The 144,179-nt window shown below is 36.7% G+C and overlaps 1 pseudogene; it reads left to right on the top strand.

Moving 5' to 3' along the window:
- Positions 1 to 111,989: 111,989 nt before the first annotated feature.
- On the top strand, positions 111,990 to 114,227 carry LOC133760805 (WW domain-binding protein 11-like; annotated as a pseudogene).
- The last annotated feature ends 29,952 nt before the right edge of the window (positions 114,228 to 144,179 follow it).

The following is a 144,179-nucleotide window of genomic DNA, read 5'->3' as shown; positions in this document are numbered from 1 at the left end:
GTGAGGGCATGAAAACATGAGGGGGAGCAAGTTCACAGAAGAAAGTGCTTCCTTGAGTAGGTGGCTAATGTGAGCTAGCTGGTCTATATATTGAACTCTGTGGTGCCAAGATATTGCTGTCCTCTCATCTCCTGAGATTTGGAATCTGAGGCCATTGTGTATCACTGGATATTTTCTCTGATCTTTTCATAACCTTGTTAACTTGAGTGAGTAGCAAGAGTGACCGGCATATTCAATCCAAATTAAGATATATGCTTTGTAGGTTTGTCATACTAAAATGTGCCTGGGGATGAAGAGCAGATCGAACAGATCATACAGGTCCACTCAGTAGAAACACAGTTGGCCAACTGTGAAGAAGCTTAATATTACGGATTCAGGTTTAAAGTTAATTGGTTTGGGGAAAGGTCTTTGATGCAATGCTTAATAAAGCACTTGGAATGTCTGCATTCTGGTATGAATATTCAGATTTGTGTCAGTTCCACTTCTGATCCCAGCATCCTGCTAATGCACATACTGGGAGACACCGGGTGGTGGTTCAAATACTTGGATCTTGCCATTAAAATGGAAAACCCAGACTGCACTTTCACCTCCTGGCTTAATCAGTGCTGGTCCAGCTGTTGGGAAACTTTAGGGTTGAAACAAGTAGGTAGAAGATCATTTCCTGCCTCTGAGTGTCTCAGCCATCAAAATTAAAAACAACTAAGGATTGTGTAGTTTTGTGAATTTCTATTCTTAGGAAAAAGGATCTGTCCATGGTTTCTTATGTATCTGTACCTGTGGTGATACGCGCGGGTATATTGTGGCTCAGTTGTAAGTGTCCAAGAGAGAAGACACTCTGGGTGATGTCAACCATGGCTTGTCAGGAATGGCAATGTACTACCATAAATCCAGAAGCTATATATTGAATAAATATAGCACTGAGGTTAGCACTGTGGTGTAGCAGGTAAAGCCACTGCCTGCAGTGCCAGCATCCCATATGGGCACCGGTTCAAGTCCTGGCTGCTCCTCTTCCTATCCAGCTCTCTGCTATTGCCTGGGAAAGCAGTAGAAGATGGCCCAGGTCCTTGGGCCCCTGTACCCACATGGAGACCCAGAAGAAGCTCCTGGCCCCTGGCTTCAGATCAACCTGAGCTCCAGCCATTGCAGCTATCTGCGGAGTGAACCAGGGGATTGGAGACCTCTCTCTCTCTCTCTCTCTCTCTCTTTTTCTTTCTCACTCTGCCTCTGCCTCTGCCTCTCTGTAACTGTGACATTCAAATAAATAAATCTTTAAAAAAAAAAAGAAAAAGAGAAAGGCTTACTGCAATTTCAACCTTAAAATCTGCACATCAGATTTGGACTAGAACATTTGGATACTTGAGTGGTTTGGATGCCGCTATGAATTTATGCCATACTCTAAGTATCTATGTGCATAGAATATTTTAGGATGAGAATAAAAAAGAAGACCACAAAAAGTGTATTAAAATCAATAACAAATTTTAGAGTCAAAATATGTAAAACAGACTTCTGACTGATAGAGATGAAATAATGAGTTGCTATCCCTCTTGAAGCTTTAGGAGTTCTGAATGAAATATAAAAAGAAAAATATTTTATAAATAATCAGTAAAATTGTAAAGAAAAGAAGGAGCTACAAGAGCCTAGAAATTGAGAAATAATCCAAGAATGATAAAGAAAGTCTGATTCTTTTATATCCCAAACTTGTATGCAGACCAGGTTTAGCTCAGAGGTCTATGTTCTGCAAGATGTTTAAATATTTGTCATGGGAGGTGGAGCCACAATGGTGGCTGAGTAAGAAGCTCTAGTGACCATCTACCCACAGAGACACAAATGTTAACTGCTATACACAAGCCACTTTACCTTCACAAGCGCTATAGAATCCAGATGATATATACTCCAGTAAGCATCAGGAACTTCCTGGGAACCGTGACCTCCTCTCCAGAGCAAAATAAGGTGCCAGAAATCACTGAGGAATTGAAATTTCCAAATGCTCAGTTGAAGTTTTAAAAACAGCTGTTTTGAGGAAACACAACACACTTTAAAACAACACCGAGAAACAATTTAATATTCCAACAGAGAGACTTGGTAAAGAGAGCAGAGTAATTAAGCAAAATCAAGCAGAAATATGTCATCTGAAAAATACATTAAGTGCAGCAATAAAATGTGATAGAATGCATCAATGAGAGAAAGATCTAACAAAGGAATCAATGAAAAAGATGGCTATTTGAAAAGATACATTTGGAGGAGTAAGAAGAGTCAGGAAAAGTCAAGAAAACTTAGAGCAAATATGGAATACTATGAAACTGATGAATTCTTTTAATGCTGGAATTTAAGAAAATCTTGAGAATGCTAAAAAGGTTAAAAAATTCAAAAAGATAATGACAAAAAACTTTCCAAAGCTTGATAAATAAAAAAGCTTCAAGGTATAGGAATGTCAAAGGTTAGCAGTCAGGTTCAATCTAACCAAATTCACCATAAATGTGTTATAATCAAGCTTTATGAGGTTAAAGATAAACAGAGGACTCTCACATCTTCAAGAGAAAAAAAGCAAGTAAAAGAGAAAGGGATCCCAATTCCCCTGACTGAAAATTTCTCAATAGAAAGCTTACAGGTGACAAGGAGTGAAATGAAACTTTTACAGTACTGAATAAAACAATCGTCATCCAACAATATTGTGTCCAGCAAGGCTGTTATCCAAATATCAAAGATAAAGACATTCCTTGTGTGAAACTAAGAAGATTCATCACTGCCAGATCTGTGTTATAAGCTATATTAAAGGAGTTCTTCCAACAAGAAGCAAGAGATACGAACAAGTAAGAAGAAAATACAGAAGGTAGAAAAATCATTAGTAAGTATAATTATACCACCAAATTAAGAATACTCTAGTATTATAAAAATGTGTAAATTACTATACCTTCACTGAGAAAGCTTACAAAAAATTATAACAACTGTAGTAAATATTAAGCCTACATTATAAGAAGAGGTCAAATGCAATATTTAATGTAGAGTGCTTAATTAAGAAGCCTTATATCTCTGTTTTTTGTTTGTCTTTTGTCTTAATTTATAATGTTTAAATTGTCATCATTTCAAGATAGCTTGTTATATCCCAAAGAAGTTGTTTGCAAACCTCAAAGTAGCCTCAAGGCAAAATCTACATATAAACTTACCAAGAGTAACCAAAGAATTAAAGTATATCACTAGAGAAAAATTACTTAGCCATCAATTAAGATTCTAATTAAGGCACAAAGAAAGGGACTACAATTTAAACACAAAACATTTATCAAAATTGAAGTAGGAAGAGCTTATGTATCAATAATTACTTTAAATATCAAAGTAATATTCCATGCAAGAAAGCAGGACTAGCCATACTTCTATCAAATAAAGTATGTTTTAATTCCAAATAAGTAAAAAAAAAAATCAAGAACATCATTATATAATAACAAAGGTTTCAATCTAGCAACAGGAAAATAAAATATATGCACTCACTATTGGAGCACAAAAATATATAAAGCAAATATTCATAGATGTTAAGGGAAACATAGAATCCAATGAAATAATAGTGACTTTAAAACTTCACTTTCAGGGATGGACTGATCTTCTAGACATAAAGCAAAGCAGCAGCAGAGCTAAATTTCACCCTAGATCAATTAGACCTAAAAGGCATCTACAGAACTTTCCATTAAACACTTGCAGAATAAATATTGTGCTCAATAACACTTGAAGATTTCCCAAGATAGATCATGTGGTAGCTCACAAAATAAATCTCAACACATTTAAAATGATACAAATCATGAAGTATCGTTTCTGATAGCAAAATAAAAATAGATATCAACAAAACAACAGAGTTGTAAAACTAGCCAAATACATAACAATTAAACAACTTGTTTCCTGAACAACCAATGCTTCAAGAAAGAAATCAAGGAGAAAATTGAAAAAATTTCTTGAAGCAAATGAAAATCAACGTAACGTACCAAAACCTATGAAATACAGCAAAAGCCATACTAAAAGGGAAGTTTACAGAAATTTGTGCCTGCAACCCAAACCAGAAAGATAATAAACTATACGGCAATAAATCTGATAACTTAGGAGACATGAACAAATACTTGGACACACATCTTACTAGATTGGATCATGAGGGAATGGAATACCTACACATACCAATAATAAGTGTAGTGAAAAGTGCCTCCAATTAAAAAAAAAATTGTAGGGCCAGATGGCCTCACTGTTGAATTCTATGAGTCTTTTTTTTAAGATTTATTCATTTACTCGAAAGGCACAGTTACAGAGAAAGAGGAGGGGGAGACAGAGAGAGGCCTTCTATCCGCTGGTTTACTCCCCAAATGGCCACAACAGTCAGTGCTGGGCCAAGGTGAAGCCAAGAGCTGGGAGCTTCTTCTGGGTCTCACATATGAGTGCAGGAGCCCAAGAACTTGGGCCATTTTCTGCTGCTTTCCCAAGTACATTAACAGGGAGCTGGATCCGAAGTGGAGCAGCCAGGGCAACGGAAGTTGTGCTGAGAACTCACATTGGGAAAAGATGGTGATGGCAAATTGGATATACACATGTGGCAGAATGAAATTAGACCCCTAAAAATCAATTCAAAATGTATTAAATATATGAATGTGGGACCTGAAACTTTGAAAATATTAGAAAAAAAACAAACATTGAGCCAATCCTTTGGGACTTTGTAATGGACAGAAATTTTCTGACTCAGACTACAGGAGCACAGGAAACAAAATTAAACAACAGACAAATGGGTTTTCATTGAACTAAACAACTTCTGCCCAGCAATGGAAAAAATCAACAGAGCAATGAAACAACCTACAGAAAGAAAATATTTGCAACCTATACATCTTGACAAGGAGTTAATACCCAGAATATATAAATAACTCAATCAACTCAATGACAAAAAAAATTTACAAATGGGCAGTAGATCTAAGAAGGTAGTTTTCAAAGGTAGACATAATAACCAAGAAGTACATGAACAATACTCAACATCACTAATCATCAGGGAAATGCAAATCCATTCTAGGATGAGAAAGCACCTCACTGGGTTGTTATTAAAAAGACAGAAGATACCAAGTGTTAGCAAGGATATGGAGTTAAGGGAACACTTGTACACTGTTGCTAGGAGTGTAAGTTAATATAATCATTGTTGAAAACAGAATGGGAGTTCCCAAAAACATAAAAATAGAACTACAATATGATTTAGCAGACTCACTTCTGGGTGTATATCCAAAGAAAATGAAATCCATAGATTATAGACACATCTGCACTCTTATGCTTATTGCAGCACCAGTCACAATAGGCTGGAAAGAGAAAGAATCTAAGTATCCATTGATTTATGAATGAATGAACAAAACATTGTGCATATACCCAATGGAATACTATGCGGCCATAAAAAGACTGAAACCATGTCACGTGCAGCCATATGGAAAGAACTGGACATCATTATATTAAGTGAAATAAACCAAGCACAGAAGGGCAAATATCACATGGTCCTACCTGTATGTTGAGTCTGAAAAATGTATGATCTCACAAAATTTGAAAATATAATTTTGATGGCCAGTGTTGTGGTGGTGAAAGTTAAGATGTAGCTTTTGGGGTCAGCACTGTGGCGTAGTGGGTCAAAGCCCTGACCTGAAGCACCAGCATCCTATATGGGCACTGCTTCGAGTTCTGGCTGCTCCTCTTCTGATCCAGTTCTCTGCTATGATCTGGGATATCAGTAGAAGGTGGCCCAAGTCCTTGGGCCCCTGCACCCACATGGGAGACCTGGAAGAAGATTCTGGCTCCTGACTTCGGATTGGCGCAGCTCCAGCAGTTGCGGCCATCTGGAGAGTGAACCAGAGGATGGAAGACCTCTCTCTGTCTCTACCTCTCTCTGTAACCCTGTCTTTCAAATAAATAAAATAAATCTTTAAAAAGAAAAATATGTAGCTTTCAATACTGGCATCACATATCACAGTGCCAGTTCAAGTATGGGATGCTCTGCTTTTGATACAGCCTCCTGCTAACGCACCTGGGAAAACAGCAGATGGTGTTGCAAGTACATGGGTCCCTCCACCTGTAGGGGAGATCAGGATGAATTCCTTGTTCCTGGTTTCAATCTGCCCCAGCTCTGGCTATTGTGGGCATTTGATGGAGGATCTTTTTCTTTCCCTCTGTCACTATGGTTCTCAAATTTTTAAAAATTTTTTTTTTAAATTATATAATTGTCCTTACAAAGTCAGATAATAAAGGTGGGGAAGAAAAGATTAGGAAAAGTTGATCGATGGTTACCAGATTAATGGTAGAGAGCAGTAATAACTTCTGTGGTTCTAAGGCACAGTAGGGAAAAGATAGATAATATTTATTTACTGCATATTTCTCAAAATAAATAGAAGATAGGATTTTTGGATGTTCTCACTATAAGAAAATATTAAATGATTGAAAGGATATATATATATATATATATGGATCAGACAATACAGAATGTACACATGTCATAATATATCACATAGTATCTCTTAAATATGTACAGTTTTATTTGGCTGTTAAAATTTTTTAAACGAGAAAATTAAAAACTATCAAGAGTTCAATCACAGAAAATAAATTAATAATAGTGAAATACAAGACATTGCATTGGTGCCGCAGTGCTCAATAGGCCAATCCTCCGCCTGCAGCGCCGGCACTTCGGGTTCTAGTCCCGGTCGGGGTGCAGGATTCTGTCCCGGTTGCTCCTCTTCCAGGCCAGCTCTCTGCTATGGCCCTGGAGTGCTGTGGAGGATGGCTCAAGTGCTTGGGCCCTGCACCCCATGGGAAACCAGGAGAAGCACCTGGCTCCTGGCTTCGGATCAGCATGGTGCGCCAGCCTTAGCGTGCCGGCCGCAGCAGCCACTGGGGGGTGAACCAACAGAAAAGCAAGATCTTTCTCTCTGTCTCTCTCTCTCACTGTCCACTCTGCCTGTAAAAAAACCAAAAAACAAAACAAAACAAAACAAAACACACACAAAAAAACACATTACTAACTCTGTGCTCTATTCTAATTCTCACAATAAATGGACAATTTAAGAAAATTAGATACACATTTGAAAATTGGTGTTTACATATTAACTATATCATTAATTGCTATTTAAATGTTATAAGTACTTTAATTAGGCCGGCGCCTTGGCTTAACAGGCTAATCCTCCGCCTTGCGGCGCCAGTACATCGGGTTCTAGTCCCGGTTGGGGTGCCAGATTCTATCCCGGTTGCCCCTCTTCCAGGCCAGCTCTCTGCTATGGCCCGGGAAGTCAGTGGAGGATGGCCCAAGTGCTTGGGCCCTGCACCCGCATGGGAGACCAGAAGTACCTGGCTCCTGGCTTCGGATCGGCGCGATGCGCTGGCCGCAGCGGCCATTGGAGGGTGAACCAATGGCAAAAAGGAAGACCTTTCTCTCTGTCTCTCTCTCTCACTATCCACTCTGCCTGTCAAAATAAATAAAAATTTAAAAAAAAAATGTTTAAATGTTATAAGTACTTTAATTAGAGTTAATGAGCTTAAGAAACACAACAATAAAATGATCCAGTTATGAAATGGACAGAGGATCTGAATAGGAATTTTTTTAAAAAATAAAATCAAATAGATAATGGACACATGAAAAGAACGCTCAGGATCACTGGCAATCAGGGAAATGCAAAATAACACTACAATGAGGTTTCACCTCATGCCAGTTAGAATGGCCCTCATTCCCATTCTCAGAAATCAACAAATAATAAATGCTGGCAATGATGTGAGAAAAAAGTACCCTAATCCACTGTTGATGGGAATGTAAGCTAGTACAACCATTATGGAAATCAGTATGGAGATTCTTCAGAAATGTGAAAATAGATATATCATATAACCGAGCCATGCCACTCCTGGAAATTTACCGAAAAGAAATGAAATCACCATATTAAAGAGTTATCTGTATCCCCACGTTTATAGAAGCTCAACCTACAATAGCTAAGATATGCAATCAACCCATATGCTGATAAACCAATGACTGGATAAACAAAATGTAGTAAGTACACACTATGGAATGCGATTTAGCTGTTATAAAAATGAAATCCTATCTTTAGCAACAAAATGGATGGAGCTGAAAACCATTGTACTTAGTAAAATAAGGTAGTTCCCAAAAGACAAATACCATATGTTTTCCCCGATCTGTAGTAACAGATAGAGTACAAAATAATGTAATGTATATGAGTGAAATTGACATTTGGAGAATTGCTTACTGTTTACAAGCCTTTATCTCTACTGTTGAGCAACAGTATTTTTTTTCTTCTTAGCTATTATGAATTACTATTTGTTGAATTCTTTACTTAGTAGATGACTAATCTTATAAAATATACTGAAAGTATGTTATTGTAGAAATTGAAAGAAAGAATAAGAAAGGAAGTTTGAGGGAGTGTAAGAGTGTGGGCAGGAGGGTGTGGGCTCATCCTGCAAGGCCCACACTGCCAGGATGGTTGGATGAAAGCGTTCTTTGACAAGAAACACCAGAGACAATTTTGGTGAACATGCCTGTTTATTAACAGTTGGGCACAAGCTTTTATAGGGCATGCAAAGGAGAGTAGCTAGCTCAGGGTAGCAACACTAATTCTATAGCATAAAGCAGATACTGGCACCTCTATGCTTTTCCAAACAGCTTGAAGGTCAAGCCTACGTAACCTTCCAGGTGGTCTTATGGGTCTGGGCCATACTCAGGAGCTGTTTTACAAGACCTCTCAACAAGAAATGGGGGTGGGGGAAGTGTGCCTCGGGCTCCTACTGTCTGCCAGCAGTCAAGTCCTATGTGGAAATCTCAGTGTGCTGAGTCCTCCACAAGGGTTTTTGCCCAGGGGGCATAGTGTGCCATGCTCTCTTAACCTCCTCCATGGGCTAGGCAGGCAGTCTCCAAGCCAGGCACAGGATCACCCTCAGGTTGGAAAGTAGGGTAGGAAGTATCACTATGGTCCTAAATCTGTATATATGAAAAACATGAAATTTATTCATTTTATATAATTTTTTTAAAAAGGAAGAATTAAACTAAATGGGAAATGTTTCCTTTTTATCACTAAATATATATTTCATTGTAATCCCATCAGACAATATTTCTATATTGTCTTCAGAATTTTATGAAACTACATATCTTATTTAGAAATGTCCAAAATATTATATTTACATTATCATTTGAATTCTTTATCTTTTTAACAAATGAACTTTAATGAATAAAATTTAATTAAAAATAAGAAACATTAGCCACACAACAAGATCCAATGATATTAAGCTTCTTTGATGTAAAAAGACAGGATTCCATTCTTTTTATACATTTAAAATGCTTTACTGAGATGGAAGACAAACTGAAAGGAGTAATTGTCATGCCAGATGCAGTGGTAAAAAAGTATTCAGATCAAGCACTGCACATTTTTCACCACTGTTTCCCGGGTCACCTGATTACTGGTTATTTAGCATTAAGGTTTGTATTACATCGGCAGCATTAGATTTCCATCCATGGCTAGAGCAGAGAGTGGATCTAAAGAAGCCCTGTGCACAGGCAGGGCTGCGGCTTCATTACCACCAGATTACAGGAACAGCTACAGCAGCAGTATTCACCTTCACCAGACTTGAGCCTCAGGCCAGGACTCAGCAACCACCTGCCAGCCCCACCTCAGCACCGCCTGTACTAAACCAGGCACCACCTGCTATTGCACATAGTGGTGGCCCAGAGGGCCTCTCATTTGATAGCCCTGCCAGAGGGGAAGGAGGGTTGTTGCTAGGTAGGCTTTGTGAACAATAAGTGAATATGATTTCATTAACAGCAATGACACAAAGGAAGTGTACATTTGTACACCAGACTGCCCTTAAAAAATAACTCCAGGAAGTCCCTGCACCATGTTGCAAATGGACAGTGTGAAGCTGCCTGCTTTTGAAGGATAAAGGAATGCAGAGGCACTGAAAGCCACAGCCCCTGGGGGCAGGGGATGAGAGAGGGGGTTCCAGTTCCAGGCAATAAAGCAGCGGACCTTAACCAGAAGAGGTGCTCTAGGGGTCCTCCACGCAAACACTAGCAAAATTCCTAGAATAGAGTAACTGAAGGATTAAATGTCTAAAAGCAATTAACATTGTTAACAAAAATATGTTCAAGAGAGTCTGATTCATTGTACTAATCAATCTATCAGCTATTATTTACTGATTCATAATTTTGCCCAAATTTAATATATTGCCAAGTACACATTTGCCATATTTTTATATTATATCTATGGAATTTTGATTTTCATTATTTCAAAATGCAAAAACAAAGTATGCAAACTTCAAAGCTTTTCTTGCACTATATCCAGGATTTCAATCATTGCTATTTGCTAGTTTTAGCAAAATTATGGGTTATTCTAGAAAGCAACTGGTACCTTATAGTATCCCATAAAAACTTTACTAACCCTGACCCAGTTTGGATCAAGGACTAGGGTTGTCAGATATCTAGGAGAAATTATTGTCTTATCATTTCTCCATCCATGATGACAACATGACCTTGCCTTTCTGCTCCTTCTTGCTTATTTGTTTTATTCCTTTTTCTCTACAAACTGTGTCTCTTCTGCTTTTTCTCCATATACATGGCAGGCATTCAACTCATACATTCACATTAGTTTAGTTCTAACTACAGCATAACTGCTATGTTTTGACTATATCCCCTGCCACCCCAAATTCATGTGTTGAAAGCCTATTTTAGGCATGGAAAGCCAAGACACCAGGGGAAAAAAAAAAGAAACAGAGGACCTAAATTAAAGATCTCTGTGAGTGAGATCCCAGCAGAAAGAATGGGGCCATCAAAAAAGTAGGTACCTTTCTCTGAGGGGAGGATTGAACTTCCACTTTGACTATGACCTTGTCTGAATAAGATTGAAGTCAGCGAACTCAAAAGGCTTCCATAGCCTTGGCAACTCATGAATATAGCCTAGGGAGATTACTGACACCATAAACAAGATATCAAATTGTTAAGTCAACAACAGGAGTCACTGTGTACTTACAACTCATGTGGGATCTCTGTCCTTAATGTGTTGTCTAATGTGAATGAATGCTATAATTAGTACTCAAACAGTATTTTGCACTTTATGTTCTGTGTGGGTGCAAACTGATGAAATCTTTACTTAATATATACTAAATCGATCTTCTGTATATAAAGATAATTGAAAATGAATGTTCATGTGAATGGAATGGGAGAAGAAGTGGGAGATGGGAGGGGTGCGGGTGGGAGGGAAGTTATTGGGGGGGAAAAAGCCATTGTAATCCATAAACTGTACTTTGGAAATTTGTATTTACTAAATAAAAGTTTTAAAAAAATTTTAAAAAAGAATTATGGTGGAATTTCAAAACACTAAAAACTCTAATTTAAAAAAGAAAGTAAAAGCTAGAAAAACTTGCATCATTAAATTCACACAACCACGTTTACATAATTTATGTAAATTCCTTTCCATATTAAAAATAAAAAGACCTGCATGTGGAATTCTTCCTGTGGCATAAAAGTATTTTAATTATTCAAAATCCATGTTCTTCCTAAGTCTTACTATATTCTGGAAAACAGGTAATTTACAACAGCCTTCATGTGCACTCCTTTGAAAAAATGAAATTCAATTATAATTTGAAAAAAAAAAAAAGAAAGCCTAATCCAAAAATTCACTTATTGATAGTATTTGAAATCAGAGCCTTTGGAAGGTGATTAAGAAGTAGTGTGTTCATGTGTCTGCAGCCCTCAGGATAATATGAGTAGCTTTATACGAAGAAGGTGAGAAGCCTGCATTAATGTGCTGTCACACTCTCACCTTGTGATACCTTGAGATAGAAGGCAACAAGAAGGCCCTCACCAGAGCATAGCCATGTTATTGGGTGTTCCAGGCTCCAGAACAGTGAGAAATTTCTTTCCTTGGGGTGGATATTTGGCACAGAAGTCACTATTTGAGATACCTGTATTCCACAGTGCAGTGCTTGATTTGAGTCACAGCTCTTCTTTAGATAAAGTTTTCCGCTAATGCACACCCTGGAAAGTAGTAGATAACAGCTCAAATACTTGGGTCTCTGCCATCCATTTGGGAAACTTGCAGGCTCCAGGCTTTAGCATGGCCTAGTACTGAGTTGTTGCAGGCATTTGGAGAGGGAACCCAGTGAAAGGAAAGTTCTCTCTCTATCTATATCTCTCTGTCTCTCTTTCTCTCTCTTTCTTTCCCTGTCTCTCCATCTCTACACATTTCAAATACAATGAAAATAAAGAAGTAAAAATAAGTAACAGATTTTTAAATAAATGAGTTTCTTTCTGTTATGTATTACTCAATCTCTTGTATTATATAATGGCCACAAAAAATGAACGAGAGTGCTACAGTATGTATAGCATTTTTCCCACAACTTGGACAGAATTTTGATCCTCAAAGCTTTATGTCAGTGATATCAGCAGAGTGAAAACTTAATTTGGGTGATACCTTTTTTAAAATATTATTTATTTATTGTCATTTTACAGGAAAGAAAGAGAGGTAGAGGGATACCAGGAGATTTTCCATCTACTGCTTGATATCTGAAATGCCCACAATAGCTGGGACTCATTCAGGCTGAAGCTGGGAGCCAATAACTCAATCCAGGTCTTGTACGTGGTTGGCAGGGACCCAAGCACATGAACCATCATCTGCAGTCTCTCTTGGTGTGTATTAGCAGGAAGCTGGATGGAAAGAAGTCCTGAACCTGAACAAAGCACTTCAAAATGGAATGCAGAGGTCCTAAATGATGTCTTCACTAATGCCCCCATTGTCCACCCTGAGAATAATGTTTAGAGATGCAGTCTTTGGAAAGTGATTATATTGGATTATAAGGGTAAGCACCTTGACTGAATTCTGTATTCACAGAAAAGGAAAGACCACACAGACATAAACAACTATGTAAGCTCTCTGTCTCTTGTTATGTGATACTGTGTGCACCTTGGGATTCTGCCATGACCAGGCTGTTGCCAGGTGAAGCTAAAGACCTTGAACCTCCAGAACTATGAGTCAAAATAAATCTTTTCTTTATAAATTCAGTGTGCTTTAGGTATTTCCATACAGAAGCAAAAAGATGACTAACATGTAGAGAATAATTACAGCTGGGTCCAGATTCCAAATTCTTGGGATAGAGAATTGTCTAAACCTGATCAGAGAGCTGAACGCTTGTAATCAATGATAAGAAGGTTGAAGTTAGAAATTACAATCAAAGGAAGATGCTTAAGACAGGAGTAACTATAGCACAGGAAGGAATTAATACAATCTACTACAATCAATGCCTTGCCTATTCAAGTTAAAAGAGTATAATGGTTTAACTTGCAAAACTGTAGAATAATTCTTTGCAAAACCTTAAAGTGATGAGAACCTACATTGTTTTAGAGAAATCACAGTCATAAAAACTGAATTAGCACCTATTCTCAAAGAAATTTAGCTTGATGGCGAAACAGTGTTTTATTTTCTATTATGTTTTATTTCTATTATTTTATATTATATAAGCCATGTCTATACTAAAATAACATAATCTTAAGTTTAATATCACTGGGTCCTTAAATGTTACCTCCAAGTTAAAAATCCAAAATTATTTTAATTCTTATTACCTAAGGGCCTACAGTATCTACCTGTCTAGCCCCACATATTGATGTATCTGCACAAACATCTATATATACAACAACTTTAAATTCACTAAGCCTAGGTTGTACTGTTAGTCTTGAAGAAAATTCCCAGCTTCTCACCATATAAACTTCAATATCTGATCAGAAAAGTTATTTCCATTTTCAAATATATTTGTACCAATTATCCATTTTTAATTTTCTTCATATGTCAACACGTGTTATTTATTGTTGCCAACAGTGTCTTATGTAACTCATTCATGTTTCATTACAATTATGTGAGACAGATTTGTACATCATGTCTGTGCTAAAGATGAGAAAACTGATAAACCAAGTCAGTATTTTCCCAATGTCGCACATCTAGAAATAATAATAGCTAGCGCTCAGAGTAAACACAGTTGCTTTAAAATCTGCTTTTTACTCTATTGTGTGTAAGTGTGTGCAAATGCTCACATGTGAAAATCTGGAGGGACAGAGAAGAAGAAGAGACATGCTTATCCTGGAGTGGCACACAAGAGAAGAAGAGGATGACGGAGAAGATGGGAAGTGAGGGGCATGGAGAGAAAATATTTTTATTTCTTGTCATGCTGAAAATTAGAAAAATTGCTAAGAAAAATGTCTTTATAATGAACAGTTTCAAATAGTTCTTTAAAGCACTTCATTAAAGGCAATTATAGATGCATTAATAAAGGTATGAATTTGAGCAGACAATAGCTTACAAATATATGAAAGGAAATATTGTTTACCTTAATTGTCATACTATTTCTTTATTCCAAGTTATGTGACAATTTTATTTTAACAAACTTGATAAGCTTTTAGCTCTGTTTGGCTATTTTTAGAGACATGATATTGTATTAAAAAAACAGAAAGGGTTATGATCATAATTTGAGAGTGACATTAAAATATATTACTTGTCAATGGCTTTTAAATTTTCATTTCTAACCTATTACAGAGTTAATTAAATTTTAACTAAAATTAGAAAAATTGATATATGCATTTGTGTATATCAATCCTAAATTAAAAATTCAGTTTAGTACTCATTAAATCAATATAGCTAGGATATAACAGTTGTGCAATGAAAAAGAAAGATTCATTTAACACATGTAATGTTTAGAAGCATATTAGACCCATTCAGTTATTATTCTGTAAGATATAAAGTATAATTCTAACCAGACACTTTTATTAATAAGATTCTTCTTGGGAAATTAGATCCATCATATCTATTATCTCTATTCGTATCAAAATGCTATAGATATAAAGAATTTACTTGAATTCACATATAAAAGTCAAAGGTTTCTCTTCCAATAAGAATCTATTTCAGTACCTAACATATAAATAAAGATAAACACAGCAATGTCAATACAATTTTGCACTAGGCTGTATAGAATGCTTCATGACTTTGCCCAAAGTCATTCACATTTGTCCATGCCAATATTTAAGTAGCAGTTTGCAGAAGGATTTCAGAAAATACTTGAGTCAGTATGGCTGTTTTCTACAAACAAAAAATGAAGTGTGAATTTATAAAGAATTGTGTCTTCCAAAGGGAAAGTAAAACTGTAAATAATGCAAATTGGCAGGATATATAGAATATAATTATTCCAAAGAATATCCTGGGTTATAATTGGAAATCATACTGACGGAAACAGGTTACTCTATTTTATGTGTTGCTATGTATTAAATATGTGGGTTGCTAAGGAATTCAACTACACTGGGAAAATAAAAGTATACTGTAATATTTATTCAAGAACTATTATTTCACCTCAAAATATATGATGTAACAAATAAGGAATAACATTTTAGAATTAATTTAAAACCATTTTAAAATTCTTTAAAAATGTAAACAATCTCTGAGACAAAGTGTTATTTGACCTTCAGGACACACTGTATTTAAGAACATTTTCTGATATGTTTAGGTATGAGAATATCCAAACTCTAACTTTAACATCTAGTAGCCTAATGGATAAATAAAAATAAAGGAAAACAAAAATAATAAATGAATCTTCAGCTGCTTAGTAAACAACAGAATAGAAGTACTAAAGGGGTGCAAAACTTTCAGAAGAGGCAAGAATTATAACATCTCTGGTTTTATTAATTAAAATGAAAATATATGATTATACAGACACATGTGAAATCTCACTTCCACTTAAAAGTCTGCTGCAGTGGAAATCATCTATGTTTATACAAAGAGTGGTTTTCAATATACCATTAGAACCGAGGAGAGTAAAATATTATTTCTAAAACCTAATGTAGATACTTGTCATGTATATACAGAAATGAAAATGAATGGTCTTACATTTTCTCAGTCAACAAAATAGTATGGGGAGAAGAAAAAAAGAGTGTCACCAAATTTTGAGAGCAGGAGAGGGGCAAAATAGGCACTGATTTTCAGAAAAGACACTCACGGCAGGCATAAACTACCTCCAAACAAGTCTTCCAAAAGAGACTTCCAGAGTTGCCGAGATGGAGAATGGTTTTAGGGGAGAGTTTCTATACAATCTCTCACCCTTTCCTCAAGCTTTCCGTTCAGTTTTGGAATCAATTTTCTTTATGTGATGGTTCATTCAACAGAAATGGCTTTGATCTGAAGGGTCTTCACCAAGTACAGAAGCAGGTACAAGGAAAACAACAGAAAATAAAACAAAGTACAAAGAAGCAAACTACAAGGCTGCTATCTTTCAAATTTAGAACCTCAAAATAAGTACATAAATATATTTAGAGTTGACATTTTAAGTCTTCATCTTTTTAAACAGAGACTCATTTTGTATGCTAAAATTTATTCAAGTGAATATTTTCTCTATATAAAAGATAATAAGATCAGATTTTCTCCACAGCCAATGCTCAAATGATTCCAGAGCATATTATCTTACAATATTAACCAAACTCATGTCTATATTCTCTACAACATTGTTTCATGCTATTAGTAGAATGGACAAAATCATTGAATGAACTGAAATTGATGAAAAGGAGATTTTAGAAAAATAATGTTTTTGGAATTGATTTATTTCAATCTATCTGTGTACTGTGCAGTGAAAAGCAGTAAACAGCCTCTGGTGAAGCAATAGGGATTAACAGAGGACATTCACTTTCAAATTTTTATGCAAAGACAAACTAATCAGTGTTATACAAGTAGGTGTTAATTTTAATTTTTTTTAATTTTTATTTATTTGTGAGTCAGAGAGACTGAGAAACACAGACTGATACACACACACACAGAGAGAGAAAGTTCAAATCTGCTGGTTCATCTTCAAATGCCTGGGACTTGTACAAGTCAAAGCTGGGAGCTGGGAACCCAATTTGGGTCTCTCAGATGGGTGTTCAATATCCAATTATTTGAGCTATCACTGCTGTCCCTCTCCACAACCCCAGGTGTACGTTAGCAGGAATTGGGAAACAGGATAGGACCCGAAACCAGGCACTGTGATATGAATTCAGGAACTTCTTAACTGCTCTGCCAAACACCTGCCTTGAATATGAGCTATTTTGAATACTTTCAATATCAGTCATGCATATTGTGATATTTATTGTCTATGGTAAACAAAAAATCAAAATTGGAGGTAAGCTGAAAATCGAAATTGGAATATATCCATATATTCATTTTTAAATTTATCTCCTTAAAGTTCAAAAACCAATTTTACCAAAACCCCAATAATCAATTGGATGCTTTTACAAACAATAATCATTTACTGTTTCATACAAATTAATGAGCAGCAAGGATTTATGTATGTAGCTGATGTTTGATTTTTTTCATTTACTGTAAAAAACATTAAATAATACCAGTTTATTTAAAAACAAAAAATGTGTATCTTTTCTTCAGGACATTCTGCTCTAAGTGCTTTGTAAACGTTATTTGATTTGGTCTTTCAATTGTTTGAGGACTTGGAAAGCCACTATGTTCCAGAGTTCAACAGGCTTTATTTTAGTCTTTTTCACTTGGCTTACCCTTGATTTTACTAACAAAATAGGATATTGGGTAAGATCTCTAATTCACTTGAGTTTTATTTGAGAGCTCATTTAGTGATGTGTGTGATTAAATGCAACGTTTCTATGTGTATTTTGCTATGTTCTCAAATATATGTGAGATATTTCCCTGTATGTACATGGCTGATGTACCCTCTGTATACCTCAAACTTTACCTTGTCTATCATGAGTATTCATCAAACACATCCTGATGTATTAACTTCGCTGATGATATCCTGTGGGGCATGAGCGCGGCCAGGCCAGGCCAGGCCCGGGGGCTCCGCATGCGCAGCTGCTCCAGGGTGCCCCCGCCCGAGCTGCGCAGAACGAAGCCACGCGGAGCCAAGTAAGATGGCGCCCAGAGGAAGTAAGATGGGCGGAATCCAAAGTTGTTTACCACTAAAACTAACTGGCTGCCCAACATCAGGGGAGGTAACAAAACTAGTAACAAGTGTATAGACATAGGGCTAGTCCTATAGAAATCCCCCCATAAGGTGATTTTTTAAGTGATTGGTTGGCCCTTAGCCCTGCCCCAATGACTCTGCAGTTTTGTGTTATAAAAGGTACTATTATGCAAAAGGTGACTGAGTCCTTGCTAGACTTGGCTCCCCGCTGCGTCTGATTGTCTCCGGCACCGGGAGGCTGGGGAACTGGCGAGCAGCGCGCTTACCTTTCCTCGGACCCAGTCCATCCTTGTACGGGTGGACTAAGACCCAACAATATCCTTTGGATTTTGATGCATGCTTTTCCATCCAGCAAGTCAGAAGCCCTGGGAAATGAATGATGCTGGGAAGTAGAACTCAATAACTGAGTGAAACTCAAGTATAAATTAATGCTTCACATTTATCCTAGAACAAGTGGGATGATCCTACAGGCTACTCCTCGTTCTGGAGACAACCAGTATAATAAGTCCTTGGGCCATCTTCTATTTCTTTCCTAGGCTATTGTCAGGAAGCTGGATTGGAAATGGAGTGATGTCAGTATAGTAGCTTTATGTGCTATGCCACAATGCTTGCTCCTGTTAATGCATTATTGTGAGTGACAATTATGACACTGTGTTATGGAACACTTGTTACTTCTATATCACTTTGTTTTGGTATCCAATATTCAATCCTCTTCTATCCCCACTTTCCCACTCTTCCCATACTCTAGTAATTACTATTATAAGTTCAGATAATTATTTTTTAATCTCAACATGTGAGAGTGAAAATACACATTTGTATTTTAATGTCTGGTTTATTACTCTTACCATAAAATCCCTAGTTATATACATTTTATTGCTTGTTTCAGGATTTCATTCTGCTGTATGTTTTAATACTCCATTGTATATACCCACACCATTTTCTTTATCCATTCATCAGTCATTGGAAAACTAGGTTAATTATCTATCCTGGAGATTTGAACAGTGCTACAAATTATTTTATTCCAGAAAAATACACAGACATGGGATAATTGATAATTAAGTCTTATGTCAACCTCCATTCTGCTCTCCATAATTGATGTACTAATTTGCATTTCTACCAACAATGTATCAAGTATCACTTTATACCACATCCTCACCAGCATTTATTAATTTTTTGTGTTTTTTTTTTTTTAAATAGCCAATGAAACTGGAGTGAGATGATTCCTCATTGTGGTTTTTGATTTGCAATTTCTGATCGCCAGTGATATTGGGCACTTTTCCATGTAGTCATTAGCAACTTACATATTATCTTTTTAGGAATGTCTATTCTAAGTTCACCCTCCAATGGCTGCCGCGGCCGGCACACTGCTGCCAGCGCACTGCGCTGATCCGATGGCAGGAGCCAGGTGCTTCTCCTGGTCTCCCATGCGGGTGCAGGGCCCAAGCACTTGGGCCATCCTCCACTGCACTCCCTGGCCATAGCAGAGAGCTGGCCTGGAAGAGGGGCAACCGGGACATAATCCAGCGCCCCTACCGGGACTAGAACACAGTGTGCTGGTGCCACTAGGTGGAGGATTAGCCTATTGAGCCATGAGGCGGCCCTAGATTACTTTTATATTGTTGAGGGTTTTTTTTAAAGATTCTTTTGTATTCTGCCTACTAATCCTGTTTCAAATGCATAGTTTTCAAATATTTTCTCCCATTCTGTTTGTTGTCTCTTCACTCTGTTGATTTTTTTCTCTATGCGGAAAGTTTAGTTTGATATAATTCTGTTTACCTAGCTTTGTTATTGTTGTCTGTGTTTTGGAGTTCAAAAAGTCATTGCCTATACTGATGCCTTGAATTGTTTCCCAAATGTTGTCTTTTAGTAGTTTCATAGTTTCAGTTCTCTCTCTCTCTTTCTCTCTCTCTCTCTCTCATAGGCTGGGCAAGGTTGAAGCCAGGAGCCAGAAGTTTCTTCCAGGTCTCCCACATGGGTAGCAGGGTCCCAAGCATTTGGACTATCTTCCACTGCTTTTCCCACACCTTCAGCAGGGAGCAGGATTAGAAATGGAACAGACGGAACACGTGCAAGTGCTGATATGGGAGGCTGGCATTCCAGGAGGTAACTTTAACCACTGCACCACAATGCCGGCCCCTCAGGTCTTACATTTACATTTTGGATCCATTTCAAGTTGACTTTTCTATGGAGTGACAGTTGAAGATTCAAGTTTTAATCTTCTGCATATGAACATCAATTTTATGCAGCATCAGATAAGGAAAAGACTGTTCTTTCCGCACTGTAGGTTTTTGGCAACTTTGTGAAAGATCATTTGGCTGTGGTTGCATGAATTCATTTCTGGGATCACTATTCTGTTCCATTGGTCTATGTGTTTGTTTTTATGCTGTTATTATGTTGTTATGGTTAAAATAGTTGTATAGTATGTCTTGAGATCTGGGATTGTGATTATTTCAATTTTATTCTTTTCATTGAGGATTGCTTTGGCTATTCAGGGACTTTCATACTTCCATATAAATTTCAGAACTGTTTTCTCTAGTTGTATGAAAAATATAATATATATTCTTATGGCAATCATACTGAATCTGTAAATTGCTTTGGGTAGTATGTGCATCTTAAACACTATTAATTCTTAAAATCCATAAACCTGGTGGTGGGGTGTCTTTCCACTTTTCTGTGTATTCTTCAATTTCTTTCTGTGTTTTGTAATTTTAACTGTAGAGATCTTTCATATCCTTGCTTAAGTGCACTACAAGCTATTTCAATGTTTTCCTAGTTATTGTGAGTAGGATTGCCTTTATAATTTTTTCTCATCAGGTTTATTATTAGATTATAAACTGCTATTGATTCTTGTGTATTGATTTTGCAACCTACAACCTTACTGATTTTTTTAATCAGTTCTAATAGTCTCTTGTGGAGTACTTAGATCTTTCTCTATATAGAATCATCTCTTCTGCAAGTATGGATAATTTCACTTCTTCTTTCCTATCTGAATGCGAATTCTTTCTCTTGCCTGATTGCTGTGGCTAAAAGATCCATTAACAGAATTAGTAAAAGCAGGGAGAGTAGATGTACTTGTCTTAATTCCAGATCTTAGAGGAAATACTGTCAGATTGTGCTCCATTCAATGTGATGTTAAGTTTGTCATACACAGAATTCGTTATCACTTACTATCTTTGTCTTCCACCTTCTCTGTCTCAATTTCCCACTGTCTTACTGGTGTGGTCTCAAATTAAACTGAAACATATCCAGGAGTATTGCAGATTATAGAGATTTTCAATTTCACAAGCAAGAGACAAATAATTTGCAAAAAAATTTATTTTAATTTACGCTACTAATATAATGTACAATGTTTCCATTGGTTCACAACCTCAATCCAAATTTCTTAGTATCTGTCAACCTAGTTCTTGAAGAATTTTATATCATTGTATTATTAATTAGCCATATTGTATGATTGATGAGGATAAATGTTTTCCACATATATAAATGCTAATCTTATTTCCTCTTCACAACAAGTTCTGTTTATAACATTGCCTAGTTAATGCTAGCTTATACTGCTTGTTTTATTTCCATGAATAGTTATAAATCACTAATATGTTCAATGTACTAATTATTGGTTGTTTTCCATATACTATAAATGCCATCTACTTTTTATACTGATCCATGTAGTTGATACAATTTGAGAAACTTATTTATTTTATTTGGTAAAATTTAAAAATATAAGCATCTTGATTAGTATTTTCTTTTACAGTTAACACATGTTACTTTTAATTAAGAAATAATTTTCCATCCTTAATACTAAATACATTTTCCTATAATCTCTTGAAAAGGTATTAGGATTTTATCTTTTATATTTTTTTATTCAACCTATTAAAATGGACTTCACTGTGTGTTATGAGTATAGGACCCATATTCATTATTTTATAAAGAGGTGATTAGCTTTACAGGTTCCATTTAAAATGTATATTTTTGATTTATTCTTCCTTCCATCAAATGTTTTTATTCTAGTCAGGAGTGAATAAGTACTCTCTTTAAAGAACTAGATAATAAATACTTTAACTTTTCCAAGCTGTCTGATTCTGTCAAATTATGAGAATTCTTTACTTCTTATATCCTTAAACAAAATGTAAAAAAAAAAAAAAAAAAGAAAATCCATTTTCACTCCCAGGCTGTATAAAACAGTGCCACAGGTACTACTTTCCATTTGATCTAGGAAGTCATATTTTTTTTTTTTATGTCAAAACCCTCACTTTTTGCCTTACTCATGTTTTTGGTTCAATGTCATAATCTTTAAGGTTTTTCTTGATTACCGAATTATAGATAAATTTATTGTCTACTTAAGTGCTGCCTACTATTTCTGATCTACCTTTTTGCCATTGAACTTAGTTCAATGGCAAAGTTCATTACTTTCTAAGATTTATTCCTACACCCATCAAACCACTAGGACAATACTAACCAAAAATAAAATTAGCTACGATCTGAAGTCTTAACAACCATATAATTTGGGACAAAAAATCCAAATGATATGTATTATAAATTATAACAGAATTTTTATTGCATATATAATTATTTTTTGATTTGAAAATCATATTTTCAATTTGAAATTCTTTTGGAAATATAAATATTGTTATTATGCCCTTTAATGATGGAACATTTATTCTTGGCTTTGGTGATACTTTATTATGAGCCTAAGCTTATTCATCTAATTTGGGGGAATATTGAGAGACCTGCAATGATAATCTATTTTTCAAAAAGTATTTGTATTTGCTTTTTCCAGGCTCCAGAGAGGTTCTACCAAATGTGAAATACTTTAATTTCTCAACTCATATTTCTCAGGCTACATGTGTGATGGAAATAAAAATCCTATTCCAGTATGTGCACAGGCTTAGGATTTCAAATTCCTAAGATAAACAAACATTGTTTAAATTACACCTAGACGTGCCATAGAGAGAATGATTTCCTCAACTGACCTCTTTGTTTCCAAGAATAATTTTATTTTTTTATTTATTTCTCTATTCTTTAAGGATATAACTGCTTTGTGTGGTTCAGATATAGTCCTATATGCAAAATTCATCTCTCTTCCTTTAAACAAGCTCAAAGTCTCCACTATTATCATTTGGTGGCAGAAATATTAACTCCTACTACTCTATGCTCCCTGGACTATTCTAGGAACACCCCAACTTTAAAGCACTCTGTATTACTGTAATAATACTTATATTATATAAACTTGTAAAGCACTCTGATATTACTGTAATGCTACTATCACCTCTACTGAGAATGCTATTATTTTATTCCAAGTTCAGTAACATAATTTTAATTTGGCTGTAATATAGTTTTTATCTGCATGCTAAAAAGTGAACAATCTAGTCTCTAGTCTACCACAGTATAGAAGAGGGAAAGCCTCTTTTCCTTTGCTAGTCTTCCTGAGAGAAACCCTTAATTGAGTTACTGTGACATAATCATGTGTTCTTCAATTATATTTGTTCTGCTCCTCAGGCCACTCATTTGATTTTTTGGACTCGAATTTTTACTTTTGGATTCTGTGGTTTCTTTCCTTTAAGTACAGTAGTTTTTTTTAAGATTTTATTTATTTATTTGAGAGGTAGAGTTACAGACAGTGAAAGAAAGAGACAGGGAGAAAGGTCTTCCTTCCATTGGTTCACTTCCAAATTATCGCCATCCTCCACTGTCCTCCTGGGCCACAGCAGAGAACTGGACTGGAAGAGAGCAACCCGGACTAGAACCCAGTGCCAATATGGGATGCCGGCACTGCAGGTGGAGGATTAACCTACTGCGCCACAGCGCCTGCCCCGTAGTCTTTTGTTTTATGGTCTTAGTATCCTCCTATGTCCTTCTAAGTTAATTGTACTAATGTCAAAGCGTTTCTGTGTTTACTATGTATTTTTCATTGTTAGTTCATTCATTGTTGTCTTTAGTGCCCCATTTTCTTAGTGTTGCTTTTCCACACTTTGGTGTGGCTTCACATCTGTTTAATTCAAATGTTCTGCTTTATACTGTTAATATTTCTCTGTGTTCTTTAAAATATTGAGCCACGAAGGATGTTGGGAGTATATAGAGGGCTGTTCATTAGTAACGAAGGTTCTAACCCCTTCAGAGAGGGCATTAACAGAGTGTGGTGAATGAAGATCATTCTGATTCTTGTACTCTATATTCTAGGGGAGAAAGAGGCTTCTTCTACTTCTTTTCTGAATTTGGTTACTCAATGTGTTACCCTATTTTCTGGAACCCCTCTACATTACAAAACACATAGCCATTTTTGTTTATTTTGTCAATATCATAATTCTTCTGAGGTGTTCTATATCATATAGGTTCTACTTTCAACGAATCAACAAAACTACCAAATTGAGAGATGAGAAATTTCGGCTTTTCTAGCTATTGTTTTATCATCACAAGATACTTAAGGAGATGTGCAAGGCTCGCTCTTTCCTCCTTTCTGATCTGATATACTGATTCTTTTAAACATACTTTGACATAGCTTCATCTCATCTATATTTCATGCCAGATAACAACATTAAAATTTGAACCACCACAATATCTCAAATGTGTACGAAAATATAGCTTCTTTGTTGTTTGTAATTACTGTGATATTTTCTGAGTTTACACTCCACTAAGAAGCAATTAAATATATTTTTAAATTAAATAAGATTTTTACATTTATAAATATAAATTAAATTCACATGGGGATCTTTCTGTTTAGCTATCTTATTTCAGAGGAGTTGTTAACGCTCCCAGTTTTACTCCTCCTTCTTTTTTGAGGTTGATAAAGGATTTGGGTATAGGTGCACGCATTCAGTAGTAGCAGTGAAGACAGGAACACCTGGTGCCATATGGTCATGTGGATTGACATTGCATCTTTACAGGTTCTGGACTGGACAAGTCAGGTGATGATGTGTTATAACTGGCCTTTGGTAATGTCTTGCTAGTACTCACATCTGAAAATTTTAACACTCATTTTTTACATCTCTTTGGAAATTGATTTATTGTGTAGTCTGTTTGTTGTACCCACAATCATTTGATGGTCCGTATGCCCTCTCATTACACCTGTATTACTTTAAATGGGAATGTGACTTCTAGATTACTTGAATAGGATGCAGAGAGGAGAAAACCAGGAGCAAAATATGGCTCATTCACAGACATGTCCCTCTGTTTTTGTGTCATCACACCCACGAATCCTGTGCTCTTTCTCCCTCACAGTCTATCCTCAGGTCACCAAATCAAAAGATGATTGATGGATAGATAGGCAGACGGATAAATAGACAGACAGACAGACATATATTTAGAAAGAGTCTACAGATTCCCAAAGTGCATTATTTCCAACAGCACGCTTAAAGAAAGGAAAAGAAACATGGTAAGTAGGCCATTCCTTATGCCTCTTGAAAAGGGGTTCAAGATTTATAAAATAAAAATTACAGAATCTCCTTAACTAAAACAATATCACCTTCATTTTTGTTTGATTTAACTTTTAAACTACCTCAATTTATTTTAAAATGTAATTTGGCTCAAGAGGGGAAAAACAGATTTCTGTGGCTGGTTGGATGTACTGTTTAATAACTATATAAGATTTTTTCTTCATTTAGAAAACATTTATTTAATAAATATAAATTTAGAAAGTACAACTTTTGTATTATAGTGGTTTTCCCCTCATAACCACCCTCCCACCCTCAAACCATCCCATCGCCTACTCCCTCTCCCATCCCATTCTTCATTAAGATTCAATTTTAGTTATCTTTATATACAGAAGGTCAACTTAGTATATACTAAGTAAAGATTTCAATAGTTTGTATAAGATTTTACCATATTCCATTCTTCTCTTTGATTTAGTTTCTTCATCCATAATTAGAAACTATTGTAAGTAGATGGTTTATAATTTCTTTTACATTTTTAAAACTCCTTGTTTCCACTGACTACTAGAGATTACATGGTAGCTGAATAGAAAGAACTTTTGAGGAGTTATTTTTTTTTAAATGGGGATTTAGGTAAACAATAATGGAAAACAAAGTGAATTTGTGATCTACTTTTCCAACCCTGCTTCTCATTGCCATCCAAATAGCACTTTCTGTCCCATTGTCTCCTTGGACTAAACCTTTGGATACCTTGACCAGAGTTACTTATTTTAGCTTTTATGGATATTATCATTTAGATTTTCTAAAATGTACCCAAAATGATATGCCAGTGAGTACATTTAATATTAAAATGCCTTATTGGGTACATTAGAAATTTGGTATTAACTGCACATCATCTCCAGAGAGCTGGAACAGTGCTAATGGTCCAGTACTTGTCATCATGTTGGTAGAGTCTAAAATAGTTTCTAAGGTCTTTTTTTAAAACAAAATTTTTGCAAGACTCTATTTTTGTAGTGTGCCATATTTTCCCTATTCTATAAAATATTCATCATGAAAAATTGTATAAAATAGATTTATACAATATCAAGCTGTATTTTTTTAAAAAAGAGAGAACCGCTTATTGGAAAGTTAATTGATTTTAAGTGGGAACACCTGAGCTGTTTTTTAAAAACTCTGAATCATATCACATAATAAATCATGAAAAGAGCTATTGAGTGATAATGTCATATGAAGTCCCTCTGCCCTAATAAGGTGCCTACTTTGTAAAATCATACACTGGTGAATGGATGACCTAATGTTTGGAAGTCCCAAAAGAGAAAAAAGTAGTTTCTGCAGCTTTCATTTGCTATCAATTATAATTGCATAGATCTCTTGGCATTTCAGAATATGATGTATTAGGTCATCACTTGGCAGGTAAGTAAACTGCTCCCACAGTGCAAATTCGAGTTTTAGATGCAGGTATTCTCTTTTAGTCCACTAAGGTATCATTTAGCACGTCGAAGTGGCAGTTCATTAAATAGTACCTCTGCGGTCTAAACTGAAGAACATTTCTCCTGAACTTCAGACTATTATTCCCTGTGACAAGAGGGATAAGATGATAACATTTGGATCATTCTAGTTACTTCTACTGAATTAGGCAAGTTATCATTAAAAAAATTACCACAATTACTATATACACATTATGCATTTTTGCATGGTGATTACTTTATGATTCTTTATTGTATAGCTCATTATGATAGTCAATACTGAGTAATTAACTATAATTTTTAAAAAAGATTTTTCAGAAATTTATGAAAAGTATAGATTTATATAGGTTACCATGGCATAATCATAATTGAAAAGTAATAGAGGTCAGCGCTGTGGCATAGTAGGTTAAGCATCCACTTGCAGTGCCAGCAAGGATGCTTAACCCGTTAATGCCACAGCGCCGGCATCTCATAGGTGTGCTGGTTCAGAGTCCTGGCTGTTCCACCTCGGTTCCCACTCCCTGCTGATGGCCTAGGAAAGCAATAGAAGATATCCCAAGTGCTTAGGCCCCTATACTTGTGTGGGAGACCCAGAAGAAGCGCGTAGCTCCTGGCTTCAGATGGGCCCAGCTTCTGCCATTGCAACCATTAGGGAAGTGAACAAGCAGATGGAGGTCCTCTCTCTGTATCTCTCTCTATCTGTAACTATGCCTCTCATGTAAAAAAAAAATAAATCTTAGAAAAGATATAAATCTTATTCCAGTTTCATTATAAATATAATACATGCAGTCCTTTATAAAACATTATTGGAGGGCCGGCACTGTGGCACAGCGTATTAATGCCCTGGTCTGAAGCACCGGCATCCCATATGGGCGACGGTTCTAGTCCCAGCAGCTCCTCTTCCGATCCAGCTCTCTGCTGTGGCCTGGGAAAGCAGTAGAAGATGGCCCAAGTCCTTGGGACTCTTCACCTAAATGGGAGACCTGGAAGAAGCTCCTGGCTTCGGGTCTGTGCAGCTCCTGCCGTTGCGGCCAATTTGGGAGTGAACCATCGGATGGAAGACCTCTCTCTCTCTGCTTCTCCTCTGTGTGTGTGTAATTCTGACTTTCAAATAAACAAATAAATCTTTTAAAAAGAAACATTATAGGAGAGAAGAAGTCATTGTCAATAGAAACAAAATTTCAAATTAATGATAGACAAGATCATTTTGATGAAGTATCCACTGTGTAATGTTTTATACAGAATGAGGAAGGATATCTTTAATTAATATGATATATATTTATATTAAATATTCACAATATATTACATGTTTAAGAGTTTGCATAAGTTATTTAAGTAGGCTAACATTGCATGCCATATTACTTAATAATAGAGAATAGAGTTGAGTAGATAGCATATGGAAATGATACCAAAGTTATAGTGGAAATACAAGTGTATTGTTTCATTCAAAGAGGGAATGAGAGGAGCTGAAATTCTGGCACAGAAGGTAAAAATCACTGTCCGCAATGCCAGCATCCAATATGGGTGGTGATTTTTGTCCTGGCTGCTCCACTTCAGATCAGCTCTGTGCTAATGGCCTGGGAAGAGCTGAAGAACATGGCCCAAGTGTTTGGACCCTCTCACACATGTGGGAGACCTGGATAAAGCTCCTGACTCCTGGGTTCAGCTTGGCCAGCTCTGGTTGTTGCAGTCATCATGGGGAGTGAACCAGAGGATAGAAGATTTCTGGCCATCTCTCCTTCCCTCTTTTGATAACTCTGCCTTTCAAATAAATAAAACAAATATTAATGTGGCCTACACTGTGGTGTAGTGGGTAAAGCCACTGCCTGCAGTGCTGGCATCCCATATGGTGGCTGGTTTCATATCCCGGCTGCTCCACTCTGATCCAGCTCTCTACTATGAACTGGGAAAGTGGTAGAAGAGGGCACAAGTCTTTGGGCATCTGCATCTGCATGGGAGACCCAGAAGAAACTCCTGGCTTCGGATCAGCTCAGCTCTGGCTTTTGCAACCAAATGGAGAGTGAACCAGTGGATGGAAGACCTCTCTCTCTCTCTCCCTCTCTCTCTCTGGCCCTTCTTCTCTCTCTGTGTAACTCTGACTTTCAAATAAATAAATCTTCAAAAAAATAAATAAATAGATCTTAAAAAGAGAGGGAGTGAAAGAAGGTGACAGAAGAAAGATATAAGAGAGATGTAGATCAAAAGAGAAATTCTGCCTTGTTCCCCACTTAAAAATATGGTATGTTTTTGCAAGGAATTTTAAAGATCAATATGTATCACATAGTGTGACCAACCACCTTAGGTATGGTGGATAGTATTTTCTTTTGAAGATTACTCGAATTCCATTGGAGGAAAATGAATTGATACTTAAATAGATGATGAAGGGAATGAACATATTTCTCCCACGAAAGATATTACTTTCTAAAAAGTAAATGTTTGATTTGATCCCAGGTCTGTGACACCATACTGTTTTATCTTTAATCATGATAAATTGATTGTATGTGTGTGTGTGTGTGTGTACTTGTGTGTTGTGAGGAGTAATAACACAGAATTCTGAGCTCATTGAATAATAGAATTTGTTTAGAGATCATTTAATTTATCACTTTGAGGCCAACACTGTTGCATAATGGATAAAGCTACCACCTGCACTGCTAGCAACCCATATAGGCGCCTATTAAAGTCCTAGCTACTCCACTTCTAATCTAGCTCCCTGCTGATGGCCTGGGAAAGAGGCAGAAGATGTTCCATGTGCTTAGACCCCTATACATGTGTGGGAGACCCAGAAGAACCTCCTGGCTCCTGGCTTCAGATGGGCCCAGCTTCTGTCATTGCCACCATTAAGGAGTCAAAGCAGCAGATGGAACACCACCTTTTCTCTCTGTCTCTGCCTCTCTATAATTCTGCCTTCCAAATAAAATAAGTCTTTAAAAATTTTTATCACCTTATTTTACTAATGAGGTGACCAAGGCAGAAAGTCACTCATTTGAGGGCTCAGGAGTTTTAGTGAGAGCTCTGATATGAGCAACTTGAACCCTGTCTAACATTATTTACACTATATTTCCCTGGGTTATAAGCTCTAATTTCACAAATGTTTTCATACCACAAAACACACAAAGCATTTCTTAAAATTAATGACTTTCATCATGGATTTACAAAGTAACTCAATTAACTATTGTTATTTACTTGTCACTAGTTTAGACTTTCTTCACTTACAATAGAAGTGATTCGAGCAGTTGCTTATTTAGTTTCTATTTTGAAGTTACTGAAGTAGTCAAAGAGATTATACTAGTTTAATTCTTCATCATGATCTATAATACAGTGAGTTACATTTTGTGTTGTTGATTGTGAAATGTTTTTCAAGAAAAATATGTGTCTCCTCAAAGAAGGAGTACTGGATACATAAGTAATATTAAGAATATTTATAAAACTAGTTTAATTGTTGTCATGAGTTAACATCATAAAAATATTTGCAAATGTGTATGCATATGCATGTATGTATGTCTATACGTATACATATGGACATCTTTGTATATACACATACTTTTAAAAGGATTGAGAAATGCTGATTTTTTATTGTCAGATACTATTCTATAAGACAGGATAATCAGTTGTTTGTTTTAATAAAACTGCCGTATTCCATTTTCAGTAGCTATTATACATTGCCTCTCTTTATGAGTCAGTGATTTCTGGGCAGAATCGTAATTATTTACAAATGTAGTTTATTTATTTTATTTTATTTTTATTTTTTTATTTTTGGCAGGCAGAGTGGACAGTGAGAGAGAGACAGAGAGAAAGGTCTTCCTTTTGCCGTTGGTTCACCCTCCAATGGCCGGCACGGTAGGCGCGCTGCGGCCGGCGCACTGCGCTGATCCGATGGCAGGAGCCAGGTGCTTCTCCTGGTCTCCCATGGGGTGCAGGGCCCAAGCACTTGGGCCATCCTCCACTGCACTCCCTGGCCACAGCAGAGAGCTGGCCTGGAAGAGGGGCAACCAGGACAGGATCGGTGCCCCGACCGGGACTAGAACCTGGTGTGCCGGCGCCGCAAGGCGGAGGATTAGCCTAGTGAGCCGCGGTGCCGGCACTACAAATGTAGTTTAAAAGGTAGTGTTTCTTTATCCCTGATATGAAAGCTGCATCAACATTCAAAAATCAAGCTATCTAATCCATAATATCCATAGCTTGAGGAGAAAAAAAAAAGAAATGACCAGAATAATAGATGTACAAAAAGCATGTGAAAGCAAAATTCAGCTTTATAATTTACAATAAAAAATCTCAACAAGTTAAGAATATAGAGCAATTTTTTAAACTTAATAAAGAAATTCCAATAGCTAACATCCTACTTAATGGAAACGCAAAACTTTCCTACAAAAATCAGGAAAATAACGCACAAATCTTCTCTCCAAACATTGCTTTTCAAATTGTGTTGAGCAAGAGCCCCTGTGGCAGGAAAATCTTCAGCAGACTCTGGAGAGAGCTGCTGTTGGAAGCCTGTAGAGGGCTGGTCATCAGCACGTACCATACCTAGGTGGAGGGTTTGTTATTCTCAGATCTCCAACCCTGGGATCTGAGAATCTGGGATTCTCCCTTTCCCCCCTCCCCTCTCCCCTCTCCCCTGTCTCCTTTCCCCTCTCCCTTCTTCCTTCTCCCTCCCAGAAGATACTCTCAACAAAAATCCCATATACCACAAATGGCCGCACACACAGGGCAGAAGCAATGGCAACAGATAAGTATTTTGATGAATTGCAAGATGGATAGGGCTTGCCATGCTCACAGCCCTGTGGATACGAAGTGCCTTTAAGATACAGCCCTTTCCATCTTAATATACAAAGGAAACAGGAAAAGGGAACTTAAAACTCGCTATGCTCCAACAGAAATTGAGATAGTTACAGCCTGCTTGCTGCTGTTCCTTCTTCCCTCCAACTTGTAAACAAGACAAAGTGGAACATGCGAACGAAAAAGGCACAAACCTCTGGGTTTTTGCTGGGATCCTTGGGACCTGATGCACACCTGTGGACACTGGATGGAGAGATTCGGGGAAGCATGGATTCTTTGGTCCATTCTTTGGTCCATGGAGTCAGCTTGCTCCTTTCTGAAACAGTGGAAGGTGCCATGGACCTGATCTTGATCAATTCCCTGCCTCTTGTATCTGACACTGAAACATCCCCATCTGCAATGCCTCTGTATAGCACCCCCATTAACCCATCACTATAATAAGGGACTTCGAAGCTTTAATGAAACAACACCAGGATCCACGGGAAGTCACTCAAGATGTGACCAGAGAGTGGGTTAAGAAAGTCGTTAAGAAGAGAGCCAGGACGATCAATGATGCTTAATTCTGTGAAGGGCAAGTTCGAGGAGCAGCAATAAGGATACGAACCATGAAGATGAGGCAACAAGCTTCCTTCCTACTAGCTACTTTAACTATGACTGTGGACAAGGGGGATAATGTGAATATACCTTTCCTAAAGGCATTGATTAAAGAAGATACTGTGATTTACAAGACTGGTTCCTTCATCCATACAGTGCCCTGGCATGAAGTACCTGATATTTTAGAAGTTTAGAAGTGCACTTACCTCATGCGCAGCCCCAGGATGCTGGACTGTACTTGGTCGGGTACATAGAAAGAAACCTCTCCACTTGAGCCTTCACCTGGCTAACTGTCCACAATGTGAGGCTCAGAAATGGGGACGCGAATGTAACCACCTCTGTACTGCTTGCATGAGCAATGGTGTCTGCCATGAAGATACTGGAGAATGCATTTGCCCTCCAGGCTTTATGGGAAGGACATGTGTGAAGGCTTGCGAACTATACATATTTGGCAGAACTTGTGAAGAAAGGTGTAGCAGACCAGAGGGATGCAAGTCCTATGTGTTCTGTCTCGCAGACCCTTATGGATGCTCCTATGACACAGGCTGGAAGGGTCTGCAGTGCAATGAAGCATGCCACCCCATTTATTACAGGCCACATTGTAAGCTGAGGTGCAGTTGCAACAATGGGGAGGTATGTGATCGGTTTCTAGGATGCTTCTGCTCTCCAGGAGAAGAGGAGTGGGAAAGCAGGGGCATAAAGTAGGTCTGTTTTAAGATTTTTGAGGAACATTCATACTGCTCCCCACAATGGATGTATAAATTTTCATTCCCATCAGCAATGTATGATTCTTTTTATCATATCTTCATCATCATTTGTTTTTTGTCTTTTTTATAATATAACTAAAATGAGATAATACCTCATTGTGGTTTGATTTTCATATTTCTGATGCCTAGTGATATTAAGTCTGTTCTCGTATTCACTGGGCCTTTGTATTCCTTCTTTTGATATATGTATATTCAAATCCTTTACACATTTCTTAACTGGATTGTTTTTATGTTGTAAAGTTTTTTGAGCTTCATATATATTCTGGATATTCATCGTTTTTCAGTTGCAGAGTTTGAAAATATTTTCTTTTATTTTGTCAGTTGGATTCTCATTCTGTTGATCATTTCTTCTGTTTTGCAGAAGTTCCTTCATTTGATATAACCCCATTTGTCTAGAAACGAATCCATGTATTTACAGGCAACTGATTATTGACAAAGGAACCAACAATAAATGGAATTTAAATTGGAAAGGCATTGCCACTATCAAAAGGAAAATAACTTAGATATAAATCTAACAAAATATGTACGAAATCTATATGAATCTTAATGTTACTTTGTACCTCATAAATAGAAGCATATGAAAATAGTTTTATTAATTAAAATAAAACAGGTGTGGGCATTTCTTGTAGGACTTAAGATGCCACTTGAAACAACAACCAGATTCCTCACTAGAAGAACTGGATTGAGTTCTGGTTGCACTGTTGATTCCAGCTTCCTGATAATGTGCACCCTCTGAGGCAGCAGGTGAGGGCTCAAGTATTTGGGTCCCTGCCATCCACACTGGATACTGAGATTGAATTCCTGGCACCTTTCATGGGCTTGCCCCAGTCCTAGTTATTGTGCATATTTAATGAGTGAATCAGCAGATAGGAGATCAAACTCTCTTGGTCTCTCTCTCTCTCTCTCTCTCTCTCTCTCTCTCTCTCTCTCTCTCCCTCCCTCCCTCTTCTCTCTTCGTAAAAAAGAAAAAGAAAATGAAGAATAAAAGAATATACAGGATTCTAGAACAGCGATATTTTCTGTAGCAAACAATCTAATTGTCTCGATTCCAGTGCTCTGTTTTTGTGCAATGTGGAAGTCAGTAGGTGTATCTGTGTATGTTCAACTCTCTCTTTCTCTTTTTTTCTCTCCCTCTGTGTATATATATGTGTGTGTGTGCATTATATATATGTTTATATATATATATGTATATGTATATGTATATGGTGATGAACTGAAAGTGTGCACCCTAAATTTTAAGCCATGTTTTGTCCACTATCTTTAATATTTTAAATTCTATTTTAAAACTATTGTGCTAACACTATGTTCATTGTAAATATGTCATGATTTTTAATTTTTATGTTCATTTATTTATTTGAAAAGCAAAGAGACAAAGATGCAGAAAGAACAAAGATATGCCATCTGCTGATCCACCCACTTGCCAAATGCTCACATGATCTGGAGCTGGGCCCCACCAAAGCCAGGAGCTTGAAATTCAGTTCAGATCTCCCATGTGGGTGGCAGGGACCCAAGGTCTTGAGTCAATACCTGCTGCCTTCTACAGTGTGCAAGAACAAGAAGCTGGAATTGGAATGGTGCAGGGATCAAACACAGGCATGCCAGGACCATGGAGCCAGTACTCTAAGCGACACCTTAACTGTACAAACAATTGCTCCTTTCATTATTCTTAAGGAACTCTTGACATTCAATGGTATAACATATGCACTGACCATATTTACTACTATCAAATTTCAGTCTTAGCACATTCAGTATGTTAACTCCTAAGTCAAAAATAATTTCATGGGGCCGTCATTGTGGCGCAGTAGGTTAATCCTCCTCCTGTAGTGCTGGCATCCCAAATGGGTGCCAGTTTTAGTCCCAGCTGCTCCTCTTCTGATCCAGCTCTCTGCTATGGCCCAAAAAAGCAGTAAAAGATGGCCCACACACTTGGGTCCCTGCACCCACACGGGGGACCCGGAGGAAGCTCCTGGCTCTGGCTTCAGATCAGCCAAGTTCTGGCCATTGCGGTCATTTGGGGAGTGAACCAGTGGATGGATGACCTCTCTCTCTGTCTCTCTCTCTCACTGTATGTAACTCTACCTCTCAAATAAATAAATGAAATCTTTAAAAAATAATTTCATTATTAAAATTTTAAAGGTTAAATCTGAAGATGAAGTCATTTCCCTTCTACAATAAAAAAAAAAGAAACCACTAAACTTGTCCCAAAACAGTGTTTTAAGTTTACACTATTCTTGCCACTCCTCTCCCTCTGTTCCCACAACACCTGTAAATTGATTTCACATGCTGTAAGTAGAAAATACATTTTGATATAGAATCCCCACCCTTTGTTTGAATTCAGTATTTGTACAGTTGAGTTTTCAGGCGGCAGCTGTTTCCCTTGGTACTTCCAGGTACTAAATACAAAGAGAAAAGGTACAATTTTACACGATTATTGTATTCAAGAATTCATGTCATTTACATATGTCAAAAATATTGCATTTTAAAATCCCTATGGTAGCACAAGTCTTGTGTTTTAATGCATTTTTTTCATGTCTATATAATGTCAAATTTAGTTCCAACTGAAAAAAGTATGGAAGCTCATCCACCCTTTCCATTACCCCTCTCAAACACATTTTCTTCACTGAATATGCAAAACCAGACCTTGAATTTGCTGCCTATGTGTATGAGAATGAAAACCAGATGTCCATTGATAATGGTATTGCTGATGCTGACACTTTATTAAGTGAAAATTCTTAGTGTTGCTGAAGAAGCAGAAATTTTACTGTCTTTTATTTGAATGAGCTTTAACATTTTCTTTGGAAATTCTATGTAGCTGAGTAGACTCACAGAGATGTACTTATTTCAGGGCTCAGGCAGCCTAGCTAACAGTATCAAAAATTGTTATTCGGACTGGGGGTTATATAAAGTCCAATGCCTCAAACTTACCACCAGGCAAAGGCTATAACAACAAATTACTTTGCCTGTAGGAAGAGAACTAATCAGATCATATTCTACTTTTTTAACCATTGGCTTAGATTTCATTAAAAAATTGTTAAAGCTCACATTCAAAATGCTTTAGAAATACTATGTAATATATAGTGTGCTGAACCATTTTGACCTTTTTGAAATTCTTCATCTTGGTTGGCCAGTCATTTCTATCCCAGCAACAGGTTACTGTACTTTTTAATAGGAAGAGAAGAGAATGGTCAGCTCTTTCAAAATCTTGCTTAGAATACTGAAAAGGTCAACAAACTACAGCAATAGAATATAAAAATGAGACAATTGAAATCTGATACTTTGCTTTTATGATGAAGATTTTGTAAGAATTCAAAATGTTACAACATGAAGTCAATTTTCAAGAAGACTGGGACACAGCATGGATTGTATCCATTGTCACCATCCCATTAGCTTGTGATCTCAACTTCTTGGAGATATATATATATATATATATATATATATATATATGTATATATGTATTTTTAGTTCTTTTTGTGTTGTTTTTATCAAAGATACATTCTGAGACAATGGCAACAAAGCAACAAGATTTGTTGGTTTTCAACCAGCATTATTTTACTCCTCAGGGATTGTCTGGTACCCAGGACATCTGAGGTATTGCTGTTTATCAAGATTTGAGGTAAGAGGTTGTTTGTAGCATTGAGTAGGTAGAGGCCAGGAATGCTGCTGAACATGCTACAACACATGTGACACCCTCTTACAACCAAAAATCCTCTTTCCCAAACTATCAATAATGCTGGGATTGAGAAATCTTGAGCTAGAATGATGTACAATTTAAGAGTATGTTTCTCGGCCAGCCCCGCTGCTCACTAGGCTAATCCTCTGCCTGCAGCGCTGGCACACTGGGTTCTAGACCTGGTCGGGGCACCAGATTCTGTCCCGGTTGCCCCTCTTCCAGGCCAGCTCTCTGCTATGGCCTGGGAGTGCACTGGAGGATGTCCCAAGTGCTTGGGCCCTGCACGCCATGGGAGACCAGAAGCACCTGGCTCCTGCCTTCAGATCAGTGTGGTGCGCTGGCCACAGCACGCTGGCAGCGGTGGCCATTGGAGGGTGAACCAATGGCAAAGGAAGACCTTTCTCTCTGTCTCTCTCTCTCTCACTGTCCACTCTGCCTGTCAAAAAAAATACAAAAAAAGAGTATGTTTCTCATAAAAATTTCAAAGAAGTATTTTTCTCAATTATATTTCTCTTCCCTATTAAGAAATTCCATTATATTAAATTTGTATCAAGAAAATATTTTACATAGAGTTGGTAAAGAATAAAGCACTATGGCTACTACAGCTGATATTTTATAGAAACACTAAATGCATACAATCAAGAATGGGAATTCAGGTTTTATATACCATAGATCAAGGTTTATTTCAGAAATGACTCTTGTAAAACTACTGCTTTTCATCAAACCTGTATAATAAAATTCTTAGTAATTAATGTTTTGAGCAAGAGAACAAATATCAGGTGGCATTAGTGTACAATGGGGTTTAATTTGAAGATAGAACAGAAAAAGAAAGGAAAGGGATAAGAAACAATGAACATAAAGAAATCAATGCATGACAGAATATTAAGTATTATGACATCTCTACTCTAGATCCCACTGCCACCAAATCCAACATTCTGAAAGCAAGAAGCAGTCATGCAGTCTCTGGGCTCAAGTCCTTCTGGTGCTATACATCCCCTGGAACAATGCTCGGGAAGCTTGGTCCTTAAAGTCTCAGATGGTTTGTATTAAGCTTTACAAGATATGTAGCCTCTGCCACGTCAACTCCACATTTGTACTTTAAACACAATTACAGACAATATGTAAGCAAGTGGAGTTTTTGTATTCAAATACATATGCATTCACAAAAACAGGAGCTACAAGATTTGGCAGGAGGTCATTGTTTGAAGGAACCTGAAGTTAAATATCCTAGACTTTTTTATGATATATATTCGACTGTTTTCAATTCTTCAGCTTTATCCTGACCTTCTTTCTTATCTAAACCCCACTGCGTCCTGTGGAATATAAAATGGTTGCAATTCTTTGAACGTATCAGCTTGGTTTAGGCTTTGTGACCTTCCTCACATAGCTCCATCAACCTGGTAACAGATTCCAGGTGTTAGCAGAGACTACTCCCATTGAACACTCAAATGAAGCATCACCTTAAAAAATGTTCCCATTCCTCCCTCCCTGCTCCATGATCTTGGGCTCACTGCTCCTCTGCTATGCCTCAGTATACCCTGTGTCCATTGCTGTATAAAATTTTAAATATGTACAAAAATGAAATTTATTCACATAGTCCCTCATGGTAGACGTGAACAAGAAGTGTGAAGTGTAACTAACAAGAACATAGCACCTTTCCTGAATATCATAAACATCTAATAATTGCTTTTTGGACAAAATAAATTTTAGTTCAATTTAAATGTGAAAACAATTTTCTACCAAGATTGGCTCTGTTGAGCTTTGTAATATGTAACCTTATATCAAATATGGCACAATGAAGCTATATCCTAAAACTAATACATGTAAGACATGATCTGTCACAATATGAGCATTTCAGCTTTAAGATAATCAAAATGGAATTTAAAAATATAAATCATGAGGACACAGCAAGAAAAACACAATTTAGAAAGCTTAAATAAAAACAAATGGAAAATAAATCTCAGACGGGATCAGAATTGAAGGAAGGCATGGAAACAAGAAAAATAACTATCAGTGTATGACATTCTTAGGGTTCTAGATATAGTATTTAAAAGGTAAGTAGTAATCCTCTATTTCCTATTCTAATTAAAATATCTCACAAGCTAATATTTTCACATTAGATATAACTACCACTGAGGTAGTCACAGAAATATTTAAGTCTCTTACTATGGATCCTTCTGCACATGGCTCACCTTGATACTCTGGAGATTTTGAAATTCCACTTTCATTGCATGGTTTCAGAATCAGATTGTCATATTTATGCTTTTTTTGTTCTGAATTGACAAGTATAAATATCGCTAATGAAAATGAGCCACTATACAAATGGTTGATACCATCAGGCCCAAGCCTCCTAGCCTCACTCCCTCAGTTTAAAGCATCCTTGTCTTGTCTTTTTAATATCAAATCAACTAATAACAAAAATTAACTCACAGTATAGAGGATTGTTATAGCCAGGCCTACAAGGTTCTAATCATGGGACTTGTGAGGTCATTTGCTTCTCCGATAGATAACAACTTGACGCCCAATATTGTCTCAAGGCGTTTATTTTGGGGAATTCCAGGTCCAAGGCAGAAAGTTATTGCCATCTGCAAGTAATCATCAGATTGACTGAAGCCCACTTGGCCACCAAAAAAATCCCCTAAAGAACATGATATTACAAACCAATCGAAGAAGACCTTTAGCACTGCTGGCCATCCAGGAATCTCGATATGCACTAAAGAGTCACCACTCATCCTAACTTTAATCCATAAGACACTTCTCCCATAACCCATTAGGAAGTCTGGAAATTAGGTGATAGCTGCCCAACTCTTTGCTCTGCACTTTGCACTTCCTTTCTCCTATCACCCTGATGTCAATGATTGGCTTTCTATGCATCAGGAGAGTAGACCCAAGCTTGGAGGGTTCTATAGCAATCACTCTAACCAGTTTTGGAGGTTGTTCTAAATCAATACTATTTTCTTTTTAAAAAAAGGTGGTTTTTTCTTAATTTATTTGAAAGATACAGTTATAGAAAGAGAAGGAAAAACACAGAGACAGAGCTCTTGCATTCATTGGTTTACTCACCAACAGTAAGGCTGGGCCAGGCTGAAACTAGGAGTTTCATCTGGGTCTCCCACATGGTTCAGGACCCAAGCTCTTTGGACCATTTTCTACTGCTTTTCCAGGTGCATTAGCACAGAGCTGGATTGAAACTGGAGCTACTGGGACTGGAACCAGTGCTCATATGTGATGCCAGGTTGGCACACAGAGGCTTTACCTGCTGAACCACAACACCAATCCCATTCAATGGTATGTTTAGAATACATTTTTGTAGTGAAGAGAAAAATATTCATATGCCTGACTTCAGCCCACTGAGGAAACAGTTTTAGAGACTATTCTGGGAAGAGTTTGAAAATGATGAAGGTAGGAGCAGGACCTACTGGAGTAAGTGTGTTAGAGGTAAATAAGCAACTCTTGGGAAAGTGAGAAACAATAGAAGAAAACACCAGTTGGCCAAATGTTTAAAAGTATAATCCTCACTAGGATTAAGAAATCATTTAGTGATGTGCTCAGATTTGGTGTAACTATGAGAAATGAAATTGTATTAGATAAAAGTATATTTGAAAAGAATATATGAAAAACTTCCAGGCAGTGGTAACTGCTGGATTATGGAATTGTCCCTCAAGGGAAGTGGTAGAAGTCACATCACTTGAAAGGCTGAAATCAAGAGAGACAAAACACCAATGAAAGTTATTTATTTTTGATTCTGCATAGCAATTGTTAAGGTCCCTAGGGAAGTGTTCTATTAAATATGTGAGATTTCTGAAGCTCTCTTCAATTGTTCTAAGTTTCTGTTTTCCTAACTTCCCTTAGATATATAACAAAAATACTATGCTTTGAACCCTATTTCCTAAGTAGTTCTATCTTTAAAATAATAGAATGTTATACTAGACACATCTATTTGATTGTTTTATAAATGCTATGTCCTTTATTCTACTTTATACAGGAAAAAATAGGATGGATATCATTGCTTATTGTATGTGTCCTTGCTTACAGGGGTGGTTGTACACAGTACATCACTTAATCTTCATGAGGCTTAGTTTCTGCATTCAAAATATAATGATTAAAAGTGATATAATTATTATAAAGTTTATGTGAACTATAAAAATATAAAAACATCTTTTGGTAAAGGATAACTACATATTATAGAGAACACCATTTTCCATCTTCACAGATGAGATGACAATCATTTTAAGGTGATTATATGTTTAAGTCTTTATTTTCTTGCACCTGATGATGACTTGTGCTAATTTAGCATACTTGTTTTTCTATCTATTCTTGTGTCTTAGCCATGGAAGGGGGAGAATATAATGGAGATAAACTTAGTAAAGCTCATCTAAAACATAACGTTAGTGCCTACAACATCATTGTTTTCAAATTAAGCTGGGTAGTTGTGGATGTGTGGGGATATATAAGAATGAGCCTACACATCCATGTTCACAAATCACTAGGTTGCACAGATAATTCTGAAACTTGATGTTCAGTCTTCTAAAATTAAGATGAGGAAACTTAAATTTGGATGGAAAAGCTCAAATCCACTTGAAGATGGTTGTGAATGTTATCTTCTTGTGTTCCTTACATCTAGAGTAGCAGTGAATCTTCAACAGAGACAGAACTGGCAGTTTCTCAAACAGAATGATAGAAAAAGAAAAAAAATGCCTAAGTTCATACATATTATTGAGTGCCTCATATTGCAACTATAAAACTCTGCAAACCTATTTGGGGTAATTCTAAAGCGAGAGCCAAGTGCAGACCAACAGGAACTGTGATAACAACATCATTTGGCTAATGTGCTGTTTATGTATACAAAATGCTTTGCAAATGGTAAGGGGAAAATCACCAGCAGAATAGTTTCTAAAAGCATCTTAGTTTTCTAAAGCCATACTTATCTAAAATTGTAACAAAGAACAGCAGGAGGTGTGTGACAATGAAGCCAGTACAAAATGAACGAAGTTTCAGCCAAATGTCAAAATATAACGAAGGAATTTCTGAGGCAAAAGAAAAAAAATTGTATTGGGAAATGGGAATACAGTAGTTTTATAGAGATTTGGAACTTTAAATTATTCAGAACTGGTACAATCAAAACTAAAACACGTGCATGTGTACCATCTGCTTGCCTCCAAAGAGGAGTCTTTGGAGAATTAATTTCAGCTGCCAGAGTTGCAGGAAAGGAAACTGATCTCTAGTTTATCCGAATCATTACTTGAAAACAGGAACTCAAGAACAGCAGAGACTTGGGCCGTCTGGCTCTGTCTCCGTGGACTGACATTCCTTAGAGACTTCAGCAGCTGCAGAAAAATGTAGGTAGAGAAATGAGGTACAGTCTGCAAAGTCGAACTCAGGCTAGGAGAAATGTTAAGTAGTTTTTGGCCAAAACACATTTTAAGGAGAGTTACTAGTAGTTAAATTGAGATTTAAACTGTCATGAATATATTTTTTCTTGAGACACAGAAACCAAGTCCTCTAGTAATGTTCAACCATGCTTTGTTAATTTGTGCTTAGGCCAGACACTTATTTTCCCTGAGCTCTACTAACAAGAAAGTAGAACCTGACATTCACTGGCCAAATTGGAAAAGAGAGAATCAATGCTCTAGGGACTTTATTACGTTCCTATTTCTAGTGAATCATGTTTTAATAGTACTAGTGTTTTCAGTTGTGACATTAATGGACATGTCTGCATCTGCAGTCTTTGCTTTTAGATTAAACTGGCCAATATTTATTGTCCAAGCAAAGAAGTATAAGTCATAGCCTATGATGGTACTGCCTGTAAAATTTAAATAGCAAGACTTAAGCACTCATATTTGGAAATATATGTAACTATGCATGAGGCGTGGGGTTGGGGCCTCATACTTAAGATGTCAGTTAAAACATCTGGGTCCCAAATCACAGTACTTGGTTTGATACTTCCCTGCAGCTCCTGACTCCATTGTCCTACTTCTGCAGGCCCGGGGAGACAGTGAAATGGATCACATCATTGTGATCCTCCTACACATATGATAAATTCATTTGATTCTCAGCCACCAGCTTCAGCCAACCCAGCCCCAGGTGTTCTGGGCATTTGGGGTATAAAGGTTGAAGCACTTTTCCTTTGTCTCTGTGGCCAAATAAATTTGAAATCACAGGAGAGATGAACAGTAAGTCAAATGATTACAAAAGATAGCATATGATTAATTACCAAACAAAATGTACACATTGTAGACATTGCATATTAAAGAAAAATGAAGCCATCTGTGGATTATAATAGACAAGAATGACATTCTGGATATCAAATTTGAACTGAGTTGATGAGGAAGTGAGAAATAGTGAAAATAAGATATAGAGATTCCAAGAATGGCAAAGATAGCAGGTTTATTTTCCACTAAGAAATATTATGAAGAATTTAAATATAATTGGAGGGACAGATGAATAGATGATAGACAAATAGATAGAAAGACATTATTTTTTGAAGTACAGGAGCTCCATTATGTCAGTCATAAAAATGTGGAATAAAATTTATGTTTGAGAGTCCTAGGTATTCAGCTTCATAAGCCACATTATTGTGAAATAGCAATACCAAGTTCTCTCTCTCTCTCTCTCTCTCTCTCTCTCTCTCAACATCTCTCACACATAGAAATCTAAAAATTGAAAAATAAATTCACTCATGAAACAGGATACTTACTAAAATATTATTCAAGTAAATTACAATGTTAATCATTCAATGATCCATAAAATTATATTCAGATTGAGTAACAGAGATTAAATATAGATTTGAGTTATGACAACCAACTTTTGAGCCTAATAAATAATATAATAACTGTATCTGTGTTTTTAAATTTTCTTTCAAATGCAAAATTTACATTTGGGAAAATATCTTAAAACACTCTGGTAGTAGATATGATATTTGTGTTAATGTTCATATATTGAATAATATACATGTATTAGGCACTATACAAGGTCCCTAATATGCATTATATTGTCTCACAATTGCACTATGTGTTACATATAACTATTTCATTTTTATATGAGAAAATGAGACATTGAGGAATTAAGTAACCTGTCCACAGTCAAGCATTTAGAAAGTAGCAGACTGAGAACTCTAACTTAGGTTTGCTGTGCCCTATTTTCACTTGGCTGATCTTACTTATATGTTGGCACAGGATAGGATGATGATAAGAAATCATCTCTGGATAATAGAACTCTATTCTACTCACACAGTGGGCTTGCTAAAGAAAAACATAAATTATCTCCAAAAAAACTGTGAAATATCAGCAAGCCTGACTCTGCAGAGAGCAGGTCTGTCACATGAAAAAAATACCCTATGGACATAGCAAAGTCAACGTACAAAAAGGTAAAATATTTACATGCTGTGTTTCTGATGGACTTGACTAAACAGAGTGAGTCCTGATGGCTTCCAATACTTTCATTATTTTAAACCCAATAGACAATAAATCATTAACAAATTAACTCTCAAATATAGAGGAGCTTCTCAGAAATTTAATAATCAAATAATTGGTATAAAATCCATAATCCAATGTATGATAGTAAAGAAATCTGTTTTTTTCTCTGATACATAAACAAAATTATTTTGAGATGAGAGGAACCCAAAGTGAAGAGTCATGGAATTTCATGCTCATGATAATCAGGAAGAACTATAGTCTTAGGACCTGGTATTTAAGGTTACTTAAAAAATATTTACTGGTGCCAGCGCTGTGGCGCAGCGGGTTAAAGCCCTGGCCTGAAGCACCAGCACCCCATATGGGCACCGGTTCTAGTCCAGCTACACCCTTCCAATCCAGCTCTCTGCTATGGCCTGGGAAGGCAGTGGAAGATGGCCCAAGTCCTTGGGCCCCTGCACTCACATGAGAGACCCGGAAGAAACTCCTGGCTTGAGATCGGCACAGATCCGGCCATTTTGGCCATCTGGGGAGTGAACCAGCAGATGGAAGACCTCTCTCTGTAGCTCTGTCTTGCAAATAAATAAAATAAATCTAAAAAAAAAAAAATCTACTCTAGGTTCCTCATCTATAGATAAAGAAATGAAAGACTAGCCGGCGCAGCGGCTCAAAAGGCTAATCCTCCACCTTGCTGTGCCGGCACCGCGGGTTCTAGTCCTGGTCGGGGCGCTGGATTCTGTCCCAGTTGCCCCTCTTCCAGGCCAGCTCTCTGCTGTGGCTGGGGAGTGCAGTGGAGGATGGCCCAAGTGCTTGGGCCCTGCACCCCGTGGGAGACCAGGAGAAGCACCTGGCTCCTGGCTTCAGATCAGCGCGGTGCACCAGCTGCAGCGCTCAGGCCTCAGCGGCCATTGGAGGGTGAACCAACGGCAAAGAAAGACCTTTCTGTCTCTCTCTCTCTCACTATCCACTCTGCCTGTCAAAAAAAAAAAAAAAAAAAAAAAAAAGGAAATGAAAGACTAAAGATTCAAACACAGTTTTTCCAATTCAGAATTGTAATCTCTTTTAAAATATATCTGAACCGTATGACTCTTGCATAAGATCACCAAAAAAAATGCTTTAAGGAAAATTGGATACAGACAATTTTAGAATTAAAAAATAGAAAAAAATTATCAATATATGAAGCTGAAATTACTTCCCTAATAACTTTCATACAAAATTATAGTATTTGAAGTAGGTTTGTTTTCTATGAACTTTTAAATTCAGTGTAATATCATAACCAGTGCACTAGAAACTAACTTGTCATGCCCTCTCTCTCCACAGGTGAATACTCTGTCAGCATCAGTGTGAAGATTCAGTGTTCAGGGAAGGATGTTTGGGCTAGAGGTTAAGACACCCAAATGCCGTTTTGAAGTACCTGAGTACTGGACCCAGTACTTCTGCTTCCCACTAATGAGCACTGTGGGAGGCAACAGTGAGAGTTCAGTTGGTTGGGACTCTTCCATCCAGATGGGAGATAAGAATTAAGTTCTTGGCTCCTGGCTCAGCCCAAGATATTGTGAACATTTGGGAAGTGAACCAGTGGGTGAGAGCTCTGTCTGTGTGTCTTTCTCAATCTCTGTCTTTCAAATAAATAAATAATCTAACATTTAAGAAGAAAAATTTCAATGTTCATAAGAATTAAGCTAACTATATATATATTTAAAACTACCATGGTTCTGAACATGATTATTAGTTTTTTTAAAAAAAATAATGTCTTTAAATGTCATTTTACATATCCTCAAAACTCTAAATTATATGTATAACAGAAAACATTACAAAAAACAATTGTACAAGAAATAAATCTGATTCTGTATCCAGTCTATAGTTACTAATTTTCTTTACATCACAGGATTACTAACCCAAATTTTAATTTTTGGTGGCATAAACCAGTTTTTCCATTGGTGAATGTCCAATTCCTTCTACCACCTGTGTGTCGAAATTGTATCACAGGGACTTTAAACCCAGCGAAAGTCATATGATTGTAATATAGGCTTGATGTAAAAGAAAATTAGTTGGCTCCAGGCAGAAAGTCAGACCAGATGGGACAATGGCCTCTTAGAATATGGCAACTTCCCTCTGCCTATGTCCTATTAAAAAGGTAGTTAATTCTTACGTAGGAAACCATCATGATAAATCAGAGACAATAACAGTTTTGAATCATCTTAAAGCTCTATGGAATCATTTGGGACAATTTGGTTTCTTCCAAGTCAAATAAAAAGTGCCTTTGATTTTCTAAAGTTCATTTCAGTTCTACAGAAGTATTAACATGTAATATTTGCCTTAATTACAGACATTAGATAAATGCAAACCTAGTGTTAGAAAAAATGCATTCTGAGCTGAAATTGAGTCAGTTGTCCTAATTAGTTACCTTAAAGAGAATCAAAAATTAGTCAGTCAAGTATTAGTGCACAGTTGATTGTTTTTAATATTTCTTTGATTTTCAAGAGTTTATGTGTTAAAGAGTTGTTATTATCATAATAGTGAGCCACCACATTGAGAAAAGAGCACCATTTAAGCTAGCTGGCATTCACAGAGGAGCAGAAAGTTTCCTCCTTCCAGTTATGGCATTTGAGCAAGTCCTTTCTCATTCCCAAATGATACTATTAGGTTATGATAAAGTGCAAACCAAGAGGAGTCAGCATACACTGGGGGAAGTCAAAGTTTGATAATGCTGCCTTATAAAGACAGAACCTGCAGGAAAGATTCCAACATTCTCTCATCATTAGTACCTTAACAAAATTCATCAACTTAATGTAATGATGAAATAGTAGTCTTCAAAGCAACAATAAATAGCTTTTTTAAGCACTGTGTTTAACTTAACACTCCTTTCAGCTCAGAGGCAACGGTTTGTGCCATGTACTTGTACTGTCTCATGAAGTGCAGCAGAGAGCAGGTTAATGCACTCCAACAATACTGCATTTTTAAACTTTTTGTTCTCTCAAATAGTTGTGGATAATATTTGCATCAATGTCATGACACACGGTATAATTGGAGGGTTCTGGGCCGTGAATACATATCAAGCTGTTAGACCCTTGATATTTGCTTAAACAGTACGGGTACTAGAAGCAGAGCAGATGCCCTAGTTTCTTTGCCAATGAATCATTCCATCCCCTCAAGCTGCCTTTTGTAATTGTCAGTTCAATATCAGTATCAGGGTCAGAAACTGTAGAGTTCATTGTAGAATTTCTCTGTTCTGATAATCAAACAGCACAAAAATCATGTCTTAAATTTGCTAATTTTTCCACTGTTCAATCTTCCTTTCTAAACTAGATCACCCTATTTTCCAAAAGCCATACCCATGCCTTTAATATTTATAAGCCAGCATTGTAGAATACTTCTTTTACATTCCTGGAATGATGCAACCACTTCACAGCAAGTAACAAAGATATAAAAGGAATTAGGTGTTGCCCAAAGGAAATGCAAATTTCTCATTTTATCCACAAACAGGTGTATATAAAAATATAATAATGCTGTTTGTGTTTTATAATGAAATCAATAAATAACTATGCACTTTTATCTTCTTAAATAAACACATCATTGCCTGCTCTTAACATTTCTGTGTATAGTCACTGACAACTAGAATTAATAATGATAAAATATTTATTGAACAAACAGAACCCTTGAGGTTCACTGGCATTACAAGAATTTCCTAAGTGTTTACTATTTGTCAGGCACTGTGCTAAGTATTTTCATGCATTGTCTCATCACATCTCATAACAGGCTGGCACAGTTTTAGCACACATTTTATGGAGGAGTAATGGAAGCTTAGAAGTTAGGTTTTTGAGTGCCAAAGGTCAATGGAGTGTAAGAAACAGAATGTTTACCCAGCTTAGCTTCTTGTAGTACCCAGATTGTTAATTAACCTGTGCTGCTTCATGACAAGAACATATGCCTAGACCAGGCATCAGGCCATACAAATTCTTATGCCAGACCTGAACTAGTAGTGAGGTCTTAAAAAAATCGCTTGGGGCCAGCGATGCTGGCATCTCATATGGGCGCCGGTTCAATCCCAGCTGCTCCACTTCCAATCCAGCTCTCTGCTATGTCCTGGGAAAGCAGTAGAAGATGGCCCAAGGCCTGAGCCCCTGCACCTATATGGTAGACACAGAAGAACCTCCTGGCTCCTGGCCTCATATTGGCACAGCTCCAGCTGTTGCGGCCAATTGGGGAGTAAACCAGTGGATGGAAGACCTCTCTCTCTCGGTCTCTCCTTCTCTCTAATGTAACTCTGACTTTCAAATAAATAAATAAATCTTTAAAAAAATAAAATCACTTATCCTTAGTGATATTCAGACACCACATGTGTAAAATATGGAGGTCTGCTTAATGACCCCTTGTGCCATCTCAATTATAAGATTTTAGATTATGCTACCACAAACTTAAGCAACCTTACAGAGTCTCACTCACCTGTTTGCCTTCATTCTAAGCTATGACTGATGCAGTGGCCTATATTAAACTAAATAGCACCATACTCCAGAGTAATGTATTTCCAGGGCCTACTTGGTGCAATTTGAACACTTCACAAGAAGTCACCTAAGTAAACATTTCTGGGTCAGCAGCAGTGGTTGCAAAATGAAATAAGCTGCTGAAGCTTGTATAATTCTAAACGTAAGCATCCAAATGCCAGTTATGAGCTGACTGAACAAGAATCTCTGAGACTATACTAAGGAAGTTAAGAAAAGAATTTTGCTATATGAAAGTGCTTTTGTTATGTCTTCCCATAGAAAGAATGTTTGACAGCATGCCTACATAATACTGGTCACACAAAAATCAGATAAATGTGTGTGGGTTTTTATGTTTGTGTAATATACATGAGTATATACTGCCATGTCCAAACACACATATTAGTATTGGGGTTCACTCTTTCTTGGGGAAAAGAAAGAAGCAAGACAGGATTTTATGAATATAAAAATTTTGCTCTTTCTCATAACTACATTAACATCTATAATTTTTCCCATACATAGAGATAGAGTTTAAAACTTGCATTTAATACTCAAATTAGTGAGTAGCATTTTAAAATGAGAAGGCATAATTGCCAATGTACAAAAATTACAAAACAAAGGAAAAGCCCTTGGGTTGTAAATGTTGAGAATCATTTTCAACTTTATGTTGATACTTCCTCCCAGAACCATATGCCTATCAATAATTTCAATCTTTTATTTTTCATCATTTTTAGGAACCTTTAACTTATATTCCTTTTCCCTTTGATTTATGTTATGAATCACGGTGTAAAAGAATAAAATGTGATTCTCTTACTGAATATGATTCATACATTACTGTTGCAAAGATTTTCTTTTCCAGAAGCAAAGAACTCTAAGAAAAAAGAAGAGGAAAAGGACAACAGGAGAAAGTAAATCTGTTTCCAAAAGAAAAATGCAAACGTGTGACTAAGTGTCTGTTCCTTTGGAATAGTCGTAAGTGCTGGTTTTAATTTCTTCTCAACTACAATTCTCTCTAGAGAGTGACTTTGAAATCTTTTTTGTGCCTAATGGCTCTAGTTAAAACTGCAAGGAATATGTTTAATAGCAACAGTGAGAGTAAGCTTCCTTATCTGGTTAGGGTCTTAATGGGAATGCCTTCAACTTTTCCCCATTCAATAGGATGCTGACTGTGGATTTGTGTAGTGTTGATTGGGTTGAGGAGTGTTCCTTCTAATCCAATTTGTTTAAGGTTTTCATCATGAAAAGATGTTGTATTTTATCAAATGCTTTCTCTGCATCTATTGAGATGATCACATGGTTTTTGTTCATTTGGTTAATGTGGTGTATCACATTCATTAATGTGTGGAAGTTGAACCATTCTGCACATCAGGGATAAATCCCACTTAATCCAGGTAGATGATCTTTCTTTTTTTTTTTTTTTTTTGACAGGCAGAGTGGACAGTGAGAGAGAGACAGAGAGAAAAGTCTTCCTTTGCCGTTGGTTCACCCTCCAATGGACGCCATGGCCGGCAAGCTGCGGCCGGCACACCACGCTGATTTGATGGCAGGAGCCAGGTGCTTCTCCTGGTCTCCCATGGGGTGCAGGGCCCAAGCACTTGGGCCATCCTCCACTGCACTCCCCAGCCACAGCAGAGAGCTGGCCTGGAAGAGGGGCAACCGGGACAGAATCTGGCACCCCGACCAGGACTAGAACCCGCGGTGCCGGCACAGCAAGGCAGAGGATTAGCCTATTGAGCTGTGACGCCGGCCAGATGATCTTTCTAATTTGTTGTTGGATTCGATTGGTTAGTATTTTATCAAGGATTTTTGCTATGTTCATCAGGGAAATTGATCTGTAGTTCTTGTTCTCTGCTGTTTCTCTGGTTTAGGAATTAAGGTAATACTGGATTCATAGAAGGAGTTTGGGAGGATAGCTTTTGTTAAAATTGTTTTGAATAACTTGAGAAAAATTGGAATTAGTTCTTGCTTAAATGCCTGGCAGAATTCAGTGATGAATCCATCAAGATCTGGGCTTTTCGTTTTTGGAAGTGTCTTTATTACTGATTCAATCTCAATCTTCATCATTGATCTGCTTAGGTGTTCTATGTCTTCATGATTCAATTTTGGTAGATAATGTTTGTCCAGGAATCTAATCATTTCCTCTAAGTTTCTTGATTTGTTGGAATACAGCTCTTTGTAATAATTTCTGAAGTTCTTTGTATTTCTGTGGTATCTGCTTGTTGCATATTCTTTTTCATCTCTGATTGATTTGGGTCTTCTCCAAATCAATGGTTAGTTCAGCAAATGGTTGCCAATTTTGTTTATTTTCTCAAAAAAACAGCTATCCATTTCACTGATCTTTTGTATTTTTTGTTGTAATTTTGTTTATTTCTTCCTTTGTTTTAATTATTTCTTTCTTCCTACTAATTTGTGGTTTGATTTGTTGTTTTTCTCAGTCCTTGCATTACATTGATATCTAATGTGTTTGATGCCTTTCCAATTTTTTTATGTAGGCCCCAATTACCCCAATAGACCTCCCTCTTAGCACTGCTTTTGCTGTGTCACATAAGTTTTGATATGATGTATTGTTGACTTCATTAATTTTCAGAAAATTTTTGATTTCTCCTATGACCCACTATTCATTCAGGAGCATGTTGTTCAGTTTCTATGTGCTTGAATATGTCCTAGAGATTATTGAGTTATTGATTTCCAGTTTCATCCCATTGTGGTTAGAGAAGATGTATGGTACGATTTTGATTTTGTTTTTTTAATTTTCTGAGACTTGCTTTATGGCCTAGTATTTGATCTATCTTACAGAAAATTCCATGCACTGATGAGAATAATGTGCATTCTGCAACTGTAGGATGAAAAGTTTTGTAGATATTGGTTAGGTACCTTTGGCTTATAGTTTTGATTAGCTCTGCTGTTTATTGATTTTCTGTTTGCTTAATCTATCCATGAATGAAATTGGGAAGTTTAAATTCCCATTTACTATTTTATTGAAGTCTATGTCTCCCTTTAGATCCATTAACATTTCTTTGCAACATCCAGGTGCTTTGTAATTGGGTGCTTTAGCATTTATTGTAGTCACATCTTCCTGTTGAATTGATTCCTTAATGATTACATATGCCTTTCTCTGTCATTTTTTTTAATAGTTGTTGTGTTAAAATCTATTTTGTCTTATATTAGGGTGGATAAACCTGCCCTGTTTTACTTTCCATTAGCATGGGATATCTTTTTCCACTATTTCAATTTAAGTCTGCATATATCTTTTTTGGTGAGATGTGTTTTTGTAGGTAGGAAATAGATGGGTCTTGTTTTTTAATCCATTTGGCCAGTTGGTATCTTTTAACTGGAGAATTGAGGAAATTTACATTCAAGGTAACTATTTATAAATAACAATTGAGCCCTGCAGTTTTTCCATAATTGTTCCTACTCTTTGGATTTCTTTTGTACTTTTACTGGAAGATTTTTTGCCTTCACATTTTTTCATAATAATAGCTACCTTTCTTGTTTCTGTGTGTAGCACATACTTAAGCATCTTTTGTACGGCTGCATGAGTGGTGAAAAATTCTTTCAATTTCTGTTTGTTATGAAAGGTCATTATTTCTTCTTAATTCATAAATGAGAACTTTGCACAGAATAGTTTTCTGGCTTGACAGCTTTCTTCTCCCAAATCTTGGACAATATCTCCCCATTCTCTTCTATCCTGTAGGGTTTTTGATGTGAGGAGAATGAATTACAGTCAGTCTAATCAGAGATCCTCTGAAAGTATTCTGGCATTTCTCCCATGCACATTATAGAATATTTTCTTTGTGCTTTACTATGGAAAGTCTGAATACAATGTGTTGTGCTGAAGATATTTTAGGTTATGTCTGTTAGAAGTTCTTCTTGTATTGTATGTCCCTTTCATTCTCCAAATTGGAGGAAGTTTTCTATAATTATTTCACTTAATAGACCTGCTAGTTTGTTCTCTCTTTTCAAACCTTTAGTAACTCCTAAACCTGTGTGTGTTGTTGTTTGATAAAATCCCATAAATTTCCAACTCCATTTCCAAGTTTTCTAATTTAATCATGTATTTTTTGATCAGACTAAAAGATTTCCGAAGATTTGTCTTATAGCTCCAAAATTCTTTCTTCTGCCTCACCAAATCTTTTGTTAAGGCTTTCTACCACACTTTTATTTGATCTATTGAATTTTTCATTTCTAATATTTCAAAGTGATTTCTCTTTAAAATTTCAATTTCATGGGAATATTTTCATTCATGTCATGTATGGTTTTCTTTAGTTTGTTGAATGGCTTCTGATTACTTTTGAATAATTCTATGATTTTTTTTTCAATTCTGTTTTCAGCATTTGATCAATCTCTTTATCTTCACAGTCTAATATTAAAATGTTATTGTGTTCCTTGGTGGTGGTGGAGAGGAGTCATGGTGTCACACATATTCTTGTTTCTTGAATTGCTTTATTTATTCTTAGGCATTTGTGGAGTTATTTTTTTAACCTCTGATGGCTTTTATCTTTGACCTATTCCTCTGTAGCTTAGTGGAATGTCTGTACTTTCAGTGAATATCAAGAGGTACGTAGGCCGGTGCCGTGGCTTAACAGGCTAATCCTCCACCTTGCGGCGCCAGCACACTGGGTTCTAGTCCCGGCTGGGGTGCCGGATTCTGTCCCAGTTGCCCCTCTTCCAGGCCAGCTCTCTGCTGTGGCCAGGGAGTGCAGTGGAGGATGGCCCAAGTGCTTGGGCTCTGCACCCGCATGGGAGACCAGGAGAGGCACCTGGCTCCTGCCATCGGGACGGCGCGGTGCGCCGGCCGCAGCACGCTGCCGCGGCGGCCATTGGAGGGTGAAACAACGGCAAAGGGGGAGACCTTTCTCTCTGTCTCTCTCTCTCACTGTTCACTCTGCCTGTCAAAAAAATAAAAATAAAAATAAAAAGGAAGACCTTTCTCTCTGTCTCTCTCTCTCTCTCACTGTCCACTCTGCCTGTCAAAAATTCTAAAAAATTAAAAAAAACAAGAAATTAAGAATTGGGTTTTAGATGTGATAAGCTAAACAAATGTTTAACAGATTTTCAAGTAAAGACAGCAAGAAAAGAGTAGGACACACACTTCTGGAATTTCTGAGAGAGATCTGTGATGGAAAAATGCTTTTGAAAATCAGTAGCTGAGAGCTGAAATTTAAATTCATGACATCACTAAAATGGTAGATATAAATAGGAAAGAGAAGAAAAAGAGCAAGTGGTCAGCTTTGGTGCACTCTAATATTTAGAGTCAGAAAAATGAGAAAAGCCATAAAGGAGGCTGCTAGATAGTGACCAATGAAAAAAGAATGTGAATCTAGTGAACTGGGCATAATGCAAGCTGGGCAAAAATAAATAAATAAATAAAATGCATTAGGGAATTCACTTTGCCTAATGTAACTGAATCTCATGTGTGTAGTAAGGAAAGCCCTGAAAATTAACAATGAAGTTTGGTCCTGTGAACATAATCCGTGACTATAAATACAGTAGTTTATTTGGATTAATGGGAGCAAAACAAGATTGTAGAGTCCAAGAAATAAGGAAAATTAGACAACTAAATTCTAACTGAGTTTAGACGACTCATGAAAGAACTTTTGTTTCTTAAGAAAGAAAGTTTGGCTTCTTTCCCTATCCTCAGTTGATGTGACCAACGGCATTTCAGAGAGAGTTTCCATTCCTGAAAGCTTTACATTCTAGATAGCTATTAAAAACAACAGTGGTTGGGGGCCAGCGCCGAGGCGCAGTAGGTTAATCCTCCACTTGCAGCACCGGCATCCTCTATGGGTGCTGGTTCTAGTCTTGGCTGCTCCTCTTCCCATCCAGCTCTCTGCTGTGGCTTGGGAAAGCAGTGGAAGATGGCCCAAGTGCTTGGGCCCCTGCACTCGAATGGGAGACCAGGAAGAAGCACCTGGCTCCTGGCTTCGGATCAGTGCAGCTCCGGCCATTGCGGCCACCTGGGGAATGAACCAATGGAAGAAAGACCTTTCTCTCTTTCTCTCCCTCTCACTGTCTGTAACTCTACCTCTCAAATAAACAAATAAAATCTTTAAAAAAAGGAAAAAGAAAAACAATAGGGACATTGAAAATATGTCATACTGAGACAACATGAAAAACTGTTTTTTTTTAGAAAAAGAATTTTTTTCTTTATTTAAAACAGAAATATGTTTTACTCAAAGCTGACCCAAATATTTTCTTAAGAGAATTGTTTGTTATGAACTTTAAATAATAAAGATTGCTTTTTCCAACATATCTATGACCAATTTGAAGTCTGTCTATTTTACATATTCTTTGCTATGATAAGTGCATAATAGTTATTTTTTTTAATTTCTTTTCTCTCTTCTACAGTTTCAAATAGAGCAAAAACAAAGAATTACAAAAATCAATTGAGAGGAAGCTCTTATCAAGTGAATCTTTTTTTTTCTTTTTTAAAAGGAAGAAATAGACATATTTGTACACTTATAAAAATGAAAGAAAACAGAACAAAAGTAGATTGAATAAGAGAAAGAAAAGGAGAGTCAAATTATTAGAATCATGTCCTTAACTAGATAAAAAGGGTTAAAGGTACAAGAGACAAAATTGGTTTTAGTTAGGTCTATATCTATTCATCTATGACCACAGTTTTCAACAAGAGAGAGAATCTACTTATCCCTGCCAGGCAACATTTGGCAATGCCTAGGGACATGTTAGATAGTCACTACTGGAAGGTTGTTTCTATTGGCATTTAGTGGATAGAAGTCAGTAATGGTGCTCAACAGCCTGCAGCTCCCACAACAAAGATTACGCAGTCCAAATTGTCAATAGTGCCAAAGTTGAGATTCCCTGACTACCATAAGAGAAAGGAAAGGAAAGTGTGTGGACACAGAGGCTGAAAATCGTTTCTATGTAAGAATGAGAGTCTGATAAATTTTCATTATCAAGCAAATAGAACAAAATGAGAGAGGTTATGATAAAATTGAGAGACAACACAAGTCATTATAATGATTGACCACAGGAAGAGAGTGGGGAATCAAGGAATGAGAAACAATGCAGCAGTGTTAAAGTTAAGGGGTTGGAGATTAAGCAGATTCATTGAAGTGCTCTTTGAAAGTATGTTGATACTGAGGATATGGGCCTCTGACAGACTGCTTTAAATTAATATTCTGAAAGTATTGCATTTCCACCTGAGATTGCGTGAGAAAGATCTGTATCTAAGGAGTTCAAAGATTTAAAGGTTGAGATGTTAAAGAATAACTCACATTTAGGCTGAAATTGCTAAAAATTCACGTATGTTTAATATTAGAAAAATGATCATGGATAGATAGACAGCAATATTGAGAATCATGCAGGAACATGTAGACCTGGGTTAACAGAAAATGTCAAATATGAGCAATAGAGTATTATGTAACATGGTGACATGAGATACAAAGCTAATAGGCATTAGGGGAACAGAATAGAAGATCAAAGATATCTGTATCCTACAAGCCTAGTAGTAAAAGGCTGGAGAGAGAAGGACACCACTTGAGAAGATGCCAGAGAACTGTTTTATACTTACTACAGGTTAGTTTTCCTTAAGAGCAGAACAATAATGAGAATTTTCAGAAACAGTTTGAAGGCCATAGATATTCATGACAATAAACCATGGATGGATTGGAGAATGCAGAGTGGAAAAATTTCATGATATTTTGGAAAGATTGAAAAAAGTAGAGCAATGGGGATGAGCAATGACCTGGAGATGAGGGATTCTTACAGTACACATAGCGATAAGGGATATATAATTTGGTTAGTTGTGAGTATTGAGCTCCATGGAGGGATAGTTTTCTGGAATGCCTTTTTTATTGCTAAAAAGTAATGAAGAAGGGATGGAAGAAACATTCTTAGAGTCCTCATGCTATAGTTTTCTATTGCCTCACAAATCAGAGAGGTGATGATTTCATTATTAATTATGTGGTCCCTGCTGCTCCTAGTAGGTAGACTTAATGAATGGCAGGAAAAATTCTAACTAAAATATCCTTCCAGAACTCTCATTTGTTGAATAAACAATGACAACAAAACATCTTTAAAACATAGAGGATGAGAGCCACATCTGAAAATTGGTAATGTATATAAAAGTACTTGATTAGAACTTGAACAGTGTAGTTACTTATATTGCTGGGTTATTAATACAATTAGTATCTAGCATTCGCCCTTACTGGTCCATGTGGTTTGGAGCATGCTACATAAGCTTCCCATAAGTCATCTGTAAATGGTGATAAACCACTCTTAGCCCAGGACCAGACACAGGACAAGCATTCTATCATGCAGTCCACGTTTTTTAAGTACATGTATTAATTTAGGAAAGATAAAATCTCCAGTAAACTCACAATAGCCACCTTAATACAAACTATAATCAGGAGAAATAAGCTAGCAAATAGCCTGCCTATATAAGGGAAAAAATGAGAATATTGATGGCATGCCATATTTTAGTGAGTTATAATGAAGAAGGCATTCTCATGTGTCATTGATGGTAGTAAAATTTGGCATTACCTTCTTGTAAAATAATCTGACATCATTAATATTCAAAACGCAGATATTCTTGAATCTATTAATCCAAAATTTAAGAATCTGACTGATGGAAATAAAGGGAAGAGGGTGTATACAAAGGAGTGTTTAGTTTTGCTAACACCTATAAAATGAAAATTTACTGTCTTTCAAGGCAAAAAGAGCTGTATATTTCCTTAGAGCAATAGGCAACTGGAAGCAGCGGGAATGAGGGCCACTGGTTTGTCAGCGACTGTGAAAGGGAGCAAATGCCAGGGTGACAGCAGGTCTGGCTCTGAAAAAACCATCAGCAACTGTGGAGGGAAGTGGAGCCTGAAGCAGTCTCATTAAAACCTGGTGCTGTGGAGCTGTGTAAGAGAGTACAGGACAGTTTTTTAAACCAAAGACTGCCTGGATAAAAATCCCTGCTCTGCCATTTCCTGCTACTAACTACCCTCAGGCATGTTACATAAGTTCACAGTGTCCCAGATGTCTCACAATGACGTGGGAGAAGGAGAGGATCTACCCAGTGAGGGCTTCATGAAAATCAAATGAACTAGTGCTTTAAGCGGCTACTATAATACATGATACATATTGACCACCATTTGTTTATTAAAAAATAAAATAAGTTCTAGACAACAGTAGGAGGTACTACTTCCTGTTCTGCTTTCTGACTAAATGTATCTTAGAATGAAAAATTACGACATAAGGGTGGGTGTTGTGGGGTAGTGTGTAAAGCTGCTGCCTGTGACACCAGCAGCTTATATTGGAGGTTTTGGAGTCCTGGCTGTTCTACTTCTGATCCAGCTCCCTGATAATGTACCTGGGAAAGGAGAAGAATATGGCCTTAGTGCTTGGAAACCTGCAATCATTTGGGAGTCCTGGATGAAGCTCTTGACTCCTCCTTCAACCTAACCCTGCCCCAGCCATTGCAGCCATTTGAGAAGTAAACCAGTGAATGGACAATGTCTCTGTCTCTGTCTCTGTCCCTGTCTCTCTCTCTCTCTCTCAATCTCTGTACCTGACGTTTAAGAAGTTAAATAAATCTTTATGGAAAAAAAAAGTAGGACTTGGAAATTTCCCACTGGTAGAACAATTATAGTTGAAATTGCAAGTAAATGATGTGGAATTCCAAATAGTTATTATTTATATTAACAATAGAACATACTATAAGTTAATTTAATTTAATAGTTATAAGTCCAAATATTTTACCCGTATCATTTAATCCACACAAAATGGCTATTACTATCTACACTTTATAAATAAAAAAAATGAGACTTAACAAGATAAATTAATGAATTGTCCAAAAATCAAACACTTTATAATCTGGTAGTCAAAATTCAGACCCTATTCAACCAAATTCCAAAGATTTCACCGTTCACTATCTTGTCTTTTCTTCCCTTTATGGGCTCAGTCTTGGAACACTGGAAGTTTCATAATGTCAGTCTATTATTGCACAATATGGTGAGTGTTCTTTGGTAGTTCATAGAGAGAAAGCAAGGACATGAATATATCTTGAAGATTTTTTAGGTGTAAGAAATTAGTCTTGATTTAAAAAGTAAAATATAGAGAATCAGCCAGAATGAAAAAAAAAAAAATCCTTCTCACGTGGTAAAAATGTGTGATCTTGTGGAATAGAGCATCATTAACAAGATGCTGGGGACCAATTAAATGGCCAAGATTCATAATATCAGAAGGACTAAACTTGCCCCTATTTCATGGATCACTAATCCATATCAGGCAGTTTTAATTAGAGAAGAAGAGTCAAATGATTTCCAGTTGCCTTTCTACAGCATTTTAACTACTTTTAAATGTCCAAACTGTAATAAAATTGGTTTTGAACCAATGCTATATCCATTCTCAAGTGCCCTCTGCTTATTTCCCAAGGAAGTATGAGTGATCTCATTAGCTATTCCTGAGGTGACTGATCAATATCAGGCACACAGTTAAGTCTGCACTTCTAAGTTCTTGTTATAATTAGCTGCTCAGATTATACATTATTAAATTTCATTTTCTCTGATTGTCTTTTTAAGATTAAGGTATTAAATATCATATTTAAATATAGTAGTTTAATACCACTTGGTGGCTAACATTTCAAAACCTATTTAATGCCTTTATATTTACTTAAGAAATACGCTAGAAAAGTTAGTTTCATAAAACTCTAGATACAGGGGAAGGATGCATTTACCAATTGGAGCCCTAGGATGAATTATAACTACAATGTACATTTTAAACACTAATCTCATTCCACCAAAATAGAAAAACAAATGTAAAATCTATGCTCGTTTTCTTTATCTTTCTCTTTTGTTCAAAGTTTCTGAAACATCAAATATGCTGTTATCTTAAGACACTAGGGAATGGCACTTCTTTTCCTGCTCTCTGCTAAGGCCTGGGGAAAGCAGTAGAAAAAGTTATTGGGCCCCTGTAGCCACTTGGGAGACCCAGAAGAAGCTCCTGGCTCCTGGCTTTGGATTCAAATCTGCTCATCTCTGGTCATTTGAGGAGTGAACCAGCTGATGGAAGGCCTCTCTTTCTCTATCTCTCCCCCTCCCTCCCTCTCTCTGTTCCTCTGCCTCTCTGTAACTCTGTATTTCAAATAAACAAATAAAAATCTCCAGAAAATAAAAGACTTTATCAGGATGTTACTAATCTCTGGGAAAATGTGTACATCTGCTTATTTTAATATAATTTATAACTATATATTTACAGTAAACTACTAATTTTTTTTCTTTTTCTTAACTACTCAAAAATAGCTACAAACTACTTAGTTTAACTTTACATTACAATACCTTATACACAGGATGTTTGTTTCATAGCCGTGTTCTGCTCTTGACATTTATCTGTATGTATAGTCAGATGAATATTTACTACATTATGTATTTCTTTTAGTTAGAGATGTCAAATACCAGCTGAGAGTTTTGTTCTAAAGATTTAATTATATTAATTAATTGTCATAGTTCATTTTGTTAAAGAGTGAAGAGCATGGCAAAGGAAGAGAAAAGTAGAAGAGGAGGAAAGGAGAGGAGAGGGAGAGGGGGAGAAAAAAATTAAATATTTATTTATTTGAAGGGCAGAGAAATAGGTACAAAAAGAAAAACAGAAAGAGATTTTTTTTTTTTCATTTTCTGGCTTGCTCTATAAATGACCATAATGAGAAGGGGTTTTGTGGGGGGAGTCTGTGCCAAAGCCAGAAGTCCAGAACTTCTGGTTTTCCCGTAGAGATGACAGAGACAAAAATACTTGAGCCATGACGTGCTGCCTCCCAGGCTCTGCATTAGGGGAAGCTAAAATTGGAAGGAAGCCAAGGACTCAAAACCTAGCACTCCCAAATGTTTCTTTTCTTAATATAATTTTAAAAAGAAAGTAAGTCCTTCTGTTGTGCTACTGTGTGCTATACATAATACTATGGTAAACCCTGAAAATTAAACAATCAAAACATTCATCTTTTTTCCAAAGTAATTCCTTTTTTATTTATTTAAGGGATTTATTATTACACTAGATTCTCAGGGTCACAGCAAATGAATGATAATACAAAAAATAATGGTGAATTCTCATGTTAATGTGATATTATTACAAAGAGAATAGATTCAGTGTGGTTCATAGACATAATTCTAATAATACACTGATACTCCCCTCCTCATTCCCTCTTTCTTTCCTTCCCTCTCTTCCTTCCTTTCTTTGTTTCTCTTTTTTTCTTAATTTTTGAGCCACCATATTTTTAACTTAACATTATAGTTAAAGGTTTAATGCTCCACTAAATAAGAATTCATTAGTGGAAAAAAACCTAAGGGCTATAAACAATAACCACACAAAAATAAAGCCATTTAATGCATAATCAGTAAATTTTAATATAATCAGAGGTCATTAAAACTATAGTTGTATATCATTCTCAAGCATCGATTTGAGAAAGAAATAAAACAAAATTTGACCAAATTATATTTATAGCAGTACTAAAACACATATGCATTTATTTGGTTTCTTGCTTTTGTTTTTAATTTCATTTTCTTTTATAATTTTATTTCCCACATATAAGGGAGAACATGTGATATTTGTCATTTTGAGTCCAGCTTATTTCACTCAGCATAATATCCTCCAATGGCATCCATTTTGATGCAAATGGTAGAATTTCATTCTTTTTTGTAGTTGAATAATATTCATATCACATTTTCTTTGTCCATTCATCTAATGATGGATAACTTGGTTGATTTTATATTTTGGCAATTGTGAACAGTGCTGCTATAAGCTTGGTAGTGCAAGTATCTGTTTGATACAATGTGTTCATATCTTTTGATAAAAGAGATTGCTGTGTCATATGGCAAGCAGAATCAGTGGGATAATGTAAGCTGTATGGAAAAACTTGTAACTAGCTTAGAGATGAAATAATTAGTATTTTCTATTCATGTTATTTTATCTTTAGTTATTTTAATTTTAAAAAGATAATAAAATATTTTAATATACATCTGTGTATGCATTAGTAATGATACCTGAAAAAAGATGAATCATTTTGGAAGGTATAGGAAATAAAAATGAGCGTAGCATGAGTTTATATAATTCTCTAAGGAGATATGGAAGTAAGCACTGTGTTACTGACTATATATGCAATTAGGCATCCATAGCCCACCTAATAGTCAAAATATGTTGGATTTTTAAATATGGAGATTGTTTGGAAAACTAATATTTACTTCCTCTTTTATAAGATTACTGGATTACTTTTGTAGTCCCAAATATATCTGAGATGTGTGTGGCACTCTATCCTTATCAAAAAAAACTAATGTTTTTCCACAAGGATGATGAAGATTGGAGTTTAGGCTTATTAATTTGTGTTTATTTTTTAAAAGAACATAATTTTTATCCAATTTTCATGTCATATAAAAGAGAATTGAAAATGAATCATGATGTGATTGGAAGGGGAGAGGGAGTGGGGGGGGGTTGTGGGTGGGAGGGAAGTTTTGGGAGGGGGAAGCCATTGTAACCCATGGGCTGTGCTTTGGAAATTTATATTCATTAAATAAAAGTTTAATTAAAAAAAAGAAATGGATAAAAGCAGTTTCTCATTGCACTCATATTCTATTTGAAATCTATAATATCAGAAATCTAGTATAATGTTTTAAACAATCAAGCTAAATATGCCAGGGGATTTTTTGAATACACTGAGCTAGTGAAGCAACAGCATTATGTTTATTCGACTATGAACAATCATTTGATTATCATACACCTCAACTGTTTCCTGTGTGCTGACCAGGGGAAGAATCAAAAATAGAAAACGAAATGTGATTAGTTCTTGATTAATTGAAATGTCGTTAATAGAATAGAGAAAAATTGTATTAATAGATAAGACTTCCTGTTTTTCTCCTTGAGAGAATGATTCAGTAGGTGCACCTGCAGTATGATAACATGGTTACAGAGAAATGAGAAGCATATATATATATATATATATATATATATATATAAAAGTGGAATCATTGCCTCTGTAAATATTTCTTCCATTAAGGTGACTATGAGTTCTATAGAATGTAAATTCATAAATAGCCATACCAAGTGTGCTTTTTTGAAGACTGTGCCTATGGTTTCACACCCAGTATTTGTCAATAAGTTAAGTCCAAAGATGTAGAATATGATAAACTGTATGATTTTTAAATTACTTTGAAGCTGAAGTTTAACAAAAGATTTCTAAAAAAGCTTAAAGGAGGAAAAACATATAATTCACACAGATAAGACATTATTATACTATGCCTAAGCCATTGTCAATATAAGGAAAAATATGGGGAAGTTTGAAAAGGCCTGATAATTACAGTGTCACCTCATGTTGGCATCCCTATAATATTCATTTTGCTATTTCTTAGACAGATATAAAATTCTGTAGTGTTGGAATTGAACATCAAAAAAAAAGTACTCTCAGTGCCCATAGCCCACATACAGATTTTTATAGATGAATTATTGTATCTTCATGTTTTACTTCTCTGCCTTCACAGTTATTTCACACATACTTTTTGTGAGTAAGTGTAAATGATGAAGCATGGAAATTTCACAGACCTCACTAAGAAGTGTGAAATCAAGTTTGAGATGTTGAGCATTGTTAATTTATTTGTATCATTGGAAAAGGTAGGACAACACAATTAGGATAAAGACGTATGTCTGGCAAGGAGAGGTGGTGAGAAGTAAATGTATCATGCTTTTCTGAGACCCACCTGTGTCCTATCCTCACATCCATGTCATCTTACAGGAATAATTCAATACATAAAATTAAGCAATAAGCCTAAGAACATATGCCTGCATGATGTTTACAGCCTAATAAAAACTATTATTCTTAATCATAGCCATGAAAGCTCCAATGTGAACTAATGGAAAAGGAATTATATGAGCAGAGTAAGCCTTCCACCTCCAGTCACGGCCAAGTCAATTAAAGCTCTCTATGTGTTAGTTTATACTATTAAAAAACTTCTTCCTTTCTATAATCATCAATATTTGTTAATTTGTTAATTATATTGTATTATGGATACATATATTTAATAAAATGTTTCTCTGAAGATTAAAACAAGGCATATCCATTACATTGATTTTCCAATTATGTATTTTGCAAGCTAGAAGTATCTCTATAAAATAACTATCCTCAGAACAGGAACTTCAGAGTTTGTCATCATTGTATCTTTTACAATGTCCAAAATAGAATCAATATAGGATAAATATTAGATATATTTGTCCTCTGGTTACATTTATTTCCACAAAGACATTTATCAAGGAATCATTATTTGTTACACATTGAATGTGTAACTTATTGTTAACAGTTCCCTAGTTCACAGCTCGAATTTGAAGAAGGAACAGTCAGATAATTTCATAGGATATTATTTCAATTGGGTCAGTTTTTCTCTGCTTTTCAAATAGGTGTCATGTTTAAAAAATATAGCTACATAAACATGAAAACAAAAATATAATAGGAAAATAAATGGTGAAGAGAATGTTTCAGGGATTTGAATCCAAAGAAAGAACTGTAAGGATTTAATTGTCTTAATGATTTCCAAAATCATACAGATATTTTTAAAATGCTGTTCTCCAAATCTTCAGCTTTTCTTTGTCACAACATACCAAATTCAGAAAAAAGTAAATCAGAAAATCAAAATGTGCTGTCATTGAGAAGAATCTAAAGGTCATTTAGTCAAAACCTTCATTTTTACAAAGGAAAGATGCAAATGATTTACCTAGGGTCACTAAGTGAGCTCAAAACATCAAATGGTGTTATTATCTGTGGATAGGAAAGAGCATTGAAATAATATTCAAATATTTACATTTCTAATATCTGATCATAATGACTGCTTTGTTTTACTTTTTAACATTTCAGAAAGCACTGACCTGATGAATTTTATTCTTAATTTCTATCATATGCTGAATACATACTAAAATATTATCCTATATATGTAAAGTTCAAGATCAATAAAATGATTATTCATTAACATCACTAGATTTACTTTGGATTTTTTACATTGGTTAATTCATTTATTTTTATCTGTTTTAAAAGCAGCAATACACAGACAAAGAGACAATGACAGGGATAGACAGAGTGGAATCTTCCATCTGCTGGTTAATTTGACAAATGCCAATAATAGACAGGGCAAGGTCAGCCTGAAGCCAGGATCCCAGCATTCAATCTGAAGGGATTCTAGTACCTGAGTCATCACCTGCTTAGTGTGAAGATTTTCGGGAAGCTGGAATCAGTATGGCCACGACTCAAACCCAGGTACTGAGACATGGGAGGCAGGCTTCTCAAGTGATGCCTTAACTGCTTAGCTGAACACCCACCTGCCCCTACAGAGGACTTCTTGAAGCTCATTTCTCAGTCTCTCATTCTGCCCACGCATTTGTAAACCTCTGAACTAACAAACAAATGATTCAAAAATTCTAAGTATCTTAGAATACATGGTGGTTTTTTTTTTCCCCCAGATATCCACAGTTCTCTTTTTAATAATGAAAAAAATCTACTATTTTATTAAATCTTCCACTATCTTAAATTATCTAAAAACAAAAACACAAGTTAATGACAAAATAAGTCTGAACCTTATTTCTTCTACTTTCTTTCATTTTTTAATGTCACAAAATGTTAAAACCAGTTACTTGTGAAGAAGTCATGAATTATGATACACAGAACAAAGAACTCCAATATTAACAAAGAGCAAACCCGTACTGTGATATGTAAATAATTATTTATTTAAGCATGAATTATTTTCTTAAGTTTGAAAAGTTGTATAATGTATTTATAAATTTTAAGTGTTAAATTATTACTATTCTATTAAATAAGTGTAAAAGAGAAAATCATGATCAGTCATGAGCTGCAAAGGTTATGCATGTAGAAAAGTCAACTTTTGCCAGCAAGATCTGGAAAAAAGAAGATTGTTCAGGTCAGCACTTTCTCACATCAAGATAAGTGATTAGTCAGTAATTATTCCAGCATGGCCAGTTATGTTTCAATATTAAGTGAGATGGTGCTTATTCTCAGTGCATTATATACCCATGATAATTTGAATAATACTCCCTTCCCTTTCTGTTCCTAGATGAACAAAATTTAACATGATCTGTAGCTTTACCTACTACAGTGTGGAATAAAAGATTCTTTTTATAATAGTATTTTTGAATATATTTAAACTATTGTCCATGCACCAGGCTGGTATCACTTAGGAAATAGAAAACATAATTCTCATGATTCACTAAACATTCATGATGATAAGCACCGTGGATGGATCACAGCAATCTATGTTTTAATAAGCTATTTATGTGCTTTAGTTCCACAATGATGGAGGTTACTGATAACAAATACTATAGAAATTGAGAGAATGCCTATGAAGTATAATTTTAAAACTGAAAGTTATCAATATCTGTCAATCAACATACATTCCCAGGTGCTTAAAAATCACACCTTCAAAACTGCAGCTATCCTTGGAAATGGTAGTGATCTAAACTGTGATTACACCTCTTTTTTATCATTAGTCAGTTGGTGGAAATCTTGCCTAACTCAGGATCCATTCACACATTATGCCCCTTCATACTAAGTTCTGGAAGATGGCCAATGACCAATCAATCACCAAATCCAATTATTTACCTTTTTGGTCTTATACTGCTGTACTTGTTTATGGATTTTGTTTGTTCTCAAAGTCCATATTAAATGTCATAAAATGATGTAGGTGACTATAATTGGCTTATTTATTTAATCATCAAATTATATATATTTATTATATACAACATTACATTTTGAAATGTATTTTTTTAAAGATAAAAAAACAAAGAAAGAATAGACCCAGAGGAAACACCCATCTGCTAGATCAATGCCCAAATTCTTGTCACAGTAGGAGCAAGGCCCATCCAAAGCTGGGAGCTGAAACTCAATCTGGCATCCTCTACAGATTACAGGGACCCAACTACCTGAGCCACCTCCTGAAAAATCTGTGTGTTTTGAAATGATTATTAAATCAGGTCCAATTAACAGATCCATGACTTTACTTAATTTTTAAATAGTGACAACACTTAAAATTTACTCTTAGCCCTTTTAAGAATATGACAAATTATTTATTTGTTAAATGTCACCATGTTCTGCACTGGATTTTTTGAATTTACCCCTTCTGACTGAAATTTTGTAGCTTTAGACCAATGTGTCCCAAATCTCTGCCTTCACCAGCCCCTGGAAAGGCTCATTCTACTCAAAACTTCTGTGAGTTCACCGTTTACATTGTACATGTCAATGAATTTAAGACGTTTTGTATCTCTATTCTTGATTTACTTCACTTCAGTTAATAACTCATTGATTTAACAAATGCATTAAATAATTAATGTGGAATAAATAATTAAATTCAATGTTCACAAATCAATGTGATACACCACATTAACAGACTGCAGAAGAAAAACCATATGATTATCTCAATAGATGCAGAAAAAACATTTGATAAAATACAACACCCTTTCACGATGAAAACTCTAAGCAAATCGGGTATAGAAGGAACATTCCTCAATGCAATCAAAGCAATTTATGGAAAACCCATGGCCAGCATCCTATTGAATGGGAAAAAGTTCGAAGCATTTCCACTGAGATCTGGTACCAGACAGGGATGCCCACTCTCACCATTGCTATTCAATATAGTACTGGAAGTTTTAGCCAGAGCCATTAGGCAAGAAAAAGAAATTAAAGTGATACAAACTGGGAAGGAATAAGTCAAACTATCCCTCTTTGCAGATGATAGGATTCTTTATTTAGGGAATTAGAGACTATTAGAACCCATAGAAGAGTTTGGCAAAATAGCAAGATATAAAATCAATGCACAAAAATCAACAGCTTTTGTATACACAGGCAATGCCACAGCTTAGAAAGAACTGCTAAGATGAATCCCATAGACAAAGGCCACAAAAACAACCAAATACCTTGGAATAAACTTAAGCAAGGATGTCAAAGACCTCTACTATGAGAATTACAATCTTAAAGAAAGAAATAGAAGAGGATACCAAAAAATGAAAAAATCTTCCATGCTCATGGATTGGAAGAATCGATATCATCAAAATGTCCATTCTCCCAGAAGCAATTTATAGATTCCATGCGATACCAATCAAAATACCAAAGACATTCTTCTGAGATCTGGAAAAAATGATGCTGAAATTTATGTGGAGGCACAGTAGACCTCAAATAGCTAAAGCAATGTTCTACAACAAAAACAAAGCTGGAGGCATCACAATACTAGATTTCAGGACATACTACAGGGCAGTGGTAATCAAAACAGCATGGTACTGATAAAGAAACAGATGGATAGACCACTGGAACAAAATAGAAACACCAGAAATCTACAGCCAACTTATATTTGATCAAAGATCTAAAACCAATTCCTGGAACAAGGACAGTCTATTCAACAAATGGAGCTGGGAAAACATGCAGAAGCTTAAAGCAAGACCCATAACTTACACCTTACACAAAAATTCACTCAACATGGATTAAAGATCTGAATCTATGACCAGACACCATCAAATTGTTACAGAACATCAGAGTAACCCTGCAAGATATAGGCACAGGCAAAGACCTTTTGGAAAAGACCCCAAAGACACAGGCAGTCAAAGCCAAAATTAATAATTGGGAGTACATCAAATTGAGAAGTTTTCTCTACTGTTAAAGAAACAGGGAAATGAAGAGGCAACTGACAGAATGGGAAAAAATATTTGCAAATTATGCAATCTATAAAAGATTAATAATCAGAATCTACAAAGAGATCAAGAAACTCCACAATGACAAAACAAACAACCCACTTAAGAGATGGGCCAAGGACCTCAATAGACATTTTTCAAAAGAGGAAATACAAATGGCCAACAGACACATGAAAAAATGTTCAGGATCACTAGCAGTCAGGGAAATGCAAATCAAAAGCACAATGCGGTTTTACCTCATCCCGGTTAGAATGGCTTACATACAGAAATCAACTAACAACAGATGCTGGTGAGGATTTGAGGGAAAAGGGACACTAATCCACTGTTGGTGGGAATGCAAACTGGTAAAGCCATTATGGAAGACAGTTTGGAGATTGCTTAGAAACATGAATATAGCCCTACCACAAAACCCAGCCATGCCACTCCTTGGAATTTACCCAAAGGAAATTAAATTGGCAAATAAAAGAGCTGTCTGCACCTCAATGTTTATTGCAGCTCAATTCACAATAGCTAAGACCTGGAATCAACCTAAATGCCCATCAACAGAAGACTGGATAAAGAAATTATAGGATATGTACTCTATAGAATACTATACAGCATAAAAAATGAAATCCGATAATTTGCAACAAAATGGAGGAATCTGGAAAACATCATGCTGAGTGAAATAAGCCAGTCCCAAAGGGACAAATATCATATGTTCTCCCTGATCGGTGACAACTAACTGAACACTTAAAAGGAAATCTGTAGAAGTGTAATGAACATTATGAGAAACAGTGACTTGATCAGCCCTTGTCCTGACTGTCAAGGAACAACTTACTATTTTATTCCTTTCAGTATTTTTTTGTTCTACTTAACACCATTGATTGAACTCTTTAATTAAAACACAATTATTCTTAGTAGTTTAAATTTAACTGAAAAGTGATCCCTGTTAAATGTAAGAGTGTGAATAAGAGAGGGAGGAGATGTACAGCTGGCACATGCTCACTTGGACTTACCGCTAATCGTAGAGCTAGAAACCTGCCAGGGGATTCCAATACAATCCCATCAAGGTGGCATATACCAATGCCATCTTACTTGCTAAAGTGATCCGTTTAAGATCATAATTGGTCAAAAAGATAGGATTAAATGTCAAAGGGATTACATAAATAAGACCAGTGTCTGCAAATATTTGATAGAATTAAAAAGGAGAGAATTATCCCACATGGGAAGCAGGATACACAGCAGACTCATAGAATGGCAAAAGCCCTAAACAGCACTCTGGCCTCAGAATCAGCCCTTAAGGCATTCGGATCTGGCTAAAAAACCCATGAGAGTTTCGCAAGCATGGAAAGCCAAGACATTGTGGCAAAAAAAAAAAAATGTCCTAAAAAGATTTCTGCAAGTGAGATTGCAGTGGAAAGAACAGGCCATCAAAGAAGGCAGTACCTTTCTCTGAAAGGTGGAGAGAACTTTCACTTTGAATATGGCCTTGTCTGAATAACATCAGAGTTGGTGAACTCAGGAGGCTTCCATAGCCTTGGCAGCTCATGACAAGAGCCTCGGGTGATTACTGATGTCATAAATAAGAGTGTGAATTGTCAAATCAACAACGGGATTCACTGTACACCTGCTCCCCACATAGGAGCTCTGTCCTTAATGTGTTGTACTATGAGATTTCATGGTAAAACTACTACTCAAACAGTACTCTATACTTTGTGTGTATTTGTGGGTGCAGTCTGTTGAAATCTTTACTTAATATATACTAAGTTGATCTTCTGTATATAAAGATAATTGAAAATGAATCATGATGAAGAATGGAATGGGAGAGGGAGTGGGAGATGGGATGGTTGCAGGCACGAGAGAGGTCATGAAGGGAAAAGCTACTATATAATTCAAGAGTTTTACTTTGGGAATTTGTATTTATTAAATAAAAGTTGAAAAGAGAAAAAAAAGAAAGCAGACAAAGGGGGAAGTAAGACCAGAAAAACAAGAACATTTATTTTTATATGTCTTACTCACTAGGTGCTTGCAAGTTATCAAGAAAGGCATGCCATATGTGGACACACACACCCTATTATGATAAAAAAAAATTCCAAACTTATATTAGGAAAATGAATGTGTATTCCTGATCAAAGCTACTTCCTGGAAACCCAAACTTTAGTATTAATCTTGTGATCTTTAACTCTATCTATGACCAGACAGTGCTAACCCTCAGGACTGGCAGTGTGGCCAGCCAAAATGCAAATCACCCTAAATGTGAAGACAGGAATGATTACCACTGTCACACATTTGCAATTCAGACAGACAGGACTGTTTGGCACGCCCTTGACCACAACACCAAGGACCAGCAAAGACAACTTGATAAAAGAGAAAATGAGTGAAATAAGTGACCCTCACTGTATCAGTGGACTGCAGGGTCACAGAGTGACCCTCCTAGTGACAGAGGTATGGGCAGAAGACAGGATGAAAGGGACACACAGAGGACATTCTCATTTACTTAGTACATAAATAAAGATCTTCAAAAAGCTCCTGGTAAATCCAGTTGCTTCTTTTCTGGCTCAGTATCAGAGTTACTATTCACTCTGAATTGATAAGACAGAGTCTATTAGAGTTTCAAGTATTTCAGTGAAAGGAAGAAATAAAAAGAATAATTAAGTTGTTACTTGATAAATGAAGGGAAAGATTTCAAGTGGCATCAGAATGCAGAATGTCTTCCAAGGGAAACTCAAGAGCTATTTATTTTTTGATCCAAGTTCAGAAACAGATACATACACACACACACACACACAAACACTGAGGCCTGCCATGTTAGAAGCCTAAGAATAGTAAGTAGATATTTAAATATAATTGAGGCTAATTCATTTGAACAGAAAATTTTTTATTTCACAAAATTCAACATTAGTAGAAAGCTGAAATTATCTTCTCAAAGTAAAATAATCTAAGCAGGCATCAATTTGTTTTCTATAATATTTACTATGATACCATATACACGTGTACTACAGAAAGCTTGTGTAGAAATGGATTATAAGATATGTTTTGGAACAGGCATTTGACACAGGGGTTAAACTACCATTTGGGATGCACAAATCCTATGTTGGAATGCCTGGGTTAAAGTCCCAGCCACACTACCCATTCTAACTTCCTGCTAATGTACACCCTGGGAGGCCCAACTGATGGCTCAAGTACCTTGGTCCCTGCCACTCAGGTAGGAAATCCAATTGAAGAAATCCTAGGTCCTGGCTGTTGCAGTTATTTGGTAAGTTATCGAGCAGATGACCTAGGTCTCTCTCTCTTCTCTCTCTCTCTCTCTCTCTCTCTCTCTTTCTCTCCCCTCACTCTTCGATTCAAAACAAAAAAGTTAATTTAAAAAAAATTGACTTAGCTTAGTATAAAAATCAATGCACTGTTATTTCATCATATTCGTTTTCCATGAGCTTCTCAAAGACCCTCAAGTGCATGTATTTCAATTTTTCACTGTAAAATAAACTTATTTTTGCATTCCATTTTCCATGATTTTTTGAAGCACTCTAATATTTCTTTTCCAAAATAATCACTTAAAATATATCTCCTTAAATCTAGGAAAAAATATCTGTTTGGATTAATTAGGCAAGGGTAGATATTTTTTAGGCTTCTTATATAATATATAAAATTTGCCTAAATTAAAATATGTGGTATCGTACCCTAAGTCTTCTGACTATGGCTTATTTATTGCTGATGTAAATCTTTGAATTTTTAAGATGAGAAAACTTCTCCAACCTGTATATTATACATGATGGCAGTTAGTGGCACTGGGAGATGATTAGAGAACATAGTATAATATCATTGTGGTTTATTTTCTTTATTTTATTGTCTGGATTTTATCTGAGACATAAAGCTTGGAAAATGTGAAGTAGCTAATAAAACCTTTGACTTTTTGAATGTGAGATTATCTTTCCTTTTAGTAAATTAAATCAGGAATTTAAGAGGCCAGGTAAAACTGGATGATGAATTTTGTTCATAATAAACATTTGTACATAAGCATGCAATAGTCAGAGCTGATATTACAGACAATCCATCCATCTAGTGCGTCCCTTTCTCCTTTTCTCAACTTTCAACATTGCTTTCCTTTTATGTTTGCCAATTGATTAATAAATGCCTCAAAAGATCTTGACAACTATGATGGTTTAGCTTTTACATATGTAGTTTCTAGCCTGGGAACCTGTGCCATTACTAAGAATAAAGACATTTTAGCAAACACCTATACATAACATAGAAGTAAACTGATTCCCAATTAACCTTTCATTTTATTAAAAAATATACTTATATAGTCTCATCAACAAGTGAAACCACTGCTTTTGTTAAAATGCAATATAGTTCAGAACATTTAAGTTTTTATATGCTTCCAGCGTACTTCATCTTTGTAATAGTCTACTCTTGCCACTCAAGTAGGGAACTTAATTGTAGAGGTGTTTTCATACATCTTAATGAGGTTTTTTTTTTTTTTAATTTTGTGCCTGTTACATCACAAAGAAACTTAGGATTTGAGAAAAAAAAACTATTTGTTCTTACATATACATTCATATACAGTATTCATACACACAGAACAGAAAATCAATACATTAAAAGAATGCTAAGCCTCTAGAAATAACATATTCATAAACATACATGCGCCATTTCATGACTGTAGTTTTAACTGGACAATAATAGAAAAGGCAATTGAAAACTAAAGATATTCCATTTGTCTTAACCAGGATGGGAAAGAGCTACACAAGCAGCTGACTTCAAGAAAAATATCTGCATAAGCATTTTCAGCACATTACAAACAGAAGCAGCTGCACTACCAACCCCTCAGAGATAGCACTGATAATGAAAATGTTACAGGCCTTAAAGTGGAGTGTCTCTGCCAGACAAGGTTACAATAGTGAACCTACATTAAGGAAGAAAGCATTCAGTATTTATGATTTGCAATTTTAACTTGTGTTTAAAGTGGTACAGGAGAATTCATGGGGGGATTTAATGTTCTAAGAAATCTATTTGGTCAGTACTGTAAGATTTTATGACCTTTCATTAAGACCTGAAACTTTAACTGCGCTGATTCTGCATTGAATGCAAATCATGCTATTTTGTGCTGCCTGTCCTCTGAGCATCTCTAACGCAACAGTTGAAAGAGCGGCTAGAGAAGCCTGGTATGTTAAATGGGCTGGCATCAGAGGCGATAAATACAATATTCATCAAAGGACATCTGAGGACAAAGCTTTAAATGAAATACCCAGAGAATTATTTATTCTTTTAAAATTTATACTCTGTAGAAATGAAGAAAATCGCACTTAAAATGCCTGGTATGTAGTTTAACATCAAAAATCTTTCTTTAGTAAAGAATGTTTTATATTTTAGGAAAATGGTTAAATTCAACCACCTTCATAAATTAAATTGTAACTTATTCCACACGGTTCACCTAATATGCATCACAAAGTTTATGAGAGTCATTAACATCATTCAAATAACATTGAGGATCAAATAAATCCTCTGAATAAATCAGGTAATCAAGGGACTTCACATAGGTTTTTTCATTTAGTTCCCATAATAGTCCCATGTTCTGTGTAATATTAGATCTTTTCTACAGATGGGAAACAAGTTCAAAGATGCAGTGATTTGAACAACATCTTATAGTCTCTGTGTAGACTCCAAATGTAACTTTCTTTCATAGTATGCCATGCTATTATTTTTAGACAAATATGCCTCAAGTATACATCTAGTATTTTTGAAGGCATCACTTTGATATTATTCAAATTTTTTCTTGCTTTTCCACTGAAGCTGAGAAAGCTTTGCAAACCAAAACAGCCTACATAATAAATCTGTATTCATTGAGTAGAATGAGTTTAAGCAAAGAATAGGGGATGTTTTCATACACTAGACACTTTCCACTGAACATCTTTAATATGCCAAAGAAAAGGACAAGTGCACATGAAAATGATTTAAAACAGATAAAACTTATTCTGCTGTTAAAGGCAGAACATTTTTATATTTTGGGGGAGAGGTGCATTGGAAGAGGTTCTGGAATTGTCCTAGCACTGTGTTCCTGGTTGGAGGCATGCTTTACATAAATGTTCGCCTTATTAAATGGTTACTGTACACTCCAACATCATATGGTCTCAGATGTTTGGCATATTTCTGGCTTCTGGACCCTGGCCCTTTGTCTGGAATACTATTTACTTTATGGCTATGTTTGTAACCTCTATTCAGTGACTAGATTTGTTTTTAATTTTAGAATTCCAGTGCCCAATCGTAACATCAGATCAGGGCCTTCACTGTGACTCAGCAGGAAAAACCACCATCTGCAGTGCTGACGTCCCATATGACTCCAGTTAGGTTCTTGGCTACTCCACTTCTGATCCAGTTCCCTGTTAATGTGCCTGGGAAGGCAGTGGGGGATGGCCCAAGTCCTTGGGCCCCTGCACCTATGAGGGAGACCTGGATGACACTTTTGGCTCCTGGCATTTGGTCTGCCCAACTTCAGCTATTGTGTCCATTTGGGGAATGAACCAACAGGTGGAAGATCTCTCTCTCTGTGTCTCTCCTCTTTCTTTCTGTAACTCTTTCAAATAAAAAAATAAATCTTTTTTTTTTTTTTTTAAATCAGATCATGACCCTGCCATGTGTTTCTTGGACTGTGCTAAATAAGAAGACAGAGAATGAACAAGATAAAGATGAAAATACTGCAGTAACTTTATCTATACTAAAATTGGAATAGAGAAATCAGTCTAGATCATTAAAAATACTTCAAATTTTCCTGCAGCCTGCTCACTCTTCATGCCAAACAGATTTTGATTTTCACATGTAAGGGAAACTGGATTTCAGAATCTTTTGGAAAATGATGTGCTACCAACTGACAGCCACAAAATTTTATCAGATATGAAAAACAAAATTACAAGAAGTACTTTTTCAGGCTTATTTTGAGATGAAGAATCAGGGCTCAAACACAACTGTTTGTACCACGTGGGGGTCAAGAGCTCTACTGATCACTGCAACAGAAAATGGAAACAGGATTGAGTCAACTATTGCAGCTAAACTTGAACTGTATAGTTTTTCCTTTCATACCCAGTGCTACTAGTTTCACAATCAACTTTTTTCTAGGAGAAAGATCATAGATAAAGAGGATTCACTACATAAAATATTCATCCCTTGTTTTAAATATGCTGAATGAAGTAATATTTGTCACCTGTTCTCTAAAAACTTGTTTGATAGTTGCCTCCTTTACTACTAGAACTGAAGTTGTTATGCCCTATGGTATAGAGTTCAACAGGCTTTATTTTATAGTGAGAAAATTCACTCATAGGAATTTTACATGAAATGATATGCTTAGTATTGTTTCTATTGTAATATTAGATATCATTATGCTACAGACAGATTCTCAATGAATGTTAATGCCAGTAACTAATTTTCCCTGTTGGGCCATAGATCAACACAATGGAAAACTCTTCATGACATGAGAAAGTTCTCAGAATATTGCTTTTCCCAAAAATATACTAGAGCACTGTATCATATTTAGAAATCATCTCTAGACAGAAATTAGCATGTGGAAACTCTGAAAGTATCCCTCTATCAGCACAGTACAGGACAGGATTTATGGGAACATTGAGCCCTTATTTCAGTGCAAAATAATACATATATCCATCAGAGCTTATTGAGAGGAAGTTATTAAGCTCTTTGAGAAGTAAACTCTATATGAAATGAATTTCAAAAGAACCTCTCTAATAAATCCTCATAAACAACATTTTAAATCTCATCTGTTCTAACATATACTTCTGCAAATACCTTTTGTGTGCTAGCAAGATGGAAAATAAAACATACACTGTAGTGGAAGTGCATGCATGGGCTGAAAAAGGAGGTGAAAGCACAAGTCTACAACATACCCCGTCACTGGAGTGGAGATGTACACAAGCAACTAGAGGAGCCTGGCAGAGTGACCCCTTAACTTCAAGGGGGGCAGCAGGAAAAGTATCAGAAGAGGCAGTCTTAGTACAATCAGGAAATGGAGCAGCAGTTTACCTTAATGATGGCAAAAGATGAAAAACTGTGGTTTATATTTTATCATCAATGTGATGGTGCCTACTGTTATACCCAAATACTCATTGATCATTTAATACTCATTTAGTCATTCAAAAATAATTTATTTAGTGCAAATAATGTGCCAGAATTTCTAGGAAATACAGACAATGAGGTCCTCACATTTTTTTTGAAAGTCAGAATTACAGAGAAATATAGAGTGAGAGAGAGAGAGAGAGAGAGAGAGAGAGAGAAATCTTCCATCCTGTGGTTCACTCCTCAAATGGCTGCTGGGTCTCGCATGTGGGTACAGGGGCCTAAACACTTGGGCCATCTTCTATGTTTTTATCATGCAGATCAGCAGGAAGCTGGATCAGAAGCATGGCAGCAAGAACTCAAACCGGTACCCATCTGGGATGGCTGGTGCTGCAGATGGCAGCTTCACCTGCTGTGCCTCAGCACCGGCCCCTGTCCTGCACCTTTTTGGTCCTTTTATTCTGTTAAAAGAAACAAGGGATAAAACAGTGTTAAGTATATATATTATTTCAGATAATAACACAGGCATAATAATAAACCAAAACACGTGAGTAGAAAAGTGAGTTGTTTAGCCTAGAGGTTAATGCAAGTTAAAATGCCCAGGTCTCATGTCAGAATATCGGAGTTTAATTTCTGGCTTTTTTCCCGACTCCATCTTCCTGCCAATCCAGTCCCTGGAAAGTAACACTGATGGTTCATCTATGCTACATGGATTGTATTCCTGGATCCTAGCTCCAGTGCCCACCCATCCCTTCTGCTGAAGACCATTGCAGAGTGAAACAGCAGATGGGAGGTTTCTCAGGAGAAGGTCAAGAACTATTGTTATGGTCTTAAAATGGTATATATGAAATATGTAAGGGCCCAGTGCTGTGGCATAGTGGGTAAAGCCACTGCCTGCAGTGCTGGCATCCCATATGGGCCAGTTGGAGAGTGAACCAGCAGATGGAATACCTCTCTCTCTCTCTCTCTCTCTCTCTCGGCCTCTGCCTCTCTGTAACTCTGCCTTTCAAATAAATAAATAAATCTTAAAAAGAAGAAATAGATGAAATCTGTTCTCTATATGAATAAATACATTTATAAAAAATTGGAAAAATGAGTGGAAAGGGGTTATTTTAGGATGCATTTATTATGAGTAAAAAGGAATCAAGGATGACTGCAAGATCTGGTTTAATCAGGCAGGACTTAATCCGAGTCAGGACTTCTACAAAGGACAAAGTCTGTGTGTGTGTGTGTGTATGTTTAGTGCAGATGAGAAAATCAAGAGGTTTGCTTTAAACGTGCTAAGTTATAGATGCCAGTTTACGAGGAGACATTCAGCTGACAGATAGCTCCATAGATCAGAAATGTCATAGCTTGGAAGTAAATCTGTGAGTCATCAAAGTAGAGATTTATTAAGTCCATGGGACTAGAGCAGATCACTGAGCACCAAGACTCTCCAATGTAAGACACTGAGGAACATCCACTCAGCAAAGGACACTGGAGATAGATGATGAGATGGGAAAAACATTTGCAGATTATAGTGACTTCACAGAAAATAAGTGGTACACTGAAAATAATGCAGAGAAGTTAACTAATACCAGAAATTCTTATTAACTAGAGGATTTGTCAAGATGCAATTGGCAACTTTGACCAGAAAGTTCGACCAAGCTGATTTATTTACTGGCATCTGCTTGGAATGGGAAAAAGAAAAAAATTAAAATAAAACTAGAGTCTCAACATGTCTTGTAAAACTTTTTTTTTATTTAACGGAAAATAATGCAATAGATTCTCAGGGTCACAGCCAATGCATGATAATTATAACAAAGAATTATCTTAGGTTTGGATCCTAACTTCTCTGCTTTCTGCTAATGTGCCTGGGAAAGCAACAGAAGATGGCCCAAGTGCTTGGGCCCCAGTCACTAAGAGGGGAGAGCTGGATGGAGTTCTGAGCACCTGGCTTCAGCCCAGACCAGCCCCAGTTCTTGCAGCCTTTTGGGGAGTGAACTAGTAGACTAGTGGGTGGAAGATATCTCTCTCCCTCTCCCTCTCTCTCATTATAAGGGAGGTGGTAGAGTCTTGGCTAATTAAAACACCTTCAGAAAAAAGACAGCAATAAGATTTTTGTTGTCTAGAACACACAAAAATGTCTAAATCACAGGCAATGAGAAAGGCTGAAGTGAGAGGGTGAAAGTAAAAAAAAAAAAAAACAAGAAAAAAAGAAAAATAAGATACAGAATTTAAGCTAAATACGGCCATAGACAAAATTTGAGGTTTTAGTAGGAAAACTAATGTTTGAAGCAGAGAGAATGTTGAGAGATAGGGAATGTGTATTTTACGTTCCACTGATATTATGGACCTGCCAAGTGGTAGGTAATAACTTATTAACTAAATGAATGATGTCTTTGTTCTGAGCTTGGTTGACCATTCTCAGATATTTCATCAATATTGGGAAACAAAACAAAATGAAAAAGCACATGGATTACAGGTATCAATTTTCCCATACCTAAGGTATTCCTTTCATCTCCTATAGACAGAAAGTTAATGGACAGCAGCTGCTTTCTTTTTACCCTCCTTTCCTCTTTGCCCCTTTGTCTCCCTCTGTCTTCTCTCCCAGTCCCCAGCCCCTCCCTCCCTTCTCCCTCCTCCTCTTTTCTTCTTCCCCTCTCTATTTAGAATGGCAAAAGAGATGACAAATGAGTAATTCCCTTCTGTGAAGGGTGAGATCTGGCATCCTGCTGGAATAGCAAATATTCCTGAAATAACATTAAGGATATTTTTAAAGCACTTAAGTTATAATGTAATGAAATTCTATTTTATATAGAAATGCTCTGAAATATATATATTGTGCCTAGTACACTTTTAATTGCTACAGAGACGAAATCCTTCAATACACTAGATCAAGAAAAACATGTATTTTGTATTTACTGTAAAAATGCTTCCTGTTCCCACTTAAATAAAGATGGCACTGATTTAGAGGATATACTAAATAAATAGTAAGCACAGAATCCTTAACCATTGCTGACTTATGCAGAAATCTTTTTTTTGAATATATGTTCTGCTTTTTTTTTCCTTTGTAATAACACTTCTCATTTTATATTGTACACTGCTGATAATTTTATATTTTTTCACATTTTCTACTATGACTGGAGTATCCTCAAGTGAGAGGACAGTGATCCATAGGCTATTATATTAATATTTATTAATTGGATAAGTATAACTGGTAAGGTTCAAGCAATAAACATGGGTATAGAGAAAGCCTTGATCAGGTTACAAATGAAAATGTTTTATGTGCCTTGTGATAACAAGATGGATTCTTTTTATTCAATTAAATGTCAATTATATTGTATAAATGTATGCAAAACTAGGAGAATAATCACTATTTTATAATTATAAATATGTTATTAGGAAATTTAACATTATTTAATACATTATAACCTACAATAAATTTCAAAAAGGTTGGCAGCATAATATGAAATTTATCAAGGACACTAATCTCAAGAATACATTGAATCTTATTCTTATCAATTCTTTTTTAATCTAAGGACAAATAGTATCCTTTTTCACAAATTTAATTCTGTACCTAGTCTTTTCTGCCAGCAGCTGTTCACACTTAATATTAAATGAACCATTGAAATAGCATAAATTTAATGTGGTTGGATTGCTTATAAATCATTTCTTATAAAACAATATATTTGATTTAAAAAAGCATTTTGTCCAGCTTTTGTTCTTAAACGTTTTTACTATTTTCACATAAATAGAAACGTTCTATAATTTTCATGCCTCTGCTATAATATTAAGTAAAGTTTCCACAAAACTTTCATTTGAAGAAGTTAAATAATGTTTCATTATGAAATGGTGTTGAGTTTCACATTGTAGGAGCTGGCGTTGGGGTTCAACAAGTTAAATCCTACTTGTACCATGCTCAACTCATTTCAGAGTGCCATTTCAAGTCCCTGCCACTCTACTTCTAGTCCAGCTTCCTGTTAATTTGTCTAGAAGGACAATGGATGGTGTTCCAATTGCTTGACATCTTGCCAGCCATATTGGACACATAGATGGAGTACTTTGCTCTGGGCTTCAGCTTGACTCACATGTGCTTGTTGTGGCCATTTGGGGAGTGAACCAAATCTCGCTCTCTTCCCCATCTCATCTTCCCTCTCTCTCTGATGCTCTGCTCTTCAAATAAACAAATAAACCTTTAATTTTATTTTATACTAGTTCTGAAAAAAAGTGAAGTAGTCAAATGCCCTACTCTCCTTTATTATGTTTATATGTGTTGTGTTGGTTTGTTGTTTAACATAGAACATACCTTAAATTTTCAGCGTTGTGGCATAGTGAGTTATGCCGCTGCCTGACATGCTGGCATCCCAAATGGGTGCCGCCGGTTCATGTAGCAGCTGCTCCACACCTGATCCAGCTCGCTACTAATGGGCCTGGGAAAGCAATGGAAGATGGCCTAAGTGCTAGGATCTCTGCACTCATGTGGGAGACAGAGAGGAACTCCTGACTGTTGGCTACAATCTGACCCACCATCAGCTGTTGTAGCCATTTGAGCAGTAAGCCAGCAGATGGAAGATCTCTTTCTTTCTCTCCTTCTTTCTCTGTAACTGTTTTTCAAATAAATAAATAATCTTTTAAAAATTTCTAAACTAAATACACCCTGTGACATCATTTCTACCCATTCTAGATAGATTTTTGTGACTTTTTTTAACTTTTATTTAATGAATATAAATTTCCAAAGTACAGCTTATGGATTACAATGGCTCCCCCCCCCCAAAACTTCCCTCCCACCCGCAACCCTCCCCTTTCCCGCTCCCTCTCCCCTTCCATTCACATCAAGATTCATTTTCAATCTCTTTATATACAGAAGATCAGTTCAGTATATATTAAGCAAAGATTTTTGTGACTTTTAAAAGGGTTATGCATCTATAGTTCCAAGTGTGAAAACCTGTCATTTTCCATTCTCCTAAAATTTTGTGTGGGTTGTTAGTTTGAAGAATATATTTAGCTCACAAAGTTGGGAAATAATTATATTATTACTGTTATTATTATTTACTCTAGAAATGGTTGTGTAAGTTCCTTGTTAGTAAAATCCAATGATGTGGATAGTCAGGTTTGGTGTTTTCATATAAAATGCTTTTAATTGCAGATACAATATTGGTTCTTTGGAAAAGACTAATAAATTTGATTAGCTACTGTGCAGATCCCAATAGATCTCTTTGTATTAATTTTGCTCCTTTTCTCCTTCATTCATTTTGCCTAGATTCTTCACATAACAATTTTGTTTTGGCTGACTTCTTTGCCAGGACTCATAAAGAAAAAAAATGTGCTTTAATGAAAAAATTTGCCAGTTATCTTCCTCTAAAGAGGTTTCATATTTGAGGTTTACAGGTATTTGTCAACAGGGATAACTTCATTCCAATATCAGGTACTAAAATGATTTCAAATTAATTGCTGCCATTCCTAAGGCCTATTTCCAGTTCATTATTAGTTTGTTCCTCAATATCTTCAAAACTATAACATATTCATAAATATATGCATATATATATAAAGAAAAGATTATAATTTGGGATTAAACTATAGAATTCATTTTTTAAATCAACATCTTTAATGGTTTATGGACATTTCTATGTATTCTTCAAATAACAAGACATCTGGGGATCTTCATTGTGGTATGGTGGGTAAATCTACTGCCTGCAATGCTGGCATCCCATATGGGCACCTGTTCAAGTTCCACCTCCTCCACTTCTGGTCCAGCTCCCTGCTAATGTGCCTGGGAAAGCAGTGGAACATGTTCCAAGTGCCTGGGCCTCTGCAACCATATGAGAGACCAACACGCAGCTCTTGTCTCCTTGCTTTGGCCTGGTCCAGCCCTGGCATTGCAACCATCTAGGAGCTGAATCAGCAGATGCAACATCTCCTCTCTCTCTCTCTCTCTCTCTCTCACTCACTTTTTCTTCCCTCATTCCAAAATTCTGTCTAGGTTTCAAATAAATTAATCTTTTTTAAAAAAAAGACATATTAGAATTTGTCTGTGTCTGTGCCTGGTTCTTTCTGAAAAGACAATTGCTCTCCTACAGCCAGCTGAGAGAACTTCTTAAATTCCCATTTTTCAGATGTGTGTGTCTCTGTGTGTGTCCATGTGTGCCTACAATGTCAGGAAGGGTTTTATGATTGAAAAAGAAAAAATCTAGTTTTTCAGTACTAAATTGTCTAACTTTTCCCTTATGGAATTGGAACCCAATTTTTATGTTATATCATCTTCTAAAATACTCATTATTTCAATAAGATTTTTATGGCAAGCTAGAGAATAAAAATACCTTATTACCTAAAAAGCACAATTTGTGCTTTTATATAATGGGATGCATTTATCCTAATATCTTTAAAGTTCTTCAATTGAATGCAACTAATTTTAACCCAAATTGAAAACTTTTGACAGGCTGTATATCATCAAGGTAGTGAATGGTGAGAAAAATAATAATGGTAATTTTCAATAATGACAGTTTTAGAGTCATTCACACTTTATTAAAAACCAACATAGTTCTGATACCTTTCCAGGAACTATCCAAACAAAATGGCTATAATACATTGCATACTGCTTGTTGTACAAAGCTTATATATTTCCCAAACTCATTCCAGTTTTGAGAAATAGGCTAAACATTTAGTAATAGCTACTTGAAAATTCTGTTTCATACTTGTCAGGAAATCTTCCCTATAATAAAAATAATAGGAGCTAGGTAAGTTTCTTAAAAACATTGATGACTTCATCCCATAAAATAATAGCCCAGGGATTTCTTATATCATTATATGTTATCTAAATTATCACATACACTTCAGACACTGAAAGGAACAGAGACATTTTGGTAGAAATGTGATGGATGAAAAAATTTAGTCCTAGAATATTCCATATCAACTACAGCTAAGATAGTTTTCACTAAGGAACTTGAGTTGTACTATTCTTACAAAGGAAATGTGCTTTTCTTTCAGAGTATGCATTTTGCTTCCAAATGCTAGAGGTCTACAACATAAATATCACTATAAGGTAGCAATGCAAAATATATGGTGGAGGGAAAATGACTTATAGTCCTGAAATAAAACATTTTTCTCAAACTACTGAAGTACTGATATACTAAATAACTGTAACAACTTTCACTAATACAAAGAACAAGTAAAAATCTGATGAATTCATTGACTTCATATAAAAAATATGCTCATTTTTTTGAAAATGCATTTAAGGTTTTACAGGAGTATCTAAATGTACCATTACTTTAAGATTGATACTCCTCATACACATGGGTCATTTTGGGGGAGGGGGAGATTTGAAGGTATGAGTTACTTTTGTACCATAAAATATAAATGCTCAACTTATTGCGCCATAAAATTTCCATGATTTATGACCAAAAATTACACCAAAGAATTTTTCAGACTTTTTTTGTTTGTTTGTTTTTAGAGTTGATCAAATGTCCCACTTCTTTGTTTAGACAATGCCTAGTGAACACCGCAGATCTCAGTTCAGATTTCCCTCGTTCAGGAAACCTTTGTATCAGCTGGGATAAGAAGAGAAAAAACAGATATAAACTACTCTAAGTAGTTACAACACAGGAAATCGAAATCGGTATAGGAAATTGACTTTGCTATATATGGCAGAAATCTAACAAAAAAAGCAAGGTAGAGTAGTACAAACCTGAGAGAAGGAAAGCAGGAAATAATCCCCAAAGTTGTAGACAAAGGGAGAAGGAGAAGATGGTGTTACTGGGATCAACTGTAGGAAGCTGGATTCCTACTAAGTTTGGCTGCTGAGAACTGGAGACATAAAAGTAACCTACTTTCTTGCTTCCCATTGGTACCAACCACTGTTTGGTTGCTTTTTTTGTTTTGTTTTGTTTTTTAAGTTTTTTAAGGGAACACATTTCATGTTTTTCATATATACACATTTGGGAACATAGTGATTCTCCCACCCTACCCTCCCTCCCTCCCATGCTCCTACCCTATTCCTCCTCCCTCTCCTACTCCCTGTCTTAATTTTTACAATGATCTACTTTCAGTTTACTTTATACACATAAGATAAGCCCTATATTAAGTAAAGAATTCAACAAATAGTAAGAAGAAAAAGCACTGTCGCTCAACAGTAGAGACATGTTGTAAACAATCATCAAATCTCAAAATGTCGGTCTAATATACATTACATTTCTATTGCTGTATTAGTTGCCACACATCAGGGAAAACTATGGCATTTGTCTTTGGGACTGGCTTATTTCACTAAGTATAGTGGTTTCCAGTTGCAATGGATCAAAATTTTTAAGTACAGAATTTCTCAACCTATTTCACAAAATTGAGAACCTTAAATATGAACCAAAAATGCAGGCTACTAATAGTTAACATTAAGAAATATGACAGAATTATTGGTTCAAAATCTGGGACAATGTTAGAAGTGATTAAGAGGATTCTTCCAATGCAACTTGTAAAATATTTTGAAATTCTAATCTCTACTCTGAATCACAAACATACATTGAATTTCAATTTCCCCAAATGTTTATCGTTTCTCTTTTCCTGGAATTTTAATTAAAGGGATATCTTTCAATAATATTGGAAACCAGCATGCTAGACTATTACAGACTTCTCTATTCATAATAGAAAGCCATAAAACATTTATATTGAAGGGGATTTGAATTAGTCTTTCTTGTTTTTCTCCTGCTTATTTATTGAAAATAACACTTGGAAAATAATTAAAACATTGTCCCAGTATTGACTCAGGATTTTATTTTCCAAAAGTAGATGAATTAATTTGATATTAATTCTGTTGGGATATTTGGAGTGGACTTCACAAATGAGGTGCTGCTGGTTCACAGGGAGCTTTTCTAATTTTTCTGATTTGAGATTTTTTTTTTTTGCTATGTTTTGTTATTTCTCCCTTCCTTTGATTATACATGAAGACCTCTGTAAGAGATACACTTGAAGTGACTATGGATAGACATAGAGAATGAGGAGAGAACAGAAGAGGAGAAGAGAAATTGGCCTTAACCAAAAATGGGAAAAAAATTATAAAATAGAAACCTGGGACTTACATGTACAGATACACAGACAGACACATACATACACACAGACATACACATCTTCCGAAAAAGAAAGGCAATTGAAGTTTTCTACTCAACAATAACATTCACTTGTTATTTTTCATATAATCTTTCAGTGTATTGATTCCTTATTTCTTATAATTTTTGTCATTTTTTCATATATTTATTTGGCAAACAAATTTCAAGAATGAGTGCTACACCTTGTGCTATGTGTAGAATATAGGAGAGTAGGATTAAATTTATAGTCTGTCGAGTTATCCTACATGTAACAAACAACTAACATTAAATACATTGTTTAAAAAAAAAAAAAGCAGAGTGCCTTGACCGAAAATAACATAAAGCACACATTATAAACTCAAGACATAAGGAAGATGTCTGAAGAATTGAAATTCAAACTGACAATTGAAAAAAAGTTGTTTTCATAACTAGAGATTTTCAGCGAGAAAGATTAGCATTTGTGTAGGCAAATGTCTACAAGAATGTTCAACTCATTTGGGAAACAGAAATAAAAATACATTATAGATTGCTAATCATACAATGTGAATAAATTACTTGATAATAAACATAGTAAAGGATTTAGTACCCTACTATTTGCAAATTATTGTAAAATATATTAAAGATTAAAAGGATCAATGGATTGTTAGTGCTGGAGGCTTGCTATGGGTTGTTCATCGCGATAGTTGTTTTTTTTCCTGACAGACTCCTACATGTTAGCATTAACAACGTGTGATGCCTATTTCTAGGGCATCAGACAGGATGCGGCCAAGGACTGTCTGCTCAGGAGCTTTTCAGGGACTTTTTTTTGGCTTCGCTGTTCTACCACACACCTGTCAGCAATTCCCGAAATAGGAGGCTTCTGCAAAAAGCCCAGCTACATTCTTGAGACAGTTTTCTCAATATGCTTAGGTGCCTCATGGAATAACCACGTCACTGTAATTTCCTGATTTGGGGGTACAAAAACAAAGGAATGCCAGAAGTTGGGGCTCAACACTTGTCAAGCCCGCATGTATAATGAAGTGTGTGCCTTTCCTCCCAATAGTCTTGTGCGCGTCTTGGTTTCTTTAGTTTCTTGTCCAAAACACTAAGAGAATGAATAGAAGGGTTATGTCAGAAAGCAGCTAGAGAAAAAATGTTAACCTAAAATAAGTAATGGCTTATGGATTTTCATTGTTATATTTTGTATGTTTGATATTTATATAAATGTTTTAAAAAGCAGTATGTGTTAATAGGTGGTTGAAGGAGTTTCAGGCAAGAATGCATTGAAATGGAACTATAATTGGATGAACTTCAAGTTGCTTTTAATGACTTATTATTCTATGCATAAAAACATCAAGAGTTTGATTATATTTAAAAACAATTATCTCCCTCAGCACGACAGAGCTAGTGGACTTCGAACTTTTAAGTTCGAAAGTGTTGTACAAATTGGCAATGCATATTACATTTTCTCAAGAACTTTTGAATTAGCATTTCAGCAACTCAGTAGTCTCAAGTCCATGTAAGAACTGTTCTGTGATTGTGTTCAACAGTAGAGGATGAAAATCAGTTGAATAGAATGATTTTGTTCAATCCAGCTCATTTTTAAGAGAAATACTTCAGTACATAAAATATTTCTAGATTTCATTGTCAAGTGTGATTACAGGGAAATCAGTACACATTTAAAAAAAAAAACTGAGGATGGTACTTTATTATCAGCACTTTAGGACACTGGAATGGAAATTTCACCTTCATTCTTCAATTCAATTTACAAATATTCTAATGAGATTGACGCTATTATCTGTCATGTTAAATGTATCATTTCCATACAGGTCACCATGAAAGAATGCTTACAGATTGGGAAAGAGAGGTCCTGAGATTTACATCCAAGTGCTTGGGCCCCTCACTCCTGTCAGAAACCCAGGTGAAGCTCCTGGCTCCTAGCTAGGATCAGCCCATCTTCAGCTGTTGCAGCCATTTGGGGAGTGAATCAGGAGATGGAAGATCTCACTCTCTGTCTCTCCCTTTCTTCTCTGTAACTCTGCCTTTCAAATAAATCAGTAACAATCTTTGAAAACAAAATAAAATAACAATAAGAAGCAGATAATATATGATATATAGAAATAACCATGAGTGTTACATGTATAAACATGACCAAACTAATATGCACGAATATAGAGAAGACAAAGCAGACTGTTGATCCTCCTGGTTTATATAGCTCAGATTAATCTAAAACTTCCACTCTCTAGAAAGATTTTTCCTTTATTTCTTTGGGAAAACTATTCTTCCTGTATCTTCATGATTCTTGTTATTTTGTCAGCCACTGTACACTAAATTCTACGAATGTTCTAGCCCTAACCAATCAGAGTGTTTCATTTCCATGCTGAGATTATTATACTATTAGACAAGTAACTCAAATGACGCTACCTTCCTGAAAGTTTTAAGGGTGAAATATTAGACTTCATTTCTCATCCATTTAAAATTCTGAATTGAGATCGTGAATAATTTGGGCTGGAATGAGCTTTTTTTCACTGTCCTTGTCTACATTCACTTACACACCTATGGTTACCGGTGGATGGACTGAGGCTAACTCTCCTCGGGCTGCCTTTGAGAAATCTGAAACAACTGGGTCCCTCTCTGTGTAATTACTCACCACACAGGCTAGGCCAGTCAGGAGTTGCTCACAAGAGTCTTTAAGAGTTGAAAAGACAAGAGAACAGGGGTACACAGCTATTTTGGGTCCAATTTCAGGTACTCCCAATTGTTGTTTGTGTTGCATTCCATAGCCAAAGTAAGTCAAAAGACCAACTCAGATTCAAGGGTCAAGGACACAGACTCTGCCTCTTTGAGAGGGGCTATACATAATTGTACTCATTTTCTAAATATTCCACACTCAGAAAACAGTGTGCTTCTGACACAATATAAAAAAGGAAAGGTAATCAGAGATGAAATTGGGGAATTATCTTTACCTGGCCAGCTCTCCTCCCAGGCCAGCCAAGTAATGAAAGTCAACAGAGTGCCTTCCCCTAGGAGGTTCACACCTCCCTTAGGATATACCCCATGTGAAGAGATAGATAGGTCTGGGCCTCTGAATTTACAAGGCCTAAAGCCCACCAAATTATTATCAAGCCCCTTCTATCAGGTTCTATTTGCCTCTCAATCAGAAAAATTACTTGTAGCTTAGACAGCACCTTTCTTAGCTCCTCTAATAATGACTCTGTCCTTTGTTCTAGGCCCTGTCTAGTGCACTTGGGCCTCATTCCTTTGTAATCATAACCTCTACTCTACCACCAATGGCTCTACTCCCAACCTGTGTGTACTGATGGTCCTCTTCCCCACTTAATGCTGTATAATTGTTCAAACCTGGTAAATGCCACTCTTAGGATCATTGGTTACTATCCTCACCCTGTCTTTTATGACCTTGTCTAAACATGATCAGAGTCGGCAAACTTGGAAGGCTTCCATAGCCTTGGCAACTCATGACGAGAGCCTAGGATGGTTACTGGCGCCATAAACTAGAGTGTCAATTTGTTGGGTCAACAACAGGAGCCACTGTGCACTTGCTCCTCATGTGGGATCTCTGTCCTTAATGTGCTGTACATTGTGATTTAATGCTATAACTAGTACTCAAACAGTATGTTTCACTTTGTGTTTCTATGTGGGTGCAAACTGTTGAAATCTTTATACGAAATTGATCTTCTGTATATAAAGAGAATTGAAAATGAATCTTGATGCAAATGGAAGGGGAGAGGGAGCGGGAGAGGGGAGGGTTGCGGGTGGGAGGGAAGTTATGGGAGGGGGAAGTCATTGTAATCCATAAGCTGTACACTGGAAATTTATATTCATTAAATAAAAGTTAAAAAAAAAAAAGAAAACTGAGAATATTAAAGAAGTACCTCATAAAGGTGCTGAAAGTTTGGATCAAACAGTCATAATTAAAATTTCATTTTTCGAGAGGCAGAGGGACAAGGAGAGAAAGACAGGGCATGCTCCCATCTACTGGTTCACCCCCAAATACCTGTAATGTCAAGGGCAGGGAGGGGGGCTGAAGCTGTGAGCCAGGAACACAATCCAGGTTTCCCATGTGGGCAGTAGGGACCCAATCACTTGAGCCATCGCTTGCTGCCTCTCAGGGTCTGTATTAGCGGGAAGAGCCAGAGCCAGAGCCAGAGCCAGAGCCCAAAACTGAACCCAGGCATTCCGATGTGGGATGCTGCTGTCTGCACCACCAGGCTAAACACTTGCTTCTCATAATTTTTTAAAGTTAAAAAAAGAAACTCCGAAGTCATCTAGTCCAACTCTAATTTTATGAGATCCAGAGGTAAAATAATATGCATAAGGATCCAAAGCTGGCTAGCAACATTCCCTCTCCTATCTCCCAGTTCTATTCAATGTATGTCATATGACATCATAAGGTAACGCTTTCAGGAATGAAACAAACTATAAGCTGAACTTGGATTGATTATGTAACATCTCTCAGCTAACTATTCCTTATTCTACTGAAAAAAATGACCTCTAGGAAATTCTCATGGCTGGCATCATTTCTCAGTAACTACCTTGTTAATTCTGGTCTCCTGACCTTTTCTCATAGCATTTCTCTCTAGCTGGGAGCCTGCCACCATTCTCTATAGCTCACCTCCTCCAAGAAGTCTTCTCTGATAGATTTATTTTGCTTTGATTTGCACAGTATTATGTTCAATCTGTTCCAATCAGTAAAAATGACTCTTTGTTTCTTATATCCCCAAAGAACAGGATCAATTATTTCTATCATTTTAAAGGATTTATTTCTTTATTTGAGAGGCATAGTTAAAGGCAGAGAGGTCTTCTATGCATTGGTTCACTCCCCAAATGGCCGCAACGGCTGAAGTTGAGCTGATCTGAAGCCAGGAGCCAGGAGCCTCTTCTGGGTCTTCCATGCAGGTGCAGGGGCCCAAGGACCTGGGCCACCTTCCACTGCTTACCCAGGCTATCAGCAGGGAGCTGGATTGGAAGTGGTACAGCTGGAACACAAACAGGTGTCCATATAGAATGCCAGCGCCCCAGGCAGAGGCTTAACCTACTACACCACAGTGCCAGCCCATGACCAGTTTTTATGGTACCTAAGACAATGCTGTATACTAAATATGGTAAAAGAACAAACTGTTAATATTTCTATGAAATAAATACTTCATTCTTGATAGAAAATGAAATGAAAAAAAAAAGAAATTGGGGAATTATCAAAGGCATTGCCGGTTTTGGTTGTCTCTTAAAGACAATTTGACTCATTGTTAAGTAAGTCAGTTTAAAAGATTTGAAGTGTGAAATCTAACTAAACCCAAATTGAGACAAAAAGTTTAGTAATGTTAAATATGCTTTCATTAACTGGTAATTGTATTATTTGTTATTGGCATATCTTATGCTTAGGAGTCCCTTATTTTAATATTAAATTTGGTATGGTTGGTCCAGTAGATGCTTGTGTCAGCAAGCTGAGTTTCTGAACTACGAGTCTATAGTGCCAGAGTTAATAACAAAATATGGCAGCGCTAAAACGTCATTAGATTGATATGGAGTTTCAGACAAGAGAGTACAAGGAAAACACAGTATAGAGTCAGAAGACATACAAACAGAAATCCTTTCATGTACACAACATGCTCAAGCTACAAATGCTCTAGAATTGCCTATCTGAAGAAAGAAAAGCCAGTCTCTTTGCAAGAACTTAACTGCTTAAGGCTTTATGAATGAGCATGGACCGTCACAACAAAATATCTTCATCTACCTGGCTTACAATAGAAACTGATGCACACATAATGTTGGAGGCTGAATGCCCAAGATCAGGCTCCTAGCATGGTCAGATTGTGGTAAGCAGTCTCTTCCTGTTAGGCAGATGATGCCTTCTGCTAGCTGCAGAGAGGCAGGGGAAGAAGGGGAGAAGAGGAGACAGAGAAGAGGAGAGAGAAGAGAGAGGAGAGGACAGAAAAGAGAGGGGAAGGGAGGGGAGGAAAGAAGAGAGGGGAGGATAGGAGAGGGGAAGGGAGGGGAGAGGGTGGGGAGAAAAAGCAGACCAGGAGATCCAGAGCATTCTGGTATATCTTGTAATGCAAACACTAACACTGTTGGATAAGGACCCACCTTTACGGCCTCATTTAATTATAATTACTTCTTAAATGCTCTGTCTCCAAATACAGACAGATTGGCCATCAGGGTTTGCACGTGTGAATTTTGGGGAGACACAATACCATACATAGCAATGCCAACAGAAGAAAGGAGAGTCCTTGTGCCCGTGGTCCTCCGTATTTCCCTTTCTTCATTAGGAAATATGGGTTGAACAACTATTTAAGAAACGGCATCAAATTATTAACCTCATGAAATCGTTCATTCTTTGTTTAGACTTGTACAAACTTGCTACTTTCATTAGATGCCCATTTACAATTAAAGATTAGGACTAGGGGCAGGTGCTGTGGCACAGCGGGTTAAAGCCCTGGCCTGAAGCTCCCACATCCCATGTGGGTGCCGGTTCTAGTCCTGGCTGCTCCACTTCCAATCCAGCTCTCTGCTATGGTCTGGGATAGCAGTAGAAGATGGCCCAAGCCCTTGTGCCACTGCATCCACTTGGGAGACCCGGAGGAATCTCCTGGCTCCTGGCTTCAGATCGGCGCAGCTCCGGCCATTGCAGTCATCTGGGGAGTGAACCAGCAGATGGAAGACCTCTCTCTCTGTCTCTGCCTCTCTCTGTAACTCTGTTTTTCAAAAATATAAAATAAATCTAAAAAAAAAAAAAAAGATTGGGACTGTAAGTGCTTCTCCAGTTTAACAAATACTGTATTTTACTGCTTTCAGTCATTCTGAGGAATCCAGAAGTTTATATGAAGGAAAAATATATCCAACTGTGAACAATGATTCTAGCATATATTATCTATGAAATCATTAAACATTTATTTTGACTTAGACCATTTATCAAGTGAAATAGGAATATGATTACATGCTCAGATTTTAAAGAAAATAAAAGAATGATAGTAACATTGCAAATTTAAATTTGTTTTTGTGCATTAGTCATTTATAAAGATTGATACACTATAATGGAACACATATCAACTTATAATCAACTAAAATATAATTTTATATTGCAACTGGAACCATGAGGATTGAAAACGTCTTAATGAAAAAGACTTTACATAGTCCCTGTAATAAATAAATGACACACTGGAATTGATTATTATTTACTGTCCAAGGGAGATTTCTGCAAGACAGAAAAATGCAATATTCTTACAACAGATTTATCAAATAATAATTCAATGGTACTCAAATTTGAGTTGAAGAATAAGCTTCTACCAAGTGATGGGTTGATAAATAATATCTTAATTGTCCAGAAGAATTTTAAGGAATTAAATTTAATATTGAATAAGATTTCTAAGAAAATGCTGTAAAAGATGACAACAGAAATATTTTACATGAAAGCAAAAAATTTATGATATATATATAATGATATAGTTTTGATGCATATATACACACATATACATACACATGTATATATTTATATACATGTATATACATATTTATACCCATGTATACATATGCAATTATATGCTTTTTATAGAAGAATTCAGAGGGGAATATTGGAGCTCAAACATAACAGGTGGAAAAAGAACATAAGAAGTAACATTTTTACAATATTTTTTTTGACAGGCAGAGTGGACAGTGAGAGAGAGAGAGAGACAGAGAGAAAGGTCTTTCTTTGCAGTTGGTTCACCCTCCAATGGCCGCCGCAGTCGGTGCACCGCGCTGATCCGATGGCAGGAGCCAAGTTTTTATCCTGGTCTCCCATGGGGTGCAGGGCCCAAGGACTTGAGCCATCCTCCACTGCACTCCCGGGCCACAGCAGAGAGCTGGCCTGGAAGAGGGGCAACCAGGACAGAATCTGGCCCCCCGATCGGGACTAGAACCCAGTGTGCCGGCGCTGCAAGGCGGAGGATTAGCCTGTTGAGCCACGGTGCCGGCTCATTTTTACAATTTAAATAATTCCAGGATTGATGACAAAATTAAAATAAATATTTGTTTTTAATATTTTATTTATTTATGTGCGAGACACAGTTACAGACAGATAGAGGGAGAGGCAGAGAGATCGGTCTTCCACCTGCTGGTTCTCTCCCACATGGCCACAGTAGTCAGAGCTGGGCTGATCTGAAGCCAGGAGCCAGGAGTTTCCTCTGGGTCTCCCCCATGGGTGCAGGGGCTGAAGAACTTGGGCCATCTTTTACTGCCTTCTCAGGCCATAAGCAGAGTGTTGGATCAGAAAAGGAGCAGCTGGGACTAGAACCGGTGCCCATATGGGATGTTAGAGCTGTAGGCAGAGGGTTAGCCTACTACACCACAGTGCTGGCAGCAAACATTTGTTTGCAAAAGTGAAAAATATTTAACTGAAAGTTCACAAGCAGTTGACAGTAATAAACAAGCAACTTTAATACTAGAATTTTTTTTTAAAGATTTATTTATTTGAGTTACACAGAGGGAGAAGGAGAGGCAGCGAGAGAGAGGTCTTCCATCCGCTGGTTCAGTCCCCAGTTGGCTGCAGCTGCCTGAGCAGCGCCGATCTGAAGCCAGGAGCAAGGAGCTTCTCTGCGTCTCCCACATGGGTGCAGGGGACCAAGGACCTGGGTTATCTTCCACTGCCCTCCCAGGCCATACCAGAGAGCTGGATTGGAAGTGGAGCAGCCGGGCCTTGAATTGGCACCAATATGGGATGCTGGCACTGTAGGCGCAACTTAACTTGCTACGCCACAGCACAGGCCCAAATACTAGTTTTTAAAAGATGAAACATCTCAATTTCCAAATCATAGGAACAATAAGAAGAAATAGTTTAATTAACTCCATACTTCTTTTTTTTTTTTTTTTTTTTTTTTTGACAGGCAGAGTGGACAGTGAGAGAGAGAGAGAGAGAGAGAGAGAAAGGTCTTCCTTTGCCGTTGGTTCACCCTCCAATGGCCGCCGCGGTTGGCGCGCTGCTGCCAGCGCACCGCGCTGATCCGATGGCAGGAGCCAGGTGCTTCTCCTGGTCTCCCATGGGGTGCAGGGCCCAAGCACTTGGGCCATCCCCCACTGCACTCCCTGACCACAGCCGAGAGCTGGCCTGGAAGAGGGGCAACCGTATATAAGCCTCTACAAAGAAAGGCTAATCACCAACAGATGTGGAAATCTAAACATAATCTTCAATCTCAACTCTCATCAAAATAAGAATACCTATCATTTTTAAAATCGATATTTCTCACTTTTACAGTTTTTAAAAATTAATTAATTGTCAATTTTTTGAGAGAGAAACAGAGAATTCTTTTGAGCTCTGTATCCACTGATAATGATCTACTTATGACTTCTCTTCCCTATCAAATTATTTTTCTAGGTGTGAATTTGCAGAAAGCTGAAACTGGAAGCAAAGCCATGACTCAAATCCAAGCCCTATGATATGAGATACATCATCCTAAGTGGTGTGTTGACTGCTGGGTCAATCCCCCTCACCACACTCCATTTGTTAAATTTGTCTTCTTATGGTTCCATCATCTTCTGATTCCACAGATTGAAAAAATTTGCATTGTTTTTTTGTTTTGCTTTATGTTAGTTACCCTACTGCATAAAAAATGCCATAAAATTTAGCAGCTTAAAATATAATGAATCATAATACTTAGAGTTGTGTTATACTGTCTCAGAGTCTTTCACGAAGTTTCAGTTGAACTGTTGACTGGGAACTGACTCATCTGAATGCTTGAATGAGTCTGAAAGAAATGTGTCCAAGATGGCTCACTCATGACATTTTTGGCCTGAATGCTTAATTCCACATAAACCATTTCTCTGTATGGCTCCTCATGACATACAGCTGGCTTCCACAGAGAGAATAAGATTCACAAGAGAGAGACTGTGTCTAAGAAGGAAACACAAAATATTTTTAACCAAATCTCAAAAGTGGCACCCCATCATGTATTCTGTATTCTATTGGCCACACAGGCCAACTGGTGTCTCAATAGGGAGGGAACTGCAAAAGACTGTGAACCCCAGGGGCAGGGAATCATTTGGGTCCATCCTGGAGGCTGATTGCCATACTCCCTCTACTTTATCCAATAGCTTCAGGTACTATTGATTGTGAATCTGAAATAAACCTAGCGATCTGGCATCCTTTTGCTCCAATTACTAATCCTACTTCTTCAGTTTAGTTCCAAACTTCTTGGCTGAACTATCTCTTTGACAACTTACTCCTGCACTTCAAGGGACTTCTTTTGCAATCCGTTCTCCTTTTATCTGCCCTAGTGAACTTTTAAACAATATTTCTGGTCATTCACATTTATTTTTTAAAACCAAGTTAGCTCCACATTATCTGGAGGAGATTGCTTAATAAATTTATCAACCGGGATTCTGTTTAAACTCCGGTTTTACTGCCTGCCACAGCCATCTTCAATCCCAAATTCCCATTAACGCAACAGCCTTAGAAAGTTGCCTGCAATTCCCTTAGCAAGCGATGCTTTGGTCGTTGTTCTCAGTCATCTGAAGTGTGGTCCTTCTCATTCCAACGTCCTTTCTCATCCTTTCCTTTTGCTTTTTTCTTTTTCCTTGCATGGAATCCATAATCATTTTGTACTTAATTGTAAGCTTTGCTAGTCCTAGTGACAATTTGTTCAGCCTCACCTTTATCCATGATCATTACCAAGCCATGTGTTTAGTGTTTCAAGAATGTGTCTATAGCTGTTAATGTTCAGGTGTTGATCTTCTTAGGTCCCAGTACATTTCCCTCTGGGTAACCAATAGTCTTGTCTATTCTAATTGTCACAATAAAAATAAGACCATTGGTCCTCACTGAAAGGAAATGAAATTATCCAGGGATTTGCTTAACTTAATAACTAGAGCTGAACAAAGTCTCTGAACTGTGTTTTAAATATTTCTAAAATTAAACAATTCTGATTGACTCAAAAAGCTGTAGTAATAGTCTTTATAAACTACTGTTTCATTCTTAATGTCTTTGTTTCACTCTCAGTCCATGATTTGAAATTATATAATTATGTAATAGTCTTATAATATTATCAATTTCTAAAATTTCTTTATTTCTTTTTTATTGTTGAGATAACATATTTTTTTGGACATGCAGAGTGGACAGTGAGAGAGAGAGACAGAGAAAGGTCTTCCTTTGCAGTTGGTTCACCCTCCAATGGCCACCGCGGCCGGCGCGCTGCGGCCAGCGCACTGTGCCGACCCGAAGGCAGGAGCCAGGTGCTTCCTGCACTCCCGGGCCATAGCAGAGAGCTGGCCTGGAAGAGGGGCAACCGGGACAGAATCCGGCGCCCTGACCAGAACTAGAACCTGGTGTGCCAGCGCCACTAGGCGGAGGATTAGCCTGTTGAGCCGCGGCGCCAGCAGGAGATAACATATTTTTAATGTACATTATAGTGCAAGGCTTAAGGTTCTACTAGATAAAGAGGTCAACAAATAAACTGTAAGAAGTTCATAGTTCAGCAGGATCATAGGCAGGATATCAACAACAATCAAATGAAAACATGTTGATTTCACTCATACGCATAATTTGAAAGTAATTACCGATCATTAAATATATAGTATATCCATATATATTAACAACTACAGATAAAAGGAAATATGTCTTCCTTCTGCATCTGGTTAGTTTCATTGAGGTTAAAATGAGAACTAGAGGGCAGGTATTTTGAGGTCAGTTAAAACATGTCTTTGGACACCCACATCCAGTATCAGAGTTCATGGTTCAAGTTCTGGTTACTCCTCTTTCAATAAAGCTTCCAACATAGCCTCCAGTGGGTGGCCCAAGTGTGTGGGTTCTGCTGCCCACGTGGGAGACCCAGATGGAGTTCTGAGCTCCTGGATTGGCCTGGCCTACCCCTGGCTGTTATGGGTTTGGTGGCATGAAACAGTGGGTAGAGCATTTCTCTCCATCTGTCTGTCTTTCAAAGAGGATGAAAATAAATAAATAAAAATTCAGAAAAAAATGAGGCCTAGAAACAAAACACATCAATGTCAGGATTATGTTTCTAAGAAATTGTTGATATTTGTGTAGATTTTTTAAAGAATAAGCACATTTTTAAATTTTTATATTGTCTTATAAACAACTTACCTTCCTTTCCTTAAGAAACAAATGAGTCTCAGATTTTCTCAAAGCACCCTAGATTTTGCTATGTTGAAATTATATTTATATGTGGATAAATTGCTCTTGATGCTTTCATTATAGTCAGAAATACTATTCCATCATTTTCATATTATAGTAATCAAGAACGTATATTATCATATGATATATTATATTTTCGGTAACAAATCTGTGGAAGAAAATACATTGCATGCTACTGATGGTCTGTCTTTTTCAGTAATTTTTCAAAGGATATTTTCTTTATTGAGCATCAAGCTTAATTACTTAATTACATGATAGACCAAAATGGCTTTGAAGAAGCAATCCCATTCTATGAAGTGCATAATCTGTTATAAAAAACGGCCTAAATGCATAATTAACTGATAAAATGGATTGGCTCCAAAGGATATACATAATACAGATGTTTAAAAAAATGAATCACAATACTGCACTATAAACCATATTGGCCAAGTGCATAATCAGGATCTTGTTTTACTCAAAATTTTGCTTGAAAATTACTAGAAACCAGGACATAAAAAGCAAACAAAATTAACGTGAATGCTGTTGCCAAGTGAAATGATGCTTAGAATGGCATGTGCACCCCTTGGAATCATAATTAAAATACTGAGCTCTCCCCCAAAAAATGTACCTTAGTGCCCTTCCAGAAAATTATAACTCTTTCGTCACCTGTATTTCTTATGCCCACAAATGATTGGTTGGATTTACACAGTCCAAGGACCCTCAGTGTGATTCTATTGAAGCCATGTCATCTCTCAAAAACAGTTTCCTCATCTAGAAAATGACATGATGAGTTATTTGCTGTTGTTTCATTTTTTCTATTTACTTTTTTCCTCTTATTTTTCTTTATTAGAAATGACTAATTAGATTATGACAATACAACAGGCAGCTTGACAAGTATGTGGAAGGCAAGATATATGTGTGGAAGTATAAGTGTGTAATTTTCCTATTTATAGATAAATCATTCGACTAACTCAATTCTATGACATAATCTTTCTGCAGAGGGGATCAAAAAAGCAACGTTTGAAGTGGTATTCATATAGAATATAAAACAGTGACAGTAAGTTTGCGAGGGAAAGGAACATCTGTCAAAAGAAAAGATAAAGTTCCAATACTTAGGTTTTATAAAATTATAAAATGACTTTTTGGTCAATTTCTCTTCTTATACATCACACTGGATAACTGCATTATTATGACTCCTAATATTGAAAATTCTACAGAGTGATAAGTATGGTTCAGTAGCTATATTTAAATGTACTTGTATCTAGAGGGCCTTCTAAAAATGGCTCACAAAATAGACATTTAGGGAATCACAGGGGGTATATCATGGAAGTTTGCTTGATTAGGCAATTCATTCAGTGTCCTTCAAATCACACATTGATGGATAGCAGAGCTCCCTGAGATCTTCCTATTTTTAGAAACTCCCTACACCAATGAAGCTGGAAGAAGATATGAGTGATGTTTCCAATCATCTTTCTTCACTGAACTTGTTCTATGTTGGAAAGATGATGCAGAGTGGACTCTAGTTTTGAATTATTTAAGACAGGTAATGAAGAAAATAGGATACTAATTAGAAAAGAAAAGAACTGATTGGGGAGGGACCCAAGAAGATCTGATTGACATGTATTGATTGAATGCTTTGAGTTTTAAGCAGCAGATTTTTCAGATGATGCTAAGTAATAAAGTTGTGATGTAAAAATACACATCACTTCAGGTAACACAAACTCACAATCCCTGAGATGAATAGGAACCATTACATTATTAGAGCTGATGGAAACTAGTCCTAGAAGGGCATTCAGGGTCCTGGAAGCTCTAAATGTAAACTCTGTCTTTCTGTCTCAGTAGCTGTATTTTGGTCCACTGTCCCTTAAGGTGGTCTCCAAAACAAAATTATTCCCTTTGAGTGTCAATTTTCCAACAATTGGGTTTTCTCAATATTTCTCAGATTAAATACCTAAAAAAGAACCATACTGGATTCCATTATTAATGTACTGCTTCAAGATAATTTTTTGGTTTATTTATTTTATTTGATAGGCAGAGTTACAGAGAGAAAAAGGGAGAGATAGAGATAGAGCTTCCATCCTCTGGTTCATTCCCGCAAAAGGCCACAACAGCCAGGGATGGGCCAAGCTGAAGCCAGGAACCAGGAACTTTACCTGGGTCTCCCACATGAGAGCAGAAGCCCAAGCACTAGGCCATCTTCTGCTGCTTTCCCAGGAGCATTAGCAGGGAGCTGGATTGGAAGTGGGGCAGCCAGAATTCAAACTGTGCCCATAATGGATGTTCATGTTGGAAACTGTAGGGGGTTACTTAACGTGCTATGTCACAATGCCGGCCCCACATGCTAAAATTTTTAGCAGCTGTTAAGCTACTAATCAAATTGTCAAATTATTACCCTGCTTCCATATTCACTTCTGCAGCTATCAAATATCAGCTTCTTATATTAGAAGGTTTTGTAATGCTGAAGATAAAGTTAGGGAAGCAGAAGCCCTGGTATCACTGAACTTCCCTGCAACTACCAAATGAAGAAATGCATACACACACATCAACATGGAGTGACAAGGGCAAGGATGTGTTCTAGAAATATTTAGCTACTCCTGCTTTGGTGGTGTGAGATGGCCAAGAAGTTGAAACATAGTTAGCAGTCTGGAGCATGGTAGAAGGTAATCTCACAGACTTAGGTGGGGTCCAGATCATAGAGTTAGCTCACTCTGATGCTTCCTTGAGTGCTCAGTGGTATTTTCAGTCTTGTAATTCATTCACTCAATCAAAATTACTTGAATAATAATCAGGCATTATTCTAGAATCTGAGGATACACCCTTGAAAACAGATTAAGTTCTCCATCTTATTGGAGTTTGCATTATAGTGCTTAAACAGAAACAATAAGTAAGAAAAATAATTATGTATCACATTTTTCCTATATTACATCTTTTGGGTTACTTATCCTTTACTTTTTTTTTTTTTGTATACTTTAAGTGAGTTTTTTTTATTTTTTATTTTTTTAACTTTTATTTAATGAATATAAATTTCCAGTGTACAGCTTATGGATTACAATGGCTTCCCCCTCCCATAACTTCCCTCCCACCCGCAACCCTCCCCTCTCCCCTTCCATTTGCATCAAGATTCATTTTCAATTCTCTTTATATACAGAAGATCAATTTAGTATAAAGATTTCAACAGTTTGCACCCACATAGAAACACAAAGTGAAACATACTGTTTGAGTACTAGTTATAGCATTAAATCACAATGTACAGCACATTAAGGACAGAGATCCCACATGAGGAGCAAGTGCACAGTGGCTCCTGTAGTTGACCCAACAAATTGACACTCTAGTTTATGGCGCCAGTAACCACCCTAGGCTCTCGTCATGAGTTGCCAAGGCTATGGAAGCCTTCCAAGTTTGCCGACTCTGATCATATTTAGACAAGGTCATAAAAGACAGAGTGAGGATAGTAACCAAGGATCCTAAGAGTGGCATTTACCAGGTTTGAACAATTATACAGCATTAAGTGGGGAAGAGGACCATCAGTACACACAGGTTGGGAGTAGAGCCATTCGAGGTAGAGGTTATGATTACAAAGGAATGAGGCCCAAGTGTGCTAGACATGGTCTAGAACAAAGGACAGAGTCATTATTAGATGTGCTAAGAAAGGTGCTATCTAAGCTACAATTAAGTTTTCTGATTGAGAGGCAAATAGAACCTGATAGAAGGGGCTTGATAATAATCTGGTGGGCTTTAGGCCTTGTAAGTTAAGAGGCCCAGACCTATCTATCTCTTCACATGGGGTATATCCTAAGGGAGGTGTGAACCTCCTAGGGGAAGGCACTCTGTTGACTCTCATTACTTGGCTGGCCTGGGAGGAGAGCTGGCCAGGTAAAGGCAGGGGGCATCTCTAACAAGAAATTTACAGTTCTGCCTGCAATGTTGCTGACCCTACTTGACCATCCCCTCAGCTGCAGTGGTCACTTTGGAAGTTGGGCTGAGTGAAGGGCTTTTCAGCTTAGAGCCAATAATATCTGTGGCTCTGACCTGGGCATCCTTCGACTCCAGGGCAGGTCCATTTCCAGTGATCCAACTCTTGGCAGAGCTGCCAGGGCTCTTCACAAGCTGACTTCTGCTGAAGCCCAGGCTTACCACATTGAAAGCCACTGCAGTGGACTGGCCTGTTGGGTCTCCTTGAGGGCAGATCACTGTACAGATCAGCCATTAATAGGCCTGCCACCCATTGCTTCTGATGCCTAGCTTTCTTTTCCTCCTGGTTTGTGTTAAAGCAGACCAGAGGATGCAAGTCAAGGGAGTGCCCAAGTCCCATCTCTAATCTTCGGTGGCCTGAACTACAAGTCTATAGTCACAGGCATGTTCTGTAGTAGTTTTTCTAAGGTAGACAATGCCCATGAGGAAAATTATATTCTCACTTTAAAACTTTCTTTCCCTTTGGTCTGAAAGGGAGGTTTTTTCTACTTACTGTATACTTCGCTGATGGCGAAGTGAATCTAGCTATGAGATTATTATTTAAGTTCTTATTTTGGCTAGCACATGGCCTATACCTTGTTTGTATAGGAATCAATAGGCTGCTGCATCTATCTTATACTGGGAGGCAGAAAAGAATCCTGAAAAAAAAAGCATGTCTAGATATATAATGTATTTCATTTGGTTGTAACTCTGCTCTACCCATTTGGGCTAGAATTAGTTTCTTCATATATCTGAACTTTAGTTTTCACATTTCTTAAAGTGAGAACAATAATCTACTTGTATCAAAGTTATAATGTTTCTGTAAAAGCCAAAGGTACCTCAAAGTGCCTTGCAAACTAAAAAAAAAGAAAATGCATTTTATTACAATAAATGCTTATTGAAATGCATTGATAAAATTGTGTTCACTGCAATGAAGTCTCTCATTTTTTTCAGAATCATTTTGAATATGATTTTAGTTTCAGTTTGGTGCTTATTAAATGAAAGAACAGTTTAATTGTTCTCAAGACTTTCTATTCCATATAACCCTGGTGAAATCTACTTGTATCATGTTTCATAAGATCAGACAAAATAAAGTGTTAAGCACAGAAGTTTCAAGAGTAGAAAATTACTTTTTATGCCTTTTGGGAGGATGTCTAAATGAGAAAATGTACTTCCGTTTATAAATGGATGGATTTTTTTTGGTAAGATGATGATAACTCCAAACTGAGTGAAGTCAGGGTCAGAGTTTTTTGAAATTGAATACTTTTGGCTGATAGCGAATCATTGCAATGAAGGACATAGACATTCCCTCTTGGTGGTGTTCTATTGTGAAAGGGCTATTGGAAATGATATCTAAGTTCTTCAGAAGCAATATTATAGCAATTTTTTAATAAAACTGAGCAGAAAAGTCAAGCAATCACACAGGTGTTAGGTGTGAATGCCAGTTAATATTCAAACAGAAATTGTTCAGAAGCAAAATCTTGAAAAATATGACAGCATCTTCAATCAGAAAACAGAACATACAACTTAAGCATTAGAGAAATAATTTATTTTAAAATAAAAAGGACTCCCTAAAGCATAAAACTGCATTTGAATAAAAAGTTCTGTTTTTAGCAGAGGCTTAAACTAACTTAAGAAAATCTGCCTTGATTAAACGATCAAGTTAGTCATATTGAAGTGTTAGAAGATTTATGTTTTGGTCTTTTTCTACAGTTTTAGACACACTGATGTTTCTTATGTGGAAAAAATGTTCCTACTTGTAATTGAAAAGAATTATAATGCTAGCAAATAAATACAAATAGAAAGGCTCAGAAATAAACTACATATTGGGCAGCTTTAGTGGATGAGTAATTATGTTTCCAAGTTTTCTCATTTAGCATTTACTAATAATACTTGTGGGGTACATAGATGGATGTTTCCTCAAAACACAGAGTAGAATGTTGTGCCTTAGCAATCATTATTTAGTAAAATCATAATATTGTAGAATTTAAACTTCCTCTGTCACTAAACTGATGCAATACATTAGAAGAAGAAGATCCAAGAATTACATAATTCTGTCAGGGTCACTATACACTCTAATCAAGGCTACATTTATTTTGGGGCCCATTAGGAACAGGGCCTTGACATTTGGCCCATTTTTACCATCTGAAATAGATACCTAGCTATACAGATATTTCAGTTTTTTCAGTAAGTGTAACTTTTGTCTTCATTACCTGTATTTTTCAAATTTTAAATGTTTTTACACTTATATCACAACGTTTTAAAATTCATCTTTTTTTTTAGAATAGTCAAACCCAATCAGAAGCAGCTTTTCTGAAAGATTTTTTATTCATCTGAAAAGCAGAGTTACGAAGAGGCAGAGAGAGAAAGAGAAAGAGAGTGAGAGAGAGAGAGGCCTTCCATCTGCTGATTCTCTCCCCAAATGGCCGCAATGGCTGGAGCTGTGCCATCCAAAGCCAGGAGCTACTTCCAGGTCTCCCCCATGTGTGCAGGGAACCAAGGACTTGGGCCATCTTATACTGCCTTCCCAGGCCATAGCAGATAGCTGGATGGGAAGTGGAGCAGCCGTGTCTCGAACCATCTCCCGTATGGGATGCTGGAACTGCAGGTGGTGGCTTTACCAGCTACACCACAGCGCCAGCCCCTAACATTCTTCCTTGATTGTTTAATTGTATTTACTTTTTATTTCTTCTTAACCCTGATTTCCTCAAAGTAATTATATTGCTTAACCATTTCTCTTCATGCATATATACATACTTAATATCTCCTTACTTTCACCATATTGTTAAAAATAATTTTACAGTACTATTAATTGCAGTAGAATGTATTGCTTCTCTTCTGAGAAATAGAAATGGCCAATACCAAAGAATAAAAAAGGAAGAAGTGGGACGGGTGCTTGGTCTTCAGTTATGACTTCGTTGTTCCACGTGAGAGTATCTGTGTTCAGTCCTGGCTTGGCTCCTGACTCCCACTTCCTGCTAATTCACACCCTGTGAGGTAGCAGTTATGACTCAAGTGATTAGATGCCTGTCACCCATATGGGAGAAGGATTGATTGTCAGTTTAGGCTTAGGCATGGATCCTAGTTAGAGGTTGTTGGAGGCACTTGAGGGATGAACCAGGAGTGGAGCGTGCTCACTCTCTCTCTCTCTTTCACTCTCTCTCTGCCTCTCAAATAACTTTTAAAATAAGAAATAGAGGCAGCAGTAGCAACATCATGGTCTTCAATATATAACCTTAGCATTAATAAAGTTTTTGTCGTGTTTCATTGCGGAAATATTTTATGTAAGTCACTATGCCATATCTTAGCAGAAGGTTAATGTAACACACAGCTTTATGGTATACTGATTAGAAACTTTGAATCTGTGGTACAATTAGAAATTAAATTCAGAATATCTAGAATCTGGGTCACCTTGGACAAATTACCTAAATTAGGTTAATTATATCTAGCTTATAAGATTGCTATGATGATTAAAGGAGATAAATTTTAGAAAGAGCTCAGCACAGTGTACAACACATAAGCAGTCAATACACAGTATTACTTTCACTATTCTTAGAGCTAGGTTTTTCCTTTCAGAAAAATTCAGCATGGTCAATCAACCATACCTACTGCACTATGTGATAGGGAATAAGAAGGAAAAGAACAAAGGTTCCAAGAAAGCCTGTGGGAGAGGAAGGTACAGTCTCAGAGCTTTGACAGTAGACCCCACAGTACAGGAAAACACATGCGGGGGTTTTCAACAATGTGGTCCCAGTCACTACAGGATGATCTGCCCTCAGTTTGCCCATGCAGACTTTCAGAGTGGTAGTTTAAACAATGCACCTAAGTTTTTGAAATCATATAATACAATATCTAAGATAAGTATTTATAATATTATATTTCTTTTTCTGGTCAGATATTTTATCATAGGATTATAAAGTAGGGAGATGCATTTGAATTTTTTTTCATGTTTTATTGATTGAGTCCCTCAGACTGGAGGGGAAAACAACACAGGTCTCCTGTTTTACAGCTAACTCTTGATCCTGAAACACCCACTTGGCAGTTGGCCTGGTTTTTGTTTAATCTTTTGATGTAGATCATGGATCCATTCATCTTGTAATATATAAGTATGCGAAGTATTTTCTTTTGGTCATTACCGCATGAGATTTTATTACACGTTACTTACAATTTTTTTCTACTTTTGAATTGATTTTGACACAGAAGTTGAGAAATCAGAGAAACACTGTGTCAAGAATTGTGTCACTGTCTTTCCCAGGTGGGCAGGGTCTCCCGGCTCCCTACTGCTGATAGTAGAGAGCTGTCCGACAGGTGGAGCCCCAGGGACACTTGTAAAGTGGCAATAAGAGTGCATAATGGACATCTTCCATTTTGTCCTGAGGGGGAAAATGCTGAAGAGAAAAAAGTATGCAGAGAAATGGAATTAAAATGACTGGCATTATCTAGCCAACTGAGGAAAATTACAGGTTAGTCAAATAGACAGCGATTTACTGCCTACATTTCTGGATCTTTGTGATTGAGAACCCAGAAAATGCAGTTGAAGTCTGTTACACTCAGATTCAACTGTATCTCCTTGTGGGGGAGGAAATCACCCAGCCTGTGGGTTTAACCCCCACAAACACTTTTATCTAGTTAGAAAATCAAGTTAAATAAATATCCACTAGTGCCCTGAAGATCACCCTTGCTAAAAAACAACACACAAAACAAGATGCTTGGCTATATTTGACTTTCAGAATAAAAAAAAAAAAAAATTTCTTACCTATATGTGTGTCCCAACTATTTTAAGGGATATACTTATACTAATGTATGCATGATGCATATTAATATGAAAATACCAAAGTGTGTCCACTGTTTATCTGGATTTCCACATATTACTGAGTGTCTTGTATTTTTGTTTGTAAACTGACAAGCTTACTAGGAAAACAGTATGCCTCAGATGACTTCCTACATAATGTGTATAGAAAAGAGGGATGCATTTTTGCCCTCTACTTGGTGATTTTCTTGGTTTTATAGTGCTGTGATAGCAAGATATCTGAGACCAGGTAGCTTGCATATAATAAAAATTTAATTCTCTCAGTCCTAGAGGCTGGGAACACTAAAGCAAGGCCTTAGCCAATGTAGTATCACATTAGGCCCTGCTATCTGCCTTCAACTCTGTGACCCTTTCTTGGGGAGAAAGGGAGAATTGCAAAACAGTAAAACAGGTGAGCAACTCCCTCATACCTCTGTTATAAGGTCATTCATCTCATCAGTGTTGATGAAGCCTGTGTGACCTAATCATGTCCCCCAGAAGCTCCACCTTATAATATACTCATTTTGGTAATTAGCTTTCCACAAATAAATTCTGGAGGGACACAAGCACTTATACCACAGCAGTCAGTGATGATAAGGAGTAGGACAGGAATTGTTGGCATTTATGTGAGCCTATGTTAGATAACATATCACCTGAGGACAAGTGTTTGGAGTGGAGGTTAAGAGACTCCAGCTAAGACACCTGTATCTCATATTTCAAGTACTAGCTATGCTCCTGATTCTAGCTTCCTGCTAATTCAGACCTGGGGAGTTAGGAGGTAATGACTTGAGTACTCGGGTTCCTTGCACCCACATGGGAGACCTGAATGTGATTTCTGGCACCTGGATTCAGCCTGGCCAACCACTGGCTATTGTGAGCATCTGAGTAGTGAACCAGAAAGTGAGAGCTCTCCTTTGCCTCTCTATCTCTCTCTCAAAAATAAAACTTTAAAACAAAAAATAAAATATTACTTGGAAGAACCATATGGCACTCCTTTCCTTAAGTAAAAACCTTTCTTAATTACCAGCTTCCCAAGCTTCAGTAGAATAACTACTATTTTTATTCACTGAAATTGAACACCAAATGTATACAAGTGACATCCCAGATGATTTAAACCATCTATTATTTTATATTTTACATATTTGTTTGCATTTGATTATTTTTTAGACTTTTATTTAGTAAATATAAATTTCCAAAGTACAGTTTATGGATTACAATGGCTTCCCCCACATAACTTCCCTCCCACTCGACCCCTCCTATCTCCCACTCCCTCTCCCATTCCATTCACATCAAGATTCATTTTCAATTTTCTTTATATACAGAAAATCGATTTAAAATATATATTGAGTAAAGATTTCATCAGTTTGCACCCACACAGAACATAAAGTTGTGTAAAATACTGTTTCAGTTCTAGTTATAGCATTCCTTCACATTGAACAACACATTAAGGACAGAGATCCTACATGAGGAATAAGTAAACAATGACTCCTGTTGTTGACTTAACAATTTGACACTCTTGTTTATGGCATCAGTAATCTCCCTAGGCTCTAGACATGAGTTGCCAAGGTTATGGAATCCTTTTGAGTTCACTGACTTCAATCTTATTTAGACAAGGTCATAGTCAAAGTGGAAGTTCTCTCCTCCCTTCAGAGAAAGGTACCTCCTTCTTTGATGGCCTCTTCTTTCTACTGGGATCTCACTCGCAGAGATCTTTCGTTTAGGTTTTGTTTGTTTTTTTTTTTTTTTTTTTTTTGCTACAGTGTCTTGGCTTTCCATGCTCAAAATATTCTCATGGGCTCTTCAGCCAGATCCAAATGCCTTAAGGGCTGATTCTGAGGCCAGAGTGCTATTTAGGACATCTGCCATTCTATGAGTCTTCTGTGTATCCCGCTTCCCATGTTGGATCATTCTCTCCCTTTTTCATTCTATCAGTTAGTATTAGCAGACACTAGTCTTGTTTGTGTGATTCCTTTGACTCTTATAACTATCATTGTGATCAATTGTGAACTGAAATTTATCACTTGGACTAGTGAGATTGCCCCCCAGTGGCATCTTACGGTGACATGGATTGCAACTGGCATAACAATATTTTCTTCTTTCTTTCTTTTTTTTTTTTTTAAACATCTGATATCTATCTTAAGTCTTTGGGAATATCTCACTCTTCCTCCATCACAGATGAGCACATGGACTTCTCCATCTGAACATTTTATTTTTGCTTACATAAAAATGTAGTCTACATAACTCATTTATCTTACAATATAATATAAGACTTTGACAACTTTATTCCTTATTTCTAAATTACTAGTTTTTTGTAATTTTTTTCTGTGGCACTGTTCACAAGTAATAATAAAATATTTCAAACTGTATATAATAATCTTGAATATCATGGCTTAGGTGTTCAAGTTTTAAACATGTATGAGTCACACAAAATTAGTCAAAAATAGTTAATTAGCAAAAACTCAGGGAAACAACAAATTCGGATGCTAATATGTTTTTGCAGTGGTAGGAGACATGAAATATAAGACTCATGACTTCTAAATAAATGTGAAAATTTTAATAGTCCCGCATAATCCAAGGAAATCTAAAAATCATTAAGCTCTATTCCATAAAGACATAACAAAATAATTTACAGAAAGCATTTGTAAGAACTAGGGCAATTCTAAGTGATAAATTCCTCCAGCATTTCATAAATTCCTACAATGGCAAATAAGAACAGTGATTGTCAGAGGATTAAGAAAACTGTGGGTGCATTTTAAAGACTGAATTCTAGATAATTTAAAACAGAGGCAGAATTCTTTGCATTTCCTGTCTTGCTGATGGGAAGAAGTGAACTATATAACTTTTGACAAGAAATATAATCAAGAATAGATTAACTTTCCTAATATAATTTCTACAAAAATATTTGATAAGGAATTGGTATGCCAATTATGCCCATTTTAACTCAATATGTTCTACAACGTTAAAACCCTGAGACATGCCCAACTCAATGTATTATGTGATCCTGTGTTTCCGGCTAGAGACAACTGGATTTCCAATATATTATTTACCAGAAACAATTTTCTTCTGGATTTTGAATGAAGAGGTACCTAAAGAGAGCGTCAGTCAGAAGCAAGACAGAGAAAAGGCACATTGTAATTAATGGATATTAATGGGATAGAATTGATGAATGGACTTGTAAACTCTTGCCCAACAATACCCAGATGGAAAAACATTTATTTCCTTTATAATATCATAATACTCAGTATTTCCTTAATTTCCTAAAACCAATCAGCAATCTTCAAACAGACCCTGCCTTGTTGATTATAGCTAGTGTTCATGGATTTCTATTTTCTTAAATGTAATAAAATATAATTAAAACAGTAATCTACAAGTATTGGCCTCTCCTTCATAATTGCTCAAACCACCTGTGAATGGGAAAGCCAAAGGAAATGCAGTTTTACTTGGTGCAAATTTAAATGAGTGGTAAATTCAGAACAAGTGTCAGAAATCATCACTATTGTCCTGATAGATGTCTCTCTTGTTAAGATTTGTATTAAACAAATCTTCAATATATAATCTAACTTATTTCCAACCAGGAAATTGAAATCTTTTCAGTTGTCTCATGATTTTCTTATGCACCATTGTAGCTTGATTGTCTTGTGACCGTTCAGTATTATAATACTAAATATAGTCTTATAAAAGACTATAATGATTCTTAGACCAAAAAGAAAAAAAAAATAGAAAAACTGAAAATAGTGCTTGATATTTATAGGGTGTTATCAAACAACCTAATAAAAGGGTCTGAGGAGTTCCTAAAGTTATGGAAAAAAAAGAATGAATTATTGTTTCAGCGAAATAGTAACAGAAAACTTCACTAATTTGAAAAAGAAAGGGATATCCAAGTATGGGAAGCACATAGAAATCCTAACAGACATGACCAGAAAAGACCTTTACTATGACATGTTATAGTTAAACTTTCAACAGTAAAACATTAAGAAAAGAGTCTAAAATGTGCATAAGGGAATCAACATTGTGGTGTGAGAAGTTTAGCCCATGCCTGTAGTGCCGGCAAACCATATGGGGGCCAGTTTAAGTCCTAGCTGCTTCACTTCTGATCCAGCTCCCTGCTATGGTCTGGGAAAACAGTGAAGATGGCCTAAGTGCCTGGGCAGGTGCATCCATGTGGGAGACCAGGAAGAAGCTCTGGACTCCTGGCTTCAGCCTTCAGCCTGGCCCAGCCCCAGCTGTTGTAGCCATTTGAGAGTGAACCAGCCCAAGGAAGGTCTCTCTCTCTCTCTCTTTCTCTCTCTCTCTCTCTCTGATTTTCAAATAAGTAAAATAAATCTTAAATAAATAATTAAAATGTGCATGAGAGAAATACCAGATTACTGTCACAGGATCATTAGTTAGACTGACAACTGATTTCTCATCAGAAAATCCTACAGACTGGGAGAGAATGGAGAGACATAGTTCAAGTTCTAAAAAATTAAATAAATAAAATAAGCTATCAGATCACAGTACCCTGCAGAGATGTCATTTATTAATGAAGGTGAAATAAAGACTTTCTACAACAAACAGAAACACATCTCACCAACAAAGCTACACACAGACTGAAAGTGAAAGGATGGAAAAAGATATTCCAAGCTAACAGAAGCAATAAAGAGCAAGAGCAGCCATCCTAAGATCAGACAAAATAGATGTTAACACAAAAACTGTTAAAAGAGACAAAAAAGGGCGTTATGTAATGATTAAGTGATCAACTCAACAGGAAGATATGTCTACAATAAATATATATGCACCCAGTGTCAGGGAGCCTGGATATTTAAAATAAATGTTAATGGATCTAAAGGGAGACATAGATCCCATACAATAGTGTTGGGGTCTTTAACACCCCAATTGATTCATTGGACAGATCAACTAGGAAAAAAAAATCAAAGAAACTGCAGAGCTAATCTAAGCTATGGACCAAATGGACTTAATTGATATCTACAAACATTTCACCCCACAACTGAAGAATACACATTCTTTTCATCAGTGTGCAGAACTTTCTCTAGGATAGACCATATGCTAGGCCATAAAGCAAGAATCAAAAAATTCAAAATATTGAAATCATACCATGTATCTTTTCTAACCACAATGGAATGAAGCTGGAAATGAAAAAATTAAGAAAATAGAAAATATGCAAACATGTGGAGACTGAACAACATATTCCTGAATGAACAATGGGCCATAGAAGAAAATCACAAAGGAAATTGAAAATCCACTAAATGGATGAATATGACAATGCAACATATTAAAACTTCTGAAATACAGTAAAAGCAGTATTAACAGGGAATTTTATAGCAACTAATGCTTACATCAAGAAATTGGAAAGGCATCAAATAAATGAACTAACAATGTATCTTAAGAACCTAGAAAAACAGTGGTAAACCAAAACCAAAATTAATAGGAGGAAAGAGATAATAAAAATTAGAGAAAATAAAAACAGAATTGCACCAAAAAAATGCTACAAAAGACCAGTGAGATGAAGAGCTCTTTCTTTGAAAAAAAAGAAAAAAGAAAAGTTGATATACCAGCTTTCCACCAATAGGAAGGAAGGAAGGAAGGAAGGAAGGAAGGAAGGGAGGGAGGGAGGAAGGAAGGAAGGAAAACAAGCATGGGAGAGAAGACTCCAATTAATAAAATCAGAGATGAAAAAGGAGATATTATAAATGACATGCGGATGGTAAAGAGGCTCAAGGCTTTGATATGGCAGGGGCTTGCTGGGTGGTTGACTTAAGTAGAGGTGAAGGCTTCTCCAGAATAAAGGAGGCCAAACATCATCCCCTCCCAGTTTCTTGCAGTCCTGGAAACCCAATATAACTTTTTTCCCTTATGAAAAAGCAGAACATACAGATTCTCAACATGAGACAAAGATCTGCATCATCAACATGAGACAAAGATCTGCATCATTCACCAAGAGTGGAAAATTTATGAGCCAAGCCTGAAAAGCAGTTCAGAAGACAGAAATAAAGAACAACAAAAAAATACATGATGATATGAACTATGGATTTCAAGATGGTTAACTGGAATATGAAAAAAATGGATGAAATGTAATTTAATCCAGTGCAACAGCCATAATTAAATGAGAAAGTACTGAAAGGCAAGCATAAAAAGTTGTGTGGGGACGGCACAGTGGTGCAGTGGGTTAAAGCCCTGGCCTGAAGTGCCGGCATCCCATATAGGCACCAGTTCTAGTCCTGGCTGCTCGTCTTCTGATCCAGCTCTCTGCTATGGTCTGGGATAGCAGTAGAAGATGGCTCAGGTCCTTGGGCCCCTGCACCCACATGGGAAACCCGGAGGAAGCTCCTTGTTCCTGGCTCCTGGCTTCAGATCAGCGCACCTCCAGCCATTGTGGCCATCTGGAGAGTGAACCAGTGGATGGAAGACCTCTCTCTCTGTCTCTACCTCTCTCTATAACTCTGACTTTCAAATAAATAAAATAAAGCTTTAAAAAAAAGTTGTGTGAAGCCTTTGAATGCATTCTCCAAATTCATGAAAAAGAGAATCCAGGTTTTTACAAAGAAGTGAGAAAGCTAGAAGTAGAATACGAATGGAAGAGGGCTCAACGTAGCCAATATTTTGACACTCTCAAGAATGCTTAGTGGGTGGAAGTGGAGAGTATTCCTTTGCCAGGTATGCCACATGTTCCTTGATCCAACACCTTGATCCAGGATATTCCACCTCCTGGTACTCAGCCACCCTTCATCTTCAAGAAAGCTTCAGTTTATGGACCACCAACTCGGGTGGTTTCTATACTTACTCATCTTGGACATGGTATTCCATGTATGCCTCCAGTGGAAAACCTCCCAGACCTCTTCTTGGGCTCACTTTCTCCTCAGATCTTAAGATGTATGGCCATAAAGTGGGTTTTCCCTGAATCTTCCCCCTTATAGGTGAGAGGAAGACGAGCTACATAGTCCTGAACATGCTCAGCAGGGTCATTACAATGATGTTTCCAGCACAAGTGAAGATAATGGATCTCCTGGGGACATGTATCAACCTAAGAATGAAGAAAGCACTGCTGAGAGTGACACTGACAGATCAGATGAAGAAAGTGAGGTGAGGGCAATTTGTGTATCCTGATGATAATGAATAAAACAATAATGAAGAAAAATCAGGTCTGCATGTATGATTTGCTGATCTGTCTGGAAAATCAAGGAAGAAAAAGAAGAACGTTCAGGAGCTGACTCCTCTTCAAGCCATAATGCTCTGAATGGCAAGTCAGGAAATCCCTGAGGAGGGCTGAGAAATAGAAGAATTATCAGAGGATGGCAATAAAAATGATTTTGATGACTATGCAGCAGAAAAGCAATTACAAAAGCAACATAAAGAAGACTCCTATTCTAATGGCACATCTGCAGCTTTTCAGCATCAGGTTCCCACACAGTCTGCTCCTCCTTCTTTAATATAAACACCTCCCATGCCACGACATACTCCTCTTGGACCAAGACCGGCTCCATCCTTATGGACTCCAAGACCACCTAAAAGCCTTCCTCCTGGACTGCCTCTAGGGGCTCCTCCAACCCTGAGAGCAACTGGAATGCCAGGACTCCAAGGGCCTTTTGCCCTTACTCTTACCTGCATGACTACTAGCAGGTCTACTCTCTGGCCCTCCTCCTGGTCTCCCTCCAGGTCTGTCTCCGTGCCCTCTTCCTTGGGGACTCCCACCCAGTCTACCTCATCCTGTACTTCCAGGCATCCTTTCACCTCATCCTATAGTGATGTGCCCATCTTTGGTGTCTCAACTGGGACCTGCCAGACCTGGGCTATTCCCACTAGCTCCCTTGCCAGACCCAGGGGTTTTGTGACCCACCCAGTTTGATTTAGTGACCCAAGACAGATAATTCAGGTGCAGCCACTATTGAGAAGAAAGCCACAGCAACCATCAGTGCCAACCCACAGATCACTAATCCCAGGGCAGATATTCTTGATTTGTGCCCACTGCACTGAGAGTATGTTGGGAGAATAAAAGGGCTACTGATGCCCCCCAAAGAAAATCAGAAGATGATTCTGATGTGCCTCTTGCAAAAGCAGCCCACAAATATGATCCTGCTGTTCCTGTGTCAGTGCAAACTATAAATGATATTTATAAAGCTTTCATGAAAGAGGTGGAAGAGCTAATGTGACCATTTCTGATACCCGGTCTTCTGTTCATAGTAGCAGCTCATGCAGAAAGAGGCTCTTATTAGACTTGGGGGAAAGAGCTACTTCCATTGTCAGGGTATTTTCTAATTTCAGTCAAGGTATATCCTAAAGATTAGACTTGTTCAGAACTTATGGCATATAAGACAGGGTATTACATTTGGAATAGATGGGCTATTGAAACAGTGCTGCTAACACCAACAAAGAAAGAACTATAGTCCAATATCCCTGATGAACATAGTTGCAAATATCCTCTACAAAATACTAACTAATCAAATCCAACAATACATCAGAAAGAACATTCACCTGGACCAAGTGAAATTTATCCCTGATATGCAGGGATGGTTTAACATATGCAAATCAACAAATGTTACATATCACATTAATAAATTGAAGGTAAAAAACATGATTATCTCAATAGATTCAGAGACAACATCTATAAAATGTAACATTCTTTCATGATAAAAAAAAAACCTTAAGCAAATTGGGTATAGAAAGAGCTTAGAGCAACACACATCAATGCAATATATGAAAAACTAACAGCCAGCATCATATTGAATGAGGAAAATTTAGAAACATTTCCACTAAGATCCAGAAGCAGAAAAAGGTGGCCACTTTCACCCTTACTTTTCAATATAGCTCTGGAATTTTTAGCCACAGTCATTAGGTAAGAAAAAGAAATCAAAGGTATACAAATTGGAAAAGAGGAAGTCAAATTATCCCTATTAGCAGATAACATGATCCTATATACAGGGAAACCAAAAGACTACAGTAAGAGACTATTGGAACTCATAAGACAGCTTAGTAAAGTTGCATGATCTAAAATCAATACACAAAAATCAATAGCCTTAGAGTACACAAACATTGCCATGATTGGAAAGAATTTGTAAGATCAGTCCCATTTACAATAGCTACAAAAAATGTAAATACCATGGAATAAATTTAACCAAGAATGTGAATTATCTCTGCATTAAAAATTAAAAAACATTAAAGAAATAAATAGAAGACACAAAAACTAGAAAAATTTTCCATATATTTGGATTGAAAGAGTTAATATCATCAAAATGTGCATACTATCCAAAGCAATTTACAGATTCAATGCAATCCCAATCAAAATACCAAGGACATCCTTCTCCTATCTAAAAAAAAATGCTAAAATTCATATGGGAATGTCAACAGCTAAAGCAATCTTAAATACCAAAAATAAACCTGAAAGTACCTCCATACTAGATTTTAAGACATTTTCAGCTACAATCAAAACAACCTGGAACTGGAGTAAAAACAGACATATAGACCAATGAGATGAAATAGAAACACAGAAATTAATCCACACATTTACAATTTACTAACCTTTGACAAATGAGTTTAAATCCATCCCTGGAGAAAGGACAGCCTTTTCAACAATTGGTGCTGGGAACATTGGGACTTCATGTGCAAAAGTATGAAACAAAACTCTGACCTTACATCTTATAAAAAGTCAACTCAAAATGGATCAAGAATCTAAATCTCCATGCTGATACCATCAAATTACTAGAAGAAAACATTGAGGAAGCTCTACAAGACATTGGCATAAGCAAAGACTTCTTGGAAAAGACCATGGAGGCACAAAAACAATAACACCCAAAATAGACAAGTAATTACATCAAGCTAAGAAGCTTTCACACTGCAAAGGAAATACTCAACAAAATGAAGACAAGGACAAAATGAGATAAAATATTTGCAAACTATGTAACTGAAAAAGTACTAATATCCAGAATCTATAAAGAACTCAAGAAACTCAACCACATCAAAACAAATAATCCAGTTAAGAAGTAGGCAACTGACATGAACAAGCATTTTTCAAAGGATAAAATTAAAATGGGCAACAGAGACATGAAAAGATGGTTAGGATCACTAGCTATAAGGGAAATGCAAGTGAAAACCACAGTGGATTTTGACCTAAACCCAGTTAGAATGGCTATTATCCAAAAATCTCAAAACAATAAATGCAGGCCGAGGATGTGGGAAAAAAGGTACTCTAATCCATTGTTGGTGGGAATGCAAACTAGTACTGCCATTGTGAAAGACAGAATGCAGATTCCTCTGAAATCTGAAAATAGATCTGCAATATGACCCAGCCATCCCACTCTTGGGAATCTACCCAAACAAAATGAAATCAGCAAATGAAACGGTTAGCTGTACCCACATCTAAGTTGCAGCTCAATTCATGATAGCTAAGATATGGAATCAACCAAGATGTCAACCAAGTGATGACTGGATAAAGAAAATGAGATATATACCTATAAATACACACACACACACACACAAATACTATGGAACTCTACTCAGTTGTACATAAGAATAATATCCTGTCTTTCGCAACTAGAAATTATTATGCTTAGTGAAATAAACCAGTTCCCAAAAGACAAATGTCATGTCTTTTCCATAGGTTGTAGCAACTAATATGCAAAGTAAAAAAATGTAATGTATGTGACTGAAACTGGCATTTTGAGGAACTTTTTTTTTATTACTACTTGTTGAATAGTATATTTAGTAGAGGGTTAAGCTTTTGATTATAAAATAAACTGAAAGCACGTCAGTGTAAAAAAAAAGAAAAATAAGAAAGGAAAGAGGGAGGTGGGAGTGTGGGAAGGAGGGAGGATAAGGTGGGAAGTATCATTATGCTCTTAAGTCTGTATATATGAAATACATGAAATATGTTCACTTTATATAAATAAAAAAATTTGGAGCCAACACTGTGGTACAGCAGGTAGAAGCCCTGGCCTGTAGGTCTGATATCCTATGTGTTTGCTAGTTCAAGGCCTGGCTGCTTTGCTTCCAATCCAGTTGTCTATTATGGCGTGGGAAAGCAGTAGAAGATGGCCAGCTCCTTGGTTCCCTGTATCCACACAGAAGACCTGCAAGAAGCACATGGCTCCTGGCTTCAGATCAGCTCAGCTCTGGCCATTGCAGCCATTTGGGGAGTGAACCAGCAGATAGAAGACCTCTCTCTCTCTCTTTACTTCTCTCTGTCACTCTGCCTTTCAAATAAATAAACATTTAAAAAATAAATTTTAAAAACAAAAGATTATAATTTTAACTCAATTTTTCATCTTGCCTTTTTTATTTTAAATTATTTCAAATAACAGAAAACAAAGAGCTCAATGAGCACACACAGATTTATTAATTTTTAACATTTTATGTTTGTTTTATATGTGAACATTGTATGTATGCATATAAATACCATTTTTGAAAGCAGATATGGATATATTAATATCATTAACATGGACTTCATTATAAACATCATAAAATGATGAAAGAAAACTATATTACTATGTGAAGGGCATAATTTAAAGCGAACATTTATATATGTATGTCTATACATCTTAAAAGTCTATCTTTTTGTGCTTCATTTTGTTCTTTTTCCAGACCATATACTTGTCAGAATGAAACTGGGGATATCTGAAGAAGTGGACATATCGAGAAATTTTTGGCATGCACAACAACTATCACATTGCACCTTGATATCAAAGCAAAAATAAAACTAATTTTCTGGTAGTTGTTGCCAATTCAGGAAATGACATTTATAGAAACTTTGAATGAACAGCTGTGATTTATCAAAAATTATTCATTTGTTAATGTTGCAATAAATTACAGACACTGATTTCATTGAACCCAATCCATGCAATACAAAACAAGATGATATTTTGGGTCACAGAATTATATAAAGTCAAGTCTGAAGCCAACTGTAAACTATGGAGTTCATTTTAATATATGATGGTATAAATTAAATCTTATTTCAGTAGAGAATTATGGGTGAATATACAATTATCAATACATGTAGATAATTTTCAAGGTTAAAAATAGCAGCTGCATTGGCCTTCCATTTACTGTGTTATTTCTTAGAGCTCCTTTATTTATAAAATGAAGGTAATCACAATAGTCATCCTGCAGGATTGTTGTGAATATTACATGTAAATGTAAAATGTAGTAAATCAAAAAACCTGTGCCACATTGCTTAATGCTATAATAACTTAACTAGCAAATACATTTTCATTTAAGACTCAATTGAAATAAGCTAGAAGACAGAATATGGTACATATAGCTAACATCCTTGATCAAGCTAAGTCCAGATAGAGGGAAGTTAGAGTTGATATAGGTAAGGAGACAGGTAACAGAGAAAGAGCTGTGGGAAATGTGTCCCACAGTTTCCCCTAGAGTTGCTTCTAAACCTCAATCCATTACCGGACAAGCCAAACTCACTATTGCAGCAAAACTGGTGCAGACTGGAACTAGACAACCATCCATGTTCCAGAGATGTCCTGTCATTCATTGTAGTGATATTTATTAAAATTACTATGACTAACACAATCCCATCATCCACCTGTTCCATGACACTTTCAAGACTTTCTAAAAAGGACAGAAAATGGGCAGTCACCAAATTCCTAGTGCCCAAAGCACCACCACTAGTGGATATTCCATTTTCCTTTTTCTCAAGATGATATAAAAAGAACAATGTCCAAACTTTATTTGGTACATGTAACTCAAATTTACCTGCACTCCCACTGATTCTTCTATTATACATTACTTGTGTCTCCTCCTTGAATTCCTTCCTGCATCAGAGACAATACCTGGGACCCAGGCATCCAACAACTGAGTTCAATAATTAAACCCAAGAAAATGATGGTATTTTATACAGTTCAAATATTTACTGGAGGTACCTATATGAAATTAACTGTTGATAAAATTGCATGATTCTCATTACCTGTAATATAATTCTATGGAAATGTCATTAAAGACAGAAATGAAACTCTTCCTCAGGTTTCTTCATAAGCATCTAATACAAGTTACACATTCTTTCAGTAGTAGTTTCAGAATAGGCAGAGAGGAGGTGGAAAAATTAATAGTCTCCCAAGCCCCAACTTCAGAAATGAACAAAAGTATAAACTGCTTAGGATTAACTACATAGAGCAAAGGCAAAATCTGAGCCAGTTTCAACTAGTGAAGATAACAGTGGAGGACTGGAAAGGAAAAAAAAAATGAGCTTTATTTAAATAGTGTCACAATTGCCATCAGAGAATACCTCTAATAATCTATTCAATGGAAAATTAAGATTTGTTTGGCACCATTAAATTGATCCTGATTTTTGTCCATTATCTATGTTTAAAGTTAGTCATGAATAGCACAATCAAGGTGCAAGTAAAGTCTGTGTACATTTTTGTAGGTAAGGATAGTATAATTTGACTTAAGGTTAACTACTCAATTTTCTGCATCACTGTTTGTGAACCTCTAGTTTTCATTCTCCAGAAAAATGAAGCTAACATAGATAAAAACCTAATGTTCTAGGTGGAGTCATATAGTAGTTGTAATAAAACGAGATTTCCAGACTCGTGTGTGTGTGTGTGTGTGTTTAAATGGGAAGACTTTCTTAACTTTTGAAATCATCTGATGGAAGGAAATTAATGACAAATCTAACTAGCTTGTGAATATAGAATTAATATTTTAAATTTGTCGTATTTCCTTCTTTCTTGTAAAATCACATTGAATTCCTGAAGTAATTATTTTCAACATTCTCATAGTCTTATAAATTAATCAGTTTTAAAACAGTAATTATATAAAGAACTAAATGATCAAAGAAAGAAAGTTTGTGATACCCATTAGGAATTTTTAGAGAAGTATCAAAACTAAGTATGATTGTTGTAAACCATACAAGTCTCATCTTATATGTGACCATAAATATTAAGAATATATGATTGGGCCCAGCGCTTTGTTACAGCAGGTTAATGCCCTGGCCTGAAGTGCTGGCATCCCGTGTGGGCTCCAGTTCTAGTCCTGGCTGCTCCTCTTCCCATCCAGCTTTCTGCTATGGCCTGGGATAGCAGTAGAAGATGGCCCAACTCCTTGGGCCCCTGGACCTGTGTGAGAGACCTGGAAGAAGTTCCTCGCTCCTGGCTTCGAATCGGAACAGCTCCGGCCATTGCTGCCATCTGGGGAGTGAACCAGCTGATGGAAGACCTACCTCTCTCTCTGTCTCTACCCCTCTCTGTAACTCTTTCAAATAAATAAAATAAATCTTTTAAAAAAAGAATATATGACTCAGGTTATTGTTTTGGGATTTAAAAAATATGGATATATTCTAGATTATCATTTTTAGGATGGCCACAGGGTTCAGTTTTCGGAAAGAACCCTTATTTGAACCAATTGTTTCCTTACATTTATTAATGGCACTTTTATTCCTATTTTTTTCTGATTTATATGATCATTATATACTCAGTATTAATTATATGGGTTCTAGTAATTAGTATTAAAGAAAAGCTAAATTAGTGCAAAATTAGTAAAATTTCACATTTTCTTCCAATCTCATCTAGTGGAATTTCTGAAGGTAAGCTGAACTAAAAGACATGAGCCATTGCCTCCAGGTGTTTTTTTCCAACCATTTTTTGCTAAATGACCCACACTGAGCTGGCTTGGGGTTCAGTGCAAGCTTGGAAAGGACCCATATAGCTGTCACTATGCCACAGGTCCACATGGATTTTTCTTTTTAATCCTTGTTCTTTCTAGTAAGTTACAAGAAGAACTTTGGGGACTTGCCTTATTTGTATTTATTGACCACTTAAAAATGAGTTATTGTTTAGAAAACACTGCTCTTGTTAGGTTTTTATTGTTTGGAGAGTTCCAGAACACTTTTAAACCACTTTCAGAAAAATAAAGCAAAATGTGGTTCAGTGTCATAAATTTAACTAGACAGGCAATGTACTGGGAAGGTAAGGAAAGAAAGGTTCTGTTGTGCAATGAAAATGTACATTTAAGCTGCAGGTGACTTCTAGATAGATTTTCTGAGATAAAACAACTTTTTTCCTCTTTTATTTCCTCTTCGCTCCCTTCCTTCTCCTCCTCCTCCACTTCCTCCTCCTCCTCCTCCTCCTCCTCCTCCGTCGTCGTCGTCTTCTTCTTCTTCTTCTTCTTCTTCTTCTTCTTCTTCTTCTTCTTCTTCTTCTTCTTCTGTTGCTGCTGCTTCTGCTCTCTCTCTCTCTCTCTCTCTCTCTCTCTCTCTCTTTCTGAACAAATCTACTTAGATCGGTTTCTACATGATGACAGGTATTCAACACATTAGAATTGTAGAAAGAAGGGTGAGTTTTGGAAGAACAAAGCAGATTATGGACAATGAACTAAATACATCATTTTATCGTTATGAAACTAAAATTATTTGTTCAGTGAGAGCTCAGAATCTTCACACTAAAATAGGTATTTATTTATGGCTTTACAATAGTTATATGATTTGTGCCCAAGTATCATAGTATAGAATACAAATTGTTGAACAAAGTGGCAATAAATTCTGCCATCATTAAGTTTAAAATGGAGTGATATTTAATAATACTATCATCCAGAAAATCATGATAGGTGGCTGACATCTTGGTGTAGTGGTTTAAGCTGCAGTTTACAAGGCTAGCATTCCATATAGACACCAATTGACTTCTGGCTGCTCCAAATCCAATCCAGCTCCCTACTATAGCCTGGGAAAGCAGCAGAAGATTCCCCAGATGTTTGGGATCGTGCACCCATATGGGAGATCTGGAAGAAACTCCAGGCTCCTGTCTTGGTCTAGTCTAGCCCCTGCTTTTGTGGCCGTTAGGGGAGTAAAACAACAGATAGGAGATCTCTTTCTCTCACTTCCTTTCTCTCTGTAACTCTGGCTTTTAAATAAATAATGGAATTTTTAAAAAAAAAAAAAGAAAAGAAAAGGCTGGCACCAGAGCTCACTAGGCTAATCCTCCGCTTGTGGCTCTGGCACCTCGGGTTCTAGTCCCAGTCGGGGTGCCGGATTCTGTCCCGGTTGCTCCTCTTCCAGTCCTGCTCTCTGCTGTGGCCCGGGAGTGCAGTGGAGGATGGCCCAAGTCCTTGGGCCCTGCACCTGCATGGGAGACCAGGAGGAAGCACCTGGCTCCTGGCTTCGGATCGGCGCAGCGCACCGACTGCACCATGCCGGCCATAGTGGCCATTTGAGGGGTGAACCAACGGAAGGAAGACCTTTCTCTCTGTCTCTCTCCCTCACTGTCTAACTCTGCCTGTCAAATAAATAAATGAATAATAAATAAATAAAAAGAGAAGAAAAGAAAATCAAATGAAGTAAAAGAAAATCATAATAGCCAGTCACAGGTTTACTTTGGAATTAAGTCAGATAATTTAAATAAATCTCTTAGACTAAAGCCTGTTATGATGCCAAAAGTTATTACTTGTCATATTACTAAGGAAATAAATACAAGATTGAGTCAAAAAATCTATACCAGGAACAATTCTGTAATTCATGTACTTTTTAAAAATTTTAAATATCAGCATATCTACGCATTTATTTTATTTGATTGGGGGAAAATATGGTAGTAGTGCTTTTATTCTTTTTTTAAAAAAATATTTATATAAAGTGAACAAATTTGATGTATTTCATATATGCAGATTTAAGAGCACAATGATACTTCCCACTCTAACCTCCCTCCTGCCCATGCTCCTACCCTCCCTCCCCCTTCCTTTCTCATTCTTTTTCTTTAATTTTTACAATGTCATACTTTTAGTTTATTTTATAACATCAAGCTTAACCATCTATTAAATAAAGAATTCAACAAGTAATAAGTATATAAGTATATACTCCTCCAGAGTATAGATAAGATCGATCTTCCATCTGCTGGTTTACTCCCTAAATGACTGCAATGGCCAAAACTGGGCTTATACAAAGGTAGGAGCCAGGAGCTTCTTCTAGATCTCCCACATGGATGGCAGGGTCTCAAGCACTTGAGCCACCCTCTGCTGCTTTCCTAGGCAATTATTAGGAAGTTGGATCAGAAATGAAGCAGCCAGAACATGAACCAGAACCCAGGTATGTTGCTGGCATCACAGGCAACAACTTAACACCTATGCCACAATGTTGATTTTTATTCTCCCTCTTATAAGTTATGAGAAAACCGCCGGAGCCGTGGCTCACTAGGCTAATCCTCTGCCTTGCGGTGCCGGCACACCGGGTTCTAGTCCCGGTCGGGGCACCGGATTCTGTCCCGGTTGCCCCTCTTCCAGGCCAGCTCTCTGCTGTGGCCAGGGAGTGCAGTGGAGGATGGCCCAAGTGCTTGGGCCCTGCACCCCATGGGAGACCAGGAGAAGCACCTGGCTCCTGCCATCGGATCAGCGCAGTGCGCCGGCCGCAGCGCGCCTACCACGGCGGCCATTGGAGGGTGAACCAACAGGCAAAAGGAAGACCTTTCTCTCTGTCACCCTCTACTGTCCACTCTGCCTGTCAAAAAAAAAAATAAGTTATGAGAAAATATTCTTTTGAAATGCTTATTTTTAAATGTAGAAAATTAGCACAATACTTGATCAAAGCAATGTTTTAACAAATATATATGAGTATACTTCAGACAACAGAAATTATTATCTATAAGAAAAAATTAAAATATGAAAATAAATTTTGAGTATCCCACCCTGAATTCAAGCATAAAAGTCTATGCTTTAACCTTTACTTTTCCCTAATTCATTTAGAATCTTGAATTTTTGCTTGTCATACATAAAATACTCAATTTAAAATATTTAAATGATTCTCAAAGTGAAGAATATGTGCAGTTCTCTCTGTGGTAGCAGATAATTTTCCCTGAGTCTGGTGTTTATGTACAGCTTCTGGGCAGAGAGTATTGACAGATGTGTAGATGTGCACAAGGATATTTATCTGAAATCCTTAGAAACATAGAGTATTAACCTGTGTTTTCATTACTATCATGGCATACATAGGCAGATTACTTTTATAAAGAAAATACACTTTTTTAGCTCACAATTCCAGAGATTCAAAAGCAAGGTGTTGGTGTTGCCTAGATTAATTGAAGACCTCATGGTGAATGGTGGAGGGCATTAAAACATAGGAGGACATGCAGGAGGAAAAGATCACCACAAGCAGATAGAGACAGGCTCCCACCATCCCCTTCTGAGGCCATTCCACCTGCTCTCCAAAGGGTTCTCCATCTGGCTCCACCAGGCAATGACCCCAGCACATCAGTACAGCCACACTGAAGCCACCCCTCCAACACATGAACTTGGGAGAACAACCACGTCCTATCAGACAAAACAGACTCCTGGAGATATTTAGAGTTGTTTTTGTTTGTTGCATTCTAGGATAATGCTAAGTGGCATCTCCCTCCATTCCCAGAGACATTCCACAAGACAGTATTTCTCACACCAGAGGAAGGGAATGCAAATTTTGTCATAAACCCTTATATAACAGCAGGGGCTGAAAACTTCAGAGTCCTTTGTAGTTACAGAACTACTATTTGTGTAGAATCTACTTGGACCTACCCACACAAAAACCACAAGGGACATGGGATGGCAAGGGGCAGAGGGAGGACAGACATAGCAAACTGATGGAAAGATGAATTTCATGCTATTAAGCCATGAGTCATAAATTGTCTAAAACTATTTAATTGTCTCCTTATGGCCATATCTATGGATATGGGCAAATCAGTCTAGCATTTTTATTAGTTGCTACTGCTTGGAAGAGCTTGATCATCTGACACTTTAAAAGCATATCAAAATCCCATGAGGTGAGTTTTTCAAAATGTTCTCCTGGATTCTTATATTTCTCATGCCTTCTTGAGATAATGGCTTTAAGTAACCACCGTTTTGATGTGAGATGTCTCATTCTCCAGTTATATTGAAGCAATAGTAAAACAAACAAAAAGGAATGGACAATCATTGTTACTAGTTAGCAGTAATCATAACAATGGCAGACATTAAGAATGTAAAATTAAGGACCTGCAATGTGGCACAGCGAGTTAAAGCCCTGGCATGAAGGGTATCCTGGCTGCTCCACTTCCGATCCAGCTCTCTGCTATGGCCTGGGAAAGCAGTAGAAGATGGCCCAAGTGCGTGGGCCCCTGCACCCACATGGGAGACCCGGAGGAGGCTCCTGGCTCCTGGCTTCGGATTGGTGCAGCTCCGGCTATTGTGGCCATCTGGGGAGTGAAAATCAGAGGAAGGACCTTTCTCTCTGTCTCTCCCTCTCAATCTGTAACTCTGTCTTTCAAATAAATAAAATAAATCTTTTAAAAAAATGTAAAATTCAGGTTTTTATCCCAAAGAGTAGTACTCTATTAAAAGAAGGAAATGAGCTTCCAAAACTTGAGAGATAAATAGTTAATTAAATATATAAACACAAATATTAAAATAATTTAGAAAAACACATTACATGTTATTTGCATGTATGGTGGATAGGAAAGAAGGGCAGATTAAGGGAGGATTCTTACAAAAAAAGAGTAACTGTTCTACTGAGTTCAGTGTGTGGAATCAAAAAAGGTTTTTCCTAGGTAATAACATTTTATTTGTCTCATGGATGAGAAGCAGTTAAAAAAATCAGAGAAGTGCAACAAAAGTCAACAAAATCAGTATAATCAGTGTGAGAAAAAGCTGTAAGAATTGTACATGCTTCAGTATGACTGAATCACAGGGCAAAGAGGGAGAAGGCGCATGATTCACTTTGTAGCAATAGTAAAACTGAGCTAGAGAAAGATTAAGTAGAGCAGAATCAGTATTTAGTCCTTAGGTATGCTTCTTGGCTTTATAATCTACATTTTGTCATTCTGCTAGAGTGTACTCTGTCTCCTGGCACTATGGGAAGAATGGATCAGAAATACATAGAACACAACCTCAGTATGAGAAGAACTTGTAGTTTTATAAATGAAGATTAAAATACAGTGGTTAGGATAACTTTTAGACTTGGACATTGATTTGTTTCCAGCTAATGTCATTATCAAATTTGAAAATTAGTATCATTTTCAGGGAAAAAAGGCAAGATTCAATAAAATAAATTGGAAATATGTTATTTTAAAAACAGAAAAGAGATAAAGAGAGAAGGGGGAGAGGAAAGAAGGGAAGAGAGAAGTATCATTATGTTCTTAGAATTGCATCTATGTAATATATGGAATCTGTTCCCCTTAATTAAGAAAAAAAAAAAAGAAAACAGTATACCTTTTATAAAGGGTGAAACAATGGCAAAAACATGATGCTGCTGTCATATATTTCTAATCTGATATGATGACATGGGAATCTAATACCTAGCATTATTTCTAGGGATTAGATTAGTGTTCTTAAAGTAGTTTTCACACTAACAATGAAAACAATTTTCCATTGCTTTTTAAGTATTTTGTATTTTGTCTATTTATCATAGTCAACAATGTTATTTCATTTGGCAAGTTTTAAAAAAGAGTATATTTATAACTTAATTTTTATAAATTTAGAAAGTAAACTTATGAATGCTTTATTATGTTCTACTGGTTTCACTGGCATTCTCTTTATTCTTTAAAAATGTCCAGAGAAATAGATACTGTTATTCTCATTTTATAGATAAACTAGTTGAGGTTTAGAGAGACAAGGTAACTTGCCAAGATAATCTAAAAATAGAGCATGTCAAAGCTAGCATTCAATCTATATTGCCTGCCTCCAGAGTAGGCACACTTTAGTATGAAATGATATTGCTTAAACGATCAGCTAAACCACAGAAAAAGCAAGTAGATTAGTAGATTACCAACATTTTGAATGATATATAAAAATACCAGTTTCTAACAATGTTACCAAGCCAGAGATTTCTATTTAGCTTGGTCTCAGACAGGGAAATTTTGCAAGTTTACAATGATAATGAAGCATATTTCTTGTAGGCACAAACCCACAGCAGTTAATGAGATTCAGATAATCCTATATGACCATAATAAAAAGGCTTCTGTGCCATGCTTTTGTGTTCCAGTTGCTCTGCTTCTTGAATAGTAAATATGGCCTATGGTCAAAACCAGAAAAAAAAAATAGCATGTTGTGATAGTTTCTTATTTTTAAGAGCTTTAAAAAATGAGATAAGAATAAATATATAAGACATGAAGAGAACCTCCATGTCAAGGAAATCCATGAATCTCATTAAACTGGAAAATAATTTCAAAGGAAACCTAACTGACTAACATATGAACATTAAAACTGGCTCAAATGCAACAGCTGGTTGCCCAGCTATGGAAAACCACCAGGTCATTTCAGTTGTAGTTTGTATTTCTACCCTAAAAATGAGAATGAACCAGATGGAATATAGCTATCCATTGGCTCTCCAGGGTTTATATCCTACTGAAGTATTGTTGATTTTTTTTCTCTCCTTTTCCTCTGTGGATATACAATATTTGAAATAGCTTCAAATATTGCAATTTCTTTTAATAGGTCTAGTATTTTAAAGTCAAAGAAAAGATAATTTCAAGAAAAACCAATCTTGTTAATGATTTTTCACTTTTATTATAGGAAGTTTCCATTGGTTTACAAACAAATAGAATTAATTGCTTTCTAAATATATAGCCATTTCCACAAGTTAAACAAACGCAAAATTATTCCCCTCAAATATATGATTCACATATATATATATATATATATATATATAGATTCACATTTAAAAAAGTGTATCTTGATTGAACATTTAAAATGAATAGGTTAAATGAATAGGTAAAGAATAAGTAAAACTTACAGTTCTAATCAATTGTAGGAATATTAGATCATCACAGGGGCTTCTTCATATTGCAACATATAAAATCAAAGAATAACATTACAATATCAATTAATGTCTTAAAACAATATAAGAGAAAGTAATTCAACAAGAAAAGAAAAGAGTGAAGGGAAGGTCCACATGGAATTCTTTCACCTATAGGATGCCAAGCCAGTGACATTTCCTTACTAGAAGGGGGCCTAGCATTATTACAAACTAAGCCAGAGAGAGGACCACCTACTGAGACTACTGAAAAGTAGAATCAATATTTTCTCCATTAAATATTTCCAAATAACAACAGAAAGTATGAGAGAACCTCTAAAAATAAGTTAGTAGCTCATTACAATACTCAGTTTTTCATATCTCATTTATAGAGCACAGCTATGCTTTGCTATTCATGAACAAACAATATTTCAATTTTTAAAGAAATATTTGTGAATATTGGAAGACAAATCACCCTCACTTGTAACATGTAATTTCATGTACTTTGCCAAAGGAAATGTAACATGCCTGCAGCTCTGTTTAATTGTGCTAATTAATGGAAAGAGAGCGAGAGTGAGAGTGAGAGAAAGAGAGAGATGCTCTAAAATAAAATGTGTGATGGTTTTCATTAAAAATTCCGAAGTTTATTTTGGAGATCTGTGTGATATTCCATTTTTCTTACTGTCAGGGTTTCCTAAGGTTCTGGCCATGTTCAATGACTCACTGGAATGATTCACAGGACTCATAAACTCCTATGGTTATGGATTATTACAGCTGAAGGACACAGACAAAACTCATCAAAGCAGAAAGGTACGTGGAGCACAGTTCCTAAGGATACAGCCGCAAGTATTTCAGGTGTTCCCTCCCAATGGAGTTGCTTTGGAGTGTGCTTAATTCTAGCAATTACATGTGACAACATGTGTGAAATGACGTCAATGGGAAAAGTTTACTCAAATCATGTTGTGCAGAGGTTATTTATTGAGGACTAATTACAAATGCATGCAGCGTTCACATCCCTTGATTATTCAGACATCAGCCCTTCATGTCCCCCTGATCCCAACACCAGCAAAGATATGCCTTCACCATAAATCATATTGTAAGGTAACTAGCATAGCAAAGTACCCCCAAAGCATCAAATATAAACAAGGCAACCTATGGCATTATAGTCAAAAGGTTCTTCCAGGAGGCTGAAAAGGACCAGTCTACAAATAGGCTTTTCTTTGGATTAAGTGGGATTTGAGCAAATCAAAGCTTGCACTCATGCTTGTCCACTTATATCATGTTGGCATTTATCCTTTTGAAATAAATAGATAGAATAATAACATTAGGCTGTCTACTATACAAGATATTTTGAGAATAAATTTTAATGACCCATGTAAAAATCCTGAATACATATCTAACTACTATTGTTACCACTTATTATTTGTCAATAAAAATCAAATGAGTTATGTGGCTTTCTGTTTTTAAGTGACTTTCTTTTCACATTGAAATCTATTTATTTACTTATTTATGTTTAGAAATATGAAGGGAGAAGCTCCCATCTGCTGGTTTACTCCCTGAATGCCTACAGTTATTGTGGCTGGGCTGAGGTTGAAGACAGGATCAAGGAACTCAATGCAGATTTCTTATGTGGCTGGCAGGAAAGCAATCACTTGAGTCATCACTGCCACATCCCAGGGTCTGCATTAGGACTGAATCAGGAGCTAGAATCAGAACTGACACACAGGGTCAGGTGTTTTGGAGTGGAGGGTAAAGCTGCCACCTATGATGCTGGGGTACCATAAGGGTACCAGTTTGTATTGCCACTGTTTCACTTCCAGCTCCCTGCTAATATGCCTGGGAAAGCAGTAGAAAAGAGCAAGTCCTTGGGCTCCTGTACCCAATGGGAATTCTGGAAGAAGCTCCTGGTTTTTCTCCCAGTCCTGGTTGTTGCAGCCATTTGAGGAGTGACCCAGCAGAGGGAAGCCCTCTCTCTCTCTCTTTCTCTCTCTCTCTCTCTCTCTCTCTCTCTCTGCCTTTCAAATAAATAACATACATCTTAAAAAAAAAAAAAAAACTGACACTCACACTTTGATGTCAGACATGAGTGTCCTAACTGACCATAAGGCCAGATGTTCACTCCAGTGTTGTAACTTTCTTATAGCATATAGGAAATACTGTGCTGATATAGCAAAGTATATATCAGTAATATTTGACAAATAAACTCTGTTTTGTACCCAAAAAATAAGTGGAGAAAATTATTCTTGAGAATGAACGTTATTTTCATTACATATTATCCAATTATATGAGTACCTGGCATTACTTTTCCTAATATTTTCAATAAAGCATATAGACATGAAGGCAATCATTTTTTAGATATTTATGTATTTATTTATTTACTCAAAAGGCAGAGTAACAGGTAGATAAGGAGAGACACAGAGAAAGAGAGAGATCTTTCATTCTTTTGTTGACCCCGCAAACACGTGCAACAGTAAGGACTGGGCCAGGTAGAAGCCAGGAGCAAGGAACACCATCCAGGTCTCCCAAATGGCTGGCAGGGAACTAAGTACTTGGCACATCTTCCACTGCTTTCTCAGGTGCACTAGCAGGAATGCAGGATCAGAAGTGGAGTAGCCAGTACCCTAACAAGCATTTCAATATGGGATGCCAGCATTGTAAGTGGAGGGTACTTCTGCTATGGCTCATCATGAACAAATCTAATAAGGTTGCATTATATTACATACATACTAACACTTCACATGGGTAAAGTGAACAACAGAATATATTCTCATTGTGTTTAAATTAATCTCCCTCGTAAGGGAGATAATTCTTCTGATACATAAGCATTATTTATTTACTTCATCCACAATTCTTTCTCTCTTTCTGTATGTGTCTGCCTCTCTCTTGTCAGAGTGAAATAGTGTGAGACTATGGGCACCTGTTAGGCACATTGTTTGGTTCAGAGTCTCTAGCACAGCATTGGCCAAAAACAACTAATACAGGTAATGCATTTCATTCCTTAATTTCCCAATGTGAATCTTTACACTAATTAGTTTACATATATTAGACATTGCATAATATTTGCACATTTTGGTGGGTTGTTCTCAGGCTATTTGTTTAATTATAAATTAGTTTTCCATAAATTTTGCTTATTTACTCTTGGTTACGTTAAGATAACAAAACCCTACAACTACATTGCCCAACTACCATTGCACAAGCGTGAAAACTCATGGAACCTGTGGTTTGAGTCCTGACTGCTCCATTTCATGCATCTGGAAGCAGCAGAAGATGGTCCAAGTAATTGGACCCCTACCATCATGCGGAAGACTCAGATGGAGTTTCAGGTTACTCGTGTTGGCTGGGCCCAGTCCTGGCCATTGTGGCCATTTGGGGAGTGAACCAGTAAATAGAATATCTCTCTGTTTCTCTCTTTCTCTCTCCCCTTCTATGTAACTCTGCCTTTCAAATAAATAAATCAACCATTAAAAAGGGAGAGTACAAAAATCATGAAATAATTTCTGCTGCTCAGATCCACTACTTGAAGCATAGATGCAGAATTAAGTCACCCAGAGAAAGAGATGGCAATATGAGATATTGATTTTGATAGTGTGAAATATGGTAAAGAAAGGATTCCAGAATCATTAGCCATTCCATCAGCTTACATATTCAGCAACTGTCCATTGTGGAAGAGATGGAACCGTTCTGAACCTGGCCACTTTCATCGTTCTTTCTTGATTTTGGTGCTTCCTAAAGCAGAAGCAATTTTGTCAGGCTCATTTGTGGTTGTGGTTCTGGTAGTCATACCCAGAAAAGAGCTTAAATCTTTTTCTTCAGTCCTTCTAAAAATACCATGCATGAGATACTTTAACAAATCCCTTTCTAATTAAATAAATTACAGATGAACATTCTGAAGAAAAAGTGAAGAATAGCTAAGAACACTGACATTAAGGAAGCACTGAGATACTATTACAAGTTCTAATTTTGCTATCAATTCTTATTTCTCAGACAAGCTTCCCCCTGCCTCCGGCACTGTCCAACAATTCAGTTTTCTATTCTCTACTAAAAATCACCTACCACAAAACATGTTTTCCTGCAGGTAAGCCATGTTAAGCCTTTGCTATGTAACCTGACATTAACAGTTACTGTTGGTGCTAGTGTTAATGCTCCATCACCCAACCATTCGATTTCTGCTTTATGTTTCATAGAAAGAAATTAAAAACTTAGGCTCAGAAACAAAGGTATCACACAAACAAGACAAGTGTCTGCTAATACTAACTGATAGAATCAAAAAGGGAGAGAAAGATCCAGCATGGGAAGTGGGATACACAGCAGACTCATAGAATGGCAGATGTCCTAAACAACACTCTGGCCTCAGAATCAGCCCTTAAGGCTTTCGGATCTGGCTGAAGAGCCCATGAGAGTATTGTAGGCATGGAAAGCCAAGATACCATGGAAAAGAAAAAAAGAAGAAGACCTAAATGAAAGATCTCTATGTGTGAGATCCCAGTGGAAAGAACGGGGCCATCAAAGAAGGAGGTACCTTTTTCTGAAGGGAGGAGAGAACTTCCACTTTGACTGTGACCCTATCGGAATAAGATCAAAGTCAGCGAACTCTAAAGGCTTCCATAGCCCTGACAACTCATGACTAGAGCCTAGGGAGATTACTGATGCCATGAACAGGAGTGTCAAATTGTTAAGTCAGCAACAGGAGTCACTGTGTACTTACATCCCATGTGGGATCTGTCCTTAATGTGTTGTCTAATGTGCAGTGATGCTATAACTAGTACTGAAACAGTATTTTTACACTTTGTGTTTCTGCGTGGGTACAAACTGATGAGATCTTTACTAATTATATACTGAATCGATCTTCTGTATATAAAGAAAATTGGAAATGAAAAAAGAAAAACCTGGTGTTAAATTGGAAATGGCATAGAAAATTAATTAATTTTTTAAAAAAAATATTATGTAGGATCTCTGCCTTTAATGTGCTGTACACTCTTATTTAATGCTATAACTAGTACTCCAACAGTATTTTTTTTTTTCACTTTGTGTTGCTATATGGGGGCAAACTTGAAATCGTTACCTAATTTATACTAAACTGATCTTTTGTATATAAAGAGAATTGAAAATGAATCATGATGTGATTGGAAGGGGAGAGGGAGCAGGAAAGGGGAGGGTTGTGGGTGGGAGGGAAGTTTTGGGAGGGGGAAGCCATTGTAACCCATGAGCTGTACTTTGGAAATTTATATTCATTAAATAAAAGTTTAATAAAAAAAAAAAAACTTAGGCTCAGGAAGGTAGAAGTTGCTCTTCAAACATTAATCTCAGATTAGCCAATATCTTAGTAGAGGATACGTTGGAAGCTGTTAAAATATTGAAGGCAATATAAGTAGATTTACATTTCTCCCTAAGGCTGTATCCTATATGTCTTACTTTTGAGGCTGACAGGCTACTTACCATTAAAAAACAGTTGTTCCAGACTATATTACTAGCATTATTGCAGTATTCCCCTCAGTATATCTACAAAAAGGTGCATCCAATATCAGTGAACATCCTGCCAAAAGAAATCTCGAAGCTGATTGTGAGTTCCTTTAATTTGTCAATAAGATCTTCTCATCTCATCCATCCAAGGATGCAAATAAAATTTACTAAGTAATATTTCCCAGTAAAATTAAAACATAGCTTGTTGATGAAAAAGAATACTAACATATATGAATCTTAAATACATGTGCATACTTGCATGCCTGTGTGTGTACAGTACATGTGTACTGTACACATGTACAGTAACATGGTGTGTTACCTACACATATGCACACAGTCATTTAAATGAGATGGGGAGAAATGGAGCTGAACTAAATTATTTATAAAGTCTTTTCCAGCGCTGATAGTCTAAAAGTCCACAAGTCTGTGAAACAGGAAAATGGCTAAAGCTAATTAGGAGCAGTTTCCTGGTGAGCTTTGGGTTGGATAGAAAAGAATGGAGAGAGGTGGTAAGGCCAGCCAGCTGGAAAGGAAAGGCGCTACATATGGTGGTACATCAAAATAAGCATTTCCATATTAAGCCTAGCCTCTGCTTCCTGAAGTCATAGCATGCAAAGGCACAGTTGTCTCTCTGTTAATAAAATATAAATATTAAATATGTTATTTTTGCTGCTCTAGTAAATACTTTCATCATGTTCAGGAAAAGTTGCTTACTCTTCTTCACTTCTGTGATTTGCTGACATTTCAGGGTGAAAGCAATCATTCCAGGGTTCACTCCTGGTTGCTTCACCCTGGCAGCTAACATTTGCACATTAACCGATGACAACACATGCTGTCTCTATCCAACTTTGCACATTTCACACTGTGAAATGCGATTGTATTATCATTTTCTTTCATGCTACACTAATAGGCATTTGAAGCAACAGCCTTTGAGGATACGTTTGTTTGTTACAAGAGGTTTTTTTTTTTTTTTTCCAGACTGTTAAACTAGACTTCACAGAAACGTGAAGTTTTCTTCAGATAAAGAAAGTTGAATGAGGCCTGCCCTGTTCTAAGATCCTTACAGATAAGCTTAATATATGACATTATTTCCTAATGGTGCAGCATTTGTTTGTAGGATTTCTGTAGAAACAGTCAAGTAACTTATCTGATGGAGGTAATAGTAATTCACTGAAACAGAGATGGAGACATAGTTTTTTGTTGTTTTTTTTCCCAAGTAAATTCTGTTAAGCACTCTAATATAAATAAAAATAACTTTTCTTTAGCTTCTTGGATGGATCATTTCAAATTTATTCAAGTAACATAATTTGTAAATTTTTTAAAGCTAATGGAAATAAGGTGTCATAAAAGCCTTTAACAAATTAGAATATACAAATAGGAGAGGAGAAAAAAATATTTTAAGAATATTGTGAGTAAAAATCATCATGGTGATGATTTCATTTAGCTTTTACTTTTTCAAGGAAAGAGTTCATTTTGGTCCCTCTATAAAATTGTAAACTATCCTGAAAAAGATGAAGTTTAGACATGTACGAGTAAAAATACTTACAAATGGTTGATGTAACACTGATTATGCGAGGGCACTGATTACCTTTCAGTATCTGTTTCTTGTTTTTGACCATGTTCTATCCACTTCGGAGAAACATGAAAATTTAGAGCTAGAATAAGCCTAAGCAGTTATACCAGGGGACTTCACACAGTCTGTGGAAAATGGAATTAAAAGGTAAGTTTATTTTCTTTTTTGACAGATAAAATAGACAGTGAGATAGAGAGAGACAGAGAGAAAGGTCTTCCTTCCATTGGTTCATCCCCCAAAATGGCTGCTTTGGCCGGCGCTGCACTGATCCGAAGCTAGGAGCCAGGTGCTTCTTCCTGGTCACCCACGTGGGTGCAGTTGCCCAAGCACTTGGGCCATCCTCCACTGCCGTCCTGGGCCACAGCAGAGAGCTGGACTGGAAGAGGAGCAACTGGGACTAGAACCCGGCACCAATATGGGATGCAGGTGCTGCAGGCAGAGGATTAGCCAAGTGAGCCAGGGTGCTGGCCCCAGATAAGTTTAATTTGATGCACACATTTTTTGAAATCCACACCTAGTTTTTCATATGTGTTTTCCTTGAACTTTTTTTTTTTTTTGACAGGCAGAATTAGACAGAGAGAGAGACAGAGAGAAGGATCTTCCTTCTGTTGGTTTACCCCCTAAGTGGCCACTACGGCCGGTGCTGTTCCAATCTGAAGCCAGGAGCTAGGTGCTTCTTCCTGGTCTCCTATGAGGTTGCAGGCGCCCAAGAACTTGGGCCATCCTCCACTGCACTCCCGGGCCACAGCAGAGAGCTGGACTGGAAAAGGAGCAACTGGGACAGAATCTGGCGCCCAGACTGGGACTAGAACCAAGGGTGCAGGTGCTGCAGGTGGAGGATTAGCCTAGTGAGCCACAGCACTGGCCTCCTTGAGCTATTTGAAAACCTTTCTTACAACCACACTTTATAGCTTACAAAAATGACAATTTAGTAACTAGTTCAATGCTACAAGTTATAAAAATAATCAGAACAAGAACTTAAAATCTTGCCAGACATATTCTATGGTGGAATTTTGGTAACCAAAATAAACCTAACCAAACTATTATATATTCAAATAAAATTTTTCTTATTCCTACAGTTTTTCTAAACCTAGTTTCCTTTCTCTTAGACAATAAAAAACATGGTGTGTTACCTACACATAAAACATACCTTGGTTCTTGGTTATTAAAGTGTTCCTTTTTTTCATATTAGTTACAAGCTAAGATGGAATCTGATCATAAAATAATTTTTTCAGTGTATTTTGCCAAAGATAATTGGCAAACACCACTCTTATAGCCATACTATTTCTTCCAGCAAGGGAGAATGGGCTCTGTTTGAAAAGAATGTGAGTTGACATCCAAAAATCTGAAAGCCAAAATAAATAATTTGATCTGAATTTCTATTGAGTTTGTTGCTGTATTAATTATTTATTGACGTGTGTCAGTTCCATGACCTGTGGATTGAAGTTTATCATAATAGAAAATGTCAAATGGGAGGTGCTATAACTACTTTCATGCAAGAAGATAAAAACAACACTGCATTCCTGTAGGGATTGCAAAGATGAGTGCCACCATCAAAGATTTGAGGTATGCAGGTGTTGGAATTCCCATACATCTTCATTCACTCTGACTATTAGCTAGTGCAGAAGATAAACAGATCTTAGAGAATGACAGTGGATTATGTTAAGTTACCCAGATGGCAACTGTATTTAAATTTGAGCTGCTATACCAAATGTGTTTTAATTGTCTGAAAAATGATGAATACCAAGATTTGCAGTATGCTACTATTGATCTGGAAAATAAACTTTTCTTCAAACCTGTCTTAAATTCCACCAAAAGCAGTCTATATTTAGCAGGTCAAGTCATGAACACACTTTCATCATCTTTCTGATAGGCATGTCAATATACTGGACCTCTATAATAATTTAGTTCATAAATGTCTTTATGGTCTTTCTTCTCCACAAGATACCACACTTGGTCCATTATATTGATGCCTGTGTTGACTGGACCTGTCAAGAAAGTAGCAAATATTCTAGACTTATTGAAAATACATTTGCATATCAGCAACTGGGAAATAAATCCAAGAACTAAGGGCCTTATACCTCCATGAAATTTCTGGCTGCTCAGAAGTGTGGGAGATGAAGAGATATATCTTCTATGAAAAAGGATAAGTTCTTGCATTTGATCTTACCTATATGCAATACAGAGGCACATCACCTTTCTTGAATTTTGGAGGCAATACATTTCTCACTTTGCTTTGATTCTCTTGTCCAAACACTGTTTAGAATGAAGCTTAGAGCAAGGGAAGACTGCACAATAGGCTGTTGTGAAAACTGCTATGCTACTTGAGACAACAGATCCAATAGATTCAATACTTCTTGAACTGTCAAGGGCAGATAGTGATGATGTTTGAAGACTTTCACATGTCTCTGTAAGTCAATTGCATCACAAGCCTTTACGATTTTTGAGGAATGCCCTATGATCCATTGAAGAAACAGGTTATCATTTTTCTTAAGTAATTCTTTTCATTTATTTGAAAGACAGAGAAAAATAGACAGTAACATAGAGGCTAAGAGAGATCTTGCATTTCCTGTTTCAACAACAGGGGAACCAGAAGCCAAGAACTCAATCCATATCTCTCAAATGGGTGGCAGAAACCAAGTACTTAAATTATCAAATACTCAATTTAGCACTGCTAACTTAAAAAAAAAAAAAAAGATTTAGCACTGCTGCCTCCCAGGGTATGCATTAGTAGAAAGCTGGATTCCACAACAGAGCCTGGACTCAAACCCAAGTCCTCTGATATGGGATGTGCACATCATAACAGGCATCTTAACTTCTGTACCAAATTATCACCTGTACTCTGCTTCTGATAAACAGGTTTTAGTCTGTCACTGGGCCTTAGTAGAAGCTGAAAAATTGACAATAGGCCACCAAGCTAACATGTAACATACTTAAGTAACAAATGTGTTGCTTCCAAAATTCAAGGAGACCTGTTAGATATTGTGCCTCTTTGTTGCACATTAGTGGTGTCATATGCAACAACTTCTTCTTCTTAGAAGAGATATTTCATGTTGTATGTATTTTCTTACCCACTAAAGGACAATGTTGAGTGTACACAGTAGCACTCAATCATCAAATGCTAGAGTTAGTCACATGATGAGACCCAAACGGTCCCTAAAAGCACAAACAACTTACCTTAAAAAGCAGCTCCTGCTACACCACTTTTATCTTCTAGACTGCACATTTGGATACATATATGAAATTATTAAAATAATCTGCAAAAGAAAACCAAGCTAGAGATTAATTGCAGATGATGCTTCATGATATGTGCTCATCACCCTAAAGTGAACACCTACTGTATTGCAGCCCTTTTGGGAACACTCTTGAAAGACATTAGTGAAGGTAATTCTTCCACTAGAAAAATAAAGCAGTAAGAGTGAGAATAAGAGAAGGAGGAGATGTACAATTTGGGACATGCTCAGTTGGACTTGCTCCAAATGGTGGAGTTAGAAATGTGCCAGGGGATTCCAATACAATCCCATCAAAATTGCATGTACCAATGTCATCTCACTAGTCCAAGTGATCAATTTCAGTTCACAATTGATCACACTGATAGGTCTAAGTGTCAAAGGAATCATACACTAATCCTCCTTTTGCGGCGCCCACACACCAGGTTCTAGTCCTGGTTGGGGTGCCGGATTCTATCCTGGTTGTCCCTCTTCCAGGCCAGCTCTCTGCTATGGCCCGGGAAGGCAGTGGAGGATGGCCCAAGTCCTTGGGACCTGCACCCACATGGGAGACCAGGAAAAGAACCTGGCTCCTGGCTTCAGATCAGCATGATGCGCCAGCCGCAGTGGCCATTGGAGGGTGAAAGGAAGACCTTTCTCTCTGTCTCTCTCTCTCACTATCCACTCTGCCTGTCAAAAAAAAAAAAATCACACAAACAAGACTAGTGTCTGCTAATACTAACTAATAGAATAAAAAAGGGAGAGAACGATCCAACATGGGAAGCGGGATACACAGCAGACTCATAGAATGGCAGATGTCCTAAATAGCACTCTGGCCTCAGAATCAGCCCTTAAGGCATTTGTATCTGGCTGAAGAGCCCATGAGAGTATCTCAGGCATGGAAAGCCAAGACACTGTAGCAAAAAAAATAAAATAAAATGAACTAAATGAAAGATCTCTGTGAGTGAGATCCCAGTAGAAAGAACGGGCCATCAAAGAAGGAGGTACCCTTCTCTGAAGGGAGGAGAGAACTTCCAATTCGATTATGACCTTGTCTAAATAAGATCAAAGTCAGTGAACTCAAAAGGATTCCATAGCCTTGAAAACTCATGACTTGAGCCTAGGGAGATTACTGATGCCATAAACAAGAGTGTCAACTTGTTAAGTCAACAACAGGAGTCATTGTGTATTTATTCCTCATGTAGGATCTCTGTCCTTAATGTGTTGTTCAATGTGAATTAATGCTATAACTAGTACTGAAACAGTATTTTACACAACTTTATGTTCTGTGTGGGTGCAAACTGATGAAATCTTTACTTAATATATACTAAATCAATCTTCTGTATATAAAGATAATTGAAAATGAATCTTGATGTGAATGAAATGGGAGAGGGAGTGGGAGATGGGAGGGGTACGGGTGGGAGGGAAGTTATGGTGGGGGGAAGCCATTGTAATCCATAAACTGTACTTTGGAAATTATATTTACTAAATAAAAGTTTTAAAAAAAGAAAAATAAAGCAGTGTACCTGGTTATTCACTTACAATGGAAAGAGAAATGACCAGCAATTTTATACCAATTGATGGGATATAGCCAAATGATTGGCTGGTTGATTAGGGATTTGAAAGGAAAATGTTTTCAAAATACAGTTCAAGGGAATTTGTGGAAGAGATAGGTGACTAAACTTCTCTGCGTGACAAATGTAGTTATTTGTGTCATGAGTGAATGCTTATCTTAGAGTGACTTAGGGAGAGGAAGATTTTAATAATCAAGTGGGGAGAGTGACCATTCTGTAGATATCAGTCTCTTTCTCTCTTTCTCCAGCCCCTTAATCATATCTCAATATGCTCATGAATAGAGAGGCCATGGTAACAAGGGTGGAAGTCATGCAGGAGCTGAGAAATTTAGATTTCCACTCTCCAAAGCCCACCTGACTATAGCCACTGATGAGTGCGCAATCTGCCAGAAATAGCAACCATGTTCCAATATAGTACCATACCTTGAGTTTATAAATCAGCTACCTGGTGACAGATTGATTGCATTGTACAGTTCCATAAAGGAAGTAGCAGCACTTTATTCTCATTTTAATAAACATTTGACTTTTGATACAGATTTACCATCACTGCATGTTGTGCTTCTGCCAAAACCTCTCCTATGTACTTAATGAATGCCTTATCCAATGTCATGGTACTCCACTCACAACTTTGCTTCTGACTGAGGTACTCCAGTTTACGACAAAGACGTTTGACAATGATTTTACTCTCCTGGAATTCACTTGTGTTATATTATTTACTAACTGGAGACATCCCACTTTAACTGTCCTTTTGAAGACAGTTACAGTACCAGCTAGGTGGCATTACCTTGCAGGGCTGGAATGTGGTACTGTTTTGAATACAGCCAAGATACAAAGATCCTGGAATCAATGGTGGAAATTAGTTTGCAACAAATCACTATTATACCTAGTGATTCCAAATATTGCTAACAAAGAATTCCTGGAAATAGATTATAGTACATAAGAAATGAACTTCATAGAACCACTACAGATTTGATTTAGAACTGCCAAGATCACTTTGAGATTCAATTATACAACATGCAGATACAGTACAAGGAAGAACAGTCCTGAGAGATAATCCTATTCACATCCCATTAAAGTAATGAAGAAAGCTCTTGAGGAGCAACTAGCATTTCAAAAGCTAAGGTCTGGGGTCCAACACATGCATATGATTAGAGCAACCCAGCTAGAAGTAATTATCTACAGATTACCTTGGGCATCCTCTGAGGATGAGCTGCTTCTGAGAGGACACAGTGTCATTCATTCTGAATTCAATAATTATAACAATTCATTTGGAAGAAAGAATAATGGATAAGGAAAATATAGAGCTTGAAAATGCCACTGCTCCCAAAATATTACAAAACTCACCTACCATTTCATTGTTATCTTCTCTTTTTATAGGCTCTCTAGATTTCAACAGTGTTGTAATTTCAAAAGTATGTGCACTCCTTGTCAATATGAAAGTTTATACATTTTGATCTAGAAAATATTTATGTGGATTGAACACAAATTAGGTATCTGGTGCAGAGGAGGAAGAAGCCATTCATTTATGAGATAAGTACTTATGGATGGGTCCCTTTATATGTGTCAGACATTGCGTTATGAAATAAGAATTGGAGAGTGACAGCAAAAAACCTGAAAGATTTGTAGTTACACTTGGGTAGATAACAGTACTGTGATAAATACTGTAATAGAAATAAGCAATCTGTCTTAGTCCATTGAGGCTACTATGGTAAAATATCATAGAATGGGTGGTTTATAAACAACAAATCTTATTTCTCACTGTGCTGGAGGCTGGAAAACCTGAGATCAAAACCCTAACAGATTTGTTCTCCAGTAAGAGCTTGTATTTTAGTACATACTCCTCCTGTGTCCTCATATGACAGAAGAAGTCAGTGAATTCTGTGGTGACTCTATTATAAGAACACTAATTCCACATATTAGGGTATTGCCCTTATGGCTTTATCACATCCCAAAGATCCCAACTCCTAATAACCACTTTATGCTTAGATTTTAGTGTTTAATTTTGGAAGAAAATAGCCATTCAGATCATGGCAGAACCTAACTCAATGTGGGGCATGCTTGGGAAAAGCAACCCCAGAGTTGTGACAGTTGAGTTGATTACTGAATGGTAATTAAGAATTAGTCAAAACTATAAGGAATTATTGAAGGGAAGGAGTATGCAGAGAGCATTTTTGCCTCTGAAGTAGAAAGTGGAATAGCATAGAAGCAAAATATGCATTTATTTTTTTGTACTTGTTTTTGGCAGAGACTTAAATGTAAAGTCAATATGCATTGGAAATGTATATGGTAAGATTTTGCAAGAAGTTAAGTTGCAAAAGGCCAGAATACCAAGTAAAATACACTTTAAGCATTAAAGACAAGTGAGAGGGTATCAAAACATAATGCAATCTTATACACCACTACATTTAGTGGTGAACTTAATGCACCCCCACTCCATCCTCCACCCACAGCTGTTCTTTACATACTTTGTAGTCACATCTCTGTGGCTGCACAGACTCTGTCTTGCATAGCTAAGCAGCATGAGAGTTTGTTTCAATTTCAGTGCCCTGATAGTACTCCATGACTCCATTGTATTCGATCTCGTCTTGCCACTTGATGTTAATTATAGCCTGTAACCCATGCAAATGAAACTGAGAGGAAACATGTGATTTCAATTAAATGGCCAAATCTTACAATTTGAGGCTGTCACTGCCACCACTTCTCTATGAAGTACGAGTTTTGCCTCAATCGGGATTTTTAATACTACCTTTAAAAATGCTGAGTGCAGAAAAGAGAATTGTAGTTCGGCAAATATGTTAGTCCAGTTTTTGTACTTGAAACTAAGTACAAGCAGGGTTAATTTAGTTCACAGTTATGGAGAATAAAAGTCAAAATAACATGGTACCAGCTCTGATAAGGGACTCCCTTGACTACACTAGCTCATGGCAGATGGCACCACAGTCTAGGAGCATGTACAAGAGGGAAGGGCCACATGGTCAGAAAGGAATCCAGAGGGAATGGATGCTCTCAACTGACCTAAACCCTTTCCCTAGGCCACACTTCTTGAAGAAGCTTCCGCAGCACTTTCAAACAGCTCCTCACCCAAATAAAACCCTGGGAGACAAACTGAGAACACAGGACTTTGAGCAGCACTTGTCTTGACTGTTGAGGAACAGGCTTTTTTTCCTTATACTATTTGCTGAACTCTTTACTTATTATAGAGTTCATTTATATGTATAAATTTAATTGAAACTGGATCCTACTAAAAAATAAGAATGAGAATAGAAGACAGAGGAGGAAGAAGTGTAGAAGTGCAAGTGGCAGGGAGGGTACAGTGGGAAGATGTTCCTGAAGTTGTATTTATGAAATACATGACATTGGTATACTTTAAATGAAAGATTTCTGGGAAAAATAAATAAACCATTTTAGAATATCTTACAGCCATTTAGTAATCAGGATTCATAATTGTTGAGCAAAACACAGTAAACAGAAGTTAAAGAAGGGATGAAGAAAAGAAGGAGAGGACAAAAATAGGAAGGAGGGTAGGTAGGAAGAAGGGAATCTGGGAATTAAGGAATTAAAAAGCAAGAAGGGAGGAAAAGAGGGAAGGAGGGGGAGGAGGAGGGAGGGATAGAGGAAGGAAGGAAGGAAGGAAGGAAGGAAGGAAGGAAGGAAGGAAGGAAGGAAGGAAGGAAGGAAGCTAACAGAACACATATTAGCCTCTCAAGTGGGATTTCTTTACTGAACAATGTCTGTACATTGACCCTGATGCTTGAGATATGATTTTGCACATCAAAGCATTAGATAAACTGCAAACAGCTATTCAAGTATTATTATTGAAGTTATACAAATCTAAAAATTTGGCTCAACTATTCTCCAGCTCCCCAATTCACATGGATTCAACTGTAACTTCAATACCTGAGAAAGTATGTTTTATATTCAAGTAGCAATAAACTCTGTGGACTATTGCAGATGGCAACATGAAAATGTGACACTGAAATAGAGAATGCATTATGAATAATAATACAAGAGATAACTATAATGGAGAGATATTTTGAGTTCTGAAATTTGTGTGTGTCAGCATACTCATATATGTTGTGTGTGTGTGTGTGTTTGTGTCTGTGTGTTCCTTCTTTGGTGAGCAGTGTACCAAAGAATCACCTTGGATATATCTGATTAGTGTAGAGTTCTTGGAATCATTTGTGTGTTTCTTTCAGAAAAATGTGGATTTCCATGGAATCTGAAAGAATAGTTCCCTGAAGCAGAGAGAAAGTGGGTTGCCTATTGTCAATGATAGTAATATCATTCAAAAGAGTAGATGGAAGGCATAACAGAATTTGGAATATCTATCAATTACACTGGTATTCAGCAGGCAAACCACAAGGAACAGAGGGAAAGAGTAAAAGAATGCTTAGGTGCATAGGTTTTAGATCTGTCTGTAATATGTGAACCTGTCAAAGAGAAGCTGATTCACTGATTCTACAACTGTGAAGTTGCAAAGAGCTGACTCCATACCTAACTTTCCTGTGGCTGCTCCCAAAGTAGAAGATAGTTTTGAAAGGAATTGAAAGAGTTGAACTAAAAACCTTTAGGAGACTTACATAGAATGCTTGAGCTAAGCTTATCAACAAGGTAGTAGAGTTATT

This window comes from Lepus europaeus, chromosome 5, assembly GCF_033115175.1.
Source record: "Lepus europaeus isolate LE1 chromosome 5, mLepTim1.pri, whole genome shotgun sequence".
Classification (NCBI taxonomy): domain Eukaryota; kingdom Metazoa; phylum Chordata; class Mammalia; order Lagomorpha; family Leporidae; genus Lepus; species Lepus europaeus.
Note: the sequence above shows the minus strand (reverse complement) of the source record. Positions and strands in the feature narration are given on the sequence as shown.